The sequence below is a fragment of the Nesoenas mayeri genome (assembly GCF_963082525.1).
Source record: "Nesoenas mayeri genome assembly, chromosome: 18".
NCBI classification, from domain to species: domain Eukaryota; kingdom Metazoa; phylum Chordata; class Aves; order Columbiformes; family Columbidae; genus Nesoenas; species Nesoenas mayeri.
Genome location: NC_137566.1, coordinates 1821751 through 1964612, shown reverse-complemented (window position 1 = coordinate 1964612; position 142862 = coordinate 1821751). Strand labels below are relative to the sequence as shown.

At 52.6% G+C, this 142862-nt stretch overlaps 1 protein-coding gene across 1 annotated transcript; it reads left to right on the top strand.

Annotated features, from left to right (window-relative positions):
• Positions 1-62481: 62481 nt before the first annotated feature.
• Positions 62482-134082, top strand: LOC308047309 (uncharacterized protein; the record flags this gene model as incomplete). Its single annotated transcript, XM_080355724.1, is given in 5 exon segments — positions 62482-62913; positions 62917-63398; positions 66808-66893; positions 75350-76259; positions 133938-134082. Coding segments are annotated over 5 exon segments (2055 nt in total).
• Between the last annotated feature and the right edge of the window lie 8780 nt (positions 134083-142862).

Here is a 142862-nt window from a genome sequence, read left to right as displayed (position 1 = left end):
ACCCTGCAGTGGACGCCCTGCCCCTCCCGGCCTGGGTGGTGGGTCACGTGAGGCCCTTTGTGACCCGCTCTGTGACACCACACGGTGCCATATACAGCCGGCGTGGCCGCGGCCCTGCACTGTCTGACAAGACAGCGACGGGACAGGACGGGAGCGCGGAGCTGGCGAGGAGACCCCGAGCACAGCCCACGACTTTCTCTGCCAGCCCCGGCACTTCAAAGCACAGAGGCCTTTCCCTGAAGTTCCCCCTTGCCCCACAGCGCAGAGGCCTTTCCCTTGAGTTCCCGTCCTTCCCCCCTCACTTCCCGCCATTCCAAGTTTCACACCATGGCAGAAAGAACCCCCCCCAGCACCCCCAGGGTGGCCTGGGAAGAGGTGGAGGCTTCCCAGGAGAGCAGCTCTCTGCTGGATCCCTGCGAGGCCACCACGGCCCAGCCGACGCAGAGCGGTGAGTGCGGGGCCGCCTCGGGGCTGGGCAAGGGTCCAGGCCAGGGAGTGCGACCAGCTCGATGCCGGGATCACGTTTCCTTGGCACAGCGCAGCCCTGCAGGTGGGGGACACGGCGCTGCTTGAACACCAGCGTTGCCCAGGAGCAGCTGGGAGCCGGCCCCAGCACAGCCGCCCTCCGCAGCCGTGCTGAGCTCCAAGCTCTTTTCATGCTTGGGGAAGCTTGTTGGCAAAGGTGCCGTGTCCGACTGACTCTTCTGTGTTTCCCCTCTGTGTAGATGAGACACTGCCAGAGGAGAAACCAGAGCTCCAATCCGAATGGGATTCTGCCAGCATCTGGTCGATTTCTTCACTGGTCAGCAGCGACAGCAGCAACATGGCCACGGTAAGGAGCTTCCCCCCTCTAGGGACTCTTGTCTGTGTCATGGTCGGGAGACGCGTGCGAGCAAAGGGAGCCAGAATCAGTGTGGCTGGCGTGGCCTCACCGTCCCTGGTGAGAGGGTTCCTGCTCTCCCCAGGTAGGGACTGTCCGAGGGTGGCACTGCAGTGTCCCAGCAGCCGCTCCAGCTGTCCTGGACACCAGGGAGCCCTGGTTCCCTGCAGGGCAAACGCATGATGCCCATGCTCCCAACCCTCCTCCCTCAACCCGGGGAGCCTCTGCTCTAATCCTCCCCCTTGCAGTGACAGCAGACCCCGTTTCCAGCTTCCCTGCAGGCACTGCTGACAGCACTGCCGGGCATCTCTGGCCAGAGCTGCTCGTGCTGCTCAGCCAAGCAGCACCAGCACGACGCGTCTTCCCTCCCTTCCTTCCTCCTGTAGGTGTCTGGAGAAAACCACCAGCCTGCTCCGATGACAGACATCCTCGTGGTGGCCATTGAGGCCTTGACAGCACAGGACATCTGTGACAGGCAGATGGGCAGCGAGGTCCTGGACAGCGCCATGGGCGACCCGGCCTCCTGGCTGACGGATGTAAGTGCCCTGTGGCTGGATTGTCCTGCCCGTGAGCCCTGTCAGGCCTTGTCCTGCCCTCCTTCCCTAAAGCAGCTCTCTCGGGCACCTGAAGCCATTTCAAGGCAGCGGAGAGGGATGGGGAGGGCAGCAGTTTCAGTGGCAGCTTGGGGAATGGCTGCAGCAGCACCAGGGACTGCAGCATCCTCACCCATGTCACATCCAGGTGCCAAAGCTCATGAGGTACATCCACAAAAACATGGAGTGCGTCTCCACGGAGCCAGCCCGGCACAGCCTGGCCGCACTCCTCCTCCTGCTGGCCGAGCGGTGCCCCAGGGAAGTGGTGAGCAGCCTGTTGGAGATCTCTCCGACATGTGACAGGTACTGGCCCTGACAGCCCTGGGGGCTTGTTCCCTGTGGGGAGGAGGGCGCAGGGATTCTCTGGCTGCCAGACCCATGGAAAAGTGCAGGACGCCCCCGAGGAGCAGGGCCTCCATGCCACCGCGCGTCCCAGCCCCAGTGGGTCAGCCAGGCTCGCAGCAGCCAAAACCCGCCAACCTGGAGCCCAAAGCCACCACGCTCCTCCCTGCCCGAAGGGGAACACCACCTCAGGCTCCCTCCTGCCTGCCCGGGCAGGGCCCCGGACACCCCGAGCAAAAATGGTGGGCAGGGCCAGGGCTGCAGCGCCGCCTGGCTCTGGAGGACCTGGCTTGGACATGCTGCCGTGGCCGAGGCAGCCCCGCTGACAGGCACTCTGGGTCTGCAGCGCTGCCCTGGCCATGTGGGAGGTGATGATCTCCACGCCTGGGACTTTGTGGAGCGTCTTGACGGAGCTGCACAGCGTGCTCCTGGACCTGCGTCTGCGCAAGGTGTTCAGCTGTGCCACGGAGGACGCCTGCATCTGTCTCTTGGCTGTGAGTGTCCGGCTCATCTTCAGGGCTGTGCCTGTCTCCGCGGGGAACCAGGCACAGCCCCCTCCCCGTCTGTGGGCCTCCGAATGGCCAGCTCCCCCAGGACATATGGATACGGCCTCTCAGGGTCGGCAGGGACCTGCCCAGCACCACCAGACCCTGTGCCAGATGCTTGGGGCTGCCCCGTGCGGTTTCAGCCCTGGTGAAAACACAGCAAGTCTGCCCCTGCACACGCAGCACTGTGCTCACCCCGGCCTGCATTGCCCTGCCCGGCTGTGCCCCCTGGAAACCTGGGCCAGGGGCAGAGAAAGGGGCAGAAGCCAGAGACAGGCCGGTTGCTGGGCCTGGGGCAGAAGCATGGTCTGTGCACGGGCTGAGGGCCTTCAGCTCTGGGGGGAGGAGACACTTGCCACTGCCCTTGTCGTGCCTCCTTCGTGCCAACGCAGTGGAGGGAGCCCCGCCGGCTCTGCTGGTGTCTCACCGCTGCCTTCACTTTAGCTGCTGCTGCGCACTGACTTTGCATCCGAGAAGTTTGCTGCCCTGTACAAAGGCCAGAGTGTCCTGAGCCATCCGATGCGGGCGATGCTCTCGCTGGTGCTCGAGAGCCTCATCACGCTTTCAGAGGCACCTGTGATGGTGAGTGAGGCACAGTCAGCTGGAGCCACGTTGGCAGCTGGGGGCTGGAGCAGCGGGTAATGCCTTGGCTTGGCCTTGGTGGGAGTCCCCACGTGGAGCAATGGCTCCAGTCCCCCTTCCTGCCATGGAGGGGGCTGGTGGGTGCCTGGGGAGCCCTCCAGGCACAGAGGGTTTCCCATCCTTCTGCCCCTTCAGGCTTGTCAGGAAAGGCGGGTGCTGAGCAGGGGACACTGCTCTCCTGCACCCCCTTCCCCGCTCCATGCTCTCCCCACATCCCCATCAGTGGCCGCTGCCTGTCAGGAGGCTGCTGCAGCGACTCCTGTGCCACCTGCTGGGAAGCCGGACGGGAGGCTGGGCCTCAGTGGCCAGAGCACTTTTTCCAGGGTGGTCTTTCAGCGCTTCACAATGAGGAAACTGTGTTTCTTACAGGCCAGTAAAATACTGGTCCTGCTGCCAGAGATCATGGACGCGGTGCAGTATGCCAGCAGTGATGTCAAGAGGAAGGCCCTGGTAGTCTGCAGGAACACGACGGGTCACCTGGGCAGGGAGAAGGCGAGCCCCATCACTGTGCAGCTGGCGGAGAGCCTCCTGCGCCTCTTTGATGATGTAAGGCTGCCGTGGGAGCCCCCGCCCCAGCCCTACAGATGGGCACTCGGCAAAGACAGCTGCCCCTCGGCCCAGCCCTGTGGGCAGCCCTCGGGCAGGGCTCCCCTCGTGCTCCTCTTGCGTGGCCTTTCAGAGCTCTGGGGCCATTCAGCCTCAGCTGCGGCTCTGGCCCACGGCTCCTGTGGTGGGGATCCGACCCCTCACATCAGCCACGCTGACGCCCTTGCTCACCGTGGGCTGGGAGTGGCTGTTGCTGAAGTTCCCCATCCTACTCCCTACCAGGAGTCCAGCCTGGTGCGGCAGCTCTCCATCAGCCTCTTCAAAGACGTGTTGGAGACTGTGGTGGGGAGAAAAAAGAAGATGATGAGGAGGACAGTGAAGGTGGTCCTGCTCCCACTGTTCCTCCGTATGCAGGACCAGACCAGGAGCGTGGCCAAGGTGCAGTGACCAGAGTTGTTGGGAAGGGTCAAGAGGAGGGAGGGTGCCAGGTGTCCTCCCCTGGGCTGTGGTGCCATCTCCCAGCCCCTGCTTCTCTGCAGGCCTCTAGGGACACCCTGCTGGCCTGTGCAGAGTTCCTGGGCTGGAGGAAGCTCAGGACCCTGGTCCAGACGCATCAGACACATCGCATTGGAGAGTGTTTGGTGAGAACACCCCGCCGGCCCCAGCGCCGGGCTGGACGAGGGCTGCCCCAGGTGCCTGTGAGGAGGGCTGCGCAGCTGAGCCTCACCTGCCCTGTTCCAGCCCGGAGCCCACAGCCTGCAGCCACATCCTCCTTCCCTGCCTTGAAGCACAGACCCGCCAAGGGCTCTTCTCCAGGCCCCTCTCCCCTCCCTGCCCCCAGGTGCTAAACAAGACCCTGGCACATGTTGGCCCTGGCCGTGGGACAGAGGGGTCTCAGCACTGCCAGGCCCCCTGTGCCCTCTGCTCTCTCTGAACCTCAGCCCCACGGGGCTCCTGTCTGGGAGGGAAGAGGCCACTGGTAGGAAGGACCGGTCCCGGTGGCTGGGCAGTGTCTGTACCAGACCCATGCCCTTGTGCTCTCGCCAGCTCCAGCAGGACAGGGACGGGCCGGCACTACAGCTGTGTCAGAGCCTGCTGTACGTGAAGGACGCTCAGGCCACCGTGCGACTGGAGGCCGTCAGGTTCATCGGTGAGCCACAGCCCCTGGAGCCCCTCTGCTGGCAGCCTGGCCCCCGTCCCCAGCACTGCACGGGCAGCAGGGGCGGCCCTGGGGCTGCCAGAGCCCTGGCTGCCTCCAGGAGGGCCCAGCGCGCAGGGGGCTCGTTCGCTGGGAGCCTTGCTCAGCCCCAGCGGCCTCGGGTCCCGTCCTGCCCTGGGCCAGCCCTGCCCAGGGGTGCAGGGTGCGCAGCCGAGCCGGCAGGGCCGGGGCCGTGCTGCCGGGAGCGTGCTGGGGAGCAGAGGCCTGACAGGAGCTCTGTGCACAGGGCTTGGCGCACGGTACCTGAGGAACGACAGCGATAGGCAGCAGAAGCTGGACGACATCGGCAGAGGTGAGCGGGGGCCACGCTGTGCTGGTGGGCAGGGGACAGGGCCTGGGCAGGGCGCTGCCATGCCTGGTCCTCCTCCAGGAGAACGCTTCAGGGGCAGAGGACGTGTCAGGGGCACCTGGCGCGTCCCGCAGCAGCAGCTTCCAGCTGGTCTGTTGGTCTCCTCTGCTCCTCCTGGCCAGGGGAAGAGACGCGTGGGGCTGGCATAGTCTGGAGGGGACTCCTGGGAGGCCTCTGCAGGCAGTGGGGGTTCATCTCTGCTCTGCGTCCCTCTCTTGCAGGCCTCCAGCCCTTGACAGAAGACCCTGATCCCTGCGTCAGGTCCTTGGCAACTCAGACGCTCTGCAACCTGCTAACAGAGTTTCGAAGACCAGAACGGAGCAGGTGGTGGCTGGGCTGCTGGATCTGTGGGAGCCGAAGAGAATAAATTCTCTCTCCAAGATGGCCATAGTTGAATATCTTTTGTTTCGCTAAAGCTGGAAGACAAAGCCCAGTCCCATGGTGGCCTTCCCACGGGGACCAGCCTGAGTGGGCCGAGCAGTGTCACTCCTGGCCTCTGCCGCTGCCCGCGCACTTGCTGCTGTGGTGTGTGAGGAAAAGAAACGGCCTTGGCGCTGTGTAAGCCCTGCTCAACGGTGACTAAAACAGCCGTGTGTTACTAAGACTGTTCTCATCCCAAGGGCAATACGTAGCATCATACAAGCATGAAGAAGTTTAACTCTATCCCAGATGAAACCGGCACATGTACGTACAGAACCAGTCTTCGTGCACAAAGAAAGAACCCAGAAGCAAATACTTTGTCTGAGCTCCCATCTCTTCCAATCTTCTCTGGAGCTGGGGATACAGCCCCATCAGGAAGAAAGGGTTAAGGAGCCAAAATCCCAGCTGCCACATGGAGGAGCTGCCCATGGGACCCAGAGTCTGCATCCTGCTGACTCAAGCAGCTGCTGCCTCTCTGCTGCCTGATTGTCATCAGAGCTGCTGCTTCCCTGGAGCCACGGACATGTAGGACATGGCCTCTTGAGTGCTGGTCTCTCCTCACTTCCACTGTCCTCTTGTGCTCTTGCATTTGTGCTGCGGCTAAGGTCTTGTGTACCTTGTGACAGTCCTGTTGTCGCTACAGTGGCATCCCTGTGGCTGTGGACAGGAGCAGGCCATGGGAAGCACTGTGTGAGATCTGGCCTCACTGCTGGCACCACCGTGAGCACAGGGGCTCCTCAGGGCAGGGCCAGAAGGCTGGGTACCCTTCCAAAGCTGGTGTCAGGAATACACCCGAGAGGCTGCTCCCTCAGAGGGACTTTTTCTCTCTTGGGATGCCTAATGGAGTCACAGCAACAAGCTCAGAGTGCCAGGGTGATGTGTTAGGAACCAAAGGATGGGAAAATGCTTCTCTTTGTGGTGACGCATGTCCATGCAGACAGCACCTGCCTTGGGTCTTATGGCAAATGCTATCCTGGAGAAGAACCAGAAACTGCCAAGTGATTTCCAGGGACAGCATCTGAGTCCCAGCCGGCAGTGCCTGGCACCTCATAAAATGAGTGACCACCCAAGGAGGAGCCTCCCAGACAAAAAGGCGAACCTCAGGAGGTCATGGGCTAATGAGAAGAGAGGCTGTGAGGAGCCAGCAGGCAAAGGAACATAAGACTGGAGAGTGTTTCAGGACACCCTCTGGAAAAGGCCCTGGCTGGATCTAGTGCAGCCCTGTCCTGCCCTTTGTGCCATTAGAGATGCCCCACGGTCCTGTCCTCGGCTCCTGAGCCAGCTGGGAAGACGGAAAGGGCTCAGCAGCAGTGATCCTCATCCAGCTGGGTCTGCTTCCCAGCCCAGCCAGCATGGCCAGTGCAGAGTCACCCCACGACCCCAGGGCGCCACAGCCCCTCGCTCTGCGGAGCAGCATGGCCAGCTCAGGGCCCTGCGGGGAGCACGGGGAGGGAAGCAGGACCAGCCAGAGCAGCCTGGACACCCTCACCTGGGGAAAGGGATGTCCCTGGAGAAGAGCAAGGGAGCGTTTCTGTGTCTGAAGGCTGGAATGCCGGAGAAAGAGAAACCTGTTTCCGCAGACGCTCATTTGGGGCTGGCTGCTCTGCTGCTGGACCAGCACTCTTGTTCTGGCCTGGGGAGAGGGGCTGGCACTGAGGGGCACAGGCCGTCTGTGCTGGGCATCTATCTCCTGGAGCTGAAACCAGCAGTCCTGGATTTCCAGTGGTCTCCATGTCCTCGTGCCATGTCCAGCTCCAGCCCTGGTGCTGTTGGGGAGGCTGAGTGAGACCCGCCTGTGCCTCCAGCAGCTGCTGTGCCCTTCAGAGGGGCTGGGGCTGTGGGCTGAGTGCCCAGAGCTCTGCAGCCCCTGCGCTGGGCACAGCCGTGGGGCCAGCCCAGCCTTAGCTGCTCTGCGGGGCTGGGCTGGAGAGAAAGCCGGGGCTGTGGGGAGAGCTGGGCAGGGGCCGGGCTGAGCTGGAAGGTGCTGGGAGAGGACACTCAGAGGACACAGCTGGCTGAGCTGCGTGACCATAGAGGGGGAGGACGCGCTCCAGCGGGGTGAACTGCGAGGGTTAATTTACTTACACGTGCAAACGTGCACGGAATATTACACGTGCTTACGTGGAAGCACGGGAGGAAAGTACACTCGCGATTATGCGAGGAAATAATTTAAAGTACGCGTGCAAATGTGCACGGAAAGTTACACGTGCATATGTGCACGGACGGAAAATACACCCGCGATTCTGCGAGGGTAAATTTTATACGTGCTCATACGGAGCACGGAAAGTTATACGTGCATATGTGCACGGAAAGTATAAATATACTCGCAATTCTGCGAGAAGTTTTACTCGCAGCCGTGGCGGCGGGGCAAGCGGAGTCTCCATCCCGGGGAGGGGGGCTCTCGGCGGCAGAGGCTAAGCTTGTGCTCCGAGAGACCCACACACAAATGGGCGGAGTCTCGACGAGAGTCCCGTTTTCATCTAATCAGACCTGACTATAGGCATTCTAGAAGCTCCTCTGCACCCCCCACACTGGCTGTGGGTGCCCAGCGGCTCCCTGGCGCCTCGGCACTCCCTAATGGCCCCGGACAGGGTGCTCTGGGGCCAAACAAAAGAAGCTGTTAGCCTCGAGTAGCAGAGAAAGAGAGGAGATGTGCCCACTCCTCCATGCTGAAGGAGGGAGGGGGAGAGAGGGGGCAGAGAGGGGGAGTGAGGGGGGGTTGCATTCTGCCACAGGTGTCATCAGCAAACTTACTGATACTACACTCTATTCCCTCATCTAAATCATCAATGAATATATTGAATAATACAGGCCCCAGTACTGAACCCCGAGGCGCTGCACGAGATACAGGTCTCCAAATGGACTCTGTCCCATTTACCACGGCTCTCTGGATTCTCTCCTTGAGCCAGTCCGCAGTGTACCTCACTATTTCTCATGGTTTCTGCCATGGGCTCTGCAATGGATGGAGACAGCGAGCTCTGCAGCGCTCCTCAAGAAGTAATTGCCTTGGTCTTGCCTCTGCTGTCCAGCTGAAAAGGGTTTCCACCCATGAGATGAGCCTTGTAGCAGAGAGCTGCAGCAGCCTGGTCCAGCCTCTGCCCTCGGTCCCTCAGCCCCGCCAAGTGATGCCACCAGCTCCTCCAGGGCTTCTCTGGGATGTCTTGGGGCTGTCCCAGGCCAGCTCTGGCCGTGGGCACAGGAGGACACTGCTGTTTCTCCTGCCCTGGTCCCTTGTGAGTGCTGCGATGCTGGGTGGTGGCCCTGGCACATGGCGGTGACGGGGCCCCCAGGTGCAGCCCCCCCACATCCCCTCTCCCCAGCACCCTTTGGAGGAGCCCTTGGGCTGCTGTCCTTGGGGGTCCCTGTGCCCAGAAGGCCCAGGGGACTGTCCCTGCCCTTGGTGGCCAGGCGCTGGGCACAGCTGCCGCGTCCCTGACGCCTCCTTTGCCATTGCCATTGTTTGTAGGTTCTTTGTAGGTTGTTTCGGGTTTGTTGGTTTAGCTTGGTTGGTTCACATTGGCTCTTTCAGGTTGGTTGGTTCTGGCTGTTTGGTTTCGGCTGGTCGAGGTTTTTTGTTTGAGGTTCGTTTAGGTCATTTGGTTTATGTTGCTTGAGGCTGGTTTTATGAGGTTCGTTGTTTATAGTTGGTTGTTGTCAGGTGCTTTTTTATGCTTTTTTAGGTTCTTTGTGAGTTGTTTGTATTTAGCTTCTTTGAATCATAGAATCATAGAACGTCCTGAGCTGGAAGGACCGACACGGATCTTCGGTTCCAACTCCTGTCCCTGCACAGGACACCCCACAGGTCACCCCGTGTGTCTGAGGACGGTGTCCAGTCTCTTCTTGAACACTGTCAGGTTGGGGCCGTGGCACCTCCCTGGGGAGCCTGTTCAGTGTCCAGCACCTCTGGGGGAAGAACCTTTTCCTCATGTCCCACTGCCCCTCCCTGGCACATCTGCTGCCGTTCCCTGGGCTCTGTCACTGTCACAGAGAAGAGCTCAGCCCTGCCCTGCTGAGGAAGCTGTAACAGTGATGAGATCTCCTTTTAGTCTCCTTCAGGCTGAACAGAACCTTCTTTGTTTCTGCCTTGTTTGTTATAATGTTGGTTATTGCTGGTTGTTTCAGCTCGCTTTACAATAGCAAACCAAGAGTTTATGTTAGTAAAGAAACAGTGGCCTTTGACAGCGTTTCCCACAGAGAAACGTTCTCCTGGAGAAACCAGCTGCTCAAGGCCTGGATGGGTGTATCTGCATTGGGTAAAGAACAGGCTGGATGGCCAGGCCCAAAGAGTTGTGGTGAATGGATTTCAGTCCAGTTGGGGACCAGTCACACGTTTTGTTCCCCAGGGCTCAGTACTGGGGCCAGTTCTGTTTAGTCTCTTTATCAATGATCTGGATGAGGGGATCGAGTGCACCCTCAGTAGGTTTGTAGATGACACCACGTTGGGTGGGAGTGTTGATCTGCTGGAGGGTGGGAAGGCCATACAGAGGGATCTGGACCGGTGGGATCGCTGGGCTGAGGCCAATTGTCTGAGGTTCAACAAGGCCAAGTGCCGGGTCCTGCACCTGGGTCACAACGACCCCATGAACGCTGAGGCTGGGGAAGAGCGGCTGGAAAGTGCCCGGAGGAAAAGGACCTGGGGGTGTTGGTGACAGAGGCTGAACATGAGCCAGCGTGTGCCCAGGTGGCCAAGAAGGCTGAGAGCATAATGGCTTGTTTCAGGAACAGTGTGTCCAACAGGACCGGGGCAGTTACCGGCCCCTGTCAGCACACCAAACACTCCCACCCAATTTGGTGTCGTCTGCAAATTTACTAAGGGTGCACTCAATCCCTACACCCAGATCATTGATAAAGAGATTAAACAAAACTGCCCTTGACGCATCCAGCAGCAGGTACAGCAAGTGATGCCATCACCAGCTGAGGCACCACCACAGGTGGAGGAACCATGGCACATGAAGCTATTGACACAAATACAGCTGAAGAGAAGGTTTCAGAGAGCAGCTCAGATGCTGATACAGGTGCTGTTACAGCTACAGGCCCTTTGTGACCCGCTCTGTGACACCACACGGTGCCATATACAGCCGGCGTGGCCGCGGCCCTGCACTGTCTGACAAGACAGCGACGGGACAGGACGGGAGCGCGGAGCTGGCGAGGAGACCCCGAGCACAGCCCACGACTTTCTCTGCCAGCCCCGGCACTTCAAAGCACAGAGGCCTTTCCCTGAAGTTCCCCCTTGCCCCACAGCGCAGAGGCCTTTCCCTTGAGTTCCCGTCCTTCCCCCCTCACTTCCCGCCATTCCAAGTTTCACACCATGGCAGAAAGAACCCCCCCCAGCACCCCCAGGGTGGCCTGGGAAGAGGTGGAGGCTTCCCAGGAGAGCAGCTCTCTGCTGGATCCCTGCGAGGCCACCACGGCCCAGCCGACGCAGAGCGGTGAGTGCGGGGCCGCCTCGGGGCTGGGCAAGGGTCCAGGCCAGGGAGTGCGACCAGCTCGATGCCGGGATCACGTTTCCTTGGCACAGCGCAGCCCTGCAGGTGGGGGACACGGCGCTGCTTGAACACCAGCGTTGCCCAGGAGCAGCTGGGAGCCGGCCCCAGCACAGCCGCCCTCCGCAGCCGTGCTGAGCTCCAAGCTCTTTTCATGCTTGGGGAAGCTTGTTGGCAAAGGTGCCGTGTCCGACTGACTCTTCTGTGTTTCCCCTCTGTGTAGATGAGACACTGCCAGAGGAGAAACCAGAGCTCCAATCCGAATGGGATTCTGCCAGCATCTGGTCGATTTCTTCACTGGTCAGCAGCGACAGCAGCAACGTGGCCACGGTAAGGAGCTTCCCCCCTCTAGGGACTCTTGTCTGTGTCATGGTCGGGAGACGCGTGCGAGCAAAGGGAGCCAGAATCAGTGTGGCTGGCGTGGCCTCACCGTCCCTGGTGAGAGGGTTCCTGCTCTCCCCAGGTAGGGACTGTCCGAGGGTGGCACTGCAGTGTCCCAGCAGCCGCTCCAGCTGTCCTGGACACCAGGGAGCCCTGGTTCCCTGCAGGGCAAACGCATGATGCCCATGCTCCCAACCCTCCTCCCTCAACCCGGGGAGCCTCTGCTCTAATCCTCCCCCTTGCAGTGACAGCAGACCCCGTTTCCAGCTTCCCTGCAGGCACTGCTGACAGCACTGCCGGGCATCTCTGGCCAGAGCTGCTCGTGCTGCTCAGCCAAGCAGCACCAGCACGACGCGTCTTCCCTCCCTTCCTTCCTCCTGTAGGTGTCTGGAGAAAACCACCAGCCTGCTCCGATGACAGACATCCTCGTGGTGGCCATTGAGGCCTTGACAGCACAGGACATCTGTGACAGGCAGATGGGCAGCGAGGTCCTGGACAGCGCCATGGGCGACCCGGCCTCCTGGCTGACGGATGTAAGTGCCCTGTGGCTGGATTGTCCTGCCCGTGAGCCCTGTCAGGCCTTGTCCTGCCCTCCTTCCCTAAAGCAGCTCTCTCGGGCACCTGAAGCCATTTCAAGGCAGCGGAGAGGGATGGGGAGGGCAGCAGTTTCAGTGGCAGCTTGGGGAATGGCTGCAGCAGCACCAGGGACTGCAGCATCCTCACCCATGTCACATCCAGGTGCCAAAGCTCATGAGGTACATCCACAAAAACATGGAGTGCGTCTCCACGGAGCCAGCCCGGCACAGCCTGGCCGCACTCCTCCTCCTGCTGGCCGAGCGGTGCCCCAGGGAAGTGGTGAGCAGCCTGTTGGAGATCTCTCCGACATGTGACAGGTACTGGCCCTGACAGCCCTGGGGGCTTGTTCCCTGTGGGGAGGAGGGCGCAGGGATTCTCTGGCTGCCAGACCCATGGAAAAGTGCAGGACGCCCCCGAGGAGCAGGGCCTCCATGCCACCGCGCGTCCCAGCCCCAGTGGGTCAGCCAGGCTCGCAGCAGCCAAAACCCGCCAACCTGGAGCCCAAAGCCACCACGCTCCTCCCTGCCCGAAGGGGAACACCACCTCAGGCTCCCTCCTGCCTGCCCGGGCAGGGCCCCGGACACCCCGAGCAAAAATGGTGGGCAGGGCCAGGGCTGCAGCGCCGCCTGGCTCTGGAGGACCTGGCTTGGACATGCTGCCGTGGCCGAGGCAGCCCCGCTGACAGGCGCTCTGGGTCTGCAGCGCTGCCCTGGCCATGTGGGAGGTGATGATCTCCACGCCTGGGACTTTGTGGAGCGTCTTGACGGAGCTGCACAGCGTGCTCCTGGACCTGCGTCTGCGCAAGGTGTTCAGCTGTGCCACGGAGGACGCCTGCATCTGTCTCTTGGCTGTGAGTGTCCGGCTCATCTTCAGGGCTGTGCCTGTCTCCGCGGGGAACCAGGCACAGCCCCCTCCCCGTCTGTGGGCCTCCGAATGGCCAGCTCCCCCAGGACATATGGATACGGCCTCTCAGGGTCGGCAGGGACCTGCCCAGCACCACCAGACCCTGTGCCAGATGCTTGGGGCTGCCCCGTGCGGTTTCAGCCCTGGTGAAAACACAGCAAGTCTGCCCCTGCACACGCAGCACTGTGCTCACCCCCGCCTGCATTGCCCTGCCCGGCTGTGCCCCCTGGAAACCTGGGCCAGGGGCAGAGAAAGGGGCAGAAGCCAGAGACAGGCCGGTTGCTGGGCCTGGGGCAGAAGCATGGTCTGTGCACGGGCTGAGGGCCTTCAGCTCTGGGGGGAGGAGACACTTGCCACTGCCCTTGTCGTGCCTCCTTCGTGCCAACGCAGTGGAGGGAGCCCCGCCGGCTCTGCTGGTGTCTCACCGCTGCCTTCACTTTAGCTGCTGCTGCGCACTGACTTTGCATCCGAGAAGTTTGCTGCCCTGTACAAAGGCCAGAGTGTCCTGAGCCATCCGATGCGGGCGATGCTCTCGCTGGTGCTCGAGAGCCTCATCACGCTTTCAGAGGCACCTGTGATGGTGAGTGAGGCACAGTCAGCTGGAGCCACGTTGGCAGCTGGGGGCTGGAGCAGCGGGTAATGCCTTGGCTTGGCCTTGGTGGGAGTCCCCACGTGGAGCAATGGCTCCAGTCCCCCTTCCTGCCATGGAGGGGGCTGGTGGGTGCCTGGGGAGCCCTCCAGGCACAGAGGGTTTCCCATCCTTCTGCCCCTTCAGGCTTGTCAGGAAAGGCGGGTGCTGAGCAGGGGACACTGCTCTCCTGCACCCCCTTCCCCGCTCCATGCTCTCCCCACATCCCCATCAGTGGCCGCTGCCTGTCAGGAGGCTGCTGCAGCGACTCCTGTGCCACCTGCTGGGAAGCCGGACGGGAGGCTGGGCCTCAGTGGCCAGAGCACTTTTTCCAGGGTGGTCTTTCAGCGCTTCACAATGAGGAAACTGTGTTTCTTACAGGCCAGTAAAATACTGGTCCTGCTGCCAGAGATCATGGACGCGGTGCAGTATGCCAGCAGTGATGTCAAGAGGAAGGCCCTGGTAGTCTGCAGGAACACGACGGGTCACCTGGGCAGGGAGAAGGCGAGCCCCATCACTGTGCAGCTGGCGGAGAGCCTCCTGCGCCTCTTTGATGATGTAAGGCTGCCGTGGGAGCCCCCGCCCCAGCCCTACAGATGGGCACTCGGCAAAGACAGCTGCCCCTCGGCCCAGCCCTGTGGGCAGCCCTCGGGCAGGGCTCCCCTCGTGCTCCTCTTGCGTGGCCTTTCAGAGCTCTGGGGCCATTCAGCCTCAGCTGCGGCTCTGGCCCACGGCTCCTGTGGTGGGGATCCGACCCCTCACATCAGCCACGCTGACGCCCTTGCTCACCGTGGGCTGGGAGTGGCTGTTGCTGAAGTTCCCCATCCTACTCCCTACCAGGAGTCCAGCCTGGTGCGGCAGCTCTCCATCAGCCTCTTCAAAGACGTGTTGGAGACTGTGGTGGGGAGAAAAAAGAAGATGATGAGGAGGACAGTGAAGGTGGTCCTGCTCCCACTGTTCCTCCGTATGCAGGACCAGACCAGGAGCGTGGCCAAGGTGCAGTGACCAGAGTTGTTGGGAAGGGTCAAGAGGAGGGAGGGTGCCAGGTGTCCTCCCCTGGGCTGTGGTGCCATCTCCCAGCCCCTGCTTCTCTGCAGGCCTCTAGGGACACCCTGCTGGCCTGTGCAGAGTTCCTGGGCTGGAGGAAGCTCAGGACCCTGGTCCAGACGCATCAGACACATCGCATTGGAGAGTGTTTGGTGAGAACACCCCGCCGGCCCCAGCGCCGGGCTGGACGAGGGCTGCCCCAGGTGCCTGTGAGGAGGGCTGCGCAGCTGAGCCTCACCTGCCCTGTTCCAGCCCGGAGCCCACAGCCTGCAGCCACATCCTCCTTCCCTGCCTTGAAGCACAGACCCGCCAAGGGCTCTTCTCCAGGCCCCTCTCCCCTCCCTGCCCCCAGGTGCTAAACAAGACCCTGGCACATGTTGGCCCTGGCCGTGGGACAGAGGGGTCTCAGCACTGCCAGGCCCCCTGTGCCCTCTGCTCTCTCTGAACCTCAGCCCCACGGGGCTCCTGTCTGGGAGGGAAGAGGCCACTGGTAGGAAGGACCGGTCCCGGTGGCTGGGCAGTGTCTGTACCAGACCCATGCCCTTGTGCTCTCGCCAGCTCCAGCAGGACAGGGACGGGCCGGCACTACAGCTGTGTCAGAGCCTGCTGTACGTGAAGGACGCTCAGGCCACCGTGCGACTGGAGGCCGTCAGGTTCATCGGTGAGCCACAGCCCCTGGAGCCCCTCTGCTGGCAGCCTGGCCCCCGTCCCCAGCACTGCACGGGCAGCAGGGGCGGCCCTGGGGCTGCCAGAGCCCTGGCTGCCTCCAGGAGGGCCCAGCGCGCAGGGGGCTCGTTCGCTGGGAGCCTTGCTCAGCCCCAGCGGCCTCGGGTCCCGTCCTGCCCTGGGCCAGCCCTGCCCAGGGGTGCAGGGTGCGCAGCCGAGCCGGCAGGGCCGGGGCCGTGCTGCCGGGAGCGTGCTGGGGAGCAGAGGCCTGACAGGAGCTCTGTGCACAGGGCTTGGCGCACGGTACCTGAGGAACGACAGCGATAGGCAGCAGAAGCTGGACGACATCGGCAGAGGTGAGCGGGGGCCACGCTGTGCTGGTGGGCAGGGGACAGGGCCTGGGCAGGGCGCTGCCATGCCTGGTCCTCCTCCAGGAGAACGCTTCAGGGGCAGAGGACGTGTCAGGGGCACCTGGCGCGTCCCGCAGCAGCAGCTTCCAGCTGGTCTGTTGGTCTCCTCTGCTCCTCCTGGCCAGGGGAAGAGACGCGTGGGGCTGGCATAGTCTGGAGGGGACTCCTGGGAGGCCTCTGCAGGCAGTGGGGGTTCATCTCTGCTCTGCGTCCCTCTCTTGCAGGCCTCCAGCCCTTGACAGAAGACCCTGATCCCTGCGTCAGGTCCTTGGCAACTCAGACGCTCTGCAACCTGCTAACAGAGTTTCGAAGACCAGAACGGAGCAGGTGGTGGCTGGGCTGCTGGATCTGTGGGAGCCGAAGAGAATAAATTCTCTCTCCAAGATGGCCATAGTTGAATATCTTTTGTTTCGCTAAAGCTGGAAGACAAAGCCCAGTCCCATGGTGGCCTTCCCACGGGGACCAGCCTGAGTGGGCCGAGCAGTGTCACTCCTGGCCTCTGCCGCTGCCCGCGCACTTGCTGCTGTGGTGTGTGAGGAAAAGAAACGGCCTTGGCGCTGTGTAAGCCCTGCTCAACGGTGACTAAAACAGCCGTGTGTTACTAAGACTGTTCTCATCCCAAGGGCAATACGTAGCATCATACAAGCATGAAGAAGTTTAACTCTATCCCAGATGAAACCGGCACATGTACGTACAGAACCAGTCTTCGTGCACAAAGAAAGAACCCAGAAGCAAATACTTTGTCTGAGCTCCCATCTCTTCCAATCTTCTCTGGAGCTGGGGATACAGCCCCATCAGGAAGAAAGGGTTAAGGAGCCAAAATCCCAGCTGCCACATGGAGGAGCTGCCCATGGGACCCAGAGTCTGCATCCTGCTGACTCAAGCAGCTGCTGCCTCTCTGCTGCCTGATTGTCATCAGAGCTGCTGCTTCCCTGGAGCCACGGACATGTAGGACATGGCCTCTTGAGTGCTGGTCTCTCCTCACTTCCACTGTCCTCTTGTGCTCTTGCATTTGTGCTGCGGCTAAGGTCTTGTGTACCTTGTGACAGTCCTGTTGTCGCTACAGTGGCATCCCTGTGGCTGTGGACAGGAGCAGGCCATGGGAAGCACTGTGTGAGATCTGGCCTCACTGCTGGCACCACCGTGAGCACAGGGGCTCCTCAGGGCAGGGCCAGAAGGCTGGGTACCCTTCCAAAGCTGGTGTCAGGAATACACCCGAGAGGCTGCTCCCTCAGAGGGACTTTTTCTCTCTTGGGATGCCTAATGGAGTCACAGCAACAAGCTCAGAGTGCCAGGGTGATGTGTTAGGAACCAAAGGATGGGAAAATGCTTCTCTTTGTGGTGACGCATGTCCATGCAGACAGCACCTGCCTTGGGTCTTATGGCAAATGCTATCCTGGAGAAGAACCAGAAACTGCCAAGTGATTTCCAGGGACAGCATCTGAGTCCCAGCCGGCAGTGCCTGGCACCTCATAAAATGAGTGACCACCCAAGGAGGAGCCTCCCAGACAAAAAGGCGAACCTCAGGAGGTCATGGGCTAATGAGAAGAGAGGCTGTGAGGAGCCAGCAGGCAAAGGAACATAAGACTGGAGAGTGTTTCAGGACACCCTCTGGAAAAGGCCCTGGCTGGATCTAGTGCAGCCCTGTCCTGCCCTTTGTGCCATTAGAGATGCCCCACGGTCCTGTCCTCGGCTCCTGAGCCAGCTGGGAAGACGGAAAGGGCTCAGCAGCAGTGATCCTCATCCAGCTGGGTCTGCTTCCCAGCCCAGCCAGCATGGCCAGTGCAGAGTCACCCCACGACCCCAGGGCGCCACAGCCCCTCGCTCTGCGGAGCAGCATGGCCAGCTCAGGGCCCTGCGGGGAGCACGGGGAGGGAAGCAGGACCAGCCAGAGCAGCCTGGACACCCTCACCTGGGGAAAGGGATGTCCCTGGAGAAGAGCAAGGGAGCGTTTCTGTGTCTGAAGGCTGGAATGCCGGAGAAAGAGAAACCTGTTTCCGCAGACGCTCATTTGGGGCTGGCTGCTCTGCTGCTGGACCAGCACTCTTGTTCTGGCCTGGGGAGAGGGGCTGGCACTGAGGGGCACAGGCCGTCTGTGCTGGGCATCTATCTCCTGGAGCTGAAACCAGCAGTCCTGGATTTCCAGTGGTCTCCATGTCCTCGTGCCATGTCCAGCTCCAGCCCTGGTGCTGTTGGGGAGGCTGAGTGAGACCCGCCTGTGCCTCCAGCAGCTGCTGTGCCCTTCAGAGGGGCTGGGGCTGTGGGCTGAGTGCCCAGAGCTCTGCAGCCTCTGCGCTGGGCACAGCCGTGGGGCCAGCCCAGCCTTAGCTGCTCTGCGGGGCTGGGCTGGAGAGAAAGCCGGGGCTGTGGGGAGAGCTGGGCAGGGGCCGGGCTGAGCTGGAAGGTGCTGGGAGAGGACACTCAGAGGACACAGCTGGCTGAGCTGCGTGACCATAGAGGGGGAGGACGCGCTCCAGCGGGGTGAACTGCGAGGGTTAATTTACTTACACGTGCAAACGTGCACGGAATATTACACGTGCTTACGTGGAAGCACGGGAGGAAAGTACACTCGCGATTATGCGAGGAAATAATTTAAAGTACGCGTGCATATGTGCACGGAAGGAAAATACACCCGCGATTCTGCGAGGGTAAATTTTATACGTGCTCATACGGAGCACGGAAAGTTATACGTGCATATGTGCACGGAAAGTATAAATATACTCGCAATTCTGCGAGAAGTTTTACTCGCAGCCGTGGCGGCGGGGCAAGCGGAGTCTCCATCCCGGGGAGGGGGGCTCTCGGCGGCAGAGGCTAAGCTTGTGCTCCGAGAGACCCACACACAAATGGGCGGAGTCTCGACGAGAGTCCCGTTTTCATCTAATCAGACCTGACTATAGGCATTCTAGAAGCTCCTCTGCACCCCCCACACTGGCTGTGGGTGCCCAGCGGCTCCCTGGCGCCTCGGCACTCCCTAATGGCCCCGGACAGGGTGCTCTGGGGCCAAACAAAAGAAGCTGTTAGCCTCGAGTAGCAGAGAAAGAGAGGACATGTGCCCACTCCTCCATGCTGAAGGAGGGAGGGGGAGAGAGGGGGCAGAGAGGGGGAGTGAGGGGGGGTTGCATTCTGCCACAGGTGTCATCAGCAAACTTACTGATACTACACTCTATTCCCTCATCTAAATCATCAATGAATATATTGAATAATACAGGCCCCAGTACTGAACCCCGAGGCGCTGCACGAGATACAGGTCTCCAAATGGACTCTGTCCCATTTACCACGGCTCTCTGGATTCTCTCCTTGAGCCAGTCCGCAGTGTACCTCACTATTTCTCATGGTTTCTGCCATGGGCTCTGCAATGGATGGAGACAGCGAGCTCTGCAGCGCTCCTCAAGAAGTAATTGCCTTGGTCTTGCCTCTGCTGTCCAGCTGAAAAGGGTTTCCACCCATGAGATGAGCCTTGTAGCAGAGAGCTGCAGCAGCCTGGTCCAGCCTCTGCCCTCGGTCCCTCAGCCCCGCCAAGTGATGCCACCAGCTCCTCCAGGGCTTCTCTGGGATGTCTTGGGGCTGTCCCAGGCCAGCTCTGGCCGTGGGCACAGGAGGACACTGCTGTTTCTCCTGCCCTGGTCCCTTGTGAGTGCTGCGATGCTGGGTGGTGGCCCTGGCACATGGCGGTGACGGGGCCCCCAGGTGCAGCCCCCCCACATCCCCTCTCCCCAGCACCCTTTGGAGGAGCCCTTGGGCTGCTGTCCTTGGGGGTCCCTGTGCCCAGAAGGCCCAGGGGACTGTCCCTGCCCTTGGTGGCCAGGCACTGGGCACAGCTGCCGCGTCCCTGACGCCTCCTTTGCCATTGCCATTGTTTGTAGGTTCTTTGTAGGTTGTTTCGGGTTTGTTGGTTTAGCTTGGTTGGTTCACATTGGCTCTTTCAGGTTGGTTGGTTCTGGCTGTTTGGTTTCGGCTGGTCGAGGTTTTTTGTTTGAGGTTCGTTTAGGTCATTTGGTTTATGTTGCTTGAGGCTGGTTTTATGAGGTTCGTTGTTTATAGTTGGTTGTTGTCAGGTGCTTTTTTATGCTTTTTTAGGTTCTTTGTGAGTTGTTTGTATTTAGCTTCTTTGAATCATAGAATCATAGAACGTCCTGAGCTGGAAGGACCGACACGGATCTTCGGTTCCAACTCCTGTCTCTGCACAGGACACCCCACAGGTCACCCCGTGTGTCTGAGGACGGTGTCCAGTCTCTTCTTGAACACTGTCAGGTTGGGGCCGTGGCACCTCCCTGGGGAGCCTGTTCAGTGTCCAGCACCTCTGGGGGAAGAACCTTTTCCTCATGTCCCACTGCCCCTCCCTGGCACATCTGCTGCCGTTCCCTGGGCTCTGTCACTGTCACAGAGAAGAGCTCAGCCCTGCCCTGCTGAGGAAGCTGTAACAGTGATGAGATCTCCTTTTAGTCTCCTTCAGGCTGAACAGAACCTTCTTTGTTTCTGCCTTGTTTGTTATAATGTTGGTTATTGCTGGTTGTTTCAGCTCGCTTTACAATAGCAAACCAAGAGTTTATGTTAGTAAAGAAACAGTGGCCTTTGACAGCGTTTCCCACAGAGAAACGTTCTCCTGGAGAAACCAGCTGCTCAAGGCCTGGATGGGTGTATCTGCATTGGGTAAAGAACAGGCTGGATGGCCAGGCCCAAAGAGTTGTGGTGAATGGATTTCAGTCCAGTTGGGGACCAGTCACACGTTTTGTTCCCCAGGGCTCAGTACTGGGGCCAGTTCTGTTTAGTCTCTTTATCAATGATCTGGATGAGGGGATCGAGTGCACCCTCAGTAGGTTTGTAGATGACACCACGTTGGGTGGGAGTGTTGATCTGCTGGAGGGTGGGAAGGCCATACAGAGGGATCTGGACCGGTGGGATCGCTGGGCTGAGGCCAATTGTCTGAGGTTCAACAAGGCCAAGTGCCGGGTCCTGCACCTGGGTCACAACGACCCCATGAACGCTGAGGCTGGGGAAGAGCGGCTGGAAAGTGCCCGGTGGAAAAGGACCTGGGGGTGTTGGTGACAGAGGCTGAACATGAGCCAGCGTGTGCCCAGGTGGCCAAGAAGGCTGAGAGCATAATGGCTTGTTTCAGGAACAGTGTGTCCAACAGGACCGGGGCAGTTACCGGCCCCTGTCAGCACACCAAACACTCCCACCCAATTTGGTGTCGTCTGCAAATTTACTAAGGGTGCACTCAATCCCTACACCCAGATCATTGATAAAGAGATTAAACAAAACTGCCCTTGACGCATCCAGCAGCAGGTACAGCAAGTGATGCCATCACCAGCTGAGGTACCACCACAGGTGGAGGAACCATGGCACATGAAGCTATTGACACAAATACAGCTGAAGAGAAGGTTTCAGAGAGCAGCTCAGATGCTGATACAGGTGCTGTTACAGCTACAGGCCCACCCTGCAGTGGACGCCCTGCCCCTCCCGGCCTGGGTGGTGGGTCACGTGAGGCCCTTTGTGACCCGCTCTGTGACACCACACGGTGCCATATACAGCCGGCGTGGCCGCGGCCCTGCACTGTCTGACAAGACAGCGACGGGACAGGACGGGAGCGCGGAGCTGGCGAGGAGACCCCGAGCACAGCCCACGACTTTCTCTGCCAGCCCCGGCACTTCAAAGCACAGAGGCCTTTCCCTGAAGTTCCCCCTTGCCCCACAGCGCAGAGGCCTTTCCCTTGAGTTCCCGTCCTTCCCCCCTCACTTCCCGCCATTCCAAGTTTCACACCATGGCAGAAAGAACCCCCCCCAGCACCCCCAGGGTGGCCTGGGAAGAGGTGGAGGCTTCCCAGGAGAGCAGCTCTCTGCTGGATCCCTGCGAGGCCACCACGGCCCAGCCGACGCAGAGCGGTGAGTGCGGGGCCGCCTCGGGGCTGGGCAAGGGTCCAGGCCAGGGAGTGCGACCAGCTCGATGCCAGGATCACGTTTCCTTGGCACAGCGCAGCCCTGCAGGTGGGGGACACGGCGCTGCTTGAACACCAGCGTTGCCCAGGAGCAGCTGGGAGCCGGCCCCAGCACAGCCGCCCTCCGCAGCCGTGCTGAGCTCCAAGCTCTTTTCATGCTTGGGGAAGCTTGTTGGCAAAGGTGCCGTGTCCGACTGACTCTTCTGTGTTTCCCCTCTGTGTAGATGAGACACTGCCAGAGGAGAAACCAGAGCTCCAATCCGAATGGGATTCTGCCAGCATCTGGTCGATTTCTTCACTGGTCAGCAGCGACAGCAGCAACGTGGCCACGGTAAGGAGCTTCCCCCCTCTAGGGACTCTTGTCTGTGTCATGGTCGGGAGACGCGTGCGAGCAAAGGGAGCCAGAATCAGTGTGGCTGGCGTGGCCTCACCGTCCCTGGTGAGAGGGTTCCTGCTCTCCCCAGGTAGGGACTGTCCGAGGGTGGCACTGCAGTGTCCCAGCAGCCGCTCCAGCTGTCCTGGACACCAGGGAGCCCTGGTTCCCTGCAGGGCAAACGCATGATGCCCATGCTCCCAACCCTCCTCCCTCAACCCGGGGAGCCTCTGCTCTAATCCTCCCCCTTGCAGTGACAGCAGACCCCGTTTCCAGCTTCCCTGCAGGCACTGCTGACAGCACTGCCGGGCATCTCTGGCCAGAGCTGCTCGTGCTGCTCAGCCAAGCAGCACCAGCACGACGCGTCTTCCCTCCCTTCCTTCCTCCTGTAGGTGTCTGGAGAAAACCACCAGCCTGCTCCGATGACAGACATCCTCGTGGTGGCCATTGAGGCCTTGACAGCACAGGACATCTGTGACAGGCAGATGGGCAGCGAGGTCCTGGACAGCGCCATGGGCGACCCGGCCTCCTGGCTGACGGATGTAAGTGCCCTGTGGCTGGATTGTCCTGCCCGTGAGCCCTGTCAGGCCTTGTCCTGCCCTCCTTCCCTAAAGCAGCTCTCTCGGGCACCTGAAGCCATTTCAAGGCAGCGGAGAGGGATGGGGAGGGCAGCAGTTTCAGTGGCAGCTTGGGGAATGGCTGCAGCAGCACCAGGGACTGCAGCATCCTCACCCATGTCACATCCAGGTGCCAAAGCTCATGAGGTACATCCACAAAAACATGGAGTGCGTCTCCACGGAGCCAGCCCGGCACAGCCTGGCCGCACTCCTCCTCCTGCTGGCCGAGCGGTGCCCCAGGGAAGTGGTGAGCAGCCTGTTGGAGATCTCTCCGACATGTGACAGGTACTGGCCCTGACAGCCCTGGGGGCTTGTTCCCTGTGGGGAGGAGGGCGCAGGGATTCTCTGGCTGCCAGACCCATGGAAAAGTGCAGGACGCCCCCGAGGAGCAGGGCCTCCATGCCACCGCGCGTCCCAGCCCCAGTGGGTCAGCCAGGCTCGCAGCAGCCAAAACCCGCCAACCTGGAGCCCAAAGCCACCACGCTCCTCCCTGCCCGAAGGGGAACACCACCTCAGGCTCCCTCCTGCCTGCCCGGGCAGGGCCCCGGACACCCCGAGCAAAAATGGTGGGCAGGGCCAGGGCTGCAGCGCCGCCTGGCTCTGGAGGACCTGGCTTGGACATGCTGCCGTGGCCGAGGCAGCCCCGCTGACAGGCGCTCTGGGTCTGCAGCGCTGCCCTGGCCATGTGGGAGGTGATGATCTCCACGCCTGGGACTTTGTGGAGCGTCTTGACGGAGCTGCACAGCGTGCTCCTGGACCTGCGTCTGCGCAAGGTGTTCAGCTGTGCCACGGAGGACGCCTGCATCTGTCTCTTGGCTGTGAGTGTCCGGCTCATCTTCAGGGCTGTGCCTGTCTCCGCGGGGAACCAGGCACAGCCCCCTCCCCGTCTGTGGGCCTCCGAATGGCCAGCTCCCCCAGGACATATGGATACGGCCTCTCAGGGTCGGCAGGGACCTGCCCAGCACCACCAGACCCTGTGCCAGATGCTTGGGGCTGCCCCGTGCGGTTTCAGCCCTGGTGAAAACACAGCAAGTCTGCCCCTGCACACGCAGCACTGTGCTCACCCCCGCCTGCATTGCCCTGCCCGGCTGTGCCCCCTGGAAACCTGGGCCAGGGGCAGAGAAAGGGGCAGAAGCCAGAGACAGGCCGGTTGCTGGGCCTGGGGCAGAAGCATGGTCTGTGCACGGGCTGAGGGCCTTCAGCTCTGGGGGGAGGAGACACTTGCCACTGCCCTTGTCGTGCCTCCTTCGTGCCAACGCAGTGGAGGGAGCCCCGCCGGCTCTGCTGGTGTCTCACCGCTGCCTTCACTTTAGCTGCTGCTGCGCACTGACTTTGCATCCGAGAAGTTTGCTGCCCTGTACAAAGGCCAGAGTGTCCTGAGCCATCCGATGCGGGCGATGCTCTCGCTGGTGCTCGAGAGCCTCATCACGCTTTCAGAGGCACCTGTGATGGTGAGTGAGGCACAGTCAGCTGGAGCCACGTTGGCAGCTGGGGGCTGGAGCAGCGGGTAATGCCTTGGCTTGGCCTTGGTGGGAGTCCCCACGTGGAGCAATGGCTCCAGTCCCCCTTCCTGCCATGGAGGGGGCTGGTGGGTGCCTGGGGAGCCCTCCAGGCACAGAGGGTTTCCCATCCTTCTGCCCCTTCAGGCTTGTCAGGAAAGGCGGGTGCTGAGCAGGGGACACTGCTCTCCTGCACCCCCTTCCCCGCTCCATGCTCTCCCCACATCCCCATCAGTGGCCGCTGCCTGTCAGGAGGCTGCTGCAGCGACTCCTGTGCCACCTGCTGGGAAGCCGGACGGGAGGCTGGGCCTCAGTGGCCAGAGCACTTTTTCCAGGGTGGTCTTTCAGCGCTTCACAATGAGGAAACTGTGTTTCTTACAGGCCAGTAAAATACTGGTCCTGCTGCCAGAGATCATGGACGCGGTGCAGTATGCCAGCAGTGATGTCAAGAGGAAGGCCCTGGTAGTCTGCAGGAACACGACGGGTCACCTGGGCAGGGAGAAGGCGAGCCCCATCACTGTGCAGCTGGCGGAGAGCCTCCTGCGCCTCTTTGATGATGTAAGGCTGCCGTGGGAGCCCCCGCCCCAGCCCTACAGATGGGCACTCGGCAAAGACAGCTGCCCCTCGGCCCAGCCCTGTGGGCAGCCCTCGGGCAGGGCTCCCCTCGTGCTCCTCTTGCGTGGCCTTTCAGAGCTCTGGGGCCATTCAGCCTCAGCTGCGGCTCTGGCCCACGGCTCCTGTGGTGGGGATCCGACCCCTCACATCAGCCACGCTGACGCCCTTGCTCACCGTGGGCTGGGAGTGGCTGTTGCTGAAGTTCCCCATCCTACTCCCTACCAGGAGTCCAGCCTGGTGCGGCAGCTCTCCATCAGCCTCTTCAAAGACGTGTTGGAGACTGTGGTGGGGAGAAAAAAGAAGATGATGAGGAGGACAGTGAAGGTGGTCCTGCTCCCACTGTTCCTCCGTATGCAGGACCAGACCAGGAGCGTGGCCAAGGTGCAGTGACCAGAGTTGTTGGGAAGGGTCAAGAGGAGGGAGGGTGCCAGGTGTCCTCCCCTGGGCTGTGGTGCCATCTCCCAGCCCCTGCTTCTCTGCAGGCCTCTAGGGACACCCTGCTGGCCTGTGCAGAGTTCCTGGGCTGGAGGAAGCTCAGGACCCTGGTCCAGACGCATCAGACACATCGCATTGGAGAGTGTTTGGTGAGAACACCCCGCCGGCCCCAGCGCCGGGCTGGACGAGGGCTGCCCCAGGTGCCTGTGAGGAGGGCTGCGCAGCTGAGCCTCACCTGCCCTGTTCCAGCCCGGAGCCCACAGCCTGCAGCCACATCCTCCTTCCCTGCCTTGAAGCACAGACCCGCCAAGGGCTCTTCTCCAGGCCCCTCTCCCCTCCCTGCCCCCAGGTGCTAAACAAGACCCTGGCACATGTTGGCCCTGGCCGTGGGACAGAGGGGTCTCAGCACTGCCAGGCCCCCTGTGCCCTCTGCTCTCTCTGAACCTCAGCCCCACGGGGCTCCTGTCTGGGAGGGAAGAGGCCACTGGTAGGAAGGACCGGTCCCGGTGGCTGGGCAGTGTCTGTACCAGACCCATGCCCTTGTGCTCTCGCCAGCTCCAGCAGGACAGGGACGGGCCGGCACTACAGCTGTGTCAGAGCCTGCTGTACGTGAAGGACGCTCAGGCCACCGTGCGACTGGAGGCCGTCAGGTTCATCGGTGAGCCACAGCCCCTGGAGCCCCTCTGCTGGCAGCCTGGCCCCCGTCCCCAGCACTGCACGGGCAGCAGGGGCGGCCCTGGGGCTGCCAGAGCCCTGGCTGCCTCCAGGAGGGCCCAGCGCGCAGGGGGCTCGTTCGCTGGGAGCCTTGCTCAGCCCCAGCGGCCTCGGGTCCCGTCCTGCCCTGGGCCAGCCCTGCCCAGGGGTGCAGGGTGCGCAGCCGAGCCGGCAGGGCCGGGGCCGTGCTGCCGGGAGCGTGCTGGGGAGCAGAGGCCTGACAGGAGCTCTGTGCACAGGGCTTGGCGCACGGTACCTGAGGAACGACAGCGATAGGCAGCAGAAGCTGGACGACATCGGCAGAGGTGAGCGGGGGCCACGCTGTGCTGGTGGGCAGGGGACAGGGCCTGGGCAGGGCGCTGCCATGCCTGGTCCTCCTCCAGGAGAACGCTTCAGGGGCAGAGGACGTGTCAGGGGCACCTGGCGCGTCCCGCAGCAGCAGCTTCCAGCTGGTCTGTTGGTCTCCTCTGCTCCTCCTGGCCAGGGGAAGAGACGCGTGGGGCTGGCATAGTCTGGAGGGGACTCCTGGGAGGCCTCTGCAGGCAGTGGGGGTTCATCTCTGCTCTGCGTCCCTCTCTTGCAGGCCTCCAGCCCTTGACAGAAGACCCTGATCCCTGCGTCAGGTCCTTGGCAACTCAGACGCTCTGCAACCTGCTAACAGAGTTTCGAAGACCAGAACGGAGCAGGTGGTGGCTGGGCTGCTGGATCTGTGGGAGCCGAAGAGAATAAATTCTCTCTCCAAGATGGCCATAGTTGAATATCTTTTGTTTCGCTAAAGCTGGAAGACAAAGCCCAGTCCCATGGTGGCCTTCCCACGGGGACCAGCCTGAGTGGGCCGAGCAGTGTCACTCCTGGCCTCTGCCGCTGCCCGCGCACTTGCTGCTGTGGTGTGTGAGGAAAAGAAACGGCCTTGGCGCTGTGTAAGCCCTGCTCAACGGTGACTAAAACAGCCGTGTGTTACTAAGACTGTTCTCATCCCAAGGGCAATACGTAGCATCATACAAGCATGAAGAAGTTTAACTCTATCCCAGATGAAACCGGCACATGTACGTACAGAACCAGTCTTCGTGCACAAAGAAAGAACCCAGAAGCAAATACTTTGTCTGAGCTCCCATCTCTTCCAATCTTCTCTGGAGCTGGGGATACAGCCCCATCAGGAAGAAAGGGTTAAGGAGCCAAAATCCCAGCTGCCACATGGAGGAGCTGCCCATGGGACCCAGAGTCTGCATCCTGCTGACTCAAGCAGCTGCTGCCTCTCTGCTGCCTGATTGTCATCAGAGCTGCTGCTTCCCTGGAGCCACGGACATGTAGGACATGGCCTCTTGAGTGCTGGTCTCTCCTCACTTCCACTGTCCTCTTGTGCTCTTGCATTTGTGCTGCGGCTAAGGTCTTGTGTACCTTGTGACAGTCCTGTTGTCGCTACAGTGGCATCCCTGTGGCTGTGGACAGGAGCAGGCCATGGGAAGCACTGTGTGAGATCTGGCCTCACTGCTGGCACCACCGTGAGCACAGGGGCTCCTCAGGGCAGGGCCAGAAGGCTGGGTACCCTTCCAAAGCTGGTGTCAGGAATACACCCGAGAGGCTGCTCCCTCAGAGGGACTTTTTCTCTCTTGGGATGCCTAATGGAGTCACAGCAACAAGCTCAGAGTGCCAGGGTGATGTGTTAGGAACCAAAGGATGGGAAAATGCTTCTCTTTGTGGTGACGCATGTCCATGCAGACAGCACCTGCCTTGGGTCTTATGGCAAATGCTATCCTGGAGAAGAACCAGAAACTGCCAAGTGATTTCCAGGGACAGCATCTGAGTCCCAGCCGGCAGTGCCTGGCACCTCATAAAATGAGTGACCACCCAAGGAGGAGCCTCCCAGACAAAAAGGCGAACCTCAGGAGGTCATGGGCTAATGAGAAGAGAGGCTGTGAGGAGCCAGCAGGCAAAGGAACATAAGACTGGAGAGTGTTTCAGGACACCCTCTGGAAAAGGCCCTGGCTGGATCTAGTGCAGCCCTGTCCTGCCCTTTGTGCCATTAGAGATGCCCCACGGTCCTGTCCTCGGCTCCTGAGCCAGCTGGGAAGACGGAAAGGGCTCAGCAGCAGTGATCCTCATCCAGCTGGGTCTGCTTCCCAGCCCAGCCAGCATGGCCAGTGCAGAGTCACCCCACGACCCCAGGGCGCCACAGCCCCTCGCTCTGCGGAGCAGCATGGCCAGCTCAGGGCCCTGCGGGGAGCACGGGGAGGGAAGCAGGACCAGCCAGAGCAGCCTGGACACCCTCACCTGGGGAAAGGGATGTCCCTGGAGAAGAGCAAGGGAGCGTTTCTGTGTCTGAAGGCTGGAATGCCGGAGAAAGAGAAACCTGTTTCCGCAGACGCTCATTTGGGGCTGGCTGCTCTGCTGCTGGACCAGCACTCTTGTTCTGGCCTGGGGAGAGGGGCTGGCACTGAGGGGCACAGGCCGTCTGTGCTGGGCATCTATCTCCTGGAGCTGAAACCAGCAGTCCTGGATTTCCAGTGGTCTCCATGTCCTCGTGCCATGTCCAGCTCCAGCCCTGGTGCTGTTGGGGAGGCTGAGTGAGACCCGCCTGTGCCTCCAGCAGCTGCTGTGCCCTTCAGAGGGGCTGGGGCTGTGGGCTGAGTGCCCAGAGCTCTGCAGCCCCTGCGCTGGGCACAGCCGTGGGGCCAGCCCAGCCTTAGCTGCTCTGCGGGGCTGGGCTGGAGAGAAAGCCGGGGCTGTGGGGAGAGCTGGGCAGGGGCCGGGCTGAGCTGGAAGGTGCTGGGAGAGGACACTCAGAGGACACAGCTGGCTGAGCTGCGTGACCATAGAGGGGGAGGACGCGCTCCAGCGGGGTGAACTGCGAGGGTTAATTTACTTACACGTGCAAACGTGCACGGAATATTACACGTGCTTACGTGGAAGCACGGGAGGAAAGTACACTCGCGATTATGCGAGGAAATAATTTAAAGTACGCGTGCAAATGTGCACGGAAAGTTACACGTGCATATGTGCACGGACGGAAAATACACCCGCGATTCTGCGAGGGTAAATTTTATACGTGCTCATACGGAGCACGGAAAGTTATACGTGCATATGTGCACGGAAAGTATAAATATACTCGCAATTCTGCGAGAAGTTTTACTCGCAGCCGTGGCGGCGGGGCAAGCGGAGTCTCCATCCCGGGGAGGGGGGCTCTCGGCGGCAGAGGCTAAGCTTGTGCTCCGAGAGACCCACACACAAATGGGCGGAGTCTCGACGAGAGTCCCGTTTTCATCTAATCAGACCTGACTATAGGCATTCTAGAAGCTCCTCTGCACCCCCCACACTGGCTGTGGGTGCCCAGCGGCTCCCTGGCGCCTCGGCACTCCCTAATGGCCCCGGACAGGGTGCTCTGGGGCCAAACAAAAGAAGCTGTTAGCCTCGAGTAGCAGAGAAAGAGAGGAGATGTGCCCACTCCTCCATGCTGAAGGAGGGAGGGGGAGAGAGGGGGCAGAGAGGGGGAGTGAGGGGGGGTTGCATTCTGCCACAGGTGTCATCAGCAAACTTACTGATACTACACTCTATTCCCTCATCTAAATCATCAATGAATATATTGAATAATACAGGCCCCAGTACTGAACCCCGAGGCGCTGCACGAGATACAGGTCTCCAAATGGACTCTGTCCCATTTACCACGGCTCTCTGGATTCTCTCCTTGAGCCAGTCCGCAGTGTACCTCACTATTTCTCATGGTTTCTGCCATGGGCTCTGCAATGGATGGAGACAGCGAGCTCTGCAGCGCTCCTCAAGAAGTAATTGCCTTGGTCTTGCCTCTGCTGTCCAGCTGAAAAGGGTTTCCACCCATGAGATGAGCCTTGTAGCAGAGAGCTGCAGCAGCCTGGTCCAGCCTCTGCCCTCGGTCCCTCAGCCCCGCCAAGTGATGCCACCAGCTCCTCCAGGGCTTCTCTGGGATGTCTTGGGGCTGTCCCAGGCCAGCTCTGGCCGTGGGCACAGGAGGACACTGCTGTTTCTCCTGCCCTGGTCCCTTGTGAGTGCTGCGATGCTGGGTGGTGGCCCTGGCACATGGCGGTGACGGGGCCCCCAGGTGCAGCCCCCCCACATCCCCTCTCCCCAGCACCCTTTGGAGGAGCCCTTGGGCTGCTGTCCTTGGGGGTCCCTGTGCCCAGAAGGCCCAGGGGACTGTCCCTGCCCTTGGTGGCCAGGCGCTGGGCACAGCTGCCGCGTCCCTGACGCCTCCTTTGCCATTGCCATTGTTTGTAGGTTCTTTGTAGGTTGTTTCGGGTTTGTTGGTTTAGCTTGGTTGGTTCACATTGGCTCTTTCAGGTTGGTTGGTTCTGGCTGTTTGGTTTCGGCTGGTCGAGGTTTTTTGTTTGAGGTTCGTTTAGGTCATTTGGTTTATGTTGCTTGAGGCTGGTTTTATGAGGTTCGTTGTTTATAGTTGGTTGTTGTCAGGTGCTTTTTTATGCTTTTTTAGGTTCTTTGTGAGTTGTTTGTATTTAGCTTCTTTGAATCATAGAATCATAGAACGTCCTGAGCTGGAAGGACCGACACGGATCTTCGGTTCCAACTCCTGTCCCTGCACAGGACACCCCACAGGTCACCCCGTGTGTCTGAGGACGGTGTCCAGTCTCTTCTTGAACACTGTCAGGTTGGGGCCGTGGCACCTCCCTGGGGAGCCTGTTCAGTGTCCAGCACCTCTGGGGGAAGAACCTTTTCCTCATGTCCCACTGCCCCTCCCTGGCACATCTGCTGCCGTTCCCTGGGCTCTGTCACTGTCACAGAGAAGAGCTCAGCCCTGCCCTGCTGAGGAAGCTGTAACAGTGATGAGATCTCCTTTTAGTCTCCTTCAGGCTGAACAGAACCTTCTTTGTTTCTGCCTTGTTTGTTATAATGTTGGTTATTGCTGGTTGTTTCAGCTCGCTTTACAATAGCAAACCAAGAGTTTATGTTAGTAAAGAAACAGTGGCCTTTGACAGCGTTTCCCACAGAGAAACGTTTTCCTGGAGAAACCAGCTGCTCAAGGCCTGGATGGGTGTATCTGCATTGGGTAAAGAACAGGCTGGATGGCCAGGCCCAAAGAGTTGTGGTGAATGGATTTCAGTCCAGTTGGGGACCAGTCACACGTTTTGTTCCCCAGGGCTCAGTACTGGGGCCAGTTCTGTTTAGTCTCTTTATCAATGATCTGGATGAGGGGATCGAGTGCACCCTCAGTAGGTTTGTAGATGACACCACGTTGGGTGGGAGTGTTGATCTGCTGGAGGGTGGGAAGGCCATACAGAGGGATCTGGACCGGTGGGATCGCTGGGCTGAGGCCAATTGTCTGAGGTTCAACAAGGCCAAGTGCCGGGTCCTGCACCTGGGTCACAACGACCCCATGAACGCTGAGGCTGGGGAAGAGCGGCTGGAAAGTGCCCGGTGGAAAAGGACCTGGGGGTGTTGGTGACAGAGGCTGAACATGAGCCAGCGTGTGCCCAGGTGGCCAAGAAGGCTGAGAGCATAATGGCTTGTTTCAGGAACAGTGTGTCCAACAGGACCGGGGCAGTTACCGGCCCCTGTCAGCACACCAAACACTCCCACCCAATTTGGTGTCGTCTGCAAATTTACTAAGGGTGCACTCAATCCCTACACCCAGATCATTGATAAAGAGATTAAACAAAACTGCCCTTGACGCATCCAGCAGCAGGTACAGCAAGTGATGCCATCACCAGCTGAGGCACCACCACAGGTGGAGGAACCATGGCACATGAAGCTATTGACACAAATACAGCTGAAGAGAAGGTTTCAGAGAGCAGCTCAGATGCTGATACAGGTGCTGTTACAGCTACAGGCCCACCCTGCAGTGGACGCCCTGCCCCTCCCGGCCTGGGTGGTGGGTCACGTGAGGCCCTTTGTGACCCGCTCTGTGACACCACACGGTGCCATATACAGCCGGCGTGGCCGCGGCCCTGCACTGTCTGACAAGACAGCGACGGGACAGGACGGGAGCGCGGAGCTGGCGAGGAGACCCCGAGCACAGCCCACGACTTTCTCTGCCAGCCCCGGCACTTCAAAGCACAGAGGCCTTTCCCTGAAGTTCCCCCTTGCCCCACAGCGCAGAGGCCTTTCCCTTGAGTTCCCGTCCTTCCCCCCTCACTTCCCGCCATTCCAAGTTTCACACCATGGCAGAAAGAACCCCCCCCAGCACCCCCAGGGTGGCCTGGGAAGAGGTGGAGGCTTCCCAGGAGAGCAGCTCTCTGCTGGATCCCTGCGAGGCCACCACGGCCCAGCCGACGCAGAGCGGTGAGTGCGGGGCCGCCTCGGGGCTGGGCAAGGGTCCAGGCCAGGGAGTGCGACCAGCTCGATGCCGGGATCACGTTTCCTTGGCACAGCGCAGCCCTGCAGGTGGGGGACACGGCGCTGCTTGAACACCAGCGTTGCCCAGGAGCAGCTGGGAGCCGGCCCCAGCACAGCCGCCCTCCGCAGCCGTGCTGAGCTCCAAGCTCTTTTCATGCTTGGGGAAGCTTGTTGGCAAAGGTGCCGTGTCCGACTGACTCTTCTGTGTTTCCCCTCTGTGTAGATGAGACACTGCCAGAGGAGAAACCAGAGCTCCAATCCGAATGGGATTCTGCCAGCATCTGGTCGATTTCTTCACTGGTCAGCAGCGACAGCAGCAACGTGGCCACGGTAAGGAGCTTCCCCCCTCTAGGGACTCTTGTCTGTGTCATGGTCGGGAGACGCGTGCGAGCAAAGGGAGCCAGAATCAGTGTGGCTGGCGTGGCCTCACCGTCCCTGGTGAGAGGGTTCCTGCTCTCCCCAGGTAGGGACTGTCCGAGGGTGGCACTGCAGTGTCCCAGCAGCCGCTCCAGCTGTCCTGGACACCAGGGAGCCCTGGTTCCCTGCAGGGCAAACGCATGATGCCCATGCTCCCAACCCTCCTCCCTCAACCCGGGGAGCCTCTGCTCTAATCCTCCCCCTTGCAGTGACAGCAGACCCCGTTTCCAGCTTCCCTGCAGGCACTGCTGACAGCACTGCCGGGCATCTCTGGCCAGAGCTGCTCGTGCTGCTCAGCCAAGCAGCACCAGCACGACGCGTCTTCCCTCCCTTCCTTCCTCCTGTAGGTGTCTGGAGAAAACCACCAGCCTGCTCCGATGACAGACATCCTCGTGGTGGCCATTGAGGCCTTGACAGCACAGGACATCTGTGACAGGCAGATGGGCAGCGAGGTCCTGGACAGCGCCATGGGCGACCCGGCCTCCTGGCTGACGGATGTAAGTGCCCTGTGGCTGGATTGTCCTGCCCGTGAGCCCTGTCAGGCCTTGTCCTGCCCTCCTTCCCTAAAGCAGCTCTCTCGGGCACCTGAAGCCATTTCAAGGCAGCGGAGAGGGATGGGGAGGGCAGCAGTTTCAGTGGCAGCTTGGGGAATGGCTGCAGCAGCACCAGGGACTGCAGCATCCTCACCCATGTCACATCCAGGTGCCAAAGCTCATGAGGTACATCCACAAAAACATGGAGTGCGTCTCCACGGAGCCAGCCCGGCACAGCCTGGCCGCACTCCTCCTCCTGCTGGCCGAGCGGTGCCCCAGGGAAGTGGTGAGCAGCCTGTTGGAGATCTCTCCGACATGTGACAGGTACTGGCCCTGACAGCCCTGGGGGCTTGTTCCCTGTGGGGAGGAGGGCGCAGGGATTCTCTGGCTGCCAGACCCATGGAAAAGTGCAGGACGCCCCCGAGGAGCAGGGCCTCCATGCCACCGCGCGTCCCAGCCCCAGTGGGTCAGCCAGGCTCGCAGCAGCCAAAACCCGCCAACCTGGAGCCCAAAGCCACCACGCTCCTCCCTGCCCGAAGGGGAACACCACCTCAGGCTCCCTCCTGCCTGCCCGGGCAGGGCCCCGGACACCCCGAGCAAAAATGGTGGGCAGGGCCAGGGCTGCAGCGCCGCCTGGCTCTGGAGGACCTGGCTTGGACATGCTGCCGTGGCCGAGGCAGCCCCGCTGACAGGCGCTCTGGGTCTGCAGCGCTGCCCTGGCCATGTGGGAGGTGATGATCTCCACGCCTGGGACTTTGTGGAGCGTCTTGACGGAGCTGCACAGCGTGCTCCTGGACCTGCGTCTGCGCAAGGTGTTCAGCTGTGCCACGGAGGACGCCTGCATCTGTCTCTTGGCTGTGAGTGTCCGGCTCATCTTCAGGGCTGTGCCTGTCTCCGCGGGGAACCAGGCACAGCCCCCTCCCCGTCTGTGGGCCTCCGAATGGCCAGCTCCCCCAGGACATATGGATACGGCCTCTCAGGGTCGGCAGGGACCTGCCCAGCACCACCAGACCCTGTGCCAGATGCTTGGGGCTGCCCCGTGCGGTTTCAGCCCTGGTGAAAACACAGCAAGTCTGCCCCTGCACACGCAGCACTGTGCTCACCCCCGCCTGCATTGCCCTGCCCGGCTGTGCCCCCTGGAAACCTGGGCCAGGGGCAGAGAAAGGGGCAGAAGCCAGAGACAGGCCGGTTGCTGGGCCTGGGGCAGAAGCATGGTCTGTGCACGGGCTGAGGGCCTTCAGCTCTGGGGGGAGGAGACACTTGCCACTGCCCTTGTCGTGCCTCCTTCGTGCCAACGCAGTGGAGGGAGCCCCGCCGGCTCTGCTGGTGTCTCACCGCTGCCTTCACTTTAGCTGCTGCTGCGCACTGACTTTGCATCCGAGAAGTTTGCTGCCCTGTACAAAGGCCAGAGTGTCCTGAGCCATCCGATGCGGGCGATGCTCTCGCTGGTGCTCGAGAGCCTCATCACGCTTTCAGAGGCACCTGTGATGGTGAGTGAGGCACAGTCAGCTGGAGCCACGTTGGCAGCTGGGGGCTGGAGCAGCGGGTAATGCCTTGGCTTGGCCTTGGTGGGAGTCCCCACGTGGAGCAATGGCTCCAGTCCCCCTTCCTGCCATGGAGGGGGCTGGTGGGTGCCTGGGGAGCCCTCCAGGCACAGAGGGTTTCCCATCCTTCTGCCCCTTCAGGCTTGTCAGGAAAGGCGGGTGCTGAGCAGGGGACACTGCTCTCCTGCACCCCCTTCCCCGCTCCATGCTCTCCCCACATCCCCATCAGTGGCCGCTGCCTGTCAGGAGGCTGCTGCAGCGACTCCTGTGCCACCTGCTGGGAAGCCGGACGGGAGGCTGGGCCTCAGTGGCCAGAGCACTTTTTCCAGGGTGGTCTTTCAGCGCTTCACAATGAGGAAACTGTGTTTCTTACAGGCCAGTAAAATACTGGTCCTGCTGCCAGAGATCATGGACGCGGTGCAGTATGCCAGCAGTGATGTCAAGAGGAAGGCCCTGGTAGTCTGCAGGAACACGACGGGTCACCTGGGCAGGGAGAAGGCGAGCCCCATCACTGTGCAGCTGGCGGAGAGCCTCCTGCGCCTCTTTGATGATGTAAGGCTGCCGTGGGAGCCCCCGCCCCAGCCCTACAGATGGGCACTCGGCAAAGACAGCTGCCCCTCGGCCCAGCCCTGTGGGCAGCCCTCGGGCAGGGCTCCCCTCGTGCTCCTCTTGCGTGGCCTTTCAGAGCTCTGGGGCCATTCAGCCTCAGCTGCGGCTCTGGCCCACGGCTCCTGTGGTGGGGATCCGACCCCTCACATCAGCCACGCTGACGCCCTTGCTCACCGTGGGCTGGGAGTGGCTGTTGCTGAAGTTCCCCATCCTACTCCCTACCAGGAGTCCAGCCTGGTGCGGCAGCTCTCCATCAGCCTCTTCAAAGACGTGTTGGAGACTGTGGTGGGGAGAAAAAAGAAGATGATGAGGAGGACAGTGAAGGTGGTCCTGCTCCCACTGTTCCTCCGTATGCAGGACCAGACCAGGAGCGTGGCCAAGGTGCAGTGACCAGAGTTGTTGGGAAGGGTCAAGAGGAGGGAGGGTGCCAGGTGTCCTCCCCTGGGCTGTGGTGCCATCTCCCAGCCCCTGCTTCTCTGCAGGCCTCTAGGGACACCCTGCTGGCCTGTGCAGAGTTCCTGGGCTGGAGGAAGCTCAGGACCCTGGTCCAGACGCATCAGACACATCGCATTGGAGAGTGTTTGGTGAGAACACCCCGCCGGCCCCAGCGCCGGGCTGGACGAGGGCTGCCCCAGGTGCCTGTGAGGAGGGCTGCGCAGCTGAGCCTCACCTGCCCTGTTCCAGCCCGGAGCCCACAGCCTGCAGCCACATCCTCCTTCCCTGCCTTGAAGCACAGACCCGCCAAGGGCTCTTCTCCAGGCCCCTCTCCCCTCCCTGCCCCCAGGTGCTAAACAAGACCCTGGCACATGTTGGCCCTGGCCGTGGGACAGAGGGGTCTCAGCACTGCCAGGCCCCCTGTGCCCTCTGCTCTCTCTGAACCTCAGCCCCACGGGGCTCCTGTCTGGGAGGGAAGAGGCCACTGGTAGGAAGGACCGGTCCCGGTGGCTGGGCAGTGTCTGTACCAGACCCATGCCCTTGTGCTCTCGCCAGCTCCAGCAGGACAGGGACGGGCCGGCACTACAGCTGTGTCAGAGCCTGCTGTACGTGAAGGACGCTCAGGCCACCGTGCGACTGGAGGCCGTCAGGTTCATCGGTGAGCCACAGCCCCTGGAGCCCCTCTGCTGGCAGCCTGGCCCCCGTCCCCAGCACTGCACGGGCAGCAGGGGCGGCCCTGGGGCTGCCAGAGCCCTGGCTGCCTCCAGGAGGGCCCAGCGCGTAGGGGGCTCGTTCGCTGGGAGCCTTGCTCAGCCCCAGCGGCCTCGGGTCCCGTCCTGCCCTGGGCCAGCCCTGCCCAGGGGTGCAGGGTGCGCAGCCGAGCCGGCAGGGCCGGGGCCGTGCTGCCGGGAGCGTGCTGGGGAGCAGAGGCCTGACAGGAGCTCTGTGCACAGGGCTTGGCGCACGGTACCTGAGGAACGACAGCGATAGGCAGCAGAAGCTGGACGACATCGGCAGAGGTGAGCGGGGGCCACGCTGTGCTGGTGGGCAGGGGACAGGGCCTGGGCAGGGCGCTGCCATGCCTGGTCCTCCTCCAGGAGAACGCTTCAGGGGCAGAGGACGTGTCAGGGGCACCTGGCGCGTCCCGCAGCAGCAGCTTCCAGCTGGTCTGTTGGTCTCCTCTGCTCCTCCTGGCCAGGGGAAGAGACGCGTGGGGCTGGCATAGTCTGGAGGGGACTCCTGGGAGGCCTCTGCAGGCAGTGGGGGTTCATCTCTGCTCTGCGTCCCTCTCTTGCAGGCCTCCAGCCCTTGACAGAAGACCCTGATCCCTGCGTCAGGTCCTTGGCAACTCAGACGCTCTGCAACCTGCTAACAGAGTTTCGAAGACCAGAACGGAGCAGGTGGTGGCTGGGCTGCTGGATCTGTGGGAGCCGAAGAGAATAAATTCTCTCTCCAAGATGGCCATAGTTGAATATCTTTTGTTTCGCTAAAGCTGGAAGACAAAGCCCAGTCCCATGGTGGCCTTCCCACGGGGACCAGCCTGAGTGGGCCGAGCAGTGTCACTCCTGGCCTCTGCCGCTGCCCGCGCACTTGCTGCTGTGGTGTGTGAGGAAAAGAAACGGCCTTGGCGCTGTGTAAGCCCTGCTCAACGGTGACTAAAACAGCCGTGTGTTACTAAGACTGTTCTCATCCCAAGGGCAATACGTAGCATCATACAAGCATGAAGAAGTTTAACTCTATCCCAGATGAAACCGGCACATGTACGTACAGAACCAGTCTTCGTGCACAAAGAAAGAACCCAGAAGCAAATACTTTGTCTGAGCTCCCATCTCTTCCAATCTTCTCTGGAGCTGGGGATACAGCCCCATCAGGAAGAAAGGGTTAAGGAGCCAAAATCCCAGCTGCCACATGGAGGAGCTGCCCATGGGACCCAGAGTCTGCATCCTGCTGACTCAAGCAGCTGCTGCCTCTCTGCTGCCTGATTGTCATCAGAGCTGCTGCTTCCCTGGAGCCACGGACATGTAGGACATGGCCTCTTGAGTGCTGGTCTCTCCTCACTTCCACTGTCCTCTTGTGCTCTTGCATTTGTGCTGCGGCTAAGGTCTTGTGTACCTTGTGACAGTCCTGTTGTCGCTACAGTGGCATCCCTGTGGCTGTGGACAGGAGCAGGCCATGGGAAGCACTGTGTGAGATCTGGCCTCACTGCTGGCACCACCGTGAGCACAGGGGCTCCTCAGGGCAGGGCCAGAAGGCTGGGTACCCTTCCAAAGCTGGTGTCAGGAATACACCCGAGAGGCTGCTCCCTCAGAGGGACTTTTTCTCTCTTGGGATGCCTAATGGAGTCACAGCAACAAGCTCAGAGTGCCAGGGTGATGTGTTAGGAACCAAAGGATGGGAAAATGCTTCTCTTTGTGGTGACGCATGTCCATGCAGACAGCACCTGCCTTGGGTCTTATGGCAAATGCTATCCTGGAGAAGAACCAGAAACTGCCAAGTGATTTCCAGGGACAGCATCTGAGTCCCAGCCGGCAGTGCCTGGCACCTCATAAAATGAGTGACCACCCAAGGAGGAGCCTCCCAGACAAAAAGGCGAACCTCAGGAGGTCATGGGCTAATGAGAAGAGAGGCTGTGAGGAGCCAGCAGGCAAAGGAACATAAGACTGGAGAGTGTTTCAGGACACCCTCTGGAAAAGGCCCTGGCTGGATCTAGTGCAGCCCTGTCCTGCCCTTTGTGCCATTAGAGATGCCCCACGGTCCTGTCCTCGGCTCCTGAGCCAGCTGGGAAGACGGAAAGGGCTCAGCAGCAGTGATCCTCATCCAGCTGGGTCTGCTTCCCAGCCCAGCCAGCATGGCCAGTGCAGAGTCACCCCACGACCCCAGGGCGCCACAGCCCCTCGCTCTGCGGAGCAGCATGGCCAGCTCAGGGCCCTGCGGGGAGCACGGGGAGGGAAGCAGGACCAGCCAGAGCAGCCTGGACACCCTCACCTGGGGAAAGGGATGTCCCTGGAGAAGAGCAAGGGAGCGTTTCTGTGTCTGAAGGCTGGAATGCCGGAGAAAGAGAAACCTGTTTCCGCAGACGCTCATTTGGGGCTGGCTGCTCTGCTGCTGGACCAGCACTCTTGTTCTGGCCTGGGGAGAGGGGCTGGCACTGAGGGGCACAGGCCGTCTGTGCTGGGCATCTATCTCCTGGAGCTGAAACCAGCAGTCCTGGATTTCCAGTGGTCTCCATGTCCTCGTGCCATGTCCAGCTCCAGCCCTGGTGCTGTTGGGGAGGCTGAGTGAGACCCGCCTGTGCCTCCAGCAGCTGCTGTGCCCTTCAGAGGGGCTGGGGCTGTGGGCTGAGTGCCCAGAGCTCTGCAGCCCCTGCGCTGGGCACAGCCGTGGGGCCAGCCCAGCCTTAGCTGCTCTGCGGGGCTGGGCTGGAGAGAAAGCCGGGGCTGTGGGGAGAGCTGGGCAGGGGCCGGGCTGAGCTGGAAGGTGCTGGGAGAGGACACTCAGAGGACACAGCTGGCTGAGCTGCGTGACCATAGAGGGGGAGGACGCGCTCCAGCGGGGTGAACTGCGAGGGTTAATTTACTTACACGTGCAAACGTGCACGGAATATTACACGTGCTTACGTGGAAGCACGGGAGGAAAGTACACTCGCGATTATGCGAGGAAATAATTTAAAGTACGCGTGCAAATGTGCACGGAAAGTTACACGTGCATATGTGCACGGACGGAAAATACACCCGCGATTCTGCGAGGGTAAATTTTATACGTGCTCATACGGAGCACGGAAAGTTATACGTGCATATGTGCACGGAAAGTATAAATATACTCGCAATTCTGCGAGAAGTTTTACTCGCAGCCGTGGCGGCGGGGCAAGCGGAGTCTCCATCCCGGGGAGGGGGGCTCTCGGCGGCAGAGGCTAAGCTTGTGCTCCGAGAGACCCACACACAAATGGGCGGAGTCTCGACGAGAGTCCCGTTTTCATCTAATCAGACCTGACTATAGGCATTCTAGAAGCTCCTCTGCACCCCCTACACTGGCTGTGGGTGCCCAGCGGCTCCCTGGCGCCTCGGCACTCCCTAATGGCCCCGGACAGGGTGCTCTGGGGCCAAACAAAAGAAGCTGTTAGCCTCGAGTAGCAGAGAAAGAGAGGAGATGTGCCCACTCCTCCATGCTGAAGGAGGGAGGGGGAGAGAGGGGGCAGAGAGGGGGAGTGAGGGGGGGTTGCATTCTGCCACAGGTGTCATCAGCAAACTTACTGATACTACACTCTATTCCCTCATCTAAATCATCAATGAATATATTGAATAATACAGGCCCCAGTACTGAACCCCGAGGCGCTGCACGAGATACAGGTCTCCAAATGGACTCTGTCCCATTTACCACGGCTCTCTGGATTCTCTCCTTGAGCCAGTCCGCAGTGTACCTCACTATTTCTCATGGTTTCTGCCATGGGCTCTGCAATGGATGGAGACAGCGAGCTCTGCAGCGCTCCTCAAGAAGTAATTGCCTTGGTCTTGCCTCTGCTGTCCAGCTGAAAAGGGTTTCCACCCATGAGATGAGCCTTGTAGCAGAGAGCTGCAGCAGCCTGGTCCAGCCTCTGCCCTCGGTCCCTCAGCCCCGCCAAGTGATGCCACCAGCTCCTCCAGGGCTTCTCTGGGATGTCTTGGGGCTGTCCCAGGCCAGCTCTGGCCGTGGGCACAGGAGGACACTGCTGTTTCTCCTGCCCTGGTCCCTTGTGAGTGCTGCGATGCTGGGTGGTGGCCCTGGCACATGGCGGTGACGGGGCCCCCAGGTGCAGCCCCCCCACATCCCCTCTCCCCAGCACCCTTTGGAGGAGCCCTTGGGCTGCTGTCCTTGGGGGTCCCTGTGCCCAGAAGGCCCAGGGGACTGTCCCTGCCCTTGGTGGCCAGGCGCTGGGCACAGCTGCCGCGTCCCTGACGCCTCCTTTGCCATTGCCATTGTTTGTAGGTTCTTTGTAGGTTGTTTCGGGTTTGTTGGTTTAGCTTGGTTGGTTCACATTGGCTCTTTCAGGTTGGTTGGTTCTGGCTGTTTGGTTTCGGCTGGTCGAGGTTTTTTGTTTGAGGTTCGTTTAGGTCATTTGGTTTATGTTGCTTGAGGCTGGTTTTATGAGGTTCGTTGTTTATAGTTGGTTGTTGTCAGGTGCTTTTTTATGCTTTTTTAGGTTCTTTGTGAGTTGTTTGTATTTAGCTTCTTTGAATCATAGAATCATAGAACGTCCTGAGCTGGAAGGACCGACACGGATCTTCGGTTCCAACTCCTGTCCCTGCACAGGACACCCCACAGGTCACCCCGTGTGTCTGAGGACGGTGTCCAGTCTCTTCTTGAACACTGTCAGGTTGGGGCCGTGGCACCTCCCTGGGGAGCCTGTTCAGTGTCCAGCACCTCTGGGGGAAGAACCTTTTCCTCATGTCCCACTGCCCCTCCCTGGCACATCTGCTGCCGTTCCCTGGGCTCTGTCACTGTCACAGAGAAGAGCTCAGCCCTGCCCTGCTGAGGAAGCTGTAACAGTGATGAGATCTCCTTTTAGTCTCCTTCAGGCTGAACAGAACCTTCTTTGTTTCTGCCTTGTTTGTTATAATGTTGGTTATTGCTGGTTGTTTCAGCTCGCTTTACAATAGCAAACCAAGAGTTTATGTTAGTAAAGAAACAGTGGCCTTTGACAGCGTTTCCCACAGAGAAACGTTCTCCTGGAGAAACCAGCTGCTCAAGGCCTGGATGGGTGTATCTGCATTGGGTAAAGAACAGGCTGGATGGCCAGGCCCAAAGAGTTGTGGTGAATGGATTTCAGTCCAGTTGGGGACCAGTCACACGTTTTGTTCCCCAGGGCTCAGTACTGGGGCCAGTTCTGTTTAGTCTCTTTATCAATGATCTGGATGAGGGGATCGAGTGCACCCTCAGTAGGTTTGTAGATGACACCACGTTGGGTGGGAGTGTTGATCTGCTGGAGGGTGGGAAGGCCATACAGAGGGATCTGGACCGGTGGGATCGCTGGGCTGAGGCCAATTGTCTGAGGTTCAACAAGGCCAAGTGCCGGGTCCTGCACCTGGGTCACAACGACCCCATGAACGCTGAGGCTGGGGAAGAGCGGCTGGAAAGTGCCCGGTGGAAAAGGACCTGGGGGTGTTGGTGACAGAGGCTGAACATGAGCCAGCGTGTGCCCAGGTGGCCAAGAAGGCTGAGAGCATAATGGCTTGTTTCAGGAACAGTGTGTCCAACAGGACCGGGGCAGTTACCGGCCCCTGTCAGCACACCAAACACTCCCACCCAATTTGGTGTCGTCTGCAAATTTACTAAGGGTGCACTCAATCCCTACACCCAGATCATTGATAAAGAGATTAAACAAAACTGCCCTTGACGCATCCAGCAGCAGGTACAGCAAGTGATGCCATCACCAGCTGAGGCACCACCACAGGTGGAGGAACCATGGCACATGAAGCTATTGACACAAATACAGCTGAAGAGAAGGTTTCAGAGAGCAGCTCAGATGCTGATACAGGTGCTGTTACAGCTACAGGCCCACCCTGCAGTGGACGCCCTGCCCCTCCCGGCCTGGGTGGTGGGTCACGTGAGGCCCTTTGTGACCCGCTCTGTGACACCACACGGTGCCATATACAGCCGGCGTGGCCGCGGCCCTGCACTGTCTGACAAGACAGCGACGGGACAGGACGGGAGCGCGGAGCTGGCGAGGAGACCCCGAGCACAGCCCACGACTTTCTCTGCCAGCCCCGGCACTTCAAAGCACAGAGGCCTTTCCCTGAAGTTCCCCCTTGCCCCACAGCGCAGAGGCCTTTCCCTTGAGTTCCCGTCCTTCCCCCCTCACTTCCCGCCATTCCAAGTTTCACACCATGGCAGAAAGAACCCCCCCCAGCACCCCCAGGGTGGCCTGGGAAGAGGTGGAGGCTTCCCAGGAGAGCAGCTCTCTGCTGGATCCCTGCGAGGCCACCACGGCCCAGCCGACGCAGAGCGGTGAGTGCGGGGCCGCCTCGGGGCTGGGCAAGGGTCCAGGCCAGGGAGTGCGACCAGCTCGATGCCGGGATCACGTTTCCTTGGCACAGCGCAGCCCTGCAGGTGGGGGACACGGCGCTGCTTGAACACCAGCGTTGCCCAGGAGCAGCTGGGAGCCGGCCCCAGCACAGCCGCCCTCCGCAGCCGTGCTGAGCTCCAAGCTCTTTTCATGCTTGGGGAAGCTTGTTGGCAAAGGTGCCGTGTCCGACTGACTCTTCTGTGTTTCCCCTCTGTGTAGATGAGACACTGCCAGAGGAGAAACCAGAGCTCCAATCCGAATGGGATTCTGCCAGCATCTGGTCGATTTCTTCACTGGTCAGCAGCGACAGCAGCAACGTGGCCACGGTAAGGAGCTTCCCCCCTCTAGGGACTCTTGTCTGTGTCATGGTCGGGAGACGCGTGCGAGCAAAGGGAGCCAGAATCAGTGTGGCTGGCGTGGCCTCACCGTCCCTGGTGAGAGGGTTCCTGCTCTCCCCAGGTAGGGACTGTCCGAGGGTGGCACTGCAGTGTCCCAGCAGCCGCTCCAGCTGTCCTGGACACCAGGGAGCCCTGGTTCCCTGCAGGGCAAACGCATGATGCCCATGCTCCCAACCCTCCTCCCTCAACCCGGGGAGCCTCTGCTCTAATCCTCCCCCTTGCAGTGACAGCAGACCCCGTTTCCAGCTTCCCTGCAGGCACTGCTGACAGCACTGCCGGGCATCTCTGGCCAGAGCTGCTCGTGCTGCTCAGCCAAGCAGCACCAGCACGACGCGTCTTCCCTCCCTTCCTTCCTCCTGTAGGTGTCTGGAGAAAACCACCAGCCTGCTCCGATGACAGACATCCTCGTGGTGGCCATTGAGGCCTTGACAGCACAGGACATCTGTGACAGGCAGATGGGCAGCGAGGTCCTGGACAGCGCCATGGGCGACCCGGCCTCCTGGCTGACGGATGTAAGTGCCCTGTGGCTGGATTGTCCTGCCCGTGAGCCCTGTCAGGCCTTGTCCTGCCCTCCTTCCCTAAAGCAGCTCTCTCGGGCACCTGAAGCCATTTCAAGGCAGCGGAGAGGGATGGGGAGGGCAGCAGTTTCAGTGGCAGCTTGGGGAATGGCTGCAGCAGCACCAGGGACTGCAGCATCCTCACCCATGTCACATCCAGGTGCCAAAGCTCATGAGGTACATCCACAAAAACATGGAGTGCGTCTCCACGGAGCCAGCCCGGCACAGCCTGGCCGCACTCCTCCTCCTGCTGGCCGAGCGGTGCCCCAGGGAAGTGGTGAGCAGCCTGTTGGAGATCTCTCCGACATGTGACAGGTACTGGCCCTGACAGCCCTGGGGGCTTGTTCCCTGTGGGGAGGAGGGCGCAGGGATTCTCTGGCTGCCAGACCCATGGAAAAGTGCAGGACGCCCCCGAGGAGCAGGGCCTCCATGCCACCGCGCGTCCCAGCCCCAGTGGGTCAGCCAGGCTCGCAGCAGCCAAAACCCGCCAACCTGGAGCCCAAAGCCACCACGCTCCTCCCTGCCCGAAGGGGAACACCACCTCAGGCTCCCTCCTGCCTGCCCGGGCAGGGCCCCGGACACCCCGAGCAAAAATGGTGGGCAGGGCCAGGGCTGCAGCGCCGCCTGGCTCTGGAGGACCTGGCTTGGACATGCTGCCGTGGCCGAGGCAGCCCCGCTGACAGGCGCTCTGGGTCTGCAGCGCTGCCCTGGCCATGTGGGAGGTGATGATCTCCACGCCTGGGACTTTGTGGAGCGTCTTGACGGAGCTGCACAGCGTGCTCCTGGACCTGCGTCTGCGCAAGGTGTTCAGCTGTGCCACGGAGGACGCCTGCATCTGTCTCTTGGCTGTGAGTGTCCGGCTCATCTTCAGGGCTGTGCCTGTCTCCGCGGGGAACCAGGCACAGCCCCCTCCCCGTCTGTGGGCCTCCGAATGGCCAGCTCCCCCAGGACATATGGATACGGCCTCTCAGGGTCGGCAGGGACCTGCCCAGCACCACCAGACCCTGTGCCAGATGCTTGGGGCTGCCCCGTGCGGTTTCAGCCCTGGTGAAAACACAGCAAGTCTGCCCCTGCACACGCAGCACTGTGCTCACCCCCGCCTGCATTGCCCTGCCCGGCTGTGCCCCCTGGAAACCTGGGCCAGGGGCAGAGAAAGGGGCAGAAGCCAGAGACAGGCCGGTTGCTGGGCCTGGGGCAGAAGCATGGTCTGTGCACGGGCTGAGGGCCTTCAGCTCTGGGGGGAGGAGACACTTGCCACTGCCCTTGTCGTGCCTCCTTCGTGCCAACGCAGTGGAGGGAGCCCCGCCGGCTCTGCTGGTGTCTCACCGCTGCCTTCACTTTAGCTGCTGCTGCGCACTGACTTTGCATCCGAGAAGTTTGCTGCCCTGTACAAAGGCCAGAGTGTCCTGAGCCATCCGATGCGGGCGATGCTCTCGCTGGTGCTCGAGAGCCTCATCACGCTTTCAGAGGCACCTGTGATGGTGAGTGAGGCACAGTCAGCTGGAGCCACGTTGGCAGCTGGGGGCTGGAGCAGCGGGTAATGCCTTGGCTTGGCCTTGGTGGGAGTCCCCACGTGGAGCAATGGCTCCAGTCCCCCTTCCTGCCATGGAGGGGGCTGGTGGGTGCCTGGGGAGCCCTCCAGGCACAGAGGGTTTCCCATCCTTCTGCCCCTTCAGGCTTGTCAGGAAAGGCGGGTGCTGAGCAGGGGACACTGCTCTCCTGCACCCCCTTCCCCGCTCCATGCTCTCCCCACATCCCCATCAGTGGCCGCTGCCTGTCAGGAGGCTGCTGCAGCGACTCCTGTGCCACCTGCTGGGAAGCCGGACGGGAGGCTGGGCCTCAGTGGCCAGAGCACTTTTTCCAGGGTGGTCTTTCAGTGCTTCACAATGAGGAAACTGTGTTTCTTACAGGCCAGTAAAATACTGGTCCTGCTGCCAGAGATCATGGACGCGGTGCAGTATGCCAGCAGTGATGTCAAGAGGAAGGCCCTGGTAGTCTGCAGGAACACGACGGGTCACCTGGGCAGGGAGAAGGCGAGCCCCATCACTGTGCAGCTGGCGGAGAGCCTCCTGCGCCTCTTTGATGATGTAAGGCTGCCGTGGGAGCCCCCGCCCCAGCCCTACAGATGGGCACTCGGCAAAGACAGCTGCCCCTCGGCCCAGCCCTGTGGGCAGCCCTCGGGCAGGGCTCCCCTCGTGCTCCTCTTGCGTGGCCTTTCAGAGCTCTGGGGCCATTCAGCCTCAGCTGCGGCTCTGGCCCACGGCTCCTGTGGTGGGGATCCGACCCCTCACATCAGCCACGCTGACGCCCTTGCTCACCGTGGGCTGGGAGTGGCTGTTGCTGAAGTTCCCCATCCTACTCCCTACCAGGAGTCCAGCCTGGTGCGGCAGCTCTCCATCAGCCTCTTCAAAGACGTGTTGGAGACTGTGGTGGGGAGAAAAAAGAAGATGATGAGGAGGACAGTGAAGGTGGTCCTGCTCCCACTGTTCCTCCGTATGCAGGACCAGACCAGGAGCGTGGCCAAGGTGCAGTGACCAGAGTTGTTGGGAAGGGTCAAGAGGAGGGAGGGTGCCAGGTGTCCTCCCCTGGGCTGTGGTGCCATCTCCCAGCCCCTGCTTCTCTGCAGGCCTCTAGGGACACCCTGCTGGCCTGTGCAGAGTTCCTGGGCTGGAGGAAGCTCAGGACCCTGGTCCAGACGCATCAGACACATCGCATTGGAGAGTGTTTGGTGAGAACACCCCGCCGGCCCCAGCGCCGGGCTGGACGAGGGCTGCCCCAGGTGCCTGTGAGGAGGGCTGCGCAGCTGAGCCTCACCTGCCCTGTTCCAGCCCGGAGCCCACAGCCTGCAGCCACATCCTCCTTCCCTGCCTTGAAGCACAGACCCGCCAAGGGCTCTTCTCCAGGCCCCTCTCCCCTCCCTGCCCCCAGGTGCTAAACAAGACCCTGGCACATGTTGGCCCTGGCCGTGGGACAGAGGGGTCTCAGCACTGCCAGGCCCCCTGTGCCCTCTGCTCTCTCTGAACCTCAGCCCCACGGGGCTCCTGTCTGGGAGGGAAGAGGCCACTGGTAGGAAGGACCGGTCCCGGTGGCTGGGCAGTGTCTGTACCAGACCCATGCCCTTGTGCTCTCGCCAGCTCCAGCAGGACAGGGACGGGCCGGCACTACAGCTGTGTCAGAGCCTGCTGTACGTGAAGGACGCTCAGGCCACCGTGCGACTGGAGGCCGTCAGGTTCATCGGTGAGCCACAGCCCCTGGAGCCCCTCTGCTGGCAGCCTGGCCCCCGTCCCCAGCACTGCACGGGCAGCAGGGGCGGCCCTGGGGCTGCCAGAGCCCTGGCTGCCTCCAGGAGGGCCCAGCGCGCAGGGGGCTCGTTCGCTGGGAGCCTTGCTCAGCCCCAGCGGCCTCGGGTCCCGTCCTGCCCTGGGCCAGCCCTGCCCAGGGGTGCAGGGTGCGCAGCCGAGCCGGCAGGGCCGGGGCCGTGCTGCCGGGAGCGTGCTGGGGAGCAGAGGCCTGACAGGAGCTCTGTGCACAGGGCTTGGCGCACGGTACCTGAGGAACGACAGCGATAGGCAGCAGAAGCTGGACGACATCGGCAGAGGTGAGCGGGGGCCACGCTGTGCTGGTGGGCAGGGGACAGGGCCTGGGCAGGGCGCTGCCATGCCTGGTCCTCCTCCAGGAGAACGCTTCAGGGGCAGAGGACGTGTCAGGGGCACCTGGCGCGTCCCGCAGCAGCAGCTTCCAGCTGGTCTGTTGGTCTCCTCTGCTCCTCCTGGCCAGGGGAAGAGACGCGTGGGGCTGGCATAGTCTGGAGGGGACTCCTGGGAGGCCTCTGCAGGCAGTGGGGGTTCATCTCTGCTCTGCGTCCCTCTCTTGCAGGCCTCCAGCCCTTGACAGAAGACCCTGATCCCTGCGTCAGGTCCTTGGCAACTCAGACGCTCTGCAACCTGCTAACAGAGTTTTGAAGACCAGAACGGAGCAGGTGGTGGCTGGGCTGCTGGATCTGTGGGAGCCGAAGAGAATAAATTCTCTCTCCAAGATGGCCATAGTTGAATATCTTTTGTTTCGCTAAAGCTGGAAGACAAAGCCCAGTCCCATGGTGGCCTTCCCACGGGGACCAGCCTGAGTGGGCCGAGCAGTGTCACTCCTGGCCTCTGCCGCTGCCCGCGCACTTGCTGCTGTGGTGTGTGAGGAAAAGAAACGGCCTTGGCGCTGTGTAAGCCCTGCTCAACGGTGACTAAAACAGCCGTGTGTTACTAAGACTGTTCTCATCCCAAGGGCAATACGTAGCATCATACAAGCATGAAGAAGTTTAACTCTATCCCAGATGAAACCGGCACATGTACGTACAGAACCAGTCTTCGTGCACAAAGAAAGAACCCAGAAGCAAATACTTTGTCTGAGCTCCCATCTCTTCCAATCTTCTCTGGAGCTGGGGATACAGCCCCATCAGGAAGAAAGGGTTAAGGAGCCAAAATCCCAGCTGCCACATGGAGGAGCTGCCCATGGGACCCAGAGTCTGCATCCTGCTGACTCAAGCAGCTGCTGCCTCTCTGCTGCCTGATTGTCATCAGAGCTGCTGCTTCCCTGGAGCCACGGACATGTAGGACATGGCCTCTTGAGTGCTGGTCTCTCCTCACTTCCACTGTCCTCTTGTGCTCTTGCATTTGTGCTGCGGCTAAGGTCTTGTGTACCTTGTGACAGTCCTGTTGTCGCTACAGTGGCATCCCTGTGGCTGTGGACAGGAGCAGGCCATGGGAAGCACTGTGTGAGATCTGGCCTCACTGCTGGCACCACCGTGAGCACAGGGGCTCCTCAGGGCAGGGCCAGAAGGCTGGGTACCCTTCCAAAGCTGGTGTCAGGAATACACCCGAGAGGCTGCTCCCTCAGAGGGACTTTTTCTCTCTTGGGATGCCTAATGGAGTCACAGCAACAAGCTCAGAGTGCCAGGGTGATGTGTTAGGAACCAAAGGATGGGAAAATGCTTCTCTTTGTGGTGACGCATGTCCATGCAGACAGCACCTGCCTTGGGTCTTATGGCAAATGCTATCCTGGAGAAGAACCAGAAACTGCCAAGTGATTTCCAGGGACAGCATCTGAGTCCCAGCCGGCAGTGCCTGGCACCTCATAAAATGAGTGACCACCCAAGGAGGAGCCTCCCAGACAAAAAGGCGAACCTCAGGAGGTCATGGGCTAATGAGAAGAGAGGCTGTGAGGAGCCAGCAGGCAAAGGAACATAAGACTGGAGAGTGTTTCAGGACACCCTCTGGAAAAGGCCCTGGCTGGATCTAGTGCAGCCCTGTCCTGCCCTTTGTGCCATTAGAGATGCCCCACGGTCCTGTCCTCGGCTCCTGAGCCAGCTGGGAAGACGGAAAGGGCTCAGCAGCAGTGATCCTCATCCAACTGGGTCTGCTTCCCAGCCCAGCCAGCATGGCCAGTGCAGAGTCACCCCACGACCCCAGGGCGCCACAGCCCCTCGCTCTGCGGAGCAGCATGGCCAGCTCAGGGCCCTGCGGGGAGCACGGGGAGGGAAGCAGGACCAGCCAGAGCAGCCTGGACACCCTCACCTGGGGAAAGGGATGTCCCTGGAGAAGAGCAAGGGAGCGTTTCTGTGTCTGAAGGCTGGAATGCCGGAGAAAGAGAAACCTGTTTCCGCAGACGCTCATTTGGGGCTGGCTGCTCTGCTGCTGGACCAGCACTCTTGTTCTGGCCTGGGGAGAGGGGCTGGCACTGAGGGGCACAGGCCGTCTGTGCTGGGCATCTATCTCCTGGAGCTGAAACCAGCAGTCCTGGATTTCCAGTGGTCTCCATGTCCTCGTGCCATGTCCAGCTCCAGCCCTGGTGCTGTTGGGGAGGCTGAGTGAGACCCGCCTGTGCCTCCAGCAGCTGCTGTGCCCTTCAGAGGGGCTGGGGCTGTGGGCTGAGTGCCCAGAGCTCTGCAGCCCCTGCGCTGGGCACAGCCGTGGGGCCAGCCCAGCCTTAGCTGCTCTGCGGGGCTGGGCTGGAGAGAAAGCCGGGGCTGTGGGGAGAGCTGGGCAGGGGCCGGGCTGAGCTGGAAGGTGCTAGGAGAGGACACTCAGAGGACACAGCTGGCTGAGCTGCGTGACCATACAGGGGGAGGACGCGCTCCAGCGGGGTGAACTGCAGAGCCAGGACACGCAAAGGCGGGAGAGAGGAGGCTGCTCTGTGCCCTTCGTGCACGGACAGACTGGGAAGGTGCCCAGGACATTTGTCTCTCCCATCGCTATTTCCAGCACTGCACCCCAGGTGCTGGGTCAGATTTGCTCTCTGTCCATCTCCTTCCTCCCACGGGACTCGGTGCCTGAGTCAGGGAACAGCCAACCCTGCCAGAGAAACTCAGGCCTTGCACCAACACGAGGTATCAGAAGGAGAGTGCGGCAGTGGAACGAGAACAGCTCTGGAAGACCAAGTGCTGGTGCTCTCTGGCACTGCTGCCATTCCAGGACTGTGTTCCCCTCTACCCATGCACAGGAACTGTCCCTGCAGCTCCAAAAAGGCCTTTGAGAAAGGATCTCAGGGAAAAAAAAATTGTCTTGGAAAGTCCTTTATTTCACTTAAAGACCCAGAGAGCAGGGCTCCTCATTTACCCAGCCATTAGGATTTACCCAGCCATTAGGTGTGAAAAGAAAAGCAGACAGTGAATCAGTAAAGGATGAAAACATTAACACAATTTTAAAATCGCACCATCACAACAAAATAAAGAAGACAGGTTGAGCCTGCAGTGAGTTACATTAAGACTGTTATGCAGCAGATAAGGGGCAGTTTATTGCTTCAGAAAAACATCCAGTCATCAGTTTCCACATGGAGCCGCACATAATATGAGACCATATAGCTGAAATCAGCACGTAGAGAAGACTTTTGTAGGGAAGACTTTGAAGGGAGCAGCCTGACTTCATGCAGCTGAAAACCAGAGAGCTGCCAGTGTGCTGAAGGGACGGGGAGAAGCGTCCCGGGGCGAACAAAAACCTGTGGATGACAGAAGGTGGGAGAGATGCGGTTTGCAGAGACTGGCAGGAGTCCCTCCCGGGGCTGAGCGGGATGAGCTTTGGACAGAAGGAAAAATAAAGCAGCTCTCAAGCGTGTTTTGGAGTTAGCGCCACTGTCACTAACAAGAGAAAGAGGACCGTGCTGTAAGGGAACTCCTTGTTCTTCAGGAGAAAAAAAGAAGCTTTTCACATCCTTTCCAGCAGTTCTTTTCACTTGTCAAAGCAGGTGTAATTTTTCAGTAGTTTACCTTTTTATGATGCCTGATCAATATATTTTCTCCCTGGTTTTGGTAAGAGGCTGAGGGATAGAATATGGTGGTTGTTTCTCTTTTAGCCAAAGGAGGCCAAGGTACAGATACCAGATTTCTGAAAATGCACAAAGGAAGGCAAAATTAGAACGTGGTGCTGTGACTGGTACCCGCTGCTCCTGAGCCCTGGTGTGCCCTGACAGAATCTCTGAAGTCTGAACCGTGCAGCAGAGATCCTGGCAGCTCTGGTCTCCTACCCTGCATTCCAGCACGGAAAATGAAAGTCACCTCATTTTGATTCTCTTCACAGCCTAAAGCACCACATGAGTAATGACACTGGCCAGGAAACATCAAGCTGAATTACGGTGGGACTGGAGACCTCCTAAGCACAGGACAACGTCACCTTGACTTGTCCCATGGGTCTCTGCTGCAGAGACCCTCAGCTACACCTGTTTCCTGCGGCACAGGGGCAGGGAAGGGGTTTTGAGAAAGGGACCAATGGGGCAGTCTCTGGTAGGTTATCACCAACCCCAGGGTGAGGCTGGGTGACGTTCTGGTGAGCTGAAAACCTCCAAAGGTGGAGATCACCGAGAGTCCCCGGGTGTCCTGCTGCAGGGCAGCACCACCCGCCTGGTCAGTTTTTCCTAATGTTCAGTTCAAAGCTCCCTGGAGGGTGTTGGTGACTGTTGTCTCTGCCCCACCAGCCGCCACTGCAGAAGGCTTTGCCTCTACCGTCATCTTCCCAAGTAGGTGTCACCTGCTTTTCCAGTACCCTGTGCCTCCCCTCAGCAGACTAAAGAGGCCCGATAAACTCAGCTGCTCCACAAAGCTCATGTGCCCCTAATCCCACCATGACAGATGTTCCTCTGTACCTTCACCAGTGCGGTGGTTTAACCTGAGCTGGCAACACAGCCACGGCAGCCGCTCACTCACCCCCTCGCCCCCCAACAGGAGAGAGAATCAAAAGTGAAGGGAGAAATCTGGAGTGAGAGAAACGCAGTTTAATAAAATAACAAAATACTACTGGACTACTAGTAAATATCCATAAAACTCCCAGCAACTTCTTCTTTGGTAGAAATGGCTTCAGAAGCTGATGGAGTAAATAGATGTTCAACCTCACGGCTAAAGCTGGAAGGAAGCTTCCTGGACTCTCCCAGGCAAACAGAGCTTCCATCAGTGCAGTTCCCGTAAGAATGCTTCTGACATCCAGTTTTATCCAGGATAAAACCACATTTTTCACTTGCAAAGGTCCATGTAGAAGATGCGTGTTAGGAGCAAAATCCCCTGAAGTCAAAAATTGTAGGCTACTGGAAAACTCTGCAAGACATTCCCTTTAGAAACCCGTTATTACAGCTTCCTCAGCTCCCAGAGGAGGTGGTTTGGTTTTGTTTGTTTTTTTTTCTCTTGATGCTGCAAGTATTGCATTAAAAACCATCCCCAACACATCTGTCTCCCTCCACGTGCTGCTCTGAATCACAGTGAAAGCCAAAACCACTGGATTTGCTCACCCCCAGCTAGAAACAAGTAAACACCTGGATTTCCGTCTCTGTCCCAAAGAGCTGATGGTAGAAGTTGCATTCACACCTCCTAGGATGGGAAAAATGGAAAGAGGAATAGGAAGAGCATTCCAGACAATGGAAGAAATAGAAAAGGAAAAACATTCTAGGAAGAAACAAAAGTTTCCAAGAGTTATCCACCTGTATTTAGTATCATATCGGAATAATATATGCTCAGTGATGATGTTTGCAACACTAGACGTACAACGTGGCATTCTCTGTGCTGATTTAAATCTTTCTATTAAACAGCATTAGTAGACAAGAAAGACAATGTAGCTTTTCAACTGGCCGTATGTGAGCGCATGTGAGAGATTCTAAGATTATTTCCAGAGGAACCAGTGACCAAGCGATCGGCATCTACGATTAAAACGTAGAAATTAACAGACAGAAAAAGTATCATCTTTAGTAGGAAACTACTGGGGTTTTTGAAAAATTTCTACATTGGGTGTCAAGCAAGAGCACTTTGAGTTCCATGTGCTATCACCCCACTGTTCCCAGGTGGCCAAGAGGCCACCAGCATTCTGGCTGGTCCCAGCACTGTTGTGGGCAGCTGGTCCAGGGCAGCGACCGGCCCTGTGCTGGGACCTGGGGAGGCCAAACCTCGAATCCTGGGGGCAGTTCTGGGCCCCTCTCACCAAGAAAGGCCTTGAGGTGCTGGAGCGAGTGGAGAGAAGGGAACGGAGCTGGTGAGGGGCTGGAGCACAAGTGTGATGGGAGCGGCTGAGGGACCTGGGGGGGGTTTATCCTGGAGGACGCTGTACCATATGTCGCTGTACAAGCCCTGTGGGCGAGGCCCAGAATGGCGCTGGAGTATCTGGATGGAGTTTTGTGTCCAGTCAGGGTCACCTCACCTCAGACTCATCCACCTCAGCTCTTCCCCGCTCCATCCTCTGCCGGCTCCTCACCAGGATTTTCCTTCCTGCACACCCTGCCCAACTGCCCTGTTTTCACTGTTCCTCTGTCTCTCTGTCCCTCTCCCACCCCTGTATGGCGGCCAGGCGGCCATGTTGCTTCCCAGGCAGCGTTGGGAGCTTGCAGTCCTGGGCACGGGACTGCCAGGCAGCCATTTGCTCTTGGAGCACACAGTTTCTGCTGCAGCTGAGGCCCCGGTGAGGTGGGTTGGGCCCAGCCGTGAAGAGCACAGGCACTGGCACCCTGATCCCAGAACCCCCGAGCCGCCCCAGCCCACTCCCCCTGCAGGGCCCCAGCCCAGCACCTCCCTGACCTGTCCCACAGCCTTAGCCCATGGCCTGTCCTGGCAGCAGCAGCTGGGCCTGGGGCTGCTCCATCCCCTGTTCCCGCCGGTGCCACCAGCATGGGTGTGGGACAGAGCGGGGTCTGCAGGAGCTCCTGCAGCAGTAGGGCTCCAGCCGGGGCAGCTGCGGGAATTGTGGCTGCTGGTTTGTTCTCTGTCAGAGGCTGCACTGGGGCCCTGCAGATGTTGTTGCTGCATCTGGCTCAGGTGTGCGTGGCTGCTCTGGCCTTGTTCTCCTGGGGCAGGGGAAAGGGGCAGGTGGGCACTTGCTGGCTTTGGAGAGGAGCTGCTGGGGCTGGAGCTGAAGGGAGCAGGAAAAGGTGTATCTTCCCAGATACACACCATGCACACACACATGCTACATGGCCATACTGTAATTTTCCTCACCCTAACCCTAATGAGCTTAATGACCCTAGCCCTAACCCCTAAAACCCTAACCCCAAACCTCAACCCTAACCCTAACGACCCTCACCCTAACAACCCTCCCCTCAAGCATCACTCCATCCCTAGGGTTGCAGGCAGAACAGGCAGGGTCCTTTATATATGCCGGTCATGGACTATGAAAGCAAGACCCTCATGATCTCCCAGTTTTGTATGGTGTATGATGTGGATGGCATGGAATATCCAGTTGGTCAGTTTTGGTCACCTCTTTTGTCTACCCCTCCCTACAAGTTTGCCCCTCTCACTTATGGGACATATAAAATATATCAGAGACCTTGGCTGCCATAGCATTAAGGATAAACTTGGGCCTTTTCTGCACACCATTCCTACCATTATCAGCTCCTGACCAAGCACTGTCTGAAAAACATGCAGCTAGCTTCAGAAAAATGCAGTTACTTACAAGAACTTAGCTAAAAGGAAAAAAATCTCTAAAAGACAATTGGTGGTTTTTTTTAAAACAAAACCAGGAAATAGGGACACAGTGACAGCACAGACAGCCAGTCCTCAGGAGAGGAGACTGACAGCCCTCCCGACCAGTGCTGGCAAAGACAGATGGAGAAGAAGGTGGCTCCGTGGGCTGCCAGGTCGAGCTCGGACACGGTGCACAACGGGCCTGCCCTGACATCGAGCAGCCCCTGGTCCCGGCTCAGGGCCCCCCTTCCCCTCTGACTCGCTTCCTCTCCCTCCCTTCCATCCAGCCACCCCCATGTTCTAGACTGTGTGTCTCCGTGGTAGCCACCCGCTCGCAGACTCGGTATCCCGGGTTGTGCCGTGGGTCAGCAGCCATGGGCCATCCTGCTCCTCACCACCATCACTGACAGCATCCAACCCATGTGGCCCCAGCTGTACCATGGGCCATGGCTTCTGCCAGGGTGCAGAGGCTCCACCAGGTCCCACCACCTGCCATCCTGGCACATGGTGGTGCCACAGCTGCCTCGTCCCACCCCCAGCCCCATTTCACTGGCGCTGGAGTGTGTTTCCCCACCCTGTCTCAGTCCCCCCTTGCTTTTCCCTGTCCTGGAGCTGCTCCTGGCCACCATTGGCCCCACGTGTGGGGAGGAATTGCCACCGACACCCTGGGGTGCCAGGCTCATTTTTATTCCCACAGGCACACAGAGCTCTGCTGCAGCCAGGAGGGAAGCGCCCAAGGACCGGAGAAGAAGAAGGGCAGGAGGGAGGACAGACGGATGGAGAGGAAGGGAGAGGCAGCAACAGACAGCAGGACACAGAGAAGGATGGAAAACAATCCAGCGAGCATGAGAAACAGAGAATGTGGGTCCAGACACAGAGACAAGGAAGGACAGAAACCACGATGGCATCTAGGGTGGAGAAAGGGGAAGAGCAAAATGGGATGGGGATCCAGCAGTGCTTCTCTCCTAGTTGGCTCATGCATCATTTGCATCAGGAAGTTCTCATCAATGCACTGGAGGAACCTCCTAGACTGTGGCTGGCTGGCTGAGTTGTCCTTCCAGCAAACATCAGGGAAGTTAAAATCCCCCATGACAACCAGGGCCTGTGACTGTGAGGCTGCTCTCAGCTGTCTGTAGAGGCCTCAACAACTTCCTCACCCTGATCTGGGGGCCTGTAGTAGACACCCACAACATTATCACCCCTGCTAGCCTGCCCCATAGATTCTCAACTCACTCCTCATCCGTGCCTGGACAATACCCAATACATTGTAGTTGCTCTCTCAGGTAAAGAGCAACTGCACCACCATGCCTGGCTGGGCTGTCTTTCTTGAGAAGGACACAGCCATCCATGACCACATTCCAGTCATGTGGACTGTCCCACCATGACTCTGTAATTGCCACCAGATCATAATCTCCTGACTGAACACAGGTTTCTAACTCCTCCTGCTTATTCTCCATGCTCTGCAGATTGGTGTACAGGCATTTCCACAGAGCTGTTGCTCAGCCATGCAGTCCCTGCCGTCTGCTGCTGCAGCCTGTAATTCCCATGCCCAGTCTCTCTAGAAGATGTATTCAAGATTTGCTTTTTGCTTTCTCCAGTCATTATGACCTTCCAAAATGTATCAGAGCAGCCCACCTCTGACATCAGCTTAGTCCCTCCACATCCTTGGATTCATCCTTCTGGTCCAATGGACTGTTAAGGGTTGACCTTATCTAAGTAACCCCTGACTTGATCTCCATCCACTGCTGGATTTGACTGGGGTTCTACCTCTTAGGCACATGGAACTGGGAGATCTTGCTGGTGAAAACGAAGGCCAAGACCACCTCACACCCATCTCCAGCTACTCTTAGCAAATTCATTAGTGACCACACATTTTCTTAATTTCTGTGTAACTGTTCCTGAAGTAGTAACAGCTCGTTGTTGTGCCCCTGAACTTCCTTGCAAGTGTCAACTCTAGGGGAGCTCTGTCTTTCCTAAAGCCAACTGTATTTCTGAATTCTTCCTTTGTTTTAATCGTTGTTTCCTTTTTTTTTTTTTTTCTGTGGAGCTTCTCCGTGAGTTTCCTGTTTCCCCAAGCTTCTCTCTTGACAGCTCTGCTTGTTTTCCTGATTGTTGGTATGCAGTCCCATGCTCAACAGACACTGTCCTTTAACACCACCTGTACAGAGCTCTGCTGCCTTTCTCTGCTGCTCACATGGACTCCTCCACTAAAAGTCACAAGACTAGGCAAAGTTTGCTCCTCTCAGGTTTGGAATCTTAGTTCTTCTATTCTCCTTCCCCTTGGGAGGGAAGATTTCACTATTTCTTCATCATGACAGCTGATACTGACACGAGTTTTCACAGCCATGTCCAGTTCTTCCTTCTTTGAAGGTAAGAGATGCATATGAGCATCACCACTGGTGACCAGTCTGGCAACCGCGCTAAAAATGTGTGTCCCCCAACTCTGTACAAGATCCTCCAGAAACATCCAGGATGTCACTAGTCACTAGTCACTAGTGGTGTTCCCCAGGGGTCAGTGTTGGGTCCAGTCCTGTTTAACATCTTTATTGATGATTTAGATGAGGGGATTGAGACCATCATCAGCAAATTTGCTGATGACACCAAGTTGGGAGGGAGTGTGGACCTGCTGGAAGGCAGGAGGGCTCTGCAGAGGGATCTGGATAGTCTGGAAAAATGGGCTGATTTCAATGGGATGAAGTTCAACAAGGCCAAGTGCCGGGTGCTGCACTTTGGTCACAACAACCCCCTGCAGCGCTCCTGGCTGGGCACAGAGTGGCTGGAGAGCAGCCAGACAAAAAGGGACCTGGGGGTACTAATTGACAGGAAGCTCAACATGAGCCATCAGTGTGGCCAGGTGGCCAAGAAGGCCAATGGTATCCTGTCCTGTATCAAAAATAGTGTGGTCAGCAGGACAAGGGCAGTGATCCTTCCCCTGTACTTCGCATTGGTGAGGCCACACCTGGAGTACTGTGTTCAGTTCTGGGCCCCTCAGTTCAAGAAAGACATTGAAGTGCTGGAGAGGATCCAGAGAAGAGCAACACTACTGGTGAAGGGACTTGAACATAAGACCTATGGGGGGAGGCTGAGGGAGCTGGGCTTGTTTAGTCTGGAGAAGAGGAGGCTCAGAGGTGACCTCATCACTCTCTATAACTACCTGAATGGAAGTTATAGCCAGGTGGGGATTGGTCTCTTCTCCCAGGCAGTCACCAATAGGACAAGGGGCCATGGGCTTCAACTCTTCCAGGGGAAATTTAGGCTGGATATTAGAAAGAAATTCTCTACAGAGAGAGTGGTCAGGCATTGGAATGGCTGCCCAGGGAGGTGGTGGACTCGCTGTCCCTGGAGGTTTTTAAAGTGAGGTTGGACATGGCACTTAGTGCCATGATCTAGTAAACAGACTGGAGTTGGACCAAGGGTTGGACTCGATGATCTCTGAGGGCTTTTACAACCCAGTCGATTCTGTGATTCTGTGATTGTTTACTGCGAGCGGCAGAGGAACAAGCTAGGCCAACTCAATGTGAGTGATAACGCATTGTTCAACTTTATTGCTGTTAACAACACATACTTATAGAGGTTACAGTAATTATGCATACTTGTCACCTGCTGATTGGCTTAAGTCCAAAGGATAGATTTGCCTTGACCCTCCCACCTGCGGCGAGCTGGCTGCGTGAGTTTCGCGCCTTTTCAACTCCCCCCTCCCTAGAGTTGTTTACAAGACTTGCCAAGGTCACAGTGTCCTTGCTGTTCCCTCATGATCAGCAGTCTCTGCTGAGGCCTATTGAGGCATTGAGGCCTGGTTATGCTAAGCTCCTAAAACATGTCAAACCATTAACTTATCAGAACACAACTCTTATTAGAACAAACTCTTATTACAACAAACTCTGATCCTCTGATCGTGCAGCTGCTCCATGGATTCATGTCCTTTAGGCCACTCCCTAACAGTTTACATGTTATTTTAGTCTCCTTTTAGGCCATTAAAGTATCAAGGGGAATTTGGGATGATTGACCTGGAAAAATCATTGGGTTGCTTAAGTAAGACTATGTCTATGTCCTAATCCAAACTGCAGTTTTCTTGTCTCCCATCCTGATGACACCCTTACCAGTGTCTCCTCTGACTCTCACCCCCAAGGTCTCACCTGACTTGTTCATCCCATAGAGGAGCTCCACATATCTAAGCAGCTTCTTCACATGGAGGACATTCCCACTGCTGAGCTGGCTCGTATCTTCTGATCATCCTATTTCCACACACCACCCCAATCATGTGAACTGTCCTAGAATGCCTCAGCTGTTATGACTTCAAACAAAGGGATGGCATGTGGGGCTCTGGCTCCTCCTCCCTGCGCCCCAGGCTGAGGACATTGGTGCCCGTCTGGGCTGCAGCACCTCCGCTGTGGCACCATGGCTGGGAGCAGGCTTGTGGTTGGGAAACATGCTACCAGGTGCACAAGACCTTCGGTGTGCAACGGCTTCAAGCAGAGGCTTGCTGGAGTGGATGGAAGAAGAAATGAAGTGCCCGCAAAGAGAGTGAACCCTGCTCTCCCCAAGGCCAGAGAGAAACAGATCTGGGCTGTGCAGTCTGAGCAGGAGAAAGGTTTGCTGTCTCTTGTGTCTCTGCAGTGCTGAGGCCTGTGGTGGAGGTGAAGCTGATCTTGGGAAGGAAGAGTTTCTTTTGAAAATGTTCTTGGGTACTATACAGGCACATTGTGACCTGATCCATGATTATATCATCAAGGGGATAGTTAAATGATGTGGGAGACAGCAACCAGTATAGTTTAAGAGAGAATGTATAGGATTGGAGATCCTGGTGTGATGTGTTTTGCATTCATGCCTTGCCCAGCACCTGCCTGATAGAGGTGGAACAGACCTTACATCACTGGAGTGGTGTGTTTCAGCCACTGGACGAAAGGGAACAAATCTGTTAAAGATGCCCTGGATGTTACCTAGACAATTGTTCTGAATGGGGACAGGGTTCCTGTGTAGGACCTGTGTTGTCTATGTCAGCTACATGCAGTTGTGCTGGAGAGACCTGGCACCTTTCCTAGCATTACAGGCCTGTATTTGGACATCAAATTGAGATCCAGCAGCCCTGAATCAGGTTAGGCAGTGGAAGAATGTACGTAAGACAAGCACTGTTGTACTCAAAGAAGATGTAAAAAACACAGCTGGTGGAGGGAGACTCAGCTCTCCTTATGGTAGCTGACTTCATTTGCTCAGCTAAATACCTCTGCAGTGTGCCATGAGAATAACGAAGGAATAGGTTGTTACCCTTAAAGTGGGCTTCTGCTGTCATTTCCCCTGGCCAATGGACTTGCCCACCAGCCTCCAAGAAGATGCCCTCAGATGCCTCCCCGTCTCTCAGCATTGCTCTCTTAGACTTTGCATCTAGCTCCAGGCATCTTGGACCACTGCTGGCACTTCACATATTACCAGGTGTTTGTTTCTGAACAGCTTGTTCCTGCCCTCCATCTCCAATAATTAACTTGGAGCTCAGACAAGGGTATTTTGTACACACTTGAATTAGGGCAAGAAGAATCCCACCACCTGTGGGTTTGTATTAGGTGTTAGCAAATAGAGTGCCTTAGCTTACTGAACTATTAGGTATACTTCTTCTTATAGAACTTGTTTAGAAATTGCTTATATAGAACTTCCTTAGTATAATTCACTTAGCATAAGTAACCAAGTAGGCTTAGGCCTCAAGGTGTGAACTTTCCAACTTTCTGACTAAAAGGGCCTCAGAGCTGGTTCAAGCTAGGAGATAAAGGAGCTTTTGATCATCAGCAGGAACTAAGTCCCTAGAGATAAGTAACGAAATGGAATGGCACATCTAAAAGAGACAAAAAAATGGAGAATATTTTGGTTATTGCAAAAGTCTATTTTTCTTCCCAGCTGAACACGCAAAATAGCAAGTGAAGGACAGGTCTTAGATTGACATGTAGTCTGGTTAGTGAAAACACAAACAATTACCCACAGAGACAAGAAACGGCCCACCTGATGAAAGCAAAGAGTTCCGATGAAGAACAGGGAGACCCCAGCCACTAATTTTACACTTGGCTGGAATTGACGCAAAAGGTGTGGGAAGCTGAGCTTTTAAGGGTAAAACTGCCCAGGGTTTTCTTTGGTTGGGGTCCCTCTTCTGGAGGTCCCAGCTCAAGCTGCTCTCTACACTGTACCTTACCAATACATTATCTATTTAAGAAGAATTTCTGGAATCCATGTCTGTGTCTCTGCTTTGGCAAACCTAGGGAGAAGAAATTTTCTGTAACATAAGCATGGGAGGGAGCTGAGTCCCCTTCTAGCCCCAGGACTACAAACCCAGAATGAGATGCCCCAATTTACTCAGCTGGATGCTTTTCCTCAGCAGGGGTAAAGGAGATGTCTCCCTGACCGTGACTAAGGATGGGCCAAGAAATGGTGATCCCTGGACCTAAATCTAATTCTGATAGGAGAAGTTACACAGTTGGAGGGAGGGAACATCAGTGATGACTTCAGTCTGTTTCACAGTAGGTTCCTCTGGGACACCTACAGGGCCAAAGAAAGTGCCACCTTGTGCTGCTCCTGTGCTGCTGAGCTGGGCTGGGCTCCTGGGACACAGGGAGCTCATGGCAGCGGCAGCACTGCAGAGAGACAGCTCTGCCCAGGAGCAGCTCCTCTGCACACGCAGCAGGGCTGAGAGCTCTGCCTGCAGCACCGGGGGGAGATGGAAGAAGTAGATATTAAAGGCTTTTGGAAGTATGAAGACAACATACAGCTCTCCAGAGGCAAAACCTTTAGAGCCCCCAACATAATAAGTCTGTGGCTGCAGAGCTCTGCAGCAGATGGGGTTGCCAGAGTGGTCACCTGAAGCTGGTACATCCCATGGCCGAGGGGATAAGGCAGGACAGCTCTCCCTGTTTCTGCAATGTGAAGAAGAAAATGCTTGAGAGCAGGATTTTTCTAAGGGGATTTTTCAAGAGGAAGGTCAAAGCAGGGGCTGCCTGAAGGGGAAGGCACTTTCTGGAGCCTGTGCTTTCAGTTTGCTGCTGTGACACAGTGGCAAGTTGTACAGTGATGGAGTTGACAAGTTTGTACAGGAGACTGTGACTCCTAGAGCATTGTACAGGGGGAGCTGTAGGTTGGCAGCTAAACCATGAAGTTATTTCACCACCTCAGTGTACAATCAAAAATGTTGTGATGTCCTCAGGGTTTATCTGAGATGTTCTGTATGACTTCGAAACCCTGACATACCCTTATACAGTGCACTGTCCCCCTGAGGTGAGCAGGCACTGGGCTCCTCTGCTCTCAGCAATGTGCAGTTTCTTCTCAGGGGAACATATAGGGGTCACTGTCCTCCAGCTTAAAGAGCTGCCAGACAGGGTAGCTGAGACCAGAGCTGATGGAAAGGCCACATCATTTAACCCTGCACTAAGGGGCGGTCCCATTGCCTCTAAGGACCAAAAAGGTTTCATTCTCAGAGAAGCACAAATACCAAATAATTCTGTCTTTAAAGCACTCCTCAGGTGTGGTGACGTAATGAGAACTGAATATACCATGCAAAATCCCCACAGCTCTTCTCTTGAGTCGGGTGAACTGGGAGCAAAAATGTTGGAAAGCTCTTTGATATCAAGATACTTAATCTGATATCAGTCCTTATTCCTATTTACCTGTTGCTGTAGGGCCAGACTGACTCCTGCAGAGCAGAAGCAGAGCCCCTGAGCTAGCACCAACCAGAGCTCAGGACAGGGACCTACAACAGTCTTCCTGAAACAGGAGACTAAGTGTGTGTTGGGGGGAGGAGTGCATTGGGCACACCGGGATGTTCTATGAGAAACAGCATAGGTTTTCTTCAGAAAAATTGTACCCTTGTCTTTCACTGTCTTTTTCTCTGTGAATAGGTCCCCATGTCCAAGAGGCAGCAAATGTCCAGCAGCAGCTCCATCACCCAGTTCCTCCACCTGACATTCACAGACACACGGGAGCTGCAGCTCTTGCACTTCTGGCTCTTCCTGGGCATCTACCTGGCTGCCCTGCTGGGCAACGGCCTCATCATCATCACGATAGCCTGTGACCAGCACCTCCACACCCCCATGTACTTCTTCCTGCTCAACCTCTCCCTCCTTGACCTGGGCTCCATCTCCACCACTGTCCCCAAATCCATGGCCAATTCCCTCTGGGACACCATGGCCATCTCCTACACAGGATGTGCTGCTCAGGCCTTTGTCTTACATACTACAGCAGAGTTTTTTCTCCTCACCATCATGTCCTATGACCGCTACGTTGCCATCTGCAAACCCCTGCACTACGGGACCCTCCTGGGCAGCAGAGCTTGTGTCCACATGGCAGCAGCTGCCTAGGCCACTGGGTTTCTCAATGCTCTGCTGCACACAGCCAATACATTTTCACTGCCCCTGTGCAAGGGCAATGCCCTGCGCCAGTTCTTCTGTGAGATCCCCCAGATCCTCAAGCTCTCCTGCTCAGAAACCTACCTCAGGGAAGCTGGGTTGCTTGTGGTTGGTGTCTTAACAATATTTGGGTGTTTTGTGTTCATTGTGGTGTCCTATGTGCAGATCTTCAGGGCCGTGCTGAGGATCCCCTTTGAGCAGGGATGGCACAAAGCCTTTTCCACCTGCCTCCCTCACCTGGCTGTGGTCTCCCTGTTTGTCAGCACTGGCATGTTTGCCCACCTGAAGCCCCGTTCAGTCTCTTACGCATTGCTGGATCTGGTGGTGTCATTTCTGTACTCAGTGGTGCCTCCAACACTGAACCTCCTCATCTACAGCATGAGGAACCAGGAGCTCAAGGATGCCCTGAGGAAACTAATGGCTGGATTTCAAAAGCAATAAACTGCCCAGCTTCTTCACATCACCCATGATATAACTTATGACATGTCCAGCCTTTCTTTTGTACAGTTTGTAGTTGCAGATTTTTGTTTGGAGTTTGGAGAAGGCTTGTTTCATTTTGCTGTTTTTAACCTGTGATAATATTGTTCAGAAACAAATGTCATTATTCATCCCAGTTCTAATTTACCATCTACCTTTACAGTCTGAGTCACAGACCTTGTAAATGAGAAGCCATGCTCTCTGTGTATTTAAACAAAATAAAGGACCATGCAGTGAATTGTTTGTCTCAGATCCTTCCTCTCAGACCTTTGTGAAGATGAAGGAAAAGTGTCTGAGTGCAGAGGTGGAGGGAAAAAGAGTCTTAGCACAGCAACACTGCCAGGGAGCACCAGCCTTATTCTTTCCAGAGCTGTTCTCTTTCCACTTCTCCACTCTGCTTCTGTGCCCTTGTGTTGGTGCAAGACCTGAGTACTCCCAAGGCTTGGTCACAGTCCTGTGGCTGCAAACAGGGACAGGCAATGGGCACTTTTGTGACAGAGCTGGCCTCAGAACAGCACTTCCATTAGCAAGGGGATCTCCTTAGCACAGTGCCTGAAGGGTTAGGTCTTCTTTTAAAGTTTTTCTAAAGAACACGCCTAAGGAACAGACTCTGTAAAGGCTCTTTGTTGTGTTTGTTTCTCTGTGGGCTCAGTGTGATATCAGGGTCCCAGTGTGGCTTTCAAGGGACTTTGGGCTGGTCTGTTTTTTCTTGTTGGTGGCCAGCACCCACACAGATGGTGAACAAGGCAGGGTCCCTCTGAGCTCCTTTCATAGTCACCTAAGAGCTGGTCTGGGAGGCCATTAGTGGCAGTGTCCACCATCAACTGCGTCTGCCTCCCAGCCTGACCAGTATGGCCCCTCAGAGTCAGCACAGTCCAGGCACTGAGGCAAACCTGCTCTACAAAGCAAACCCCCCTGATTGGGGGCTGTGGGGAGTGTGGGGATAGGGTGCAGGAACGGTTGGCCAGGCCAGTGGAGATGTGACCTCTTTGTTGAAAGGCTCTGTGGGGAGATGGGATGTCCCAGAAGAGCAGGGCACCATGTATGTGCAAGAGAGACACGGAAACAGTCTATCATGCTGCTGTGTGCCAGCTTGGGGCTGTTGTCTCTTGCAGCCACCATTTTGATCATTGTCCTCTCACCATGGCTCAGAGAGCTTGTTCTTCCCATGATGGAAGGACACCAGATGACTAGGTCAGAAGTCCAGGTGTGCACTGAGACATGTGAGCATGTACACCCTGTATGGGGGGAGATGAACCCAAATGAGCTCAGATGTCATCAGCTACTCCAGTGGAGGCCATGAAAGCCTGTGGGACTGTGTATAGAGGTTACTTCATGTTGAGAGTAACTTCCCCAAGAAACCACCTGAATGCAGCACTTTGATGTGCTTGAACCGAGGTCCCTGTGTCCTCCCTGGAGACCTGATACAGCTCTACCACCCAGACCCAGTTGCTGCACAGTTTTGTGACTGATGACGGCACCATCTCTGCTCACAGACGTGTTAGTACTCTTGCAGGTAATGAGTGGGTTTTTTGTGGGGTTTTTTGTGTGTATGTGGTTTCTTTGTTTGTTTGTTTTTCTAGTGGCTACACGCTATGAGCAGTACTGGGCTGTATGCCACCCACGTGGTTTTGCAAGAGCCATGGACTGGATGGTCTGTCTCCAGAAGGCAGCTTCCCCTTGGCTGTGGGGATTTTTATCCCCTGCAATAATCATTTCATTCTTGACCCAGATACAGTTTTGTGGCCTCAGTGTAGCTGATGATGTCTTCTGTGATTTTTCCCCATTGCTGGAGATCTCCTGCAGTAACACTGTGACACTCATGCTTTCATAACTTGCACTTTAAAGCCAGGTCTGCCTGTGAATGCATCACTGCTCTCTGACCCAGTGTAGACAGGCAGAAGGCCTCCACCTGCTCCTCTCACCTCTCCTCTCCTCACCTCACCTCACCTCACCTGTGCCACTGTTTTTACTGCACCCTTATCCTTGATTGTGGGATGCCCAGAACAGCCCTCCCAAGACAGTCTGAGGAAGTCTTTTTTCTACACCATCCTCACATCTCTGCTCACAGAATCCCAGAATGTCAGGGGTTGGAAGGGACCTTGAAAGCTGATCCAGTGCAATCCCCCCATGGAGCAGGAACACCCAGATGAGGTTACACAGGAAGGTGTCCAGGCGGGTTGGAATGTCTGCACAGAAGGAGACTCCACAACCTCCCTGGGCAGCCTGGGCCAGGCTCTGGCACACTCACCGCAAAGAAGTTTCTTCTCATATTTAAGTGGAACCTCTTGTGTTCCACTTTGAACCCATTGCCCCTTGTCCTATCACTGGTTGTCACCGAGAAGAGCCTGGCTCCATCCTCCTGACACTCACCCTTTATGTATTTGTCAACATTAATGAGGTCACCCCTCAGTCTCCTCTTCTTCAGCTCCAGAGTCCCAGCTCCCTCAGCCTTTCCTCACACGGGAGATGCTCCACTCCCTTAATCATCTTTGTTGCCCTGTGCTGGACTCTCTCCAGCAGTTCCCTGTCCTGCTGGAACTGAGGGGCCACAGCTGGACACAAGATTCCAGGTGTGGTCTCCCCAGGGCAGAGCAGAGGGGCAGGAGAACCTCTCTGACCTACTGACCACCCCCTTCTAACCCACCCCAGGTACCATTGGCTTCCTGGCCACACGGGCCCAGTGCTGGCTCATGGTCATCCTGCTGTCCCCAGGACCCCCAGGTCCCTTTCCCCTACACTGCTCTTTAACAGGTTGTTCTCCAACTTATACTGGAACCTGGGGTTGTTCCTGCCCAGATTCAAGACTCTACAATCTCTCAGTCCCATCATCTACACCCTAAGGACTAGAATGGTTGGGCAGAAGTGGAACACTGAGAAAAAAGGGCAGAAAAGTGTTGAGGTGCACAGAGAGCCCATGAACGTGTTAGTCTGCTGTTGTCTTCTGAACAGGCCCAGAGGACCTGGACAACCTTTGCTGTGTCCCAGAAACTCACCTGGAAGTATGGAATTTGGAGAAAACTTTTGGTGTGATAAGGGGCAGAGAGGTGCTGGTGGAGCTGACTGGTGTCATTGTTAGTCCTCTCTCAAACATCTTCAAAAAGCTGTAGACATCAGGGAGGTTACAAAGTCCTCTGAAAAAAAAAGATTGTAAAATCTGAGACAGAGACCATGAGAATTATAGGCTGCTCAGCTTCACCTCAGTCCCTAGGGAAGTCATGGAGTGAGCGCTCTTCCAGACATCTCCAGGCAGTTGAAGGAAAAAAAAAAAGGGTGCTGAACCCGTACTGGAGGAGAAAGTAGGGAATGTTGTGTACCGGGGCTTTAATAAGGTTTTTGACATTGTCTCTCATAATGTCCTAATAGCCATATTGGTGATATCTGGACTGAAAATGTAAGTCACAATGTGGGTGAGAGTTTGGCTGAATGGTCAGGCCCAGATGCCATCAGAGGTATGGACTCCTCCTGGCAGCCACTCACTCTTGGCATTCCTCAGTGACTAGCACTTAAGCCAATACTGTTGAACATTTTCATTATCTGCCTGTATGATGGGATGGAGATCACCTTTGGGTCCTTTGTGGATAATGGCAAACTGGGGGGAGCCCTTGAGCTACCTCATTAGTTCACCCTGACTCGAGCAGGAGGGTCAGACAAGATGACATTCAGATCTCCTCCAACCTGAGTTATTCTGTGATTTAAAGAATCTTTCCCTTTGGAGATCTGTTTGAAGACAGAATCAGGAGAGGATGGAGGAAAGACAGTAAGGCAGAAGTAAAGAGAGAGAATGTTGCATTCTAACTACAGAAGAATATTCATTTTGGTAAGTGGCTGCTGAAAATTGTTCACATTAATCAAGTCAACATGATCAGCTTGCTGGTAGATAGCCTTGGTGCAGTCAATAAAAAATAATTTTTAAAAAATCTGAAAATTCATTAAAATCTAGCCATGCTGGAAATGAAGACTTTTTCAGTGATTGCACTGAGTTCTTTCCTGTAGAGGTTTCAACTTTCTCATATTCCTAAGTGTTACCCCACACCTTTAAAGGAATCGACTACTCTAACCCTTGACCTCAAACCTTACCTCTAAACCTAAGCCCAAACACATAACCCCTTACTCTTACCCTACCCTTTGTTCTTATTTATCCATCACATGAAAATGCTAGCCTTAATCCCAGCCCCTGACCTCAGCCCTAACAAAACACTAACACACAAAAACAGCCTACACTATCCTGACAACCCTCAGCAGAGCTCCAAACCCTCCTGCTAAACCTTTGCCTAGTCCCTAATCCTGGAAGGTGAGCTCTAATCCTGAAACCCTAACCTGAAAGCGTAATGCCCAAAGCCTGCCTTCTCATGCTCTCATCTCATGAACTTCAGTCCCTTTTCTAACCTGGACTTAGGGTGGTTGGCACCTTGGGAGCAGGACAGGGACCATGAGGTCTCAGAACCATCTCATGACATGGGAAAAGGAACGTGAGGTGACCTGTGTCTGATCAGCTCATAGACCACAACAAGGAGATGGGTGAGAATGCTGTGGTGAGCTCACCCGTGCCTTAGAAACTCCTAATCCTTGGTGACTATCCCCCTGTACTGGGCATTGGTGAGGCCCTACCTCAAGTCCTGAAGTCAGTTTTGGGCCCCTCATAACAAAGAAGAAATTGAGGTGCTGGAGCAAGTTCAGAGAAGGGCAACAAAGCTGGTTAAGAGTCTGGAGCATGAGCCTGGTGGGGAACAGCTGAGGGACCTGGGGCTCTTTTAACATGGAGAAAAGGAGGCTGAGGGGAGACCTCACTCTACAACTACCTGAAAGAAGGTTGTAGCATGGAGGGTGTTGGTCTCTTTTCCCAGGTAACAATCAATAGGACAAAGGGAAACAGCTACCAGGGAAGGTTTAGATTGCATATTAGGAAAAATTTCTTCAGTGAATGTGTTTTCAAGCATTGGAACAGGGTGCCCAGGGAAGTGGCTGAGTCACCACCCTGGGAGGTACCAAAAAGACATGTAGAGGTGTTGCTTGGAGATGTGGTTTAGAGGTGGACTTGGCAGTGTTAGGTTTAGTGTTGGACTTGATGATCTTGAAGGTCTTTTCCAACCTATGCAAATCTATGATTCTACAATTTTATGCTTATTTGATTAATCTAAAAATTTACCTATACATACATATAGATTTTTACATATGCTTACAAAAAAAAAGACAGATAGCCCATGTTTGATGAGATTAGTGCAAATTTGGCCATGCAAAAAGAGAGTGTTTCACTGAAGCTTTTTACCCTGCTTCCCTCCATCAGGTGAGAGTGGTCAGCACCTCAGAGTGTGACTCACTCTGTGCCAGGAGTTAGAGGTGGCATGAACAGTCATGGGCAGAGAGGTTTTTCAGGCCCTGGGCTCTGTGTAAGACATAATAATAATCTTTCTGAATGCTATATGTCTAAGTATGATGGAAATCTAGAGAACATTTTAAAAAAATCAACAAAGAAATAGAATGAAAGGTGTAGAGTGAAGGAAATGTCCTATTGCAACTTTAAACTTCAAACACTTGATGTTGTTATCCTCCTTTCTTTGTTTTGTCTTGTTTTAATATAGAGATTTCTGGGGGATTTTGTGTACTGCCTATGCAAAGGCAAATGATCATAAAACTGATCTCAGATGCAGTTAGAGGTACAGGGGCACATCATGACAGTGTAGGTGCCCTGGGACCCTCTTCCCAGGCTCCAACTGCAGCTTCAGAGGGTGTCTCACCTCCTTTGTGACAGCATCCAGCCCCAGGCTTGGACTGCAGAGACAGTGGCTCCTCTGGAGATGGCACTGGATACCTCAAAACCTGGGAAAAATTTAAAGGAGTTTAAAAGTGTTAGCAGGATCTTATCAGCTGAAACAATTGAATACTTTTAATAAATGTCAGTCTTTTCCCATGAGATCAAAATGCGACATTTGCAGGCTGTGCATTTATAGCATGAGAAGAACTATTGAATTCCCACTAGATTGGCCTTGTCAGCAATCTCTCTGTCAGGCTGTGCATTTGATCTCCTTCATTTTTCATGTATTTTCACCTGCCCTAAGTAAAATTACCATATCTAAAGCCAGCTTTCCAGCAGCCAATATGCACATAAGAGCCTGCTCTTGCTCTCTGGATTTCCCTTCCACTTACTCTTTGAGCACTCAGACACCTCCCAACAATCCAGTTCCTGCTTTGAGCTTCAGGGAATTAAAAGTTTGCCAATCTTTCAGTAATCTGTCTAATTCTGTCTTTAACCAACTCTTTAATTGTGTTTATTTTATAATTTCCTTATTTTTAAAACATATTTGGAATGGTTGAGCCTTGTGGTAGTTGACACTTATTGGTGGCAGCTTGTACTTGGGAAACAGTTGAGTGTGTTTTCTTTTAATGACTAATCTTATCAGTTTTATTTTGTTTGTTCAAAAATAAGAGCAGTCCCTTTCGTCTGTGTGCAGCCAGGTCTCCAAGGAGAGCAGGTGGGAGCTGGTGCAAAGGAGCTGGAACATCCAGCTGTAACTGCAGTGAAGTCTGATGTAAGGAAAAGGGATGCAAGTCCCAGGTGGCCAGTGAGAGAAACGATGCGGCTCGGGAGGAGTGGAGCAAGGTTGTCCACACTGTGTCAGACCTCAAGGGATGGTTTCTCTAACCAGCCCAGACCTCCTTAGAAGAGACCCTGGATCAACATAAATCAGATAATGCTGAGATCACCTATTCTCTAAACTGAACAATAATAAACTGCACCCTTCAAAATAAAAAGCCAAATTTATTAGTCCTTTGAAATCTTTATCCATAAACACACTAGGAAACCTCTCATTAACTTTACAAGACTAGAAGACAATTACAGGAAGAGACATGGTTTGTTAGGGCTGTCTTCGCTGTAACAAGCCCCATGGTGCATTTGGTGCTGAGTCTTTCAACCTCAGGTACTGAGAGGAGGTTGCACAAACCTTTCTAGAAGTCAAAGTCAGAAGAAAGTAATCCTAAGTACCTTGAAGTATTAATAAGTCCCGCTGAGGGCCATTACTAGCAAAGACTCCTAGGGTCTTGTTAGAGCAGATAATTAGAGGACACGATGGCAGATAGACAATGTGCAGACAGCTGAGATGTGGAGAAAACCTTGGTTTTGTTTGATGAAGCAGAGAGGCCAAACCCTGACCCTCAGCCCCTCGGAAGGCAGGTCCTGTCCCTCACACATTGCTCAGGGCTCTTCCTGGGTCAGTGGGATGTGGGGTGTATGATGTTGAGAAAAGGACAAGGGTGTGACAGTTCCCGGCCTTACTGGGGGTGTGTAAGGAGACCATGAAGCCTCCACAGTGCCTGAGGACAACATGTCTTCTCATAGGCCTTGGTGGCAGTGATGATTGCCATAGACAAGAGCAGAAACACTTGGGTTCTCTTGGCGAATTTCAGCCTTGCCAGCGCCCTTTTCCATCTCCAGCACAGGTTGTCCTACAGTGTCCCACAGCTGCTTCTCTTTCCCTGAAGTCTGTAGACACCCATCTTGCATCCTCACCTTGCTCTCACCCTGGTGTTTCCATACATTCACTGAGGTCTGTTCACCCTCACACCGTTCCTCGAAACGCAAAGAGATGCACAGATCTCATACTCCTGGATGATTTCTTGTACCACAGCACTACACTTTGAGTGACGTTTCTTCCTCCTCATGTCCAGTCTCCACCTTCCAAGCTGCACTGTGTGGCAGTGTTTATCTCTCCCGATGATTCCTACCTCCAAGGAAAGCCCCGCCATCTGGGAAATAACCCTTCAAGCAGGAACCCAAACCCATCAGCCTTCTCGTGGCCTTTCACCTGACCAGACAGAAGTAACCTCACTGTCCTCTTTCAAGGCTTCCAAGGCACAAAGGCTTGAGAGGCCTTGCTGGTGAAGGCAGAGGACATAGACTATCTCAGATCTGCCTAGACTTGCTCTTACTCTCAGCAGTGACCACACATTATATTTGCTACTTCTTTAACTATTCCTGAAGCAGTAAACAATCATAATGATGTTCTTTGGAATCGTTCAAGTTTCAACAGAGTTTCAATATAGAACATCGCTAAGCTTGGAGAATGCTGTTCATGCAAATCAGCAGCTATGCTGCCCTACAGCACTGCTGATCGTTGGAACTCAAATAAATCTTCCCAAAACAGACCAAAAGCTGCTTTTCTGATGTCTGGTGTCTAGAGTCTTCCATTATCCTTCCTCACTCTCCTTGAACACTGGGACTTCACTATTTCAGGATCATGACAGTCAGTCTTCACATACTCGGCCAGCTCTGCCTTGTTTGCAAACATCAGATCCAGGCTTCCATTAACCTATTTAGCCCATTTGGCAGCTGTGCTAAGAAGCTCTTCCAAGACACTCCAGAAACCACCTGGGCTGTTTCATAGAATCATGGAATCATTTCGGTTGGAAGACACTCTCAAGATCATCAAGTCCAATGATTAACCCAACACTGGCACTGACCCATGTCCCTAAGAACCTCATCTCAGTATCTATTAAACCCCTTTAGGGATGGTAACTCCACCACTGAACTGGGCAACTTGTTCCAGTGCTTCACAACCTTTTCCATGAAGATTTTTTTCTTAATATCCAATCTCAACCTCCCCTGGTGCAACTTGAGGCCGTTTCCTCTTGTCCTATCGCTTGCTACTTGGGAGCAGAGACCAACACCTTCCATGCTCCAAGCTCCTTTCAGGCAGTTCAGAGATCAGAAGGTCTCCCCTCAGCTCCTGTTCTCCAGGCTGAACAGCCCCAGTCCCTCAGAAGACTTGCTTTGCTGGCCCCTCACAAGCTTTGTCACCCTCATGCTTTTTTCCTCTTCCAGCAAATGCCGGGGTCATTAAAATCCCCAGTGAGGCCCAGGCTTCTACATCCAGAAATCTCCTGGATGGCTTAAAGAGGTCTATGACCATTTTTTCACCCTGACTGTGGTTTCCTTATCTCCCACCACAATTTCACATTTGCTGGACTCTCCCCTGATCCTCACCCACAAGACCTCACCCAACTTGTCATCCTCCCCATAAATCAACTACGTACATCTAAGCGACTTCTTCATTTTAAGGGAACCCCACTACTAACCCTTCCAGTTTGTGTCTCCTGAAAAACCTGTACCCAACTATTGCAGCACCCCAAAATGTTACACCATAGATGTCAAAAAGCTTGGGCTCCAGCTTAACTTGTCTGTGCCCTGGGCTGAGGGAATTGGTGCACACTTCGGCTGTAGCACATCAGGTGTGCCACCAGGCAAACCCTGCTCTCCCCATGGCCATGGACAAATAGGGCTGGGTAGGGCAGCCCTGGAAATAAACCGGTTTACTTCAGTGGTGGCTCTGCTGCCTCTGAGGTACTTTGGCAGACCTGTCACTGTTCTGCAGGAATGACGAGGTGCTGCTGAAAGAACCACTGTGAAAACGTTTTGTCTGTTCCTTGACTGTATTTTCAATGGGGTGAGTATGGGTTGGTGGAGTTGAAAAAAACAACAGTTTGAGAATTTAGGCAAAAAATTGGAGAGCCCAGCCTTGTGTTCCTGGACTGCCATACATCTACTGGATAGAGAAGGGACACGCATGCCGCACTGCAGTGGTGGCAATCGGTGGCTTGCACAAAGGCACCAAATCTGTCTGCAGTGCTGTCCAGGTGTCTGTCACACACTCGCTCTGAGTGGGAATGGCTTTATTGTGCTGTACCAACCAGCTCCATGCAGTTATGCGTGAGAGCCTTGGCATCTCACCTAGCACTACAGGCCTCTAGTTGGGCATTAAATAGATCAACTACCTGGAATTTAACTAGGCCATGTGTGGATGAAAACAGTCATTACAGTCAATGGAGATCTAGTCAACAGAGCTGATGGAAAAGACTGAGAGAAACTTGGCAGTCTCTATGACACAGGACACCTTTTGGTCAGATGGCAGCATTGGCTGACAAAAAAATAATAAATAGGGACAGTGCCAGTGTGATGAACAAGCTTGGACAATCTCTGGAACCTCAAATGTCACCAGGTATTTCATCTGAACAGCTCACTCCTGACCTACATCTTCATTAATTACCATGGGAGCTGAGACAAGGCATTCACATGCAGGTGCCTATTTAATGCACACCTGAATGGCAGCAAGAGGAATCACAGCTCCTGGGGCTTTGTGGCAGCCGTGGCAGAGAGCTGAGTCCACTTCCAGTGCTAACAATAGAAATGCAGAATGACATACTTTGACTGACTCAGCTGGCTCCCCTCAGAAGTGGTAAAGGAAATCCCTGCCTGTCATTGTCTGGGTGTCCTGTCTGATAATAAGGCAAAAAAGGAATTTTTAGACCTAACTCTATCTCTAAGAGAAGAACTGACATTGCTGGAAAGAAGTGTTTCTCCCTGCCTGAAGGAGAGTACAATCAGTGATGACTTCAGCCTGTTTCACAGCAGGTTCCCCTGGAGCCCCAGGGACACCTGGAGGGAGCCCAGGGCGCCAAGAAAAACTGTCACCTTGGGCTGCTCCTGTGCTGCTGAGCTGGTCTGGGCTCTGGGATGGAGGGAACTCAGGCAACCAGGTGTCACTGTAAAGAGACAGATCTGCCCAGGAGCAGCTCCTCTGCACAGCGCAGCAGGGCTGAGGGCACTGCCTTGAGACACCGGCGGGAGAGGAGTGAGAAAGGGAGCTTAAAGGTGATCTCTTGTTCATGGAGAAATTTTCACCACTTTTGACACAGTAAGTCTGTGGCAGTGGGGAAATTCAAATGAGCACCCTGGAGGGATCTTCTAGAGCTGGTACATCCCCTGACTGATAGGACTGTATGGATAGGACTGATAGGACAGCATGACTGTCTTGGCTTCTCTGGTGTGGAGAAGGAGGGCTTCCCTGATGCACCATCAGAGGAGAAGGACATAACAACTACCTTCTCCTAGGGAGGGCTCTGGCGATATGAAGCTGGGTGTGCAGCCAGGGGTGCCCAGGGCTGTCAAGCAGAGCAGGATCCCTGCACCCCAGTGCTGTGTGCTGAGGCAGGGACCCTGCTGCCTGCCAGGGTCAGTGCTCAGCCTGCTGGGGACGATCCCCACGGTGCTGTGGGGAGACGCTGTGGGTGGAAGGAGCGATCCCTGGCAGGGCAGGCATGTCCCTGCTGTTGAGAGGGTGCTGCATGGGTCGGCACTGCTCACAGCTGCAGATCACCCCCAGGGCATTTCCAAGGGGACTTTTCAAGAAGAAGGTCAAAATGGAGATTATCTAAAAGGGAAGGAGTCTGTGCTTTGAGCTTTTTCCTCTTAGCTGGCTGGGAGGGCAGTGGGAGTTGATAGTTGATAGTCTGGAGAAGGCACTCAGACCCCAGTTCTCATTAGGGTATTCTGAGTTTCCCCTGAACCCCTGCCCACACAGAGATGCCTCTGGGCAGTGCCCCACTGCCAGGAGGTGTCTGCAGGGCAGAGCAGACAGTGGGTGAGATGTGGACTGTGAGCACAAACAGGGATGAAGCATGGGGGTAGAGAAGCAGCTCCTGGGGGGACAGCTCCAGGTAGCAGAGACACAGGTAGGAAGAGAGAGGGAGCTGCTGCCAGAAATGCTGTGCGAGGGGGAATTCAGGGACCTCCTTGCCATCCCCCACAGTTCAAACACTTTCCTGGAGCAACCCACAGGTCTCATACCCAGCACAGGCTGAGTTCTCTTGGCAACATGACCCCAAGGAGGAGAAAATTCTTAGTACCTGTCAGTCTGTCCCTGTCATTCCTGCTTTGACAGGAGCATTGAGATATTTGCGCATCCAAAGCAAAGCTCCCCCTCCCAGGGACACAGTCATTCAGCACAAAATAGAGCTCACAAAAGGAACATGAAAGGGCCAAGGTAGTCTAGGGGATTTCCATGAGAAATGGCATGCACTTTGCTCAGATATCTCTGCCCTAACTTCTCACTGCCTTTGCCTCCTTGGACAGGTCCCCACGCCCCGATGCAGAAAATGTCCAACAGCAGCTCCATCACCCAGTTCCTCCTCCTGCCATTCACAGACACACGGGAGCTGCAGCTCTTGCACTTCTGGCTCTTCCTGGGCATCTACCTGGCTGCCTTCCTGGGCAACGGCCTCATCATCATCACCGTAGCCTGTGACCAGCACCTGCGCACCCCCATGTACTTCTTCCTGCTCAACCTCTCCCTCCTTGACCTGGGCTGCATCTGTACCATTCTACCCAAATCTATGGCCAGTTCCCTCTGGGACACTAGGGCCATTTCCTACACAGGATGTGCTGCCCAAGTCTTTCTGCTTGTCTTTTTCGCTTCAGCGGAGTATTTTCTCCTCACAGTCATGTCCTACGACCGCTACGTTGCCATCTGCAAACCCCTGCACTACGGGACCCTCCTGGGCAGCAGAGCTTGTGTCCACGTGGCAGCAGCTGCCTGGGCCTCTGGGTTTCTCAATGCTCTGCTGCACGCGGCCAATACGTTTTCACTGCCCCTGTGCAAGGGCAATGCCCTGCGCCAGTTCTTCTGTGAGATCCCCCAGATCCTCAAGCTCTCCTGCTTAAACTCCTACCTCAGGGAATTTAGACTTCTTCAGTTTAGTATTTTTGTGGTTTTGGGATGTTTTGTGTTCATTGTGGTGTCCTATGTGCAGATCTTCAGGGCCGTGCTGAGGATCCCCTCTGAGCAGGGACAGCACAAAGCCTTTTCCACCTGCCTTCCTCACCTGGCTGTGATCTCTCTATATGTCAGCACTGCCATCTTTGCCTACCTGAAGCCCCACTCCTTCTCCTCCCCAACCCTGGACCTGGTGGTGGCAGTTCTGTACTCAGTGGTGCCTCCAACATTGAATCCCCTCATCTACAGCATGAGAAACCAGGATCTCAAGTATGCAGCATGGAAACAGATGATTGAATGCCTTCTAGAAGCTATAGAGTGTTCATCTTCTTCAACATATGTTTCATAATGCAACTCACTTCAGGTTCAACCTGTCTTTATAATTGTTTGGTGGGTTTTTTTGCTGTAATTATTGTTGGGTGGATCTTTACTCGTATAGCCTTTTTTTTAAACTTGTGATAACAGTGTCCACAAAGGAATGTGGGCATCCCACTTCTGCTTCATTATCTACCTCTCTAGTGTGACCCAGCAACTGCATGAACATGGAGCTATCCTCTATCTTTGATTAAATAAAATAAATTTACTTGTAGTGTCTTGTCTTGCTGACACCCATTAATCTAAAAATGAACCAAACATTCTTCCTTATAGGATCCCTGCCAAGTGAGAGGGGAAAAGTAAGACCTAAAACCTTTCATGGAGAAAGGGCAGCCATGGAGGTCCCCCACTACTAGGAGTGGGGAATGTTCCCATCCCTTAGACACCTCTCTTCCTCATCTCTGTCACTACCTGCATGGTGTTTGTGCCTGGGAAAACCCTCCTTGTTGTGCAGGTGAAGACAAACCAGTATTTGCACATGCACATGTGCTTCTTCTTGGGGCATTTGTTCTCCCTCAAGACCTGCATATCCACCATGCTGCCCTGGCTGATGGTCAGCTTTGAGGCTGGGGACAGCATCATCCCTGCTCATCATGGTGTTAGTGCTGTTTCCTGCACCTTGTGCTTGTTCAGAGTGTTCACTACTGGTGACCACATCCTACAGTCTGTACTGGGCTGGTAACTTCTGGTTCTCCTCTGAGCAGTTCATGATGACCTAGACAGGTGTTTACTGTATGCCACACTGCGAGTTCACGGCTGAGGAAAACATGCAGGCCGACTCAATGTGAGTGATAAAGCATGATTCAACTTTATTGCCCGGGATAGCACGTATTTATACCAAACACCATAATTATGCATACTTGTCTCTATCTAATAGGATTAGCACTAAAAGGTTACATTTACTTACTCCACCTACTTGGGTTTAGCTAACTATGCACATTCTGCTTTCCTTCCTCTGACTCTTATCTCTTCTCAAAGACATTTCCCGGTCTTCTGGCTCTTCAAAGACATTCCTCAATCATTCCCCAATCTTTCCCCAATGTTCTGGTTCTTATCTCTTCAAGACATGCAGACCCTGCCTTAGTCAGTAGTTTTCCATTTCCCCCTTTCCCCCGGCCTAATAGTCAAGCTAACTAAGGCCTACTTATGTCAGCTAAAATGGGCTCTGCTCGTACAGTGGACTCATGGGCTCATGTCCATGCTCCTTGAGCCAATTCCTGACAATTCCCCCCTTTTTGTTTTTGTACGAGCAGAGCTTGCCCAAGTGTTCGCTCCAAGACTTTCTTAATACATAATATAGCACAGCTCAAGCACATTAATACAACTTATTACTATGATTAAGAGAGTCAGAGCACTTTGCAAGAGCCCTTTTACCCATCCTCCTAATCCAAACCGGTTCGTGAGGCCCTCTAAGCCAAAGAGGCCCACATCCTCTCTGATTTTCTGCGAATGTCCATAAGTTGTTTAATCTCCTTGTGGATGGATCTCAACTTATCCTCTAAGTCCATACAGCACATTCCGTCAAATTCCTCACATCCATGGCCATGGGCTAATAACAAAAGTCTCTTGCGACTGTATTCTGCAGTGTAGCATGTCTTACAGAATCTACATCTAACAAAAGTCCACTTAAAGCCTTAGAAGTTCTGTTAGTTTGCTTAACTAGCCAGCATCCTAATTTTTTTAAAGTATTTAAAGCTTTAGTTGTGCCAACACCAGATACAAGAGATCCTAAAACCCTTTACTCTGATCCTCAAAAATCTACATTATCATCACACTTTGACTCATATACACGCAAAAAGTGTTTCTCTCGTCTTGCTCTTCTGTGATCTATTATCATAGATACATTGGGCGTTAAGAGAGTTAATAGTTCCAAAATACAGAGTCCTCCAACAGCATTAGAAGGAATTCCTGGTCAGGCTCTATCTTCACAGATCAAGAATACACCATACAGGAAGTTTTGGGGTCGCTGTCCCACATTATCAATGACATCCCTTGGATTCTTCTGTGAAGCATTACACCATCGAGTTTCATTTCTGTAGTCACCAAGGGTAGCATTAACATTTTGCAGTTTTATCCATTCATGTTCTTGTATATTGTTCTGACACTTTTCACAAACCGGCTGGATACAAGCATCCATGGGCATAGATGCCAGCAATTTCAGTTCCTGTGGTTCGATATCTGCTTCCAGGAGGCAATTAATCCAAAGTGCCATGTTGGTATTATTACAGTTTGTTGCAATGCCTTTGCACCGACCACTATTTTGAAACAGTTGTGTGATGCTGCTGTAGTCATCAAGGGAGACACCAACCAAGCATGTGTGGAACGGTTTTTTCCGGAGACATCGTAGTTAGGCATATAGAGTCCTGGTCAGTCATGTTGGCTAAAGTAATCCACATGTTAGTCTTTGTGCAGGCATCCAAAACGCAACAGCTGCAGCAATCATTGTCAGGAAGATAGCATAGGTTTCACATTTCGTGCTGGCAACCATTGCAGCCCTTGATCTGTAAAGACACAAGCATAGCCTCTCCCCCAGGTTATCAATTGGTGTGGCCTTTTCCATTGACCGTTAACTAGTGATTTGACCGTAACTAATGTAGGTTCTTTCTGATTTAGCATGGTTTTGGGTCACACTTGCAAAGTATTTCATCACATACAATGCTTTTGACAATTGGTTTTGTGGTGTTTTCCCTACTTCTCTCCCCTTTTTTGTTTTAAAAAAGAACAAAACCAAAACAAAAACACAGTTCAGAATCAGATACGTGCGTTGGACCTTGACTACGTACTCAGAATCACAAATCAAATTTAGAGGTTCCTCCTTAAAAAGCTCTAAGTAATGTAAAGTTGTGCCAAGTTCTGCTAATTGGGTTGAACTTTCAATAATTTTCACAGAATGATGCTAATCGTTATCTTCACACCAAACCACTACACCTTTATGAGACTTCCCAGAACCATCAACAAAAACTTTGCAAGTATGTAGGATCAGACCAAATACAAGTATGGCCTGTGACCTGATGTTAAAGACTTTCAGGTTCTGCATCAATTTACATTTAGGCGTGTCAAAACCTGTGCTGTTAAGAAAACCAGCTAGTGCAATTTACAAAGACATAGATTACGAATAAAATAAAAAATCAGAATTAAATTTCAGAAATGGTACATATATGACAAAAGGATCATGGCCTATTGAAACTTAAATTCATTCCCTGCTTTTCTTGATCACAGTAACAATCAGTATATCAGTCTGCTAGCAATCTCATCATACTGTCTCAAAATAGCCACAGTTTTTTCTATGTTGTAGCTATAAACAGACAATTCTGCAAGTCCAGTCGAATGCAGCCAGCCTGTAAGGTTGTCATAAATTTATTCCTCAAAATCTCTAAGTCCATTTTTGTTGTCATATTTATTGGATATTGTTTTCCCTTACCGGATCGAAGTCCTGTTTCAGATCTATCAGTGTAGTATTTGCTTCATCGAAACATTGGCTGTTAACACTAGTGGAAATACAGCATTCAAAATTTCTTTGGAGATTTCTCACTTGCAGCAAGCAGATCTGCGTCATTCAGCAGCTTCTTGTAGGCCATGCAACTAAACAGAATTCTCAGAAAACGTTATTTGAGCTTACAACTTACTTAACAAACCTTAACGTAAGAGAGGTATAGGACTTTCTGGCAACTACGAGAATTCATGTATTAAAATTTTGTTCCAGATTTGGCATTCTATTGATCTCAAAAAACAACTTTTCTTTTGTTTTCTCCCATGACCTCAAAAATTAGCATGGTGAATTTACTAAGAAGTCTCTTACAACTAGTTACCATAGAATACGTCTATTAACAAATATTTGGTTTAATTTTCCAGTTTCATTAGAACTATGGATCCACTGGTGATGCTTTTAAATTTCACCCTCAGACTCCTTCATGCAGTATCACAGCTCTCTAGCAGTAACATTGCTTGGGGGAGGGGCGCGGGGGGGAATAAAACTTCCCTCTCGCCCCCATCTGAGATGGCAAGATGTCCAGCCCAGCATGAAAACACATCAGTTCGAACTCCACATCAAACCAATCTGTCTCCACTCCACACTCAAATCAGTACCAGTCTGACCCAGAGAAGCACTGAACACTGTGACCCCCCAAAGCTGACCAGTGTGAAAAGACTGACTTCAGCAAGGAGGTAAAACTATGAGCTCTTTCTCCAGATGTGCCAAAACCTAGGAAACAAGACAGAAGCAAAAATAAACAACACCAACAACCCCTGATTCAAAGCTGAAAAGCAACACAGTGCCACAACAAGGATGGATGACAACACTTCAGAAAAAAAAAAGAGAGAGAGAGGGGGGGAGTAAAGCCCCCCTTTCTCTGCTTAGCAGCGGAAAAACAGGTTTTTCCCATTTCATTCCAACTATAATACACTTTGTATGCAATTCCAAGTAACTCAACAATATTTACATTCCTTAGCTCCATTTACCTTTTACAATTTACAGATGTCAAAAACCAGTATGATAAACATAAATCCATTATTCTATTGTCCTAGATCCAAATCAGTTCACATTCCAGCAACCTTTAAATACAACTTCATAACTTCATACAATACCAAGTTCACATCCATTATAGCATTTAGTTGGTTTTTTTTGTTTGTCTGTTTTTTTGTTTGTTTGTTTGTTTGTTTGTTTGATTTTTCAAAGCAGAGTTTAACAATTTAAATTCTTTTCTGGTCTCAAAATTACTAGATAACAATATAAGCAATTACTCTAATGTGTAAGGATGCATCCTAAGGGGAAGCAAGGCGGAATTTTAGCTATGGAACCGGTTCCCATTTTGAAATTATCTTCCCAAACAAGATTCTTTTGGTACCAAATATGAATATGCAAACTAAAATACTGAGCTCAGATATGAAAACCAAATACCAAGGTCAAATATGCAGATAGATCACAGTTACACTTATTCAAGACAATATCTCAATTTTTGCATTGCACCTTTGAACCACTTACTGCTCGGCCAGGTGGAGTTGCTGCTGGGTCTCCCTGGCAAAACAGGTCAGTGCGCGCTGGAGGCCAAACCGGCATCTGCCCCCCAACCGCTGCAGCAAGCTGAACTGGGCAAAGCTTTTATTAGCGTCTCATCTGGTGCGCTACAACTGTTATTCTAAAACCAGGATTCTTTACTTGATGTGCATATAAAAAAGCCAAATTTAGTGCACCGAGATGAGAGACAGCCTGTCACAGAGTTGCGCAAGTCTGGATATTGGAATAAAGCTAGTACACTAGAAAAAAAAAATATAACAGCTACTACACATAAAATCTTAACATCACGTTCACGCAGTAAGGAACTAAATTACTCATGATCTTTTGTACTATCACAAAACACATCTTTTGAGTCAACCGATTCTCATGATTTAACAGTCTGTGAACTTACTGTACCATATAGCACAGACCCACCAAAATTGCAACATACCTAAACAGATACCCACAAAGAAAGCAGGCTGATAAGGAAAACATTGTGCAGACTTCAGCAAGTTTACCGTGACCTGTGTGTTATCAGTTAACTCTCTCTCAGCTTGTAGAGGTTCAAAGCACCCCGCCTGTAAAACTGTCTGCAATGATTTAATTTCTTGCAGAGATTTATTTTGTCCTGCTCTTCTCACCTTAAAAACAACATTAATTGCAACAAAATTCTATTCTCCGGACACTTTTCCCAATCATTTAACTTATAACGCAGTCACCATTAATTACAATATTTTACAAGATCTTCCTTCTTCATATTTCCAAGTGCTTTCCTATGTTTTAAAACACCTCCCAATACCGATTTTTTATGAACATGACTGAAAACCATTATTCCTGACCCCATCTTGCAAGTAAAAACCTTGAGAAGATGACTGGGAAAAATGGGGAGAAAGTTTTACAGTGCACTTATACCACAAAGAAACAATTCTAACAACAACCAATAAAACAATTAACTCACATTCCTGACAAGCTGCTTGATTTTCAGAGAGGCAATAAACAGGAGCACATAATATGTACTGTAAAATTCGCAAATAACACGTTGATAGCAAACACTAGCATTCTCTGCTGCTAATTTCAACATCAATGCTTGCTTAACTTCTAAGTTTTATACCCTGAGTCCCCAGGAGCAACCCCTTTCCTGTCACGATCATCATGACTGTATTGCCGACTGTCGGATTCACTTGCTGTTAACTGATCTAATCTGTCACACAGTTCTGTTGTCCAGTTTTTTATCCAGTGACTTCTTCTGTTCTCTCGTGGAAGTTGGAGGGTTAAAAGGCAGTAAAAGCAGATTGGTAAAACTGGTAAAAGGACTGATAGTACACTTGTTTATGACTTTAGCATTCTCAGCTTTCCAGGTTCTTTGAGTAAGTTGTCTGACTCCAATCCTCTGGACTTGGTGTTCTCACCAGGGTTAGACGATGGTACAGGAGGCTGCCCATTCGGCATTGTTCCTCCCTCTGCCCCGGACTGCTGGGCTATCGGGGGTGCCGAAAGCACAGCAGGGGATGGAGTAGGGAGGGTATCGCAGACACAAACCGGGTAAACTTCACAGTAACTTTCAGGATACTTATCAGGCTGCAACGCTGCAAAAATTCCGGCAGCAGCAGACCGTTCAGCCTTAAGATCTTTTAAGGTAGTGATTATAATCTTCCATGTAGTTACTAATGATTTAGCTTCTTTGTCTCCATTGCTGACTTTATCCCATAATTTCTGCTCTATATTGTCCCAAAGTTCAAGTTTAAATTTTGAGTCACTAATGCTCGTAACAATCTTTTCAGGTTTTAATTGCTTCACTGTAGTAATTATCAGTTTCCAGGTGGTTACAAGGCCAAGAATATATTTTTCACGATGACTAATTGCCTTCTACAACACAGTTCCCATTTTTTCCCAAGTCTCTGTTTGAAAAACTCCTGACAGGTCAGCAGGATACCCATTGCCTCTGCACCAAGTTAATAGTCTTTTGAGGTTCTTCACTGATTTATCATAATCTATAACCATATCCCATAACACATCCCCTAATTTTCGCCATTCACTAACATCAAAAAGAGAATCTGGATTCTGAAAACAACCTTTAACTTTACCTAACATTACTAACCCCGTTAAATGCTTGATACAATCTACTCCCCGCTTTTCTAAAAAGCACTGCAATAAATTTAGGGCTACTTCTAAATCCATAGTTCCGTTATCCATATCCTGATACCTGCCCTTAGGCAAAAGAAAGGCGCCTTACCCTATAATCCTTGGTACCTTGTAAACCTGGCACCACCTGCAGCCCTTGCCCTGTAGCCCATGCAGACGGCGAACTCCTGAATTCAGTTCAGGTCCTCGGAGACGACACACCGACACACGCACGCAGTGTTCGGTCGCTCTTGACCCCCCGGTCGCTGCTTCCCGGTGCCCCTCTGCTTCAGCCGCTCCTTCGAGAGTCCCTGTTCGGGCGCCACTTGCGAGTTCGCGGCTGAGGAAAACATGCAGGCCGACTCAATGTGAGTGATAAAGCATGATTCAACTTTATTGCCCGGGATAGCACGTATTTATACCAAACACCATAATTATGCATACTTGTCTCTACCTAATAGGATTAGCACTAAAAGGTTACATTTACTTACTCCACCTACTTGGGTTTAGCTAACTATGCACATTCTGCTTTCCTTCCTCTGACTCTTATCTCTTCTCAAAGACATTTCCCGGTCTTCTGGCTCTTCAAAGACATTCCTCAATCATTCCCCAATCTTTCCCCAATGTTCTGGTTCTTATCTCTTCAAGACATGCAGACCCTGCCTTAGTCAGTAGTTTTCCATTTCCCCCTTCCCCCCGGCCTAATAGTCAAGCTAACTAAGGCCTACTTATGTCAGCTAAAATGGGCTCTGCTCGTACAGTGGACTCATGGACTCATGTCCATGCTCCTTGAGCCAATTCCTGACACCACACACTCCTCTAGAAATGTGGAATATGGAGAAAACTCTTGGTGTGTGAAGGGCTGCTGGAGATGACTGTAGTCATTGTAAGATCTTTCTCAAACATCTTGGAAAATCCAGAGAGACCAAGTAGGTTTGAAGATCCTAAGAAAAGGCAAATATCAAACCCAGCTTCAAGAAGGTCAAGAAAGAAGACTGAGACTGTTACATGTAGATCAGCTTCACCTCAGTCCCTGGGAAGGTGATGGGGCAAATGCTCTTGTTACCAAGTCCAAGCACTTGAAGGACAAGAAAGGGCTGGCTGAAACCATGTGAAAGCAGAAAGAAGGGCATGTCTCCAGCCTGTCCAGGTCTCTGGATGGCAGCACAGCCTTCTGGAGTGTCAGCCGCTCCTCCCAGCTTAGTGTCATCAGCAAACTTGCTGATAGTACACTCTATTCCCTCGTCTAAATCGTTAATGAATATATTGAATAATACAGGTCCCAGTACTGACCCCTGAGGCACTCCACTAGATACTGGCCTCCAACTAGACTCCGCAGGGTTGTCTGGGGACACCTGTCAAGCAGGCCTGCATCTGAGCAACACTGTCTGGAGGAGACCAAGCAAGCTCCAACTTGTCTGACGATACTAACATCTGACTGACTTCCATGGTCACAGGGAATCTGAGAACATTCTCTACTGTCATCAAGAGAAGGCCTGGAGGGGAAGACACCGCAGCATCATCAGGTTTCCACTCTCCTGAATGGGACTTCAGGAGGTCTAAGGTCTGACCTCTTGTTCACAGCAGGCTCAGCTACTTAGACCATGTTTCTCCAGGCTTTACCACGTGTGTGCTGGAAAACACCCAAGGACAGAGACAGCACAACAAAGCTGGGAAACCTGCTCTGATGCTTCGATGCCTTCATGGAGAAAAAGACTTTCCTTATTTCCAGCTTAAACCTTCCTTATTTCAACATGTCATCTATTATCCTCCTTCCAAGCACCATGATGACAAGACTGTCTTCACTTTCCAGAAAATCTGCCTGCAGGGACAGAGAGGCTGTCACAAGGTTCCTGAGGCCTTCCCTTCTCCAGGCAGAACAAGCCTTTTACCTCAGTTTCTCCTCCCAGCAAGTGTCCCAGTCCCTGTAGATCTTAGCAGCGTTCTACTGAGCTCTCTCCCAATTACAACCATCTTGCAGGGGTCAGTCTATCCCAGGTGCAGGACCTGACGTTTGTCCCTCTTCTCTCTCATGGTGTTTCTGACAGGATAACCCTCCTGCCTATCAGGTTTCCCAATTTAGTGTCATCAACAAACTCTGTGAAAGTTGTCTCCTCAAGGTCATAGAGATGTGTTGATCTGCCCAGTTCTCAGAAAAGTCCCCTGTGCTGCCCACAAGGCCCCAGTATGACCTAGGGGTCTCCAGGTCCCCTTCACCACTGCTCTCTCAGCCTGACCATCCAACTGGTGTTTTATCCATCTGTTTGTCAACCCATCCAGACTGTAATGGTCTACTTTGGGTACAAGAATATTGAGGGAGACAATGCCAAGAGTCTTGGTGAAGCTGAGGTAAATGACATCCACTGTTCTCCCCTCATGCAGAAATGCAGTTACTTCATCATGAATGCAATCAAGCTTGTGAGGCATGAATTACCTTTGGTGAGTCCATGCTGACTGCTTTTGGACACATTCTTCTCTTTTAGGTGCCCAGAAATGTCACCCAAGAGGACTAATTTGAAGGGTCACTCCTCACCAAAGTGATCTTGTGCAACCTGTGGTTCTCTGGGTGGCGCTTCTGGCCTCTTGCAGACAGGTGCAACATGGGTTTGTTCTCACTAAGAAGAGACCTCTGCCAATCCTGTGACCTCTCAAAAGGGATAGTCCAAAGAAATGTTGATCTCCTGCAACTTCCTTGCCTCCATTCTCCCTGTAATATGGTGCATTTTATTTCTGTAATCTTCCATATATTTTTCACCTGTCTTGATAAAATGACCATTTCTAAAGTCATCTTCTCAGGTGCAGAGTCTCTAGACAAAGGCCCTTTCCATTATTCTCTGGTTTTCTCCTTCTCTTACTCTTAATTCAGATTCCACCCAGCTTGCCAGCTACTGCTTCAAACTTCAGGTAGTTAAAGTTTTGCCTGTCTTCCAGTAGTCTAATTGTCTTCTTAGCCAACTGTTTAATTATGTCTATATCTATATTTTGTTATCTGCCTACCTAAAACATTTTTCATAAGATGATCCTTTGTTGAAAGGTAACTTCATCAGAGGCAGCTTGTACTCAACTTTTGGTGGAGGAGTGTGTTTTTATTATTTATGAAACTTAATTGTGCTTTACTTTTCTTTATTTGCAATTAGGAAAAAAGCTTTTGTGCCTGTGTGCAGCCAGTTCTCTAAGGACAGCAGGTGAGAGATGGTGCAAAGCAGCTGTAACAAAGCAGCTGCAGAGATGTGTGTAGAAATCTGATGTAAAGAAAAGTGTGGCAAGTGCAAGGGGTTTGATGGGAGAAAGGGTAAGGTTGATAAGGAGGATAAGGAGGAAGGTTGTCCTAACCATATTGGACCACAAGGAACTGCTTTTCGTACCTGTCCAGACCTGCTGAGGAGACATTCTGGATGAATATAGAAGTTATTGTGCTTGGCACTGGTGAGGCCCCACCTTGAATACTGTATTTAGTTTTGAGCCTCTCATCATAAGAAGGACATTGAGGTGCTGGAGGGAGTGCAGAGGAGGGTGACGAAGGTCTGAGCACAAGTCTGAGCCTGGAGCACAAGTGTGACAGGGGATGGTTGAGGGAACTGGGACTCTTTAGCCTGGAGAACAGAAGCTGAGGGGAGACCCTATTGCTCTCTACAACTGCCTGAAAGGAGTTTGGAGCATGGAGGGTGTTGGTCTCTTCTCCTAAGCAGCAAGTGATAGGACAAGAGGAAATGGCCTCAAGTTGCGCCGTGGGTGGTTTAGTTTGGATATTAGGAAAAATTTCTTCATGGAAAGGGTTCTCAGGCCTTGGACCAGACTGCCCGAGACAGTCGTGAAGGAGTTTAAAAGGCATTTAGATGAGGTTCTCAGGGACATGGTTTAGTGCTAGATTTAGGTTATGGCTGGATTCGATGATCCTGAGGGTCAATTCCAACCAAAATGATTCTGCTATTCCTTCTTGACCTACTTGAAAATGTATTTGTTATTTTCTTTCTCATAAGACCATGGAACATCCTTGATAGCCATGATTTTTCAGAGGTGTTTGAGATATGTCACACCAGCCAGCTCCACCAGCACCTCTCTGCTCCTTCCCACACCAAAGCTTTGTCCATATCCTGTACTTCCAGGTGTGTTTCTGGGACACAGCAAATGCTGTTCAGGTCCTCTGGGCTTGTCTAGAAGAGAACAGCAGACCAACAACTCTGATGGACTCTCTGTGCACCTCAAAGTTTCCTGACCATTTTTCTCAGTGCCACACTTCTCCCAGTCTTTCTGGTCCTTAGGCTGTAGATGAGAGGATTGAGCAGGGATGTGAGGATGGTGTAGTAAACAGGCTTTATCAAATGGTAGGAATCAGTGGCACTGGCTAGGTGAGAGAAGCAGGTGGAGAGGGCCTTCTGCCTTTCTACACTGGGGTAGAGAGCAGTGATGCATTCACAGGATGACCATGTGAACAGGAAGGGGAGAAAGGGCTCGAAAATGCAGATTATGAAACATGTTACTGCAGGAGATTTCCAGCAATGGGGCAAAATCACAGAAGAAGTCATCAGCTCCATTGAGGTCACAAAACTGTATGTAGAGCAAGAATGAAATGATGATTGTAGGGGACAGAAATTCCCGTAGCCAAGGTACAGCTGCCTTCTGGAGACAGACCACCCAGTCCATGGCTCTGGCAAAACCAAGTGGGTGACATACAGCCCAGTATCAACCGCAGTACAAAAAAACCAAAGCAAAACACTCAGTACATGCAAAAGTTGCAGGAAATAGTACTGACACTACTGTGAGCAGAGATGGAGCCATCATCAGCCACAAATGTGGACAGAAACTGGGGGTGGGTGGTAGAGCTGTATCAGGTCTCCAGGGAGGACACAGGGATCTCAGTTCAAGGAAGCACATCAAAGTGCTGCATTCAGGTGGTTTCTTGGGGAAATTGCTCTCAACATGAAGTAACCTCTATACACAGTCCCACAGGCTTTCATGGCCTCCACTGGAGTAGCTGATGACATTTGTGCTCATTTGGGTTCATCTCCCCCCATACACAGTGTGCATACTCACATCTAACCTTATTGCACACCTGGACTTCTGGCCTAGTCCTAGCATGGAGGGAAGAACAATCTCTCTCAGCTGTGGTGAGAGGATAATGATCAAAATGGTGGTTTCAAGGGGCTGGTCTTTGATGATTGCCCTGAGGCATCTGTCCCAGAATGTCCTGTGAACGTGGGCACAGACAAGGCACTGCTCTGTCCGTCCTTCAGGTCTCTCCCAGTAGTCCCAGCCACGCGAGATCACTGCTGTGTGTCCCCACCCTGCACACTCGCACACTTCAGCTTTTCACTGGTGTTGTCCTCCCTGGGGTACCATCCAGCCCAACCCTGCTCCTCCCCAGCTCTCCCCACCTCCTCACTCTGATTTCAGCACAGCCCAGCAGAGAAGCTCAGCCTGGGCAGGCCCCGTAGAATGAAATGGAGGAAATAGAAGTCAGTGACAGTGTCTCTCTGGCTGCCATGCTCAGGATATCTGGATGCTCGGCAGCCTTCAGCTCCCTGTGCTGGCCCTGCTCACCCAGGACAGCACTGAGTACTGGCCCCATGGCTTTTCAGGCAGCTCCTGCTGCTCCAGGGACAGGACACCCTGCCCCAAGCTGGCATCTGCAGATTGAGAGACTCTTCCATGTCTCTCTTGAAAACACACATTGCCCTACTCTTCTCCTGGGACATTCTGTCTCTCCGGAGAGCCTTTCCCCAAGGAGAACACATCTACACTGGCCTGGGCAGGTGTTACTGTGCCCTGTTCCCATGCTTTCCACAGCCCCCGAACTGGGGCTTTTGCTCTGTAGAACAAGTGGGCTGTGATGCCTGGGCCATGGTGACTGTGAAGGACCATGCTGGTCAAACTGGGAGGTAGACCCAGTTGATGGGTCTGCCATCAACTGCCTCCCACACCAGCTCTTAGGTGGCCATGGAGGGTGCTCAGAGGTGCCCTGCCTTATTCGCCATCTGCCTGGGTGCTGGCCACCAACAAGGAAAACCTGAACAACCTGAGAGCAACTGTGGAAGAAGACCTAAACCTTCAGACACTATACTAAGGAGATCCCCTTACTGATGGAGATGCTGTTATGGAGGCCAGGTCTGTCACAGAAGCGCCCATTGCCTGTGCCTGGCTGTGGTCACAGCACTGTCACACCACAGGACTGTAGCCAAGCCTTGGGAGTACTCAGGCCTTACACCAACACAAGGGATCAGAAAGAGAGTGCGGAAGTGGAAGAAGAAAAGCTGTGGAAACAAAAAGGCTGGTGCTCCCTGGCAGTGTTGCTGTGCTGACACTCTTCTTCCCTTCACCTCTGCACTCAGGGACTCTGTATTCAGCTTCACAAAGCTCTCAGAGGAAGGATCTCAGACACACAATTCACTGCAGGTCCTGTCTTTTGTTTAAATACACAGAGCATGGCTTCTCATTTACAGAGTCTATGACTCTAACTATAAATGTAGACAGTGAATTAAAAGTGCTATAAATAATGACATTTCTTTGTGGGCAATAGCATCACCATTATAAACAGCAAAACCAAACAATCCTTCCCTGCAATCCAAACAATAATTTGCAACTACAAAAGATACAAAAAAAGGAGTCTGGGCCTGTCATGTGCTGTATCCTGAGTGATGAGAAGAAGACCAACAATTTATTCCTTTTGAAAAGAATACAGCCATCAGTTTCCTCAGGGCATCCTTGAGCTTCTGGTTCCTCATGCTGCAGATGAGGGGGTTCAGTGTTGGAGGCACCACTGAGTACAGAACTGCCATCAGCAGGTCCAGGGATAGGGAAGAGATGGAGGCAGGCTTCAGGTAGGAAAAAATGCTAGTGCCAATAAGCAGAAAGACCATGGCCAGATGAGGGAGGCAGGTGGAAAAGGCTTTGTGCCGTCCCTGCTCAGAGGGGATCCTCAGCACCGCCCTGAAGGTCTGCACATAGGACACCACAAGGAAAACAAAACACCCAAATATTGTTAAGACACCAACCACAAGCAACCCAGCTTCCCTGAGGTAGGTTTCTGAGCAGGAGAGCTTGAGGATCTGGGGGATCTCACAGAAGAACTGGTGCAGGGCATTGCCCCTGCAGAGCGTCAGTGAAAATTTATTGGCCATGTGCAGCAAAGCATAGAAGAAACAACTGCCCCAGGCAGCTGCTGCCATGTGGACACAAGCTCTGCTGCTCAGGAGGGTCCCGTAGTGCAGGGGTTTGCAGATGGCAACGTAGTGGTCATAGGACATGATAGTGAGGAGAAAAAACTCTGCTGTAATGAAAATGAAGAACAGAAATAGTTGGGCAGCACATCCTGTGTAGGAGATGGCCCTGGTGTCCCAAAGGGAACTGGCCATGGATTTAGGCACGGAAGTGGAGATGGAGCCCAGGTCAAGGAGGGAGAGGTTGAGGAGGAAGAAGTACATGGGGGTGTGCAGGTGCTGGTCACAGGCTATCGTGATGATGATGAGGTCGTTGCCCAGGAGGGCAGCCAGGTAGATGCCCAGGAAGAGCCAGAAGTGCAAGAGCTGCAGCTCCCATGTGTCTGTGAACAGCAGGAGGAGGAACTGGGTGATGGAGCTGCCATTGGACATTTGCTGTTTCTCTGTGTAAGGGGATCTGTCATAGGAGGAAAAGTCAGTGAATGTTTTTAGGGGAGACTTCTCCATGCAAAATCAAAGCCATTTCTCATTCACCTTGACCTTACTACACATGCATTTCATTTTCCAGGAGACCTTCCTTCAGCTCCGTGTCTGAGCCCTGGGTGGTGCTGGCTGGAGATGCCGTGAGGAGCAGGGCCTGTGCCCGCTGGCTGCTGAGGAGTCAGCCCTGCTCTGCAGCAGGGGGCATGGGAATGGGGGGACAGGGACCAGTCCTGGGGTTCAGTTTTGTCAGATGGAACCGCTCCTGGTGCAGAAGGGCCTGTCAGCATCTGCTCTCCCAGTGATAAGGAACCAGGATGGCACAAGGCAGTTTGAGAGGCTTAGGGTTTTTACCGCTCCTTCTCCCCTCCAACCATGGGGAGTGTTCTTGGGTGTCAGAAACCCTCAGCATTTCTGCCCCACTGAGGGAGAACAGAGCAAGTCCTGTTGGTCAATTCAGAGTGAGAGCAGCTGCTCTGTCCCTCTGTCTTGCTCCCAGCTGCCCTGGGCTGGCACCTTTCTAAGGTGGAGGGTGATCACACTCCCACGTTACCCTGAAAAGCCACCAGGCACTGCTGAGAGCAGAGGGATCCATCTCAGACCACGACATGTCTCACCCTTTCCTAAGGTGTCAGCACCCAACGTTTAGCTCGGGACACACACAGCTCATTTCACAAACCCAACAGCATTTTCTCTGTCATAGAATCTCTGCACTTCTCCATGGGGCTTTCAGATAACACAAAGATGCTATAGGGCATGTGTGCATCCTAGAGGGAAGCTCATGTCTTGTAAGGACACCTCAAGGAGACAGAGAAATGTCCTAATAATGGCATTTGATTCAGAGAGACTCAGCTCATTCCCCAGCCCCACAGACTGCATTGCCCACACCCCACAGGTCAGAGCAAAGCTGGGACACATGTGCCCATGGACACACCTGCAGGAAAGGACCCACAAGATCAGTGTGTGACTCTGCAGCTGAAACTGCCATCCCCAGAGAGCCTGACAGCAAGAACAAGATCCCAACAGCAGTGACTCAGAGCAGTGGAGCAAGAAGGAAAATGTGGTGAGGGTGGGTGTGAGAGAGGCCAGGGCAGAGGCAGCCAGGCACTCAGACAGCGTCACCCTTCCCCAGCTGTGCAGCCACCTCCCAGACACCAACAGTGCCGGGCAGCTGCTCTCAGCCCCTGTGCTCTGCAGAGGAGCTGGAGCTCTGGCTGCACAGGAGCTGCTTCATGCCTGGGAGCCCCCGGCCCTGAGGGCAGAGGCTTTGCTGGGTGGGACAGGAGGCCAGGGGGCTGCTCACAGGGGGGATCTGCATTAGAGGAGATCATATGGAGTTTCCTGTGTTCTCCCTCCCACAACATCTCTGGGTTTTGTTTGTTCTCCTTCCCAGATCATGTCCCTGTTGCCTGGAGATTTTCTTCCTGGTTTTTCACTGTCCCATGTTCTTTCCGCATGTCAAGGTTAGATTTCAGGGTGACAATAAACCATGGCAGATGCTTTGTTAACACCCTCTCCCTCCAAACCCCCTTTCCCTTCCCCCTCCCCACTAAGTACAGATGATTGGAAGGCAAAGAAGGACAGACAGAGAGAGTTCGAAAAAATTAAAAATGTTTTACTAATGCTACTAATAAAATAGAGAAAACAATACAAAACATACAAAACCAATCTTGAAAATCCTGGCAACTCAGAAGAGCTGTGGCAGCAGCAGACACCCAGAAGTCCTGGGCTGGAGCATGCAGCAAACTGGAACAGGATTCAGTCTGTTGCTAGGCCTCACTTCACAGGGACGACTTGCAAGGTTCTTCCCATATGCCGGCCATAGTCAAAGAGGACCAAGACCCTCGTTATTCCCACTTTATATAGGACGTATCACGTGAATGGGATGGAATACTTAGATGGTCAATTTTAGTCACCTGTTCCGTTTGCTCCTCCTTGCCCCTCTCATGGGACAAGCATCCTTATCAGCAAACTTGCATTCCATTGCTATGTCTACTAAAACATGTATCTAGCTATTAGAAAAGTGCAGTTAGTAAGAAGACTTTATCTGAAAGGAAAATTCACTAAAAGATAAACTTGTTTTTAACAAAACCAAGACACCCCGTCAGCACTCACAGATCCCATCCCACCCTCTGTGCACTCACCCTGGCCTTACAGAAACCTGCCTGTTTGCAGGGCACTGCCTGGGTACATCTTCCTGTTTGCAGGCTGAAAAAAATGACAGGTCTGGTGAGTGGTGCTAGTACTGTCCATAGGCAGAGCAGTTGCTGAAGGTACTTTAGGAGCCTCCTATCAGACTTACTGTTCATCTGCTTAGGAGTCTCTGTGTCGAAGTTGGCGGCTCCTTCTCCATTTATCCCTTTTTCCCTATTCCTCAAAGAAAAAACTGAAAACACCATTTCAGGAAATCTTCATTACCTTTATTATAATCCTTGCCATGACTTTCTCCTTGGAGCATACCTTAGCAAATATTCTTGTGGTGACAGGCAGCTGTCAGCAGCCCTGACTCACACTGCACTCTCTTGATAGCTGAAGCTGACCATGTCCTACCAGGGGTTGCTTTTTTTACCCACAGATTCTCCCCACAGAGCTAGCCACACACCTGGCTGCATCCTTGCGATCACCCTTGGAGGTAGGCAACCATCACACTGAAATAAATAACTTACGCTTTTTCTATGGATAAACAACGTTTAATCCATTTCCTTGTGTTCCGTAAAAACGCGTTCATTAGAGCATAAGCAAAACAGCGCTGGGTGTGCGGGGGATTCACTCTGCCCAACACGCACACTTTTAACAATAAGAAGTGTGCTTAAATACAGTATGGTATTACATATTCATAATGACCCCAGAAACGCCTATACATATTCATGACCTTTCCCGCTTTTTATTAAAATGAGTCTCAGATAACCATTTACATATTCCCCTCCTTGACCCTCCCCTGTTGTGCCTGCGCAGTGTCACTTGGTGAATTTGAGGAAGGGTCTTTAGGGGTCTTTGGATGAAGCTCCTTCAGCTTCGTCACAGTGGACTTTTTACCTTTGGCTCATTAGGAGGAACTGGCTGGAACCCAAGCTACCAAACCGACTGAAACCAGACTGGCGCCCCCTTTTTGCTGTAAATCTTGGCTGTCTTGTCTCCTCAAGGTTGCAGCTGGTGCTGTAAAACTTCTTATCTTGTCATTTAATGAAGTCCTACTTTTTTTAGCACAATTAGTTACATACAGCTCTAAACTAGATATTAATAATGTGGTTTAAAATGTTAGCTTGTTAGTAGGCCCTTATTATATAGTTGCTTAACCCTTAAAATGTTAGTTCCCTCTATCAATATAACTTCCTAAACAAGTTTCATAACTTTTTACATAGAACTTAACCACCTTTCCCTTTTCCAAGTTCAGAGTCCATGCCTCATTTGGTTATACCTGTAAACATTAAACACCTTAGCACGAATCACAACTGCATTTTTCACAACACCATCCCAGCATGTCTTTATTCTGAAGCAAAGCCATTGCATTGGTGAATCCTGGGTGTTTGGTTCCAGTTTTCTCCAGCAGAAGTCTTTGCTGAGTGACTGCAACCCAAATGGGCACCAATGCTCTCAGCCTGTGACACTGTCAGGAGGATCTGGAGCTCCTTATTTCATCACAGAACCCCTGAGGGAGGCACTGAAGTGACGTGGTGGGACAGGTTTCACAGCTTTGGGTACTGAAATGGACAGATACAGACTCTTTAGGAGACACTGGGGGTGGCTGGGGAAGCTGGGAGAATGAAACTGGGACATGCGCTCTGTGAAGCGCATGGCTGGGGCAGCTTGAATGTATGGTGGGGCAGAAGACCAGTTGCATGAGCATTTGTGGATGAGAAACCTCTGAAGATGACATGAAGGTGGGAGTTAGAACCACTCATTCAGGGTGAGGAAGTAGTCAAAGCCTCCTGCAGGCAACTTGAGGAAGTCTCCGGACCAGTGACCCTTGCACTCACTGAACAGGCAAAGTGCTTGGCTGCAGACAGTCCCATTGGTCCTGGAGAATCTCAGGGTCAACTTCTTATCACAGATGCCAGGTTGGCTGAGAGGGCACATCAGGGCTGGTGAAGGATGTTGAAATGTCAGCCCTGGCTGTGGTGACCATGCAACTGTTGTGTATCAGTTCCCAAGGGACTAAGGCAGGTGACCAGCAGAGCTCAGGTTTGGGGTCTCAGAGAAGTAGACATTGGCCTGCTTAGGGTTCTGGTAGTAGGAGATCCCATGGAGAGGAAGTTCTGAAAGGAAAAATAGAGGCAAGCTGAGAGGCTTTTGAGGACATCTTCCTTCAAGCACAGGAAGAGTCTGTCCTGATGCTCAGGGAAACAAGGCTTTATCTCAGAAAACCAACTGAGCTAAACAGGAACCTCAATACTGAGCTCCAGTGCCAAAGGCAGCAGGTGAGAGGTGGGAGCAGGAGCAGACTACAAAGGAGGAGTTTAGAAATGTTGTCGGGTGACTCAGGCATGGATTCTAGGAATCCTTCTGATCGGAGCCAGCCCAGCGAGAGCCAGAGCCGGCGGGGTTCAGCCGACCACGAGGTTCAGCCGAGATTAGGAAGCTCAGAGGGAAACGTACAGGGACAGCGTGATTCCCGGCGGGTCCCCATCCCCAAAGCCCCGGCAGCCATTGCGAGAGATCGGCTGACGTGGCGGGGGGTGTTCCCACTGTGACGGCGACCACACCCCCTCCCCTTGCCTTGAAAAGTCCTTTGGGAGGGCAGCGACTAGACGCTGCCCAGCAGGTGCAGATAGGACCAACCAGCTTGTGTAGCGGGTGAGTCCCACCCACACTGTGCTGCAGCCACGGGTGTGGCAGCTTGTACAAGAGGGTGCAGAGAGCACTTGTTGCTTGTCAGCCCCTCTAACTTATTGCCAGCATCCCAGACTACTGGCGACCATGGTCGCCTCCAGGAGGAGAGCTTGTCCCAAACAGACTGTGGCAACGCAGACTGAGGTTCTGTCCCGAACGGTGGCTGTTCAGGTCTCCAGCTGCAGGGAGTGCCAGAGCCTGCTGCTGCCGGGGCAGGGAGGCCAGCACTCCACCTGTGTAAGGTGTGAGCAGGTGCAAGACCTGCTCGACATGGTTGTGAAACTTAAGGAGGAGGTTGAGACGCTGAGGGCCATCAGGGAGTATGAAAGGGAGATCGACTGGTGGAGTAACACCCTGCCGTGCCAGTCGGAAAGGCCCCAGGGAGGTACCCCCCAAAAGGAGATGGACCTCCTGCCCTCTCGGGCAGAGGCGGAAGTCCTGAGACGGCCCCACCCTTGTTGCTGTCGGGCAGAGGTAGGGGACCTAAAAGACGACGAGGCTTGGAAGCATATTCCGGTTCGGCGTCACGGGCAGCCCCTCTCCCTGCCTGCTTTGTCTCCCCAGGTGCCCCTCCGTAATAGGTTTGAGGCCCTGGATCTTGAAGAAGAGGTAGGTGAGGAGGTGGTGCCAAGCCTGCCTACAAGATCATATAGGAAGAGGCGGTTGACTTCACAACTTAAGACTGCCTCTGATAAGAAAGAAAGAAGAGTGATTGTAATAGGAAATTCCCTTCTGAAAGGAACAGAGGGCCCAATATGCAGAGCTGACCCTCATCTTAGGGAAGTTTGTAGTCTACCTGGAGCCCGGATCAAGGATATCGCTAGAGAGCTCCCCAAACTGGTGCACCCGACAGACTACTACCCGCTGCTGGTCTTCCAGACAGACGGGGAGGAAGCTGCTTCCCGTAGTCTGAGGGGAATGAATTATGATTTCAAGGTCTTGGGAAGGATGGTGAAAGACTCAGGGGCTCAAGTGATCTTCTCTTCACTCCTTCCATCTTCAAGTGATGATGTGGGAAAAATAGGAAAATTCAGTCTCTAAATGGTTGGCTCCAAGACTGGCGCTACAGGCAGGGCTTTGGATTTTTTGATAATGGTTGGTTTTATAAGACTCCAGTCTGAACAGTGTCACGTGGGAAAGGTTTATCTCGTAGGGGCAAAAGGATGCTGGGGCAGGAATTAGCTGGACTCATTTGGAAAGTTTTAAACTGGGCTCGAAGGGGGATGGAGTTGTAGTTGGGCTTGTCCCAGTCAAGCAGCATTCTAAAACTGATGAGGACCGGGTGGCACCCTATGCCCCTAGGGAGAAACTGGTGTGTTCTGCTTGTTCCCTGAAATTCCTGTACATCAATTCGTGCAGCATGGGGAATAAGCAGGAGGAGTTAGAATCCTGTGTTCGGTCGGGAGATTATGATCCGGTGGCAATTACAGAAACATGGTGGGACAGTTCACATGACTGGAATGTGGTCATGGATGGCTACGCCCTTTTCAGGAAAGACAGGCCAGCCAGGCGTGGTGGTGTTGTTCTCTATGTGAGAGAGCAACTACAATGTACTAAATTCTGCCCAGGAGCAGATGAGGAGCGAGTTGAGAGTGTATGGGTCAGAATTAAGGGGCAGGCTGGCAAGGGTGACACTGTTGTGGGCATCTGTTACAGGCCACCAGATCAGGCTGAGGAAGCTGACGAGGCCTTCTATGGTCAGCTGAGAGTGGCCTCACAGTCACAGGCCCTGGTTGTTGCGGGTGATTTTAACTAGGCTGCTGTTAAATGTAGGAAGGCAGCTAGGATAGCCAAGGCCTCCTTAGAATTACAGCTGTCAAGAGGGGTCAAGGACAGCAAAAAGAACTTTTTCAAATACATAGCAGATAAAACTAATACCAGAGGCAATGTCGGCCCACTGATGAATGGGGTGGGTGCCCTGGTGGCAGAAGATACAGAGAAGGCAGAATTACTGAATGCCTTCTTTGTCTCTGTCTACTCTGCTGGAGGCTGTCCTGGGGAGCCCTGTACCCCTGAGACCCCGGATGAAGCCAGGTCAATGGAGGAGTTTGCTTTAGTCGATGAGGACTGGGTTAGGGAGCAATTAAATAGTCTGGACATCCCTAAACCCATGGGTCCAGATGGGATACATCCACGGGTGCTGAGGGAGCTGGCTGGCATCATTGCTGGACTGCTCTCAATCATCTTTGCCAAGTCCTGGGAAACGGGAGAGGTGCCCGAGGATTGGAGGAAAGCAAATGTCACTCCAGTCGTCAAAAAGGGCAAGAAGGAGGACCCGGGTAATTATAGACCAGTCAGCCTCATCTCTATCCCTGGGAAAGTAATGGAACAGCTTATCCTTGGTGCCATCTCAAGGCATATCAAGGACAAGAGGGTTATTAGGGGCAGTCAGCATGGCTTTACCAAGGGTAAGTCATGCTTGACCAACCTCATAGCCTTTTATGAGAATGTAACAAGGTGGATGGATGATGGCAGAGTGGTGGATGTGGTCTACCTTGACTTCAGTAAAGCCTTTGACACAGTCTCCCACAGCATCCTCACAGCTAAGTTGAGGAGGTGTGGTCTAGACAATAGAGTAGTGAGGTGGGTTACAAACTGGCTTCAGGAGAGAAGCCAGAGAGTGGTAGTCAATGGTGTGGAGTCTAGTTGGAGGCCAGTATCCAGTGCAGTGCCTCAGGGGGCAGTACTGGGGCCTGTATTATTCAATATATTCATTAACGATTTAGACGAGGGAATAGAGTGTACTATCAGCAAGTTTGCTGATGACACTAAGCTGGGAGGAGCGGCTGACACGCCAGAAGGCTGTGCTGCCATCCAGCGGGACCTGGACAGGCTGGAGAGTTGGGCGGGGAATAACCTGATGAAATTTAACAAGGGAAAGTGTAGAGTCCTGCATCAGGCCAGGAACAACCCCAGGTTCCAGTATAGGTTGGGAAATTACATATTAGAGAGCAGTGTAGGGGAAAGGGACCTGGGGGTCCTGGTGGACAACAGGATGACTATGAGCCAGCACTGGGCCCTTGTGGCCAGGAAGGCCAATGGCATCCTGGGGTGTGTTACAAGGGGTGTGATTAGTAGATCGAGAGAGGTTCTCCTTCCCCTCTACTCTGCCCTGGTGAGACCACATCTGGAGTATTGTGTCCAGTTCTGGGTCCCTCAGTTCCAGCAGGACAGGGAACTGCTGGAGAGGGTCCAGCGTAGGGCAACAAAGATGATTAAGGGAGTGGGGTCTCTTTAGTTTGGAGAAGAGGAGACTGAGGGGTGACCTTATTAATGTTTATAAATATATAAAGGGTGAGTGCCACAAGGATGGAGCCAGGCTCTTCTCAGTGGCAAACAATGATAGGACAAGGGATAATGGGATCAAGCTGGAACACAAGAGGTTCCACTTAAATTTGAGAAAAAACTTCTTCTCAGTGAGGGTGACAGAGCACTGGAACAGGCTGCCCAGGGAGGTTGTGGAGTCTCCTTCTCTGGAGACATTCAACTAGGTTCCTGTGCGACCTCAACTAGGTGTTCCTGCTCCAGCAGGGGGATTGGACTAGATGATCTTTTGAGGTCCCTTCCAATCCCAAACATACTGTGATATAGTCATACTATGACAGCAGGCTGTGACAGGCCCGGGGCTGACAGACTCCCCCTCCCCTAGGGGGCGCTCGGCTGCCACACCCAGTTGACATAGAACCTTTGTCACAATGCCCGCTACCGTAGTGAGGATGCGGTGACTCTGCAGGTGACAGGGACACTGCAGGACTTGGTGTCAGCTCAGCAATTTCTCAGTTCCCCAAAGAAGCTGAATTCTGCAAATTGCTGCCTTTGCTGTTGAAATGATGTCATCAGGTGGGTGTTTTGCTGTAATACACTGAAAAAGAGAGCAGAAAAGGTGAAATATGCCCATGATATGCATGATCCCTGCACCAAACCACCATGACTCAGCCTAAGGAGATCCGCAGCTTATTTTTTTCTACTGCCAGCAGATTGTGGAAGTACTGTAGAATAACCTTCCTTATGGAGAGATGTTTGCATGTTAGGCTTAGTCTAAGTGTCTCAGGTAGCTGGGGTTTTTGTTTGGTCCTCATCCATATGGTCTGATGGCTTTCCTCCTTGTCTGAAGATGAATGTGGTAGAAACTATAAAGCAAAAAAACGTCCTGCAGCCTTGCCTTGCCTTGCCTGTCCTTGCAGCCCTTATGCTTGGCAAAGGAGAGGATTAAAAGCTTTTGCTAGTTAAAATCATCACTGACATGTCATTTCAAGTGTGGGTCTTCAGATTAGAGATGTCTGCACTTCTGTTCTTAGCAGCACAAATCTTTTTAGCCTGTTCCCAGGAACTGATGGAATATGAAAGGAGTCCAAAGGAGCATACATATTCATTTTCCAAGTAACTGCTTTATATGTCTGTAATGGAGAATAAGATTGTCTAGAAGAAGCCAGAGGAGTTCCATTCTACATCTCTGTCACTTGGTGGATTGGATGAGTCCAGTGACAGGAGTTTCCTGTGTGGTTTACAGCTCAAATATGGTCAGAGAAACTGTCCTCATTTCATTTTTCATTTCTCTCACATGGATACCCAGAGAGATTTTAACCTGGACTGCAGACTGGTGACTTCCACTAGTCTTTTGCTGACATGGTTAACTTAGGAATTAAAACATCAGAGTTGTTTGTAAAGAAATTTTCAATTGGTGAAGGACTTTGAGAGGAGGAATGATGCTAATGAACATACGAGGAATAATGTGAAATGATTCTTCAAAAAATAATAAAGGAAAAGCTTGTGAAAAAAGAAATAAATAAAGAATCAGGGCAGCTGATGTTTTCTATCTCCCAATTCCCTTGGGCAGGAGTCTGAAGAGCTCTCTATTAGTCATGGTGCTAGGATCTGACATATTTCTAGAAACTGAGTTTAGAAGCTTTTAGAGGTGATTTGATCAACATGTGGTCACTGTTCCTGGTCAGAGCTCAAAGTATGTGCAAGATTTTGCAGGGACATCTGGCTGGAAGTGTTGATTAAACAGTATGGAGGATTAAATAGTACATAGGATTAAACAGTATATAGGATTGCAGTACAAGTGCTTTGCATCCTCTACAAATTGCCAAATAAGTAGTAAAGTTAAATAGACTAGACTAGCATTTTAAAATCAGAAGTGACTGTCTGCAGGCTAAATCATGTTTTCTTGCTATTTGATACTGCACTGTAGCTCTTGGGATTTGCTGTCTGGAAGAGAAAAAAAACCCCAACAAAACCAAATCTGAGAGGAAAAAATCTGGGGAGAGTGACTGTTGGAGCGAAATAAGGACTCAGCAAAACAAGTCGATTCAATGTGAATCACGCTAAAGCCATTTATTACAGAAACAAATCTCCTTATATATGTAACTATATTCTAATCATGTGTCCACGCTCCAAGCATGGATTTGCTAAATGAGTATCATGGGCTGTCCATGCACTGGAGTCTCACTGATGATACGTCCGATGATTCACGCCACGCCAGGACCCCGCTGATTGTGGAACGCCCCTCTTTCTCACAGCAGATTCTGTTCTCAGCTTCCCGAAGCGGCCTTGAGGTTCCTTTGAGCCAGACTAATTCAGCAACAGATCTTTATCTATCAAAACCCCTCCACAAGTGACTGCTTTGAAATAATGTAATTATTTTTTCCCTGTTGTGTTTTTTTAAGGTCCAAGTCTCTCTGTAGTGCTTTGTCTTACCCTAGAAGTTCATATACTCACTCCAAGTCACAATCAGGTTCTTTGTGCCCTGACAGGCTCTGTGAAACTCTGTCAGGCTCTGTTGGGCTCTATTGGGCCCTGTCAGACTCTGTCAAGCTCTGTCGGGCTTTTTCACATCCTCTTGGACTCTATTGGGTTCTTCCGGGTGCTTTCAGGCTTTGTCAAGTGCTTTCAGGATTTGTTGGGTGCTGTCAGGCCCTGTCAGGCTCTGTCAGGTTTTGTTGGGCCTTGTTGGGCCCTGTTGGGCCCTGTCAGGATTTGTACAGGCCCTGTCAGGTTTTGTCAGGCCTTGTTGATCTCTCTTGAGCTCTATCAGGAACTGCTGGGCCCTGTCAGGCTCTGTCTGGCTCTGTTGGCTTTTTTCAAGCTCTGTCAGGCTCCATGGGGCTTTGTGGGTCTTTCTGAAGCTTTGTCAGGCCCTGCTGTGCTTTGTCAGGCTCTCTCAGTCTTTATTGGGCTTTGTCGGGCTCTGTCTGGCCCTGTCAGACTTTGTCTGGCTGTCAGGCTCTGATGGTCTCTTTGGGGCTTTGTTGGGCTTTGTTGGGCTCTGTTGGGCTCTGCTGGGCTTTGTCCAGCCCTGTCAGGCTCTGTCGGCCTCTGTCAGGCTCTGTTAGTGTTGTTTGAGCTTTGTTGGTCTCTGTTGGTCTCTGCTGGGCTTTGTCAGGCTCTGTTGGGCTCTGTCAGGATTTGTCAGGCTCTGTTCAGCTCTTGGGGGCTCTGTCAGGCTTTAAGGGGCTTTGTCAGGCTTTATTGAGCTTTGTCAGGCTTGGTCAAGCCCTGTCGGGCTCTGTCAGAATTTTTTGGGCTCTCTAAGGCTCTATAGGTCTTTGTCAGGCTTTATTGGCCTCTGTTGGGTTTTGTCAGGCTCTGTTGGGCTTTGTTGGTCTGATAGCACCAGACAGAGCCTGACAAAGCCCAATAAAGACTGACAGGGAATGACAAAGCCCAGTAGGACCAAACAAAGCCCAACAGTGACTGACAGAGCCCAACAAAGCCCAACAGCGACTGACAGGGCCCAACAAAGCCCAACAGAGCCCAACAGAGCTTGAAAAAAACACAACAGAGCTTTAAAAAACCTGACAGAGCCCAACAAAGACCAACAAAGCCCAACAGAGCCTGACAAAGCCTGACAGAGCCAGACAAAGTCTGACAGGGCTGGACAGAGCCCGACAAAACCCCATAGCACCTGACACGGCCCAAAAAAGCCCAAGAGGATTAAACAGAGCCTGACAGGGCTCAACAGAGCCTGAGAGAGCCTGACAACAGCTGACAAAGCCTGGCAGGGCCTGTACAAAGCCTCAAACCCCGACAGGGCCCAACAAAGCTGACAGAGCCTGACACAGCCTGACACAGCCTGACAGAGCCCGACAGAGCCAACACAGCTTGACAGTTCCTGACTAAGTCCAACAGAGCCCAACAGAGCTGGACAGTGCTCGACAGAGCATGATAGAGCCCAACAAAGACTGAGAGAGCCTGACAAGGCTTGACAAAGCCTGACAGAGCCCAGCAGGGCCCGACAGAGCCTGACAGGTCCTTTCAAAGCCTGACAGGGCCTGGCAGAGTCCAACAGAGACCAACAGAGCCCAACCGGACCTGACAGAGCATGAAAAAGCCTGAAAGAGCCCGACAGGGTCTGACAGAGTCAAATAGGGGCCGGAGCTCTTTCACCAGTTCTTCAGCGATGGGGCCTCATCTTGCTTCATGTCTTTTAAGAACACCTTGACCGTGAGTGGTGATCAGCATGTAACCTTGATCTAGAACAATAGTTATGACTCTTCCCTTTGCCTCTTCTTGGAGATGGCAACAATGGCGAGTAGGAATGGGAATGGGAACGACTCCGTGATCAAGAGCTGAAGGGAGCACAGGAAGAACCTGATCGTGACTTGCAGTGGGTATACGAACTTCTAGGGTAAGACAAAGCACTACAGGGAGACTTGGACCTTAAGAAAGCACAACACAGAAAAATAATTACATTGTCTCAAAGCTGTCACTCTCTCCAGTTTTTTTCCTCTCAGATTTGGTTTGGTTGTTGTTTTTTTTTTTTTTTTCTTTTCTCTTCTAGAAAGTATTAAAGTATTTGACAAGAATTTATACCTTATATTCTATTGTAATACCTTAATAAGCTGTGCCAGAGAAAGAGGTGCAGGAGAGTCATCGATCTGTTCGCAAAAACTCAAACACTTATTCAATTGTACATTCAAGACAGAGCTTAGTAACAGTGAGACAGCAGCACAACGAAGCTGTAACAAATTCAAATGTTGTCGTCTTACTGTTCCCCAATCATGGAGGAACTTTTCAGTGATTTATTCCTATCAGACTAAGTTCTGCTTTGAAATACATACAGAAACATGGAAAAAAGCCAAATAAACTGTATTTATGAAGACAGACTTTGTGTTGATACACATGATAGTAAAAAAAAAAAAAAAAAGAGAGAGAGAGGGAAATAACTTTTCAAGAAATAAAAACTCATCTGTATTAGTTGCAATCCAATAAATGTAATTTACATTAAAATAAAGACAAAATATAAAAACCAAGTTAGCGACACATAGTATTCAACAAAAGCGGCAAATCCAGATCCAGATCCAGACCAGTCAAGTGTTTCCTTGTGTTTCTCATCTATATAATATTTTAGTAGCAGAATAACAGTGTTTGCAAACCTGAAGAAAAACATCACCCCTTTCCCAAATGTAAATTAATGGTTGTGTAGCAACGATATTTAAATTCACAGCAATCTATTAAAGACATTTTTTTACTCAGAGGGGCCCCAACAAAATCACTGCAATTACACAGTTTTAGGAACAAATCCCCAAGTATTTAAGGACACGACAAGGAAGCGTGGAGCTGCACAGAGCTGTCCTCACAACAATGGCGTGACTCACTTTTTACCTTTCTGAGTCCAATATTTTAAACATTTACTGCAAAATACATTATGTTAATGCTTGGAAAATTCCTACAAGGCTGCGTTGGTTAAAATTCAGCATGGTGTGTAGGAAAAAGGGTGAGATTATGTTTTTACATACTGCTTTTGATGTTCCGCTCACTGGCTCCTTTTGACTTCTAGAAAAAGAAATAAAGGTGATCAGAACTATAAAAAAGCATCCGAAACCAACAACAAGCAGTGAAAACAGATTCTAAAGCTTGAACATCAAAACTGATCTGATCGCCTAAGGAATGTGGAAATTTATTCTTATACATAAACTCTTGGTGCATTCATTGCAATTGAAAAAAAAACAAAAAAAAAAACAAACGAAAATTACATTCCTACTTTGTGACAAATCACTCTACTCAGTCATCTGACAAAGACACAGAAAACATCTCTTTGGAAGAGTGTTTCTTTGTGGAAGCCCAAGCACTGTGATCAGGTGTCTGCCATGTTTAGCCACAAAAGCACCAAAATACTAAATATGACATAAAATGTATGCTATATTGACTAAAAATAGCAGTAGAAATGTCATTTGAAAGCAGTTACAAGGGTTTTGTTTTATTTCAAAGCCCTGCAACAGACAAAAAAAATAAGGCATAATTGCCAAAAACTGCTTTAAGGTAATCTTGAAAGCACTACAATCTTTTAGGAAAACTTGCTGAGATTCCACATAGTCATTCATCTGTCACTTCGTTCTCTCATATTTATTTGATCTTTATCATTAGTGTGCAAAATACTCAGATTTGGGGCCTACGAATACCTGCTATATCCCCACCTTGCCCCAATGGAAGAAATAGTCAAACACTGAGAATGAGACTCTTCCCAGATGGGAACAAATTCCAAGTTTATGCTACAATGTCTTTGCTATAAAAGCAAACACATAAACCAAAGAATCTCTCCGTGTCCAGGAAATGGGATCTACAACTTGCATCTTAGAACAACCAACCTCAAGAACAAACCCAATTAAATCATCTGAAGATTCACCACTGTCAGAGTTTGAACCTCATGTCCTGAAAATGTAGGCCTGCAGGAACAGGCCTGAAAATGTAGGCTTATAAAATGTAAGCCTAAAAATGTAGGCCTAAAGTTTAGGCCAAAAAACATGGGCCTAAAAATGCGGGCATAAAAACATGGGCTGAAAATTCTATAGTCTACTTTGGGTCAGATCCATTCAAATCTACCCCATCACACCAAACTTAACAGCCGCTTTAATAAGCAAGATACAATGCCTCTGTAAACTGAGTCAAAAAGGTTAAACCACCCTGAAACACTTCGCAAAGAATGCAAAGCCCTAGCAATACTTACAAAATGTGTGTTTTTCCAGGAGCTTTAACTGCTCCAGCCACGATCCTTCCAAGAATTTCTGATGAGTTCTTAGGCACTGGAGTGTTGTCATCTGTGTATTCTGAAAACAACATAAATATAGAAAAGAAAAGAAAAAAAAAGGTTGATTCCTGAGTGTATATGAATATGAGAATCCCTTTACAGATACAAAAGCAAAATTTTATACATAAAACCAGACTTCTATCATCTCCACATGTGAACGGGACATTTTAAGAATACACAACCAGCAAAATATTTTTCACAGAAGAGCAAAAAAACCACCAACTACTTGGGAAACATAGACTGAGCCTAAAACACCGAGGTTCCTCTATAAGAAGGGTTTTTCTATTTATATTTACACCACATTCTTCTGTAGGCTAGGAAGAAAGTCATCAGACCCTTTAGGTTAGGCCTAAACCAAAAACCCAACTACCTGAGACACTTAGACTAAGCCTAAAATGCAAAGATCCCTCCATGAGGATGTTTCTTTTACTGTACTTTCACAATATGTATATGTCTAAATCTTTGAAAGCTCCATCAGCAGCTGTTCCCTGGAACCTGCTGGCAGTTTAAAGAGAAATAAATAAATAAATAAATAAATAAAATAATAATAATGCTGCAGAACTACTTAGGCTGGTCTGCAGTAATGGAGGAATGGAAAGAAAAGAGTCGGGAAGCAGGAGAGTGAGAGAAAAGGAAAGAAGAGAGGAAAGAAGAGAGATCCAGCCAGACGAGGAGTTAGTGAGAGAGGATGGGACAGAGAACAGGATAAGAGGGAAATAAATCAAGGCAAGGACAGGAAAGGCAAGGCTAGGCTGCAGGACATTTTTTTGATTTATATTTTCTACTATATTTGTCTTTACATGAGGAGGAAAGCCATCAGACCGTATGGATGAGGACCAAACAAAAACCCCAGCTACTTGAGACACTTAGACTAAGCCTAAAATGCAAAGATCTCTCCATAAGGATGGTTTTTCTACTGTACTTCCACAATCTGCTGGCAGTACGAAAAAAAAAAAAGCTGCAGGCTCTGTCATGGCAGTTTGGTGCAGGGATCATGCATATCTTGGCAATATTTCACCATTTCTGCTGTTTTTCAGTGTTTTAAAGCAAAACGCCCACCTGACGACCTGAATGGTTTTAAAATACAACCTCTTGTCTATAAGTAAATTAAAAAAATGAAGGACTTAAATAAAAGTATATAGAAAGCAATTTAAAATAGAAAAAAGTATGAGTAGGTAGAGCTATGTATAAGTACTACGTGTTACATAGCCTAAATAGATATTAAATATCATCTCTCTATATATTCTTATATCCATATACATACCTTCTATTTATTAATAAGTGTAAATAGAGATCTCAGTCTAAATAAATATAATTGTAAATATGTCAAAAGATGTAAATCTGAAAAGATACTGAAGTGTTAAAATTTAGGTTTAAAGGTATTGAAGTGTAAATAGATACCGGGGTGGAGGGCAGCACGGGGCAAACGGGGAGCGGCGATGATAGGTGGAGAGAATGGAAATTGACATGCATAGCTGGCCAATCAGGTTGCGGAGAGGGAAGAGAAGGGGCGGGGGAAGGGGCGTCTCGAAGGCTTCCCAATGCGCACGCACAAAAATGGTGGCTGCAAAGTGCAAAGGGTGTTCTCGACGGCCACGTGTGCGCACTGTTGGAGCCCGGAGCGGTCCCGCTGTGCTGCCGTTTCTCGCTGTTTCTGCGAGGCCCCGGTGAGTTCCCAGCCCGGCCCCGCCCGGCCTGCTCTGCTCCGTCTCAGAGAGCCTCCGACGGCCCCCATGGAAGGAGCAGGCTCAGGCAGGGCTGAGCTACAGTGCTAATGGCTGCTGCTGCTTCTCTCCCGCTCCCAGAGGCCCGCTGAAGATGTGGTCTTTGGCTGCCCCGGGATGCTGTCGACTGCACCCGCCTCTGGCTCAATGTTGCTGGCTTTTTTCATTATGTATGGTAGTGCTCCCATCCTCATTCCTATTCTGAGCCTTCGTGCTGCTCCCCGCTCCATGCCCCTATTTTATTTATTTGGTTGTTGGTTTTTTTTTTTGCATCCTCCACCAGAGTCTCAGAGTTACGCTCACAATCACAGAGTAACAGAGTCTCAGAGTCACTGTCACAGAGTCACAGAAACAGAGCCACAGTGACAGAGTCACAGAGTCAGAGAGTCACAGCCAGATTCACACAGTCACAGAATCCCAGAGTCACACAGTCAGAGTCACAGAATCAGAGTCACAAAGTCACAGTCACAGATTCACAGCATCACAGTTAGAGTCACAGAGTCACATACTCATAGAGTCACAGTCATAGAGTAAAAGTCACAGAGTCACAGATTCACAGTCACAGAGTCACAGAGTCAATCACAGAGTCATTCACAGAGTCACAGAGTTACAGACTCACTGAGTCACACAGCCACAGTCACAAAGTCACAGAGTCACAGTCACAGTCAGAGTCAAAGTCCCAGAGTCCCAGAGTCACCATCACAGGTGTCACAGATGTCACAGATGTCACAGATGTCACAGAGTCACAAAGTCAGAGTCACAGAGTCACAATGTCACAGTCACAGAGTCACAGTCACAGAGTCACAGTCACAGAGTCACAGAGCCAAAGAGTCACAATCAGAGTCACAGAGTCCAGTCACAGTGTCACAGAGTCACAGTCACAGTGATAGAGTCACAGTGTCACAGTATCAGTCACAGAGTCACAGTGTCACAGTGAGAGAGCCACAATGAACAGAGTCACAGGGTCCCTTTCACAGAATCACAGAGTCACAGAGTCCAGTCACAGTGTCACAGAGTCACAGTCACAGTGACAGAGTCACAGAGTCACAGTGTCACAGTGAGAGAGCCACAGTGAACAGAGTCACAGGGTCCCTTTCACAGAATCACAGAGTCACAGTCACAGAGTCAAAGATGTCACAGTGTCACCGTCACAGTGTCACAGTCACAGAGTCCCAGAGTAAAAGAGTCACAATCACAGTTGCAGTCACAGAGTCAGAGTCACAGTCACACTGACACAGTCACAGCCTCACAGTAACAGAGTCACAGAGTCAGTGTCACAATCACAGAGCCAGAGTGAACAGAGGCACAGGGTCACAGATTCAGTCACACAGTCACAGAATCACTGTCACACAATCACAGTTACAGAGTCACATTGTCACATTGTCAGAGAGTCACAGTCACAGAGACACAGAGTCAGAGAGTCACAGTCAGATTCACAGAGTTACAGTCACAGCGTCACAGATGTCACAGAGTCAGAGTCACAGATACAGAATCACAAGCACAGAGTCAGGGTCACAGAGTCACAGTCCCCAAGTAAGAGTCACAGAATCACAGAGTCACAGTCACAGTGTCACAGCGTCACAGTCACAGTCACAGAGTCATAGAGTCACAGTTACAGAGTCATAGAGTCACAGTTACAGAGTCACAGGCACAGAATCAGAGTCACACAGTCACAGACTCAGAGTCACAGAGTCACAGATGTCACAGAGTCACATACTCATAGAGTCACAGTCATAGAGTAAGAGTCACAGAGTCACAGATTCACAGTCACTGAGTCACAGAGTCAGTCACAGAGCCATTCACAGAGTCACAGACGTACAGGCTCACTGAGTGACAGAGCCACAGTCACAGAATCACAGAGTCACGGATGTCACAGAGTCACGGATGTCACAGAGTCACAGTCACAATCACAGAATCACAACCACAAAGTCAAAGAGCCACAGTCACCGAGTAAGAGTCACAGAATCACAGAGTCACAGTCACAGTGTCACAGAGTCACAGTCACAGTCACAAAGTAACAGTAAGAGTCACAGAATCACAGAGTCACAGATGTCACAGAGCCACTGTCACAGAGTCACAATCACAGAGTCACCGCCACAGAGACAGAGACTCACAGAGTCACAGAGTCACAGTCACGGAGTCCAAATGTCGCAGTAACATTGACAGTCACAGAGTCACTTTCACAGAGTCACAGAGTCACAGTCACAGAGTCACTGATGTCACAGAGTCAGGGTCACAGAGTCACAGAATCGGAGTCAGAGTCACAGAGTCACAGTCACAGTCACAGAGTCACACTGTCACAGTAACAGAGTCACGGAGTCACAGTGTCACAGTCAGCGAGCCACAGGGAACAGAGTCAGAGGGTCACAGGTTCCGTCACAGAGTCACAAAGTGAGAAAGTCAGAGTCACAGTCACAGACTTACTGTCACACAATCACAGCCATAGAGTCACGTGGTCACATTATCAGAGAGTCACTGTCACAGAGACACAGAGTCAGGGAGTTACAGTCACAGAGTAGCAGAGTCACAGTCACAAAGTAATAGTCAGAGTCACAGTATCACAGAGTCACTGTCACAGAGTCACAATCACAGAGTCACTATCACAGAGATACAGACTCAGAGACTCACAGAGTCAGAATCACAGAGTCACAGTGTAACAGTAACACTGACAGAGTCACAGAGTCACTTTCACAGTCACAGTCACAGTTACAGTCATAGAGCCACAGATGTCACAGAGTCACAGTCACAGTCACAGTCACAGATTCAGACAGTCACAGTTACAGAGTCACAATCAAAGTGTCACAGTCACTGAGTCACAGATTCAGAGTCACAGAGTAATAGTCCCAGTCAGAGTCACAGTCACAGAGTCACAGAGTCATAAAGTCACAGACACACAGTCACAGAGTCACAGAGTCATAGAGTCACAGACACACAGTCACAGAGTCGCAGTCACAGTGTCACAGAGTCACAGTCACAGTGACAGTCACAGATGTCACAGAGTCAGAGTCACAGAGTCAGAGTCACATAGTCACAGAGTCACAGAGTCACAGGGTCACAGGGTCACAGGTAACACAGATCAACAGTCACAGAGTGACAGTCAAAGAGTCACAGATATCACAGAGCTACAGTCACAGAGTCACAGAGTCACAGACACAGAGTCACAGTCACAAAGTCACAGATGTCACATAGTCACAGTCACAGTCCAGAGACCCAGTCCCAGAGTCACAATCACAGAGTCATAGACCCAGATTCACAGAGTCACAGATGTCACAGACTCAAAGTCACTGTCGCGGTTGAGATGGACAAGCGACATGGACCAAATTCTTTCAAGATGAGAGTAATAGATGCCATTTATTGCTACAAGTGCATTTTTATACAATTCTGCCAGTTCATGTGTCTTTTCACTATTGGTTACAAGTTACAGCACTAACATCTCATTGGTTGAACTTGCTATCATCCATGTTATTCTTCTATCTCCTTCTCTCTCACAGGTACATCTCTCCTCTCTCACAGGTACAACTCCATATCTCCGGATACTCCTTTACTCCTATCCTTCACAAGGGTAAATCTTAATATCTCAAGGCTGATCTCTACTCTCATATTTTCTGTCAAGGATTCCACAGACCCATTGCAGTTTCCCACAGTCACAGAGTCACAGATGTCACAGAGCTACAGTCACAGAGTCACAGACATTACAGAAAAAGAGTCACAGATGTCAAAGAGTCATGAGTCACAGTCAGAAAGTTACAATAACAGAGGCACACTCACAGAGTCACAGATTCACAGAGTCACAGCGTCACCGAGTCAGATTGACAGGGTCACAGTCACAGGGTTACAAATAATATCACAGAGTCAGTGTCATAGAGTTGCAATCAGAGTCACAAGGTCAGAGATGTCACAGAATAACAGTCACATAGTCACAAAGTCACAGAGTCCTGTCACAGAGTCATAGAGTAAGAGAGTCAGACTTACACAGTCACAGCATAACAGAGTTACAGAGTAACAGATGTCACAGAGTCAGAGTCACAATCAGAGAGTCACAGACACAGAGTCATATTCACAGAGTCAGAGAGTCACAGAGTCAGAGAGTCACAGGGTCACAGTCACAGAGTCACAGAGTCACAGGGTCACAGTCACAGAGTCACAGAGTCACAGAGTCACAGAGTCAAAGTCATAGAGTCATAGTAACAGTTACAGAGTCACAGAGTCACAGTCACAGAGTCAAAGATGTCTCAGAGTCACAGTCACAGTGACAAAGTCACAGAGTCATAGTCACATATTCACAGAATCAGCGTGTCACAGTCACAGAGCCACAGTAACAGGGTCACAGGGTCAGAGATTCACAGTCCCAGAGTCACAGACTCAGAGTCATAATCTCAGAGTCACCGTCACAATCAGAGTGAAAGACTCACACATTCACAGAGTCACTGTCACAGAGTCACAATCACAGAGTCACAGTCACAGGGTCACAGTCACAAAGTCATAGATGTCACAGAGTCATAGTCACAGTCATAGAGTCACAGATTCACAAAGTCACAGTCAAAGAGTCACAGAGTCAGATTCACAGGGTCAGAGTCACAGGGTTACAAATAATTTCACAGAGTCAGTGTCATAGTGTTGCAATCACAGTCACAGACAGAGTCACACAATCACTGTCTCAGAGTCACAATCACAATCAGAGTCACAGAGTCACAGAGTCGCAGACACAGACTCACATTCACAGAGTCACACAGTCACAGAGTCACAGAGCCACAGTCGCAGGGTCACAGTTACAGGGTCACAGTGACAGGGTCAAAGAGTCACAGAGTCAGAGTGATAGAATAATAGTCACAATGATAAAGTCACAGAGTCAGAGTCACATAGTCACAGTCACAGTCACAGAGTCAAAGATGTCTCAGAGTCACAGTCACAGTGACAAAGTCACAGAGTCATAGTCACATAGTCACAGAGTCAGTATCACAGCCACAGAGCCAGAGTAACAGGGTCACAGGGTCACAGATTCACAGACTCAGAGTCCTAATCTCAGAGTCACCGTCACAGAGAGTCACAGAGTCACAGTCACAGAGTCACTGTCACAGAGTCACAATCACAGAGTCACAGAGTCACAGTCACAGGGTCACAGTCCCAGTTAGAGGGTCACAAACAGTCACCTAATGAGAGTAATAGACTCGTAGTCACAGTCACAGAATCACATCCACATAATCACAGAGTTGGAGACAGAGACTCAAAGTCACAGTCACAGAGTCACAGAGTCGCAGACACAGACTCACATTCACAGAGTCACAGAGTCACAGTCGCAGGGTCACAGTCACAGGGTCACAGTCACAGGGTCACAGAGTCAGTGTAATAGTCACAGTGATAAAGTCAAAGAGTCAGAGTCACATAGACACAGAGTCACAGTCACAGAGTCAAAGATGTCAGAGAGTCACAGTCACAGAGCCAGAGCAATAGGGTAACAGGGTCACAGATTCGCAGACAAAGATTCACAGACTCAGAGTCATAATCTCAGAGTCACCGTCACAATCAGAGAGTCACAGAGTCACACAGTCACAGAGTCACAGAGTCACAGAGTCACAGAGTCACAGAGTCACAGTCCCAGTTAGAAGGTCACAAACAGTCGCCTAATGAGAGTAATAGACTCGTAGTCACAGACACAGAGTCAAAGAGTCACAGAATCACATTCACATAATCACAGAGTTGCAGACAGAGACTCAAAGTCACAGTCACAGAGTCACAGAGTCACAGAGTCACAGAGACACAGAGTCACAGTCACAATCACAGATAGAAAATCACAGTCACAGAGTCACAGCTGTCTCAGAGAAATAGTTAAAGAGTCACAGAGTCACAAATTCATGGAGTCACTGTGACAGACTCACAGTCAGTCACACGGTCACAGAGTCACAGAGACACAGTCTCAGAATCACAGTCCCAGACTCACAGATTCAGATTCATATCTGTTCACATCTGACGTTTTGGACAGATTTAAGAGGCCTGGCTACTGACAGGAGGGACAACAGGCAGTGACATGCCTGGGGCTGACAGGCTCCCCCTCCCCTAGGGGGCGCTCAGCTGCCACACCCAGCTGACATAGAACCTTTGTCACAATGCCCACTACCGTGGTGAGGATGCAGTGACTCTGCAGGTGACAGGAACGCTGCAGGACTTGGTGTCAGCTCAGCAATTTCTCAGTTCCCCAAAGAAGCTGAATTCTGCAAATTGCTGCCTTTGCAGTTGAAATGATGTCATCGGGTGGATGTTTTGGTGTAATACACTGAAAACCAGAGCAGAAATGTTGAAATATTCCCATGATATGCATGATCCCTGCACCAAACCACCATAACTCAGCCTAAGGAGATCTGCAGCTTATTTTTTTCTACTGCCAGCAGATTGTGGAAGTACAGTATAAAACCAGTATCACAGTATCACAGTATGTTTGGGATTGGAAGTGACCTCAAAAGATCATCTAGTCCAATCCCCCTGCTGGAGCAGAAACGCCTAGGTGAGGTCGCACAGCAACATGTCCAGGCAGGTTTGAATGTCTCCAGAGAAGGAGACTCCACAACCCCCGTGGGCAGCCTGTTCCAGTGTCTGTCACCCTCACTGAGAAGAAGTTTTTTCTCAAATTTAAGTGGAACCTCTTGTGTTCCAGCTTGATCCCATTACCCCTTGTCCTATCATCGTTTGCCACTGAGAAGAGCCTGGCTCCATCCTTGTGGCACTCACCCTTTATATATTTATAAACATTAATAAGGTCACCCCTCAGTCTCCTCCAAAGTAAAGAGACCCAGCTCCCTCAGCCTTTCTTCATAAGGGAGATGCTCCACTCCCTTAATCATCTTCGTTGCCCTACGCTGGACCCTCTCCAGCAGTTCCCTGTCCTGCTGGAACTGAGGGACCCAGAACTGGACACAATATTCCAGATGTGGTCTCACCAGGGCAGAGTAGAGGGGAAGGAGAACCTCTCTCGATCTACTAATCACACCCCTTGTAACACACCCCAGGATGCCATTGGCCTTCCTGGCCACAAGGGCCCAGTGCTGGCTCATAGTCATCCTGTTGTCCACCAGGACCCCCAGGTCCCTTTCCCCTACACTGCTCTCTAATATGTAATTTCCCAACCTATACTGGAACCTGGGGTTGTTCCTGGCCTGATGCAGGACTCTACACTTTCCCTTGTTAAATTTCATCAGGTTATTCCCCGCCCAACTCTCCAGCCTGTCCAGATCACTGGACGGCAGCACAGCCTTCTGGCGTGTCAGCCGCTCCTCCCAGCTTAGTGTCATCAGCAAACTTGCTGATAGTACACTCTATTCCCTCGTCTAAATCGTTAATGAATATATTGAATAATATTGGCCCCAGTACTGCCCCCTGAGGCACTGCACTAGATACTGGCCTCCAACTAGACTCCACACCATTGACTACCACTCTCTGGCTTCTCTCCTGAAGCTAGTTTGTAACCCACCTCACTACTCTATTGTCTAGACCACACCTCCTCAACTTAGCTGTGAGGATGCTGTGGGAGACTGTGTCAAAGGCTTTACTGAAGTCAAGGTAGACCACATCCACCGCTCTGCCATCATCCATCCACCTTGTTACATTCTCATAAAAGGCTATGAGGTTGGTCAAGCATGACTTACCCTTGGTAAAGCCATGCTGACTGCCCCTAATAACCCTCTTGTCCTTGATGTGCCTTGAGATGGCACCAAGGATAAGCTGTTCCTTTACTTTCCCAGGGACAGAGGTGGAGGTGACCGGTCTATAATTACCCGGGTCCTCCTTCTTGCCCTTTTTGACGACTGGAGTGACATTTGCTTTCCTCTAATCCTCGAGCACCTCTCCCGTTTCCCAGGACTTGGCAAAGATGATTGAGAGCAGTCCAGCAATGACGCCAGCCAGCTCCCTCAGCACCCGCGAATGCATCCCATCTGGACCCATGGGTTTAGGGATGTCCAGACTATTTAATTGCTCCCTAACCCAGTCCTCATCGACTAAAGCAAACTCCTCCATTGACCTGGCTTCATCTGGGGTCTCAGGGGTACAGGGCTCCCCAGGACAGCCTCCAGCAGAGTAGACAGAGACAAAGAAGGCATTCAGTAATTCTGCCTTCTCTGTATCTTCTGCCACCAGGGCACCCACCCCATTCATCAGTGGGCCGACATTGCCTCTGGTATTAGTTTTATCTGCTATGTATTTGAAAAAGTTCTTTTTGCTGTCCTTGACCCCTCTCGCCAGTTGTAACTCTAAGGAGGCCTTGGCTATCCTAGCTGCCTTCCTACATCCTCTAACAGCAGACTTATATTCTTCCCAAGTGGCCAGCCCCTGCTTCCATGGCCTGTAAACTCTCCTCTTCTGCTTGAGCATACCCAACTTATCCCTATTCAATCACGCAGGCCTCCTGGCTCTCTTCCTTGACTTCCTACGTGTGGGGATGCTCTGATCCTGAGCGTGGAAGAAGCAATCTCTGAATGCAATCCAGCTCTCTTGGGCCCCTTTTCCTTCAAGCAGTCTTGCCCATGGGATTTCCCCCAGCAATTGCTTGAAAAGGCCGAAGTTAGCCCTGCTAACGTCCAGGGTTGCAATTCTACTTGCTATTCTGTTCCTGCCACACAAGATGCTGAACTCCACTATCTCGTGGTCACTGCAGCCCAGGCAGCCCTCAACCTTTACTGCGTCGACCAGACCCTCCTTGTTAGTGAGGATGAGATCCAGCAGTGCACCTCTCCTAGTCGGCTCCTCCACCATCTGCATGAGGAAGTTCTCATCAATGCACTGGAGGAACCTCCTGGACTGTGGCTGGCTGGCTGAATGGTCCTTCCAGCAAACATCAGGGAAGTTAAAATCACCCACAACAACCAGGGCCTGTGACTGTGAGGCCACTCTCAGCTGCCCATAGAAGGCCTCATCAACTTCCTCAGCCTGATCTGGTGGCCTGTAACAGACGCCCACAACAGTGTCACCCCTGCCAGCCTGCCCCTTGATCCTGACCCATACACTCTCAACTTGCTCGTCATCCACTCCTGGGCAGAATTTAGTACATTGTAGTTGCTCTCTCACATAGAGAACAACTCCACCACCACGCCTGGCCGGCCTGTCTTTCCTGAAAAGGGCGTAGCCATCCATGACCACATTCCAGTCATGTGAACTGTCCCACCATGTTTCTGTAATTGCCACCAGATCATAATCTCCCGACCGAACACAGGATTCTAACTCCTCCTGCTTATTCCCCATGGTGGTTTAGTGCTGGGATCATGCACATCATGGGCATATTTCAACATTTCTGCTCTGGTTTGGAGTCAGACAACTTGCTTGAAGAACCTGTGAAAGCTGAGAATGCTAAAGTCGTAAACAAGTGTACTATCAGTCCTTTTACCAATTTTATCAATCTGCTTTTACTGCCTTTTAACCCTCCAACTTCCACGAGAGAACAGAAGGAGTCACTGAATAAGAACTGGACAACAGAACTGTGTGACAGATTAGATCAGCTAACAGCAAGTGAATCTGACAGTCAGCAATGCAGTCATGATAATCGTGATGGGAAAGGGAGTGCTCCTGGGGACTCAGGGTATAAAACTTGGAAGTTAAGGAAGCACTGGTGTTGAAATTAGCAGTAGAGAATGCTAATGTTTGCTATCAACGTGTTATTTGCAAGTTTTACAGCACATATTAAATTCTTCTGTGTATTGCCCCTCTGAAAACCAAGCAGCTTGTCAGGAATGTGAGTTAATTGTTCCACTGGTTGTTGTTAGAGTTGTTTCTTTGTGGTATAAGTACACCATAAAACTTTCTCCCCACTTTTCCCACTCACTCTGCAAGCAGCCCTGTGCTTTCCCCCACCTCCCTCCCTCTTCTCATGGTTTTTACTTATGAAGTGGGGTCAGAAATGACTATTTTCAGTCGTGTTCATAAAAAATCGGTATTGGGAGGTGTTTTAAAACATAGGAAAGCACTTGGAAATATGAAGAAGGAAGATATTATAAAATATTGTAATTAATGGTGGCTGCGGTATAAGTTAAACGATTGGGAAAAGTGTCTAGGGAATAGAATCTTGAAGTATAACACCTTGTTGCAATTAATGTTGTTTTTAGGGCAAGAAGAGTAGGACAAAATAAATCCCTACAAGAGATCATTAAATCATTTCAGACAGCTGAGAGAGAGTTAACTGATAACACACAGGTCACAGTAAACTTGCTGAAGTCTGCACAATGTTTTCCTTATTAACTTGTTTTCTTTGTAGGTATCTGTTTAAGCATATTATAGTTTAGTAAGTCTTTGCCTGTTATATAGTACAGTAAGTTCACAGACTGTTAAATCATGAGAATCGGTTGACTCAAAAAGTGCGTTTTGTGATAGTACAGAAGATCATGAGTAATTTAGTTCCTTATTGTGTGAACGTGATGTTAAGTTTTTGTGTGTAGTAGCTGTTATTTTTTCTTTTTATTTCCAGCATGCTATCTTTATTCCAATATCCAGACTTGCGCAACTCTGTGACAGGCTGTCTCTCATCTCGGTGCACTAAATTTGGCTTTTTTGTATGCACATCAAGTAAGGAATCCTGGTTTTGGAATAACAGTTGTAGCGCACCAGATGAGACACTAGTAAGGGCCTTGCCCAGTCCAGCTTGCTGCGGCGGCGAGGGGCAGGTGCCGGTTGGGCTCCAGCGCGCACTGACCCTTTTTGTCAGGAAGAACCAGCGGTACCGCTACCTGGCCAAGCAGTAAGTGGTTAAAGGTGCAATGCAAAAATTGAGATATTGTCTTGAATAAGTGTAACTGTGATCTATCTGCATATTTGACCTTGATATTTGGTTTTCACATCTGAGCTCAGTATTTTAATTTGCATATTTATAATGGGAACCGGTTCCATTGCTAAAATTCCGCCTTGCTTCCCCTTAGGATGCATCCTTACACATTAGAGTAATTGCTTATATTATTATCTAGTAATTTTGAGACCAGAAAAGAATTTAAACTGTTAAACTCTGCTTTGAAAAACAACAACAACAACAAAAACAAACAAACAAACAAACAAAACAACAAAACAAAACAAACAAACAAAAAAACCACACAAAAAAACAAAACCAAAAAACCAAAACACCTAAATGCTATGATGGATGTGAACTTGGTATTGTATGAAGTTATGAAGTTGTATTTAAAGGTTGCTGGAATGTGAACTGATTTGGATCGAGGAAAGTGGAATAATGGATTGATGTTTAATATACTGTATTTCGACATCTGTAAATTGTGAAAGGTAAATGTAGCTAAGGAATGTAACTATTGCTGAGCTACTTGGAATTGCATATAAAGTGTATTATGGTTGGAATGAAATGGGAAAATAAAAGAGCAAAATATCCCAGGCCTGTGTGCAGCTCATTGTAACTGAGGAGTTTGCCAAAGCCTCCCACCTCATATCAGCGATTACACCAGCTGCATGGCCTTGGCTATATCTGAACTGCGGCAAGAAGAGAAAGAAGAAGAAAAAAAAATTTTTCTTTGAACAGACTTATTCTGTGGTAACTAGCTGTAAGACACTTCTTAGTAAACTCACCGTGCTAGTTTTTGAGATCATGCGAGAGAATGAAAGAAAAGTTGTTTTTTGAGACCAATAGAATGCCAAATTTGGAACAAAATTTTAATACATGAATTCTTGTATTTGTATTTGCCGGAAAGTCCTATACCTCTCTTGGGTCAGGATTTGTTAAGTAAATTGTAAGCTCAAATAACGTTTTCTGATAATTCTGTTTAGTTGCATGTCTTACAAGAAGCTGCTTGGATGGTGCAGATCTGCTTGTGCGAGTGAGAAATCTCCAAGGAAATTTTGAATGCTGTATTTCCACTAGTATTAACAGCCAATGTTTCGATAAAGCAAATACTACACTGATAGATCTGAAACATGACTTTGATCCGGTAAGGGTAAACAATATCCAATAAACGACAGCTAAAATGGAGTTGGAAACTTTGAGGAATAAATTTATGAAAACCTTAGAGGTTGACTGCATTCGATTGGACTTGCAGATTTGTCTGTTACATGTACCATTTGTGACATTTAATTTTGATTTTTGATTTGCAATCTACATCCTTGTAAATTGCACTAGCTGATTTTCTTAACAGCACAGCTTTTGGCATGCCTAAATATAAATTGATGCAGAACCTGCAAGTCTTTAACATCAGGTCACAGACCATACTTGTATCTGGTCTGATCCTACATACTTGCCCAGTTTTTGTTGATGGTTCTGGGAAGTCTCATAAAGCTGTAGTGGTTTGGCATGAAGATAACGATTGGCATCATTCTGTAAAAATTATTGAAGGTTCAACCCAATTAGGAGAACTTGGCGCAGCTTTACATTACTTAGAGCTTTTTAAGGAGGAACCTCTAAATTTGATTTGTGATTTTGAGTACGTAGTCAAGATCCAAAGCATGTGTCTGGTTCTGAATTTTATTTGTTTGTTTGTTTGTTTGTTTTTTAAAACAAAAAGGGGGGAGAAGTAGGGAAAACACCACAAAACCAATTGTCAAAAGGATTGTATGTGATGAATCACTTATATCTAAGTGGTGCAGCCTAAATTTGCCCTGTGATGAAATACTTTGCAAGTATGACCCAAAAACATGCTAAGTCAGAAAGAACCTGCATTAGTTGTGGTCAAATCACTAGCAAACAGCAGGAAAGTCAAAAGGGTGATATTACACTTAGATATTCAATGCAAAAATGAGGTAAAATTATGAGACATTCCTACCATAATATCTACTGCACTTCTTCTCCCTAGTCTAGCAGCTGGTAAAGCTTTAGGAGACATATGAAAGCTAAACTATCAGTCTTTTAAACAGGCTAATCTAACTTCTGAGATACTAACTCAATTAATAGTAGATGTTGATGGTATTAGGCATGTTATACTTGAAAATCGTGTTGCTATAGATTTCTGTTGCTATCGTAGGGACATGGGTGTGAAGAATTTGATGGTCTCTGCTGTATGGACCTAGAAGATAAATCGAGTTCAATCCATAAGATAATTCAACAACTTATGGACCACTCCAAAAAGATTCAAAAGGATATGGGGTTTTTACGCCTAGAAAGTTTGATGAACTGGTTGGGACTGGGAGGATAGATCGTAGGCCTCTTGCAAGGTTTGTTAGTTATTGTAGTTATTGGACTTTTGTCTCTAAGTTGTGCCTTATCTTGTATTAAAAGAATGTTTGAGCTTAGCATAACAAGGCCTCAATGCCTCATTGGCCTCAGCAGAAACTGCTGATCATGAGGGAACGGCAAGAACACTGCGACCTTGGCAGAGTTTCATAAATAACTTTAAGAAAACATGCATAGCTAGCGAGCCGCAAGTAGGAGGACAATGCAAATGTAATCGTTAGAGCTTAAGCCAATTAGTGAATGACAAGTAGGCATAATTATTGTAGACTCTATAAGTATGCACTGTTTGAACTAATGAAGTGAACTATGCTTTATGACTCACATTGAGATGTCTCAGCTTGTTCCTCCGCTGCTCGCAGGACAGAGAACAGAATGAGAAGGAAATAAGGCAAAGCAAGGACAGGCAAGGACAGGCAAGGAAGGGCTAGGCTGCAGGGCTATTTTTTGCTTTATAGTTTCTAGCACATTCATCTTCAGACAAGGAGGAAAGCCATCAGACCTTATGGATTAGGCCCAAACAAAAAACCCAGCTACTTGAGACACTTAGACTAAGTCTAAAATGCAAAGATCTCTCCATAAGGATGGTTATTCTACTGTACTTCCACAATCTGCTGGCAGTAGAAAAAAATAAGCTGCAGATCTCCTTAGGCTGAGTCATGGTGGTTTGGTGCAGGGATCATGCATATCATGGGCATATTTCAACATTTCTACTCTGGTTTTCAGTGTATTACGCCAAAACACCCACCCGATGACATAATTTCAACAGCAAAGGCAGGAATTTGAAGAATTCAGCTTCTTTGGGGAACTGAGAAATTGCTGAGCTGACACCAAGTCCTGCAGCGTCCCTGTCACCTGCAGAGTCACCGCATCCTCGCCACAGTAGCGGGCATTGTGACAAAGGTTCTATGTCAGCTGGGTGTGGCAGCCGAGCGCCCCCTAGGGGAGGGGGAGCCTGTCAGCCCAAGGCCTCTCACTGCCTGCTGTCCCTGCTGTCACCAGCCAGGCCTCTGAAAACTGGCCAAAACATCCCCAGACTTGAAGCAAAAGTGGCCCAAAGTCTCCAACAGACAAGTCAGGAAGAAAGATATGGGACCGAGGGAGAAAGCGAAGGGAGCAGGACAAAGGGAAGGAAGAATAAAAAGTAGTGTTGGGCTGCAGGACTGAAATGGAGGATTGGAAAGAAAAGAGGCAGGAAGCAGGAGAGTGAGAGAAAAGGAAAGAAGAGAGGAAACAAGAGACATCCAGCCAGATGAGGGGTTGATGAGAGAGGATGGGACAGAGAACAGCATGAGAAGGAGAGGCAAGGCAAGGAGAGGCAAGGACAGGCAAGGCAAGGCTACGCTGCAGGACTTTTTTTTTGCTTTATAGTTTCTAGCACATTCGTCTTCAGACGAGGAGGAAAGCCATCAGACGTTATGGATTAGGCCCAAACAAAAAACCCAGCTACCTGAGTGTCCTGGTTTTGTTAAATCAAGTTTCTCTTTTAGTGAATTTTTCTTTCAGCTAAAGCCTTCATATTAACTGCATTTTCCTGGAGAACCAGACACATGTTTTGGTAAACCTAGCAATGGGATGCAAATTTCTTGATAAGCATGGATGGACATCTCGCGAGAGGGGCGACGAGAAACAAGTGACCAAGAAACTGACCAACTGTGTATAACATTCCATTCACGTGAATACTTCATATAAAAGTGGGAGATCACGAGGATCTCGTCCCTTTGCCTTTTTGCCTTTTCCCTTCTGCTTATGGCCGACATTAGGAGAGGACCTTGCTAGTTGTCCCTGCGAACTGAGGCCTAGTGAGAGGCTGAATCCAGCTCTGGTTGGCTGCAGAGTCTAATCCAGGACTTTGCGTGCCGGCTCTGCAGTTGCTGAGACTTTCAAGATTGGTTCTGTATATTTTGTATTATTTTCTCTATTCTTATTAGAAGCATTAGTAAAACATCTTTAATTTTTATCAACTCTCTTCTCTCTGTGCTTCTTTCCCTCCCGATCACCTGTCCTGAGTGGAAGGGGGGAGAAGGAGGGGGAAAAGGGGGAAGTAGGGGGGAGAGGGGGTTAACAATACATCTGCCAGGGTTTTATTGTCACCCTGCAATCTAAACCCTCGAGAGATAATTGGCACCCAACGTGGGGCAAGAGAAAGGGATAAAGTTGAAGATTTTTGGCTTTCTACTGCTCTGACATACCTTTCAATTTTCTGGGCTCCGTGCCAACTCATAGAGTTGTGGTACTCGCAGTTCTGTTTGCTTCGGATATTATTTAGTGGTATTAAGGCAAAGTGAATTACATTGATTTAAAGATGTTATGGCGTAAGTTGTATCAGTTATTTTCTACATTGTGCTCACTGATTCCATATCTATGTTGGGCCTTATTTTTAAATCGAAGTATTCATTATATAACAACAAGGAACTGGACAATGATCATGATGATACTGTCTAGTTTGTCACTGGTTTATTTCATTATACTGCAGCCGCTAATGAATTTCTACTCGCTTCTGCTTTACCTTGAAAAACCTCCAGTACGGCTCTGTGTTTGCTAATTGGCCAAGAGAATCTTTAGAAAGGCTGACTAACAATACTTTTGTTTTTTCGCTAGGACAGTTCGCAAATGTTTTAGAGAGCTTTGAATATCCTTGGAGTTTTGATAGAACTGTGATGGTGTTATCTGGTTTGATGAATGTGTGTCAGTTTCTGTTAATATTAAGAGAAATGGGGTTCAACAGAAGGCTTGCGTCTCTTTTTAGTCCTGAGATTTGCGGTGCGTCTTCGGAAGCTTTAGCAAAAAGCACTCCTGGCCGCTCGAGAAAGAGCAAAACAGCGAAAGCTGCCGCTGCAGCCACTGCCCCCGCAACGGCGGCTTTGCAGGCTGAAGCTACAGCTCCTCTGCAGAGTTTCTTTGCCAAGGCCGCTGCAGATAACATTACTTCTCCAGCCTCAAAGGTTAACAAGGCGGCCCCCCCTTCCTCACACACTGGGCACTGTTGCTGCTGTAACCACAGCAATCACGGTGACAGTCATTCAGACTCTGGAAATGAATCAAATGATGGTAAACCCATATCAGCATCAGTTGCCGGTCGTAAGAAAGTCACTAGAAAGACTACCCGTGCAGCAGATGATGGCACAGTGCCAACATCAACCCAAGGGGCACCATCAGGACAGGGAGGAGATGAAGTGACCACCACTCGGTCCTTTTCTCCAGGTGAGCTGAGAGATCTGTGAAAAGACTTTAGTCATCGTGAAGGCGAGAATATTTTAACCTGGCTGCTCCGATGTTGGGACAATGGGGCAGAAACAATTGAACTGGAAGGTGGTGAAGCCAGGCAGCTGGGATCTCTGTCAAGAGATTCCACCATTGATAGGGCAATTTCAAGAGAATCTAATGCCACTACTCTCTGGACCCGACTCCTGGCAGCTATGAAAGTAAGATTTCCCTACAAGGAAGATTGTATATCCAAGTTAGGGAAGTGGAATACTATGGAGAGAGGTATTCAGTTCCTGAGAGAATTAGCTGTGCGAGAGATCATCTATTTTGGACCAAACAGCCAAGAGGGGACAGGCCCAGATAGAATCAATTGTATATGACCTCTGTGGCGCAGATTTGTACAAAGTGCATCACCTGCATATGCTAAGTCATTGGCAGGAATGCTCTGGTCAGCTGGAGGTGTACCAAATATTACTGAAGTGATTGAGCAGCTCCGTGACTTTGAGGACAGCCTTGCTGTTTCTCTACGGGCTTGTGTCTCTGCTGTGGAGAAACTGTGTGAAAAATCTGATGACCGCTTTGAAAAGCTGTTGCAAGAAATCAAAGAACTCAGAGAAGACACATACCATTCACGACCTGCACAAACCTATGTTTCAGCTATTAGGAGAAGGCGTTTCCAATCTCGAGAGGGAGGACAGAGGCAGCCCACAAAAAGAGGTTCACTGTGGTTCTTCCTACATGAGCAGGGAGAAAACATGAATAAGTGACATGGAAGACCTACCTCAGAACTTCAAGAACGAGTACGTGAGATAAAAGGAAAAACTCCTAGGAAGGTGGCTGCTCCAGTTTACAAAAGGAGCAGAAGAAATTCTGATGCTCTTGAAGGAACCTCTAATTCACACCCAGAGACTGTGCAAAACAGAAATTAGAGGTGCCCTGCCTCCAACCAGGTGGAGGAAAGGGATAGTAGAGTTTATTGGACTGTACAAATATGGTGGCCTGGTACAACACACACCCAGCTTTAGTGGACACTGGTGCACAGTGCACAAGAATTCGTTCTAATTATAAAGAAACGCAATCCATCAATATTGTTGGAGTGACTGGGGGATCCCAGGAACTGACTGTTGTAGAGGCTGAAATGAGCCTAACTGGAAAAAACTGGCAAAAGCATCCCATTGTGACTGGTGCAGATGCTCCGTGCATCCTTGGCATAGACTACCTCAAGAGAGGGTATTTTAAGGACCCAAAAGGGTATAGTTGGGCATTTGGTATAGCAGCTGTGGACACTGAGAAAATTGAACAGCTGTCTGATTTGTCTGGTCTTTCAGATGATCCTTCTGTTGTAGGACTGCTGATGGTTGACGATCAGCAGGTGCCAACTGCTACCACGACAGTGCATCGCCGGAAATATCGCACCAATCGAGACTCTTTGATTCCTATTCAGAAGTTGATCCGTCAATTGGAAAGCCAGGGTGTGATCAGTAAGACTCGCTCACCTTTTAACAGCCCAATCTGGCCAGTGCGTAAGTCTAGTGATGAGTGGAGACTAACTGTGGACTGAATGAAGTTACGCCACCACTGAGTGCTGCTGTGTCTGACATGCTAGAGCTGCAATTTGAGCTGGAGTCAAAGGCAGCTAAGTGGTATGCTACAATTGACATTGCTAATGCATTTTTCTCTATTCCTGTAGCAGCAGAGTGCAGGCCGCAGTTTGCTTTCACCTGGAGGGGCATCCAGTACACGTGGAATCGCTTGCCCTGGGGGTGGAAACACAGTCCTACCATCTGCCATGGACTGATCCAGACCACGCTGGAGCAAGGTAAAGCTCCAGAACACTTGCAGTATATTGATGACATCATCGTATGGGGCGACACAGCCAAAGAAGTCTTCGAGAAAGGTGAGAGAATAATTCAGATTCTTTTGGATGCTGGTTTTGCCATAAAACGAAGCAAGGTCAAGGGACCTGCACGAGAGATCCAGTTTTTAGGAATAAAATGGCAAGATGGCCGTCGTCAGATCCCAATGGAGGTGATCAACAAAATTGCTGCAATGTCTCCACCTACTAATAAAAAGGAGACACAGACTTTCTTGGGCGTTGTAGGTTTTTGGAGGATGCATATTCCTGACTACAGTCAGATTGTGAGCCCTCTCTATCGAGTGACTCGTAAAAAGAACCAATTTGAGTGGGGCCCTGAACAACGACAAGCCTTTGAAAAAATTAAGCGTGAGATAACTCATGCAGTGGCCCTTGGACCAGTTCGGACTGGACTAGATGTTAAAAATGTGCTCTAGACCGCAGCCGGAGATAATGGACTTACCTGGAGCCTCTGGCAGAAAGCACCAGGAGAAACCTGAGGCCGACCCTTAGGTTTTTGGAGTCGAGGATACAAAGGATCCGAGGCCAACTATACTCCAACTGAAAAAGAGATACTAGCAGCATATGAAGGAGTTTGAGCTGCTTCAGAAGTGATCGGTACTGAAGCACAGCTCCTCCTAGCACCTCGACTGCCAGTGCTGAGCTGGATGTTCAAAGGGACGGTTCCCTCTCCACATCATGCGACCGAAGTTACGTGGAGTAAATGGATTGCATTGACCACGCAACGAGCTCAAATTGAAAGTCTCAGTCGCCCAGGGATCTTAGAAGTGATTACAGACTGACTAGAAAGCAAAGACTTTGGGATGTCTCCAGATGAGGAAGTAAAACATGCTGAAGAAGCACCACCATATAATACACTTTCAGAGACTGATAAGCAGTAGGCACTGTTCACAGATGGATCCTGTCGTCTTGTAGGAAAACATCGAAGGTGGAAAGCTGCTGTGTGGAGTCCCACACGACAAGTTAGAGAAGCCACTGAAGGACAAGGTGAATCTAGTCAATTTGCAGAAGTGAAAGCCATCCAGCTGGCTTTGGACATTGCTGAAAGAGAGAAGTGGCCAATACTTTATCTCTATACTGACTCATGGATGGTAGCAAATGCCTTGTGGGGGTGGCTACAGCAATGGAAGAAAAGCAACTGGCAGCGCAGAGGTAAACCCATTTGGACTGCCACACTGTGGCAAGACATTGCTGCTCGGCTAGAGAGCCTGCCTGTGAAAGTTCGTCATGTAGATGCTCATGTGCCTAAAAGTCGAGCCACCGAGGAACATCTAAACAACCAACAAGCAGATCAAGCTGCTGAGATTAAAGTAGCTGAGGTGGACTTGGACTGGCAACATAAAGGTGAACTTTTCCTAGCCCGGTGGGCCCATGATGCTTCAGGGCATCAAGGTAGAGATGCAACATATAAATGGGCTCGTGATCGAGGGGTGGATTTAACTATGGACACTATGTCACAGGTTATTCATGAATGTGAGACTTGCGCTGAAATCAACAAGTGAAATGGTTAAAGCCTGTATGGTATGGGGGGCGATGGTTGAAGTATAAGTATGGAGCAGCTTGGCAGATTGATTATATTACACTTCCACAAACATGTCAAGGTAAGCATTATGTACTTACAATGGTGGAAGCAACCACTGGATGGTTGGAAATATATGCCGTGCCTCATGCTACAGCCCCAAATAATATCTTTGGCCTTGAAAAGCAACTCCTTTGGGGACACGGTACGCCAGAAAGAATTGAATCAGACCATGGTACTCATTTCAAAAACAGTATTATAGACAATTGGGCCAAAGAACACGGTATTGAGTGGGTATATCATATTCCATATCATGCACCAGCCTCTGGGAAATCTGAAAGGTACAATGGTTTGCTAAAAACTACACCAAAGGCACTTGGTGGTGAAACATTTAAAAACTGGGATTCACATTTAGCAAAAGCCATGTGGTTGACCAACACCAGGGGATCAACCAATCGAGCTGGGCCTGCCCAATCAGAGATTCTTCATCCTGTGGAAGGAGATAAACTCCCTGTAGTACACATGAAAAACATGTTAGGAAAGGCGGTCTGGGTTACTCCTGCCTCAGGCAAAGGCAAGCCCATTACTGGGATTGTTTTTCCCAGGGACCTGACAGTGTTTCGTAAGTGTCTTCCAGATCAAGACAGTGATGATGAAACCAAAGCTAGCTTCTTGGAGTGGCACCTGACAACTTCTTCAAAGTTGATGTCTTTAACCCACAAACAGTGGTCATGAGATGCACTAGATGTACCATTTTTCCTGCCCTGGGAGGCTGCTGTGACAAAATGAACTTAATTAACTTTTCAAAGGGTGGTCCACTGATCAAGATTAATTACTCCTGTGTATATATGTACATATGTGTATATACATATATATATATAGTAGTAGTGATTAATTAGATTGTATTGATAGATTGTATTGATAAGGTTTAAATATTCTGTGAATGGCATATTATAAGGGGTAGAATGTCCTGAGTTTGTTAAAAAACAAGATCCTCTTTTAGTGAATTTGCCTCTCAGCTCAAGCTTCATATCAGCTGCATTTTCCTGGAAAACCAGATACATGTTTTGGTGAACATAGCAATGCAATGCGAGGTCATTGATAAGCATGGATGGACATCTCGTGAGAGGGGCAACGAGAAACAGGCGACCAAGAAACTGACCAACTGTGTATAACATTCCATTCACATGGATACTTCATATAAAAGTGGGAGATCATGAGGATCTCGTCCCTTTTCCTTATGGCGACATTAGGAGAGGACCTTGCGAGTCATCCCTGCGAACTGAGGCCTAGTGACAGACTGAATCCAGCTCTGGTTGGCTGCAGAGTCCAGTCCAGGACTTTGGGTGCCCACTCTGTAATTGCTGGGACTTTCCAGATTGGTTTTGTATATTTTGTATTATTTTCTCTATTCTTATCAGTAGCATTAGTGAAACATCTTTAATTTTTTCCAACTCTCTTCTCTCTGTCCTTCTTTCCCTCCCGATCACCTGTCCTGAGTGGGAAGCGGGGAGAGGGAGGGGCAAAAGGGGGAAGTGGACGCAGGAGAGGAGGTTAACAATACATCTGCCAACATTTTATTCTCCCCCGCAATCTAAACCCTCGACACCAGCTTACAAAGGAGAAGGAATTACTGGAGAGAGTCCAGTGGAGAGACACAGAGATGATGAGGGCTCTGGAGCTTCTTTCTGAAGAGGCAAGACTGAGAGAACTAAGAAGAGAAGCTGACAGGGGATTGTGTTTATGCTGCTAAATATCCCCAGGGTGGGTGTGAAGAGGATGGGCCCGACTCTTTTCAGTGGTGCCCAATGACAGGGTGAGGAGCAACGGGCACAGAATGACACACAGGAGGTTCTGTCTCGACAGGAGGAGAAACTTCTTTACTGTGAGGATGCCAGAGCCCTGGAACAGGCTGCCTTCTCTAGGATGGAGAGTCCTTCTCTGGAAACACTCAGAACACACGTAGTTGCCATTCTGTGCCATCTGCTCTGGTGAACCTGGTCTAGCAGGTGGGTTAGACTAGGTGATCTCCAGAGGTCCTTCCCAACCCCAACCAGTCTGTGATTCCATGTTGACTTTCTCAGGAGATGAGAGGCCCTGCAGAGGCATCTAGACAGACTGGAGCATTGGGCGATGACGAATGGGTTGATGTGTAACAAGCCCAAATGCCGGTTCTGCCCCTGGGAGGGGGCAACAGCTGCACAAGTCTAAACGGGGAGAGGAGCAGCTGGAGAGCAGCCCTGCAGAAAGGGATCTGGGGTGCTGGGGGGCAGCGGCTCAGGAGCCAGCAGTGTGCCCGGGCTCGGAGAGGGCAAACGGCGTCTTGGGGACGTCAAACACAGCCTGACCAGCCAGCCAAGAGAAGGGATTGTCCCACTGGGTCCAGGCTTGGTGCAGCCTCACCTGGAGCACTGTGTGTCGGGCTGGGCCCCACCATTTGAGAAGGACTTGAATGCCCTCGCATGCGTCCAGAGGAGAGGAACAGCTCCCACTGGCTCCAGCCCGGACGCTTCTGCAAGCTGGGAGCAACCGTGGTCCTGACACCAGCCTGGTGGGGAACAGCTCCAAAACCCTGCGCATGTGTAGGTTCAGAGCCTTAAACAGCAGCACCTACAGCTGCAAAACCTTCTCCCTGATCCTGGCACAAGCCGTTCCCAAGGCTCTCATGGCTCACTCGTTGCTGGTGACAGCTTTGCTGTTGGGGACACCGCTCTCCAGCATCTCATGAGCCAGCCCCACTGGTGCCCAGTGCCATGTCTCTGCAAATGGGACCCCTCTGTGCACAGGGACCCCCTGTCCCCGGGGTGGCCATGCCAGCACCCCCAGCCACCTCCAGCCCCAGGAACCCAGAGCGAGCGGAAACCACAGCTCTGCAGATACAAGAAAACGATGGAGAGCACAGGTCTGAAAAAACATAAACCAATATATTTACCAAAACAAACAAGCACACAAAGAAACAAAACTATTTACAGAAAAAACAATGAAATACAACAACCCACAAAAGTCCCTCTCTAATGCACAACCCACCCACAAAGCCCAACAATATCATTACACTGGCTGCAGGCAGTGGCTGGGGAAACACAGGGGACCTGGAGGGGACATGAGGATCATGGGGGGGACACGTCTCCCACTTTTCCCTCCCTGCGCCACAATTTACCCCCAATTCCCTCCAGTTTTAGAATCTCTAAATAATTTGTGTTCGAAAAGACCCAACCATTCCCCTGACACCCGAAATCAAAACACCCGTCGCTGATTTACCACGAATCCCTTTGGGCCTTGAGCGTTTTAATCCCCCTGAACGACCCCCGGATGAAACATTTGGATGCTCAAGTTCTCGCGTTTGCAGCGAAGTCCCCATTTTGCCCTGTTTTTGTTTCTCAAACTGGGATGAACTCCTTGGGCTCTTCTCAAACGTAAAATAACAGGGCTTTCGCTGCCCTGTGGGCTGGACTTTGCTGCTGCTTAATGGGGATAAACTTGGCATTTTTATCAGCGTGAATTTCCTTAATTGGGATCTTCCCCACAATGCGTCCGCGTCTGTTGGTTCCAGTGGGAGAATCTTGATCTGACACAATTTATTTAAACAACGTGAAAAGGGGTCTGTGCTGCCCCTGCTCAGAGTGGAGCGTCAACACCATCTGCACAATCCAAACACCCCCAAAAAAGCAAAAAGCAAACGAGATGCAAGCACAAAAATCTGACTTCACGTCCCTGAGCTTGAGGATCTGGGGGATTTACAGAAAAACGGTGTCGGGAGAGGCCAGAAATGCTGCCGTCACCCCAGGGCTGAAGGATGCCATGGATCAGGCTCCTTTTCCAGAGTTATTGTCAGAAAATGCAGGTGTTTTGGTGAGAAAAGCTGCACTTAAGCCAGGCCTAGCGGTGCCAGCAGCAGAGGGACCACAGGGTCGGCTGCTGTCTTGGCTGATTCGTCCTGGTGGTGAGGAGGAGCATGGTCTGACCTGCCAGGGCACGGGTGGAGGGGTCAGGGTCCCGGTCCAGGATCCCGAGGGCTGCAGGGAGAGAAATGGAGCCGGGATGAACCCCCATGTCGGCAGAGACACCCCTGTGTCCCCCCGAGCCGGCCTGACCGGCCAGGAGAGAGCAGCTATGCAGGAATGCCCCAAATCGGCCAATTAGCCAACTGTTTTGGGTGGAAAAGCCCCTCAAGGTCATCGAGTCCATTAACCCAACCCCGGCACTAAAACGTCCCCAAAAACCTCGTCTGTTCACCCTCTAGGGGTGGCGACTCCAGCACTGCTCTGGGCAGCCTGTTCCAATGCCCCACAGCCCTTTGGGGAAGAAATCACCCCCAATTTCCACCCTCACCCTCCTTCTCCAGCCTCTCACCAGCTCCATTCCCTTCTCTCAACCTGCTCCAGCTCCTCAGGGTTTTAATGGCGTGAGGTGATCCCAACACCCCTGGGGCCGCCAGTTGAGCCCTGAGGCGATTCTGCTGCCATGTTGAGCCCTGAGGTGATTTTGTGCCCCTGGGGCCACCATTTTGTGTTTTGAGGTGATTTTATGCCTCTGAGCAGGAGCCGCGTCCCCTCTGTCCCCGCTGTCCCTGCTGTCCCCACTGTCCCCTCTGTCCCCTCTGTCCCCACTGTCCCCGCTGTCCCTTCTGTCCCCACTGTCCCCGCTGTCCCCGCTGTCCCCTCTGTCCCCACTGTCCCTTCTGTCCCCGCTGTCCCCTCTGACCCCTCTGTCCCTGCTGTCCCCTCTGACCCCTCTGTCCCCACTGTCCCTGCCGTCCCCTTTGTCCCCTCTGTCCCTGCTGTCCCCTCTGTCCCCACTGTCCCCGCTGTCCCTTCTGTCCCCGCTGTCCCCTCTGTCCACGCTGTCCCCTCTGTCCCCTCTGTCCCCGCTGTCCCCGCTGTCCCTTCTGTCCCTGCTGTCCCCTCTGTCCCCTCTGTCCCCTCTGTCCCTGCTGTCCCCTCTGTCCCCGCTGTCCCCGCTGTCCCCTCTGGCCCCTCACTCATGCGGCAGCAGCCAGAACCTGGTCACCTCGTCGGGCTGCCATCGAGGTCTGATGGCCTGGGGAACATTCACCTCCTCCCAGGCCACCCGGGGCGGCTGGGGGATCTCTGCTCCATCTCGCAGGGAAGCTTTGGTGAAAAGGAAAAGCTTCGGCAAAAAGGAAAGTCTTCAGGATTTGAGACACACTCAGGAGCTCCTCGCCAGGGAAAGATGTGAGATGGTCCTGGGAGATCCTCACCATGAAGAGGCATGAATTGAGATCAAGAGCTCCTCGCCACGAAAATATGTGAAATGAGCTCGAGAGCTCCTCGACACAAAAAGACACGGGATGAGCTTGGGAGCTCCTCACATGAATCTGCCACCGGCAGCTCGAGTCGGGTTGTGGTTGGACTCGATCTGAAGGTCTCGTCCAACCCAAACGAGTCTGTGACTCTGAAGAGACGTGGGCTGCGCTCCAGGCTCGCACTGGTCCCGTCGCTGTCCTGCCACAAAGTGCAGCCGGGCCCGGTGCCGTGGTGACCACAGGCAGTGTCACCAGTGAGGTGACAAAGGGCCCCATTGTCACCCCACAGGGGACTGCTGGGGATCTCCAGCTAAGCCAAGGATGGAGCAGGTGACACACGGGGGGTCCAGGAGGGTTGGAGGCTCCAAACTGCTTGGGCTCAAAGGAAAGAATCAAAGAGTTGTAGAATCGTGGAATAAAAGAATCGTAGAACCTTGGAGTCATAGAACCTTGGAATTGAAGAATCAGGGAATCAAGGAATCGTAATATCCCAGAATCAAAGAATCGTAGAATCACATAATCATAGAATCAGGGAATAACAGAATCATGGAATTACAGAATCACAGGATTGTAGAATCATAGAATCACAGAAGCAAAAAAAACCAAACCCATACCACAGAGTCATAGAATGAAATAATTGTAGAATCAAAAAATCAAAGAACCATAGAATCAAAGAATCGTAGAATCATAATATCCTAGAATCAATAAATTATAGAATCAATTAATTATAGAATAAAAAAATCAAAGAATAAAAACATCAAAGAATAATAAAAATCAAATAACCACATAATAATCAAATCATAGAAACACAGAATCATAGAATCGCAGAATTACAGAATCAAATACTCAAAGAATTATGGAATTGTAGAACCATAGAATCATGTAATGATAGAATCGCAGAATCACAGAATCAAAGAATCGAAGAATCACAGAATCAAAGAATCACAGATTCGAAGAATCACAGAAGAATCAAATCAATCAAGAATCACAGAATCATCAAATCTTGTGCCCCCCGTCTGCTCTCGTACCCTCCACTTCATTCCCTCCCTTGTACCCCCCTGTTTAGCCCCCCCCAGTCACCGTGTTTCTCCCTCATCTTGTGACCCCCCTTGTGTCCCCCTAGTCCCTTTGTGCCCCCCCCAACTCTTGTGCTCCCCCCTCTTGTGTCCCCTGGGTCCCCTTCCTCCCTCCACTTCGTTCCCTCCCCCGCTATTTCCCCAACTGACCCCCCCTCCCCGCAGAGCCCCCCCGGGCGGCCTCCGCGACCCCCCAGAGCCGCTTCCCCTCAACAGCAACCTCAACAGCTGCAGCCTGCGGGGGCGCCGAGGGCGGGGGGGGCGTAAGAGGCCGGGGGGGCTGAGCCCAACGGGCAGATGCAGCTGGTGACCAGCCTGTGAACCCCCTCGCACGAGGGTTTGCACAAGGGACCCGCCCCGGGGGGGGAGCGGCCTCAGAAGGGGGTCCGGGCCTGCGGGGATGGCGGCCTTGCTGGAGGACCCAGCCTCGCACGAGGGCTCGGCCTTGCACCCGGGGCCGTTCTCACACAGGGACCTCGCTCTGCACGGGGCCTCAGCCTCGCGCGTCGTCCTCCCCACACACGAGGACCCGGCCTTGCACGTGGACCTGGCCTTGCACGAGGATCCAGCCTGAGGCAAAGACCCGGCCTTGCACAAGGACGCGCAGCCTTGCATGAGGCCCCCTCTGTGTCCCCCCAGCTGGACATGGGCCCCTCGTGCCCCCCCACCCCGTGTCGACATGAGGGTCCGTGTGCCCCCCCAAAAGCACTGGACCTGGGAGGGGTGGGGGCTCCTTGTGCCCCCCACCCTGGACATATGGGGGTGGGGAGGACACGGCCCTATTTTGAAGGGAGGCCCCACCAAAAGCCATCGAGGGGGCCCCTGTATCATTGGCAGCAACGAGCTGGGGCGAGGCGGGGGGTGGGGCTGAACCCCCCAAGACTGAGGGGGCCCCATCCAAAGTGGGGACCTCCCCCGACTGACACTTTTTGTTGCCAAAAACCCTCACAATCCCCCCCAAAAAGAGACACATTTTCCTTGTAATATAGATGTAAATGGACCAGCCCCCCCCCAAAATCCCCCCCCACACCGAGGGTCCCCCCATCCCAGTGGGGACCCCCTGCAAGCACAATCGCCCCCCCCACCTTGGGGGTGCCTCTCTGTGCTGTACAGAGGGATGGGGGGACCCCAAGGAATGAACCCCAGAAATGGAGGGGGGGACAAAGGGACAAGGACACCCCCTGCTCAGGGCTTGGGGACCCTCTCCCAAGTTTTGGGGACCCCCCCAAAGTCTAGGGACCCCTGTTCAATTTGGGAACTCCCCAGTATTTAGGCCCCCCCCACATATTTTGGGGACAACCTCCCAGGGCTTCAGGATCCCCCCCCAGGGATCTGGGGAACCCTCCCCAAGTTTTGGGGACCCCTCTGGGCTCTGCAACTCCACCGAATTTGAGGATCCCCTCTATGGTTTGAGGGGACCCTCCCAGGGCTTTGGGATCCTCCCTTGGGATCTGGGGAACCCCCATGTTTTGGGGATCTCCCCCCTCAGACTTTGAGGGGACCCCCCCAGGGCTTTGGGATCCTCCCTTGGAATCTGGGGAACCCCCCAAGTTTTGGGGATACCCCCCCCCCGAGTTTGGGGGACCACCCCAGTATTTACACACACCCCCATATTTTGGGGATCCCCTCAAGCTCCTGGTCAGGGGGGTCCAGCCCCCTTCCAGGTTTTGGGGTGTTCCTCCCTTATCCCAGGGCAGGGGGGACACCCCAAAACCCACTGGCCACTTGGGGACCCCCACATTTGGGGGAAAGGAGAATTTCCCCCCTCCCCCCTGGATCCTGGGGTCCCTACCCTCCACCTCCATGTCTGGGGGGGCCCCTTTCCCCTCTCCCCAAGTCCCCCCTCCAAATTCTGCCAGATCAGCTTTGGGTCAAGTGCGTCAAACCAATGAAACTGGAGGAATCCCAGGGGACAACGGGGCCATCAAGGGCCATTAGAGGCCACCATTGGGACAGACAGATGGCCATGGCCACCACGGGGACGGTCACCATCAGGGGACACCACAGGGGACAGCCAGGGCCACCAGGGTCACCACAGGGGTGGCCGTGGCCACTGGGGACGTGAGCAGGGTCACCGTGGTTCACCGTGGGGTCAGGGCCACTACAGGGACGGTCGGGGCCACCGTGGGGTCAAGGCCACCGCGGGGACGGTTGCGGACGGGAACCAAACAAGGTGACACCAGTTCTTGGAACTGTGTCGGAGCCATCAACTCTGTGTGAAGGGGAGGGACATGGGGAACCTGGAGGGCACAAGAGGGTTACAGCAGGGTACACGTCCCCCACTTTTCCCCCCCATGACCCAGAGAGACATATCAGCTTCTACGTTTACATAACAGACCTCCCTGTCAACACGGCTGTGTCAGGAAATCAAGGATCCACAGCACTCTGAGATCTGCAGCCTTTACCTGTGCGTTTGGGGAGCACTGGGAATGGCAGTCATTGCCAGCTGCACTCATTCTCACAGCGCCAAATGTCAGCGAAAGGCGCCAGCACGAAGCAGCCGGTGCCTCCTGCAGCCGGCCAAGCCAACAAAGGCGGCTGCCGGCCAGTATAGAATGTTACGTTTCGAAAGCTCCAACTGCTCCTCCAGCTTTAGTCCAGGAAGGCTCGTTGCCAGGAAGGCACAGCACTTCAGCTGTGAGGTTCAGAATCTTTTTACTCCATCAGCTGCTGAAACCATTTCTACCAAAGCAGAAGTCGCTGGCAGTGTTGTAACAAAAGCTGATCGTGCACAGCCCGACATCCACGGTCAGCACAAGGTCAGGAAAAATTCCTGGGGCACTGAGGATGAATTTGGTGCCTCTCACCCTCATCTCCTCTGCTGTGGCCACCACATGGAGAGGTAACACAGCCAGGCAGAGTGACAGCACAGGTGGCCAATCAGAGAGAGTGTCACCTCAGGGAAGGGCAGGCCCAGGCGGAGTGCCAGCCCAGGCAGCCAATCAGAGGTCACATCTCAGTTGAGAGGCGGGCACTGCAGTGCAACAGCCTGAGCAGCCAGTGATCAATCAGAGCCAGCGTCACCTCAGGGAAAGGGTGACCCAAACCAGGGCAGAGTGACAGCCCAGGTGACCAATCAGAGAGAGCGTCACTTCAGGTGAACTGCATCTGAGCAGCCTGACCAGCTGGGGGCCAATCAGAGGCCGCTCTCAGGGAAGGGCGGGCCCCAAACAGGGCAGAGTGATGGCCCAGGGGACCAATGTGAGGCAGCATCACCTCGTGGGGGAGACGTCCCTGGCAGACGGGACTGCGAGACCCGCTCCTGCCAGGTGGGACTTTGCCTCCAAACGTGGCGCAGCCTCGTCTATTGTGACATCAGCCACTGCCGTTGTGTCACAAAGCAGCGTCAGCGCTGAGGTCGGCACAGCAGGTGTAAGACCAGGGGTCTCCCTGCGCCTCGGTCACTCTGGATCTTGAGGGAACTGAGATCGCAGAGTTTCTGGCTCATTCCTGAGTGAGCGAGATGCTTGTTATCTGCACCTCAGCAGGTACCAAGCGACACACAGAGAAGGTTGAACGTCTGAACGGGTATGTTTGAAAACTCCTCCTCCCCTTTCCCCAGGTGTGTTTTCCGCCTCGTCAGCTGGGGTGGGTGGAGGGTGGGCAGGAGAGGAACACGAGGGCAGCCTGGGAGCTGGGTCTGGAGCTGCTGGAAGGCAGCAGCCGCCTTTCAGTCTCTTCATGAACACAAGGGCTGGGCCCAGAAAGCCCTTGATCTCTGCAGAATGAGGGACAGCTCCATTTTGGGTGGGACAGAGAGAGTCCCAGGGGTGGCCCAGACATAGCCTGCTGCAGTAATTGTGAGAGCTCAGCCCCGTCCTGTGTTGTGCTCTGCAGGGTGGGTTCTGTCCCTGAGCCTGCTTGGTTTTCCTCTCCACGGGGGCCAGAAGGACACCAGCGTGTCCTCTGTTGGCCGCGGGTCTGACTTGTGTTCCTGACAGAGGAGGATTCCTTGGGAAACCTGGTCAGCTCCTCACCAGGGCTCTGCCTCAGGAAAGGGGCTCGAGATCCTCAGAGGGGTGTGAGGAGTTCTCTAGGAGAACAAAAGGGATTGTTTATTCCTGATGAGTGTACACTGTGAGCCTGTTGAGAGGCTCCTGGAACAGGCAGGCAGGAGGAATTTCTCCCTTGCAGAGCAGTGTGTGCTGTGTCTTGGCAGATCAGGCTCAGGGCAGCAGGGCCCAGACACCAGAGGGTTTCTTTGGCACTTCCTTGGTTGCCCGTTGCTTGCCAGCACGCATTGACATTCAGCCACCCTCCCTCTTTCCAGTCTGCATTTGTCTGCAGTTCTGCCAAGAGAAGGGCCAGAGATAACCTGGCTGCTAAAGAAATGCTGCGAGAAGGGAGACACACACCCCCCTGACAGCTGTTGGACTGTAGGGGCACAGGCTGAACCTTCTCTTGAGAGGGTGGAGAACAGGAGCAGCACAAGTGTCCATTGAATGCTGGGCAGGAGAAACAGGCGTTCGTTATGTCCTTCCATTTCCAGAGAATCCCTCTCCAGCCCCACAGACATGAAGTATGGACACAGCTCTTGTTGCAGCTCCTGCTCCTAGTCCAGAGTCAACCTTGAGCCCTTTGTCCCTAACGGAACAATCTTTGCTGTGACAAATCCCCCACTGGTGCAGCTGGTGACACCTCCAGCAGTGACTGGAGCTGGTGCAGGACCAAGCCAATGCACACGGCAGGAACGCCAGGCTCCAGGGCTGCAGTCCCTGCTGCTGCTCTCCAGTCTGCTGCTGATCTGCATGGGAACCGCCAGCTTCACCAGCCTTTTCTTTATCTGCTCTGCAGGACGATGAAGGCTCTCAAGGCAACAATCCTGGTGCTGCTTCTCGGTCTCTTCTCTTTCGGTGAGTCTCTGCAGATCTCCGACCTGAGGACAGTGCTTTAGGAAGTACTTAGGGCTCCATCCTGCCCTGTTCCGCTTCCCCCGCTCTGAGCAGAGGAGCTCAGCCAAGAGCAGAAAGTCCCCGCAGAGCTGTGCCAGTCCCTGCTCCAGCGGGATGGGTGTGGGTGAGGAAGGGCTGAGTTGCCTTCCCCAGGAGGGCTGAGCCAGTTCTCTTCAGCCCAGGGAGAGGCCGTGGCTGAGCTCTCCTGCCCCAGGGGCTGAGGATCTTCTGCAGGACAAGGAGCACAGTCCAGGGCAGGGAACGTCCATCTATTGCGGAGCCCATACGCCATGATGGGCACTGTCAAAGGCAGCAAGAGGAGAGACAACTATGGCACTTGGGAGAGACACAGAAAGGGGAGCGGGCAGCCTGATGCACAGCCCAGCCTTATACCAGGTTCTAAGCTCTGGTGTGTGTCTGACAGGTGTTTACCATGTGGGACGTCTTGGCGCCTTAACCTGGAGCACCACAACCGAATTGGGAGACCTCAGCGAAGCCCTGTCCCTGCCCATTCAGCTCCGTAAGCTCCAGGAACAGCTTTATCATCTGCGCTGGAGCACTAAGGATGTCACTGAGCGGGCTCTGCAGGAAGGACTGAAGTAGGCAAAGCTCCCAGGCGTTACCGGACGGGTAAGGGCACAAGGCAGAAGGATCTGCTCAGGGGTTTTATCCTCCATCCGCACGTATCCTACTCCATTCCTGTCACAGACAACAGGCTGGTGCTGCTGGAACAAGTGCTGCCATGGCCACACTTCCTTCTCCTGTTGCTCCACACTTCCTTATGGGGAAGAGAGAGCGTGACATGAATGACAGCTGTCTGAGTCAGACCTTCCTCTGCACCCAGATCTCGGGTCCTCCTTCAAGGGAGGTCTGGAAAGAAAGAATGGTCTCAGCAGTGCAGAGTTAAGCCAGGCCTATCTCATGCCCAGAAGGCTTGTCTGTCTGTGCTGCCTGGCCTGGGGCCTCTCCACAGGAACAGCCCCTTCCGCAGCTCCAGCATTCAGAGCACTGGAGTGAGAAGCCCCCCTTTCTGATCCCGACAATCAGAGCAGAGCAAACCTGGGAGGCTTCCAGGCAATGTGGGCGTTCCCTCCATCTGAAACGGGCCTTGTCCCTGCTCACCTTGGCTGGCCTTGCAGGGGAGCTGCTTGCCCTGGTCCTTCTCCTTCCAACAGGCGCTCTCCTTTGTGTTCCTTCCCAGGCTGTTCACAAGATCATCAGTCAAGCCCTGGAGAAGCTGGAAGAAATGCAGGTCCCAATGCCAGATTACGCCCTGAAATCAGCAGGTGCCGTGACATTGTACAAACAAACCAGTTCCAATGCGCTTCCTGTCCAGATTGACAAGATGGGCATTGGAACGTGCCCAGGGGTAGGAGAGAAGGGGCGAGAAGTCACGGGTCACCTCGTGCCCTAAAAGTGCCCCCAGTGACAGAGCCTGTAACGGGCCAGACCCCATGGGAAGCACAGAAAGGCTGGTTCACATTCTCGCCTATTTCCATGGCCAAGTACGACAGTTTGATGACTCCCTGCTGTGTGTTCCAGGGGGGTCGTGCCAGCAAGACAGAGGTGAACCCACTGTAGGACACGGATGACAACTGAGAAGCCTTTTCCAAGTCAACAGTGTAATATTCCTCCTGACACTGCCTGATGATCATGCTCATGTTTGAATTTCCAGGGGCAGCCGTCATTCGTTCCAAGACTTCTCCATCACTCCGGGATGCCAAAGCAAAGGTGTTCTTGTACTCCCTGCCAGTGATGGATTACATGAGGACCCCTGAGCTGATTCTGGAGGTAGGAGCACCAAGAAGCAGTAGCACAAAGGCTGGGAGAATGAACCACACATGCTGCTCCGAGTATCCTTTCCCCCGTCTTTGCTCCTCGAAGCTTCTTTTCCTGCCCCCTTCCCGCATGGACCTGCTCTCCTCCTGTGTCTCCCTGCTGAGTATTTCTTCTTGTCCTTTCAGCCGGACAATCATCCTGGCAACTGCTGGCCCTTCCCAGGGAGTCAGGGACACGTGTTCATCAAGCTGTCCATGGCAGTCGTTCCCAGAGCCGTCACCATGGACCATGTCTCAGGGACAGCGTTCCATGGAGAAAGCATCTCTGGAGCTCCCAAGGACTTTGCTGTCTATGTAAGTGATTTCTCTGGAGTCGGGGGCAGGGGTTGCACAGCATTGCTGAGCAGGAGGTGAAGATGGGTGAAGGATTCTGGTGGCCTGAAGCTTCCTCCTGACTCTCAGAACAAACAGGCTCCTTGGAGTTGCTTCCTTCCCATTGTATTCCTCTTTTATTCAATGTACCACTCAAAAAAAAAAATCTCCTGGGGCAAGATGCTACTCCAGGAGCCACAGGGAAAAGGAGCTGGACAGTGCATGGTCCTAGACCTTCTTGTCTTCCAGTCCCAGTGCATTTGTGATCCTCAGGTCACCTCCCTCTCACTGGGAGCGTCTGCTCCTTTTCTGACAGGCAGCCTGGACTCATTGAGTGGGCAAGTGTGACATGCTGCCCACCTGCAGCTTCTCGTCTTGTCCTTGTGCTCATGGTCCTTGGACTGCATAGCTGAAATAACCCCGTACCTCACTGGCTGAAGTTCAGTTTCCCATGGTGCACCAGATGCTCTTGTTTTCTCCACCCATCTTTCTGTAGGGCTTCAAGGAAGAACACGAGGAGCAGGGAACGTTCCTGGGACAGTTCACTTTCCTGGTAGCGCTGAATCCCAGTCAGACCTTCCAGCTGAAGGTATGGGGACACAGAGGGAGAAGAACTGCAGGAGAGGAGGAGAAATGCGGCTGGATGGGGAGAGGCTTCCCTGCCAAAGGGTACAGGCAGCCCTGTCCTTGAGCATGTGCCACGCTGCCTTTCTTCTGCTTTAACTTCCTGGTGGCGGATGGCTGCTCTGCCGTCTTCTCTTTCGTTTTGAGGTTAAACTTCCGTGCTTAGAAGCGCCACAGTTGAAGCTGGAATCAGCTTGACTGTCTGGACCCCAAGTGCACACAAGCGGCCACATCCCGTAGGATGCGGGACTGCTGGTCTGCCAGTTAGAGACCAGAAATACTGGGCTTCCTGAGGGTTCTGTTGGTGCTGGCAGTGAGCAGTGACAGGGAGGCCATTCTGTTTACGAAGGCAATGAGACGTTATACTGACCCCAGCACTGGGTCTTCTGACTGTGGAAGCCTGTGCTCCAAAGCAGGTGAGAACTTTCCAGTGTATTTGCTGAGGCACCTGGTCGCTGCTTCTTCCTTTGCTGTTCTCATGGCCCAATGGGGTAGAGCAGGATAAGAACGTCTGCACCACGACAGGTCAAAAGCCCCCGCAGTGCAGCAGGAAGGAAGCTGCTGATTGAGGCTGTCGCTGCGGCACTTCTGTCAGTGCTCACGGGCCAGAGAGGAAAAGGCGACTCATTTCTTCTTGTCCTTGCAGAACGAGCTCCCTGGGGTCGTGAATTACATCAGGCTGCAAGTGCTGAGCAACTGGGGCCACCCAGACTACACCTGCCTGTATCGGTTCAGGGTGCACGGTGATCTGCCCGGAGATGGGGGAGACGTTCCTGTTTCTTCTATCAATAAATTCCATTAATGTTCACCCAGTCGAGTTCCCGTCTGCTTTGCCTGTGATGCTGCCCGGTCCTCCCTGACCTCACTGGAGCTCCCCAGCCTTCTCTCAACCACCAGCTTATGGGAGACTTCAGGAGTCCACGGCAAGATTGTCCTTGTTAGGGAAAATGGAAAACTCAGCTACAAACCTGCAGGAAGCCTGACATGCACACACTTGCTGCGACACAGGAACATCAGCAAGGCCCTGCCTGGACACCAGAGATTAAATTAATGGACCGTTTTCTTGTGCAGGAATAAATTAAGGATCGACTGAATGGAACCATCTGTTGTTACCTGTTTTCACAAGAGGCACATGCTGCTTCAGCTGCCATCTTTCAGTGTGTTGCTGATGAGAAAATGCACCTGTGTTTTTTTGTAAGGTGGAAACCCTTAACTGGAAAGTCGCTTTATGCCTCATTTGCCTCTCTGGGCACATAATCCAGTGAGTAGCCCAGGAACCGTCACAGAGTGATTAGCAAAGCAACCCCAGGACACTTAAGAGATCCCATACCCACACCAGTCTGTCTTTCCTTTTCACCCGAGCTCCCCAAGCCCCAAGGCAGGAGCAGGCAGGGCAGTTGTATGCTGGGGCCGCACCAGGGAGG